Raw genomic sequence first — 106,947 nt, 5'->3', positions numbered from 1 at the left:
GATACTGTTGGCTATTATTTCTGCTTTATGATAATTACAACATTGCAAATGTCTGTACATAGAATAGTATCCATGCCTTTATAGGGAATCCGTCTGTAGGATCAACCTTATTTATGGCCTTAGGTCATGGGTAGCTGAATACAACTGTACCTTAAAATCTACAATCTAATAACATATTCCAGAGGAATACACCTTTTTAATAGGTAAATGAGCTGTTAAGAACTATGGGCCGCACACTGATCTCCCAAAGTCTGCTTCCACAGCGTTTTTTTTTTTTTTTTTAAATGAAAGGTGGTAACAGTGTGAGACATGTAATGACTGACAGCCTGATCTCACAGCACAGCTGTGTGATCATAAATGACCGTACAGCAGAGCTGAACTTTCTCTCATTACAAGAACATCTACATTTTCTTTATTGCCTTATTGGGGGACACAGAATACCATGGGTGTATGCTGCTGCTGCTAGGAGGCTGACACTAAGCAAAACAAGAAAATTAGCTCCTCCCCGGCAGTATACACCCACCGACAGGCACTAGGCACCTCAGTTTGTGCTTAGTGTCTGTAGGAGGCGGACCGGGATCTTCCCAGATCCGCAATTAACCTTTCTTTCCTTTAGGTGTTCTAATGGAACCTTTTAATTTTTGTCTTTTGTTTTTGCAGATTCAAGTCGGGAAACAGGGTGGAAGTTCACCCTGCTTTCCTATATTAGGTGGCTGAGCGAGCAGTGTGGTGATCCCACATCGCAACTCTCAGTACGCTGGCAGGACTTTTTCCCATATCACATCCTGGTGCTATGGGATGTGGACAGGTGGCTGGTCCTTGCCAAAATCCCCCTCCTCACCCCTCTCTCGGGACAGGGCTGAGAGGAAGACGGAGATCGCAAGATTCCCTTCGCCATCAAGAGGTTAATTCCGTCTTCTGCAGGATGCGGGTACAGAGGACAGCGGCTTGCCACTACCCTTGTGGGGCCCCTGTGATCATCCTCTTCAGGGATGGCAGGTAAGTGCCTGTATGACCCCTCCAGCCCGCAGCATTACCAGAAGCACATCGCTGGAGCTGGACAGCCGAACTCATCTGGCTATTTGAATCTCCCGCCCTCCCTCCCTCCCTGCCTGACGGGTGCCGCTCTCATCAGCCGCGCGCCTCTCCATATATATTCTCCATATATATTCAAGGGCTGTAGACTGGGTGTTCTCTCCCCGTTCTCACAGGGACAGGGCTTTCCATAGCGTTTCTGCGCACAGTACCTCCTTACAGAACTTCTCTTCACTTTCCTGGGCAATTCCATCACGGGGCTGCGGTGCCGGTTTTTTTCACTTTCACTTTCGTTTTCGGCCCTCGCTTTCAGAGCGCCTCCTCTCTTTCTGAGCACGCTGTCCTCGTGCCTTTTTTAGCCCATCACAGGGCTCCTCTTTCCTTCTTGTAGGTTAGACCCAATTGCGGCTCAGCTGCTAAGCTCCGCCCACCGCTTACCTCATCAGGCATTTCCTGGTTTTTCGGTCCTGGCTTTCTGCGCTGCTTGGAGGACACCTCAGCGTTTCTGCTGCTTGCCGGATCTAGGTAGGATCTGCTCTATGCAGAAATATTAGCCTTCCTGCGCAGTTATTCCCCAATCTCCACGGCCATTCAGCGCAGTTTTTCCTTATGCCCAACCCTGCAGGGGTACTCTGTTTCAGGCCCACCGCTATTCATTACGCCTGTGCGCGCTGTAAAAAGAAGTGGGCTTCGGGTCGGCCTCTCAGGAGCACACAGATTCCCGTTATGAGGGTACGTCCCCTCTCCCAGACTGGGCCATTGCTATGTCTCAGTCGGTCTCCGATCTGACCAAAGTCTCTCAGTCCCTGGTCCAGGTCCTAGAACGTTTGCCTCAGCTAGCTACAGCCACCGCTGCGCCGACCGCCTCTCAAGGTGAGTCGTCCGCTCCTGACCGTGACCTTCAGAGGGACAGGCCGAGTAGGATTTCTAGGAAGCGCCTCCTATCGGGCTCGTCTTCCAGTTCGTTAGGCCCGTCTGTTTCACCCAGGTGTCCGTCTCCTTCAGAGGATGACGTTAGGTCAGACGACGATCCACATTCAGGATCTAGTTCAGAAGCAGACGACATGTCTAAAACACGATGGTCGATAGTCTCCTTTCAGCTATTTTCCAAACCCTGGAGATTAAGCAGGACAAGCCCATTCCTCAGGAATGTTCTATACCATTTAAACGACCAAGGCCGCCATCCAAAACTTTTCCAAACCACAAGGAGTTTGATATGACTCTAGCCAAACATTGGGAGCACCCTGAGCAACGCTTTTCGGGCCGCAGGTATTTGGATGTTCTGTACCCATTTGAGGCTGATTTGCTTTCAAAATGGACCAAAGCCCCTGAGGTGGACCCTCCCGTTTCTTGCATAGCCTCTAAGACGGTTCTGTCCCTTCCAGACGGAGCATCGCTTAAGGACCCAACAGACAGGCAGTTAGAATCTTTGGCGAAGTCTATCTTTGAGGCCTCCGGCGCCTCCCTCTGCCCTATTTTCGCCTCCTCCTGGGTGGCTACAGTCATTTCAGCTTGGGCAAAAATTCTTCGCAGGGGCATTTTAGCCGCAGCTCCCCAGGACGAGCTGGCAGACCTAGCAGATCAAATTAATCATGCGGGTAAATACCTTTTAGCGGCCTCCCTAGATGCGGCCGGTTGCGTAGCAAGGGCTAACAGCAATATAGTGGCTGTACGCCGAGTTCTTTGATTAAAATCTTGGAATGCGGATACCACCTCTAAAAAGTCGCTCACTAATCTGCCCTTCCATGGTTCTCGGCTCTTTGGGGGCCAAACTGGATCAAATAATTTCTGATGCCACTGGGGGTAAAAGTACTTCCCTCCCCCAGTCTCGACCAAGACGTTTTTTTTAATAGAAAGGGTTTTTGGCCCTTTAGGCCTTTTCGTCCGTTCTCGTCCACAGAGAGCTCTGTCCAGCGAGAGCGTCCATCCGCATCTAGGGAGCGTGAGCAGAAGAAACCTTCTTACAAGCCCGCTCCCCTCTGGAGATCTAGAGGACAATACTCCAGGTCGTCAGGTGCCCGTTCCGGTAGGTTTGCTCCCAAGTGACGGGGCACCCCCTCCTGGAAGTTTTTCCAGGGTGGGAGGCAGACTTTCCTTTTTCGTGGACGCTTGGCTGTCGGTTGTCGACGACGCTTGGGTCAGGGAAATCATCGCTTCCGGTTACAAGATCGAATTTTCTTCCCCACCAGACAGGCGTTTTTTCCTGTCTCGACCTCCAAGACAACGGTCCCACATTCCAGGATTCTTTCAGGCTGTCTCCTCCCTTCTTTCCGCCGGAGTGATTGTTCCCGTTCCCTCAGACGAACGGTTTTCAGGGTTCTACTCAAATCTCTTCGTAGTCCCGAAGAAAGACGGCTCCCTGCGACCATTCCTGGACCTCAAATTGCTCAATCGCCACGTGAAGATTCTTCACTTCAAAATGGAGTCTCTTCGATCGGTGATAGCCTCAATGGAGCCCGGAGAATTTCTCTGTTCTGTGGACATACGGGATGCCTATCTTCACATCCCTGTTTGCTTGCAGCATCAGAAATATCTCAGGTTTGCGATTCAGGAAAATCATTACCAGTTCACGGCTCTTCCCTTCGACCTAGCCTCCGCCCCCCGTGTGTTCACGAAAGTGATGGCAACGGTCATGGCCATCCTTCGATCCAGAGGGATTCTCATCATTTCTTATCTGGACGATCTCTTAATCAAGGGCTCGTCCCGTCAAGACTGTCTCCTAAGCCTTCAGATAACCCTGGATACTCTCAACCGTCTCTGTTGGTTAGTCAACAAAGAGAAGTCCGTTCTCAGCCCCACTCAGCGTCTGACCTTTTTAGGCATGGAGTTCGACACGAACCTGGCCCGGGTGTTTCTTCCGAGGGAAAAATTTGCGGCTCTGTCCAAAGGGATTCGAGCCCTCAAACGGCCAACGCCCATCCCCCTTCGATTCTGCATGAAAGTTCTGGGGAAGATGGTAGCTGCTTTGGAAGCAGTGCCCTTTGCACAGTTTCACCTTCGTCCCCTTAAGCTGTCCCTCCTTTCAGTCTGGGACAAGACGACGAGGTCCTTGGACCGGCCCATTCTCCTTCCTCTCAAAGTGAGGCAATCCCTCACTTGGTGGACAATGTCTTAGTCAGTCCTCCTAGGAAGGTCCTCCCTCCCGCTTCGGTGGCAAGTCATCACCACCGATGCCAGCCTCCTGGGTTGGGGAGCGGTTTTTCATCAGAAGACGGCCCAAGGACACTGGAGCCCACAGGAAGCTCTTCTTCCTATCAATCTGCTCGAGATCAGAGCGATCTTTCTGGCCCTTCTGCGCTGGCAGCCCCTTCTTGTAGGCAAGCCGATCCGCATTCAGTCGGACAACGCCACTGCTGTGGCGTACATAAACCATCAGGGCGGCACGCGCAGCCACCAAGTCATGTCAGAAGTGGCCAGGATTCTGCGCTGGGCGGAACGTTACGTCCCAGCAATCTCCGCCGTTCACATTCCAGGGGTGGAAAACTGGGCAGCCGACTGAGTCGTCAAGGCCTAGCGTCAGGCGAATGGTCTCTCCATCCCTCAGTCTTCGATCAGATATGCAAGCGCTGGGGTTATCCGGACGTCGACCTCATGGCATCTCGGATGAACCACAAAGTTCCGCGCTTCGGAGCCAGGTCCAGGGATCCTCTAGCCGTCGCTTGCGACGCCCTAGTAATTCCGTGGACCCATTTTCAACTCCCTTATCTGTTTCCACCTCTTTCCTTGATCCCAAGAGTGGTCAAGAAGATAAAATCGGAAGGCGTTCCAGTAATTCTTGTAGCTCCAGACTGGCCGAGAAGGCCTTGGTATGCGGAACTGGAGAACATGCTCGCGGACGTTCCCTGGAGGCCTACAGACCGTCCGGATCTTCTCTCGCAAGGCCCCCTTTACCACGAGAATTCTCGGTCTCTGAATTTAACGGCATGGCCATTGGGGCCGCAATCCTAAGAGAATCAGGTTTTTCCAACCAGGTGATTCAGACGATGATCAAAGCCAGGAAGCCAGCCTCTTCCCGCATTTACCACAGGTATTGGAAGGCTTTTTTTCCATTGGTGCGACGATAAAAAAGTTTTTCCATTGGCCTTTTCCATTCCGTCCATACTGGGTTTTCTCCAGTCAGGCTTAGATTCGGGTCTGTCTCTCAGTACCCTGAAGGGTCAGGTTTCTGCCTTGTCTATCCTCTTTCAAAGAGAGCTTGCTTCCTTACCGCAGGTTAAGACGTTCCTCCAAGGGGTCGCTCATGTGGCTCCTCCTCATCATTCACCAATAGAACCCTGGGATCTCAATCTCGTTCTTGGCGCTCTCCAAAAGGCGCCATTTGAGCCCATCCAGGACATTCCTTTGTCACTTCTGTCATGGAAGGTAACCTTTTTGATCGCCATTACGTCCATTAGAAGAGTTTCTGAGTTAGCGGCCTTGTCATGTCGTTCTCCTTATCTGGTGCTCCATCAGGATAAAGTCGTCCTCAGGCCCGTTCCTTCCTTCCTACCAAAGGTGGTTTCCTCCTTTCACATCAACGAGGATATCGTTCTTCCATCGTTTTGTCCGGCTCCTTCTCACCCTCTTGAGAAGTCACTCCACAAACTGGATGTTGTTAGAGCCTTGCGTGTCTACCTCGCTAGGACCGCTTCACTTCGTCAATCCGATTCATTGCTGGTCATTTCTGAAGGTCGGAGGAAAGGGCTTCCGGCATCCAAAACCACGATCGCTCGCTGGATTCGTTCTACAATTCAGGAAGCATACCGACTTCAGGAAAAACGGCCCCCTCTGGGAGTGAGAGCTCACTCCACCCGGGCTGTGGCAGCTTCGTGGGCCGTTCGACACCAGGCTTCGGCTCTGCAACTCTGCAGGGCTGCGACCTGGTCGTCTTTGCACACTTTTGCGAGGTTCTACAGGGTTCATACCCAGGCCTCGTCTGCTGCAGTTGTTGGTAGGAAGGTTCTGCAGGCGGCGGTGGTGCACCGGCCGACCTAAGCCCTTCCTGCTCTCTCATTCCTTATTGATGTTCCCACCCTTGGGACTGCTTTGGAACGTCCCATGGTATTCTGTGTCCCCCAATAAGGCGATAAAGAGGATTTTTGGTTCTTACCGTAAAATCTCTTTCTTGGAGCCTTCACTGGGGGACACAGCATCCTCCCTGTTTAAAATTGTACCGTGTTGGGTCTTTGAGTCCCTTGTTGGGTTGGTACATATGTTTAGAGTGTTCCGTTGCTTCTCCTACTGCTTTTTCACTAACTGAGGTGCCTAGTGCCTGTCGGTGGGTGTATACTGCTGGGGAGGAGCTAATTTTCTTGTTTTGCTTAGTGTCAGCCTCCTAGAAGCAGCATACACCCATGGTATTCTGTGTCCCCCAATGAACGCTCCAAGAAAGAGATTTTACGGTAAGAACCAAAAATTCTTCTCCTATCCTAATGCTTCAGCTTCCATTTCCCAACCAACCCAGTGTGTGGGGAAGGGCAGTACAACAGAGCTGACAGCACTGAGAGGACAACTGCAAATGTTTGTAATTAAACAAAGTTCAACGCAGCAGTACTATATTCGTTATCATGCACAACTCTGCAGCAGAGCTGAAAACACTATGAGAGGATAGCTGCAGATACAGTTGTGCACAAAAGTTTACATACCCCGGCAGAATTTTTGCTTTCTTGGCCTTGTTTCAGTGAATATGAATGACTGCAAAACTTTTTCTCTCCACTCATAGTTGGTGGTTGTGTGAAGCCATTTTTTGTCAAACTAGTGTGTTTTTCTCTTTTTAAATCATAATGACAACCTAAAACATCCAAATGACTCTGATCAAAAGTTCACATACCCAGGTGATTTTGGCCTGATAACATGCACAGAAGTTGACACAAATGGGTGTGAATGGCTACTAAAGGTAACATCCTCACCTGTGACCTGTTTGCTTGTAATCAGTGTGTGTGCGCATAAAAGCTGAGTGAGTTTCTGGGATCCAGACTTTTGCATCTTTCATCCAGTCTTTGACATTTCTGGATTGTGAGTTATGGAGAAAGTAAAAGAATTGTCAACGGACCTACAGGAAAAGGTAGTTGAACTGTATAAAACAGGAAAGGTATACAAAAAGACATCCAAGGAATTGATAATGCCAGTCGGCAGCGTTCAAACTGTGATTTAACAAATGAAAAATCGGGGGCTCTGTAAAAACAAAGTCAGGTAGACCAAAAAAAATATTGTCCACGGCTGCCAGGAAAATTGTTTGGGATACAAAGAAAAACCCACAAATAATATCAGCTGAAATACTGAACTCTCTGAAAACTAGCAGTGAGGCTGTTTCAAGATGCACAATAAGGAGGCACTTGAAGAAAAATGGGCTGCATGGTCAAGTCGCCAGAAGAAAGCCATTACTGCGCAAATGCCACAAAGTATCTTGCCTACAATATGCAAAACTGCACCGAGACAAGCCTCAAAACTTTTGGAACAAGGTAATTTGGAGTGATGAAGCTAAAATTGAACTTTTTGGTCACAACCATAAATGTTACATTTGGAGAGAGGTCAACAAGAACTATGATGAAAGGAACACCATTCCTACCGTAAAACACGAAGGTGGATCGCTATGTTTTGGAGATGCGTGAGCTACTGAGGCACAGGAAACTTGGTCAAAGTTGAAGGAAAGATGAATGCAGCACGTTATCAGCAAATACCGGAGGCAAATTTGCAGTCATCAGCTTGGAAACTGCACATGGGACATACTTCGACGTTCCCACATGACAACGATCCAAAACCCAAGGCCAAGTCGACCTGTTATTGGCTACAGCAGAACAAAGTGAAGGTTCTGGAGTGGTCATTTTAGTCTCCTGACCTCAATTTCATTGAGCCACTCTGGGGAGATCTCAAGCGTGCAGTTTATGCTAGACAGCCTAGGAATTTACAGGAACTGGAGGCTTTTTGCCAAGAAGAGTGGGCAGCTTTACCATCTGAGAAAATAAAGAACCTCATCCACAACTACCACAAAAGACTTCAAGCTACCATTGATGTTAGAGGGAGCAATACACGGTATTAAGAAATGGAGTGTATGAACTTTTGATCTGGGTCATTTGGATGTTTTGGGTTGTCATTATGATTTTAAAAATAGAAAACACAGTAGTTTGACAATAAATGGCTTTGACTAACCATGAGTGGAGAAAAAGTTTTGGTGTTATTATTCATATTCTCTGGAAAAAAGCAACAATTCTGCGGGGGTATGAAAACTTTTGAGAACTGTGCTTTTAGTTAAAGCTCTGCTGTACTGTATTATGATCTCACTGTAGAGCTGTGTGAGACATGTAATGACTGACAGTTGTACTGTCCCCTTTACTATAAAATAAGCTCTCGAGGCAGATTCTCGTGTAGATCTGTGTCCAGCCCATAGATCTTAACTACTCATTTGCATATTAATAAATGTCTTATTCTTTGGGAGAAATCGAATTTCAGATATCAAGGTATCTTTTTATTCAGCGTCCTATGACTTTCATGCCCATATTGACTGCTTAGGTGGAATGATCCTACTGACAGATTCCCTTTAATAGTGCCAACACTTGTTTATCCTGTGTTAAAGTGCTAGAAAATGAGCATTATTGTCTGGTGTTGGTGATTTATAAGAAAATTACACTATTGAAGTTTATTTAAGAAAGTAGTTGTTAATATACACATTGTACAAACAGGGTAATCAGCTCAGTCTGTTACTCTTGGCCCCAATGGCAACAACATGGCACACTTCTACATCTGCTCCCATCTTCCTCAGTTCATGCAGCCAGACCATTTGCTTATGTGACAGGCGATCGTTGGGTCCCTTTACTTCCACCAGCTACAAGAGGAGAAAATTATAGATAATAAATATATCTAAAAACTGTTCCCTTCTGCAGAATAAAGCAGATGTGTAGCCATCGTTCCAATATACTGGGTCTTAACCGTTCATTATATCCTCAGTTCACATTTATTAGTTGGTGTCAATGCACTCAGCGTTTTTCCTGTTCGGCTTTATCTGGCCAGTGCAGAGATCTGCGGCACTCCAGCTGCTGTAAAACTACATCTCCTAAGCCGGTTCCTGTCATGCAATGCTGAGAGCTGTAGTTTGACCACATGCGGAGAGATGATCTAGCAGCACCCATGATACCACTGGACACTACACTGTTCCCAGTGGAAGTTACAGGAACAGATTTATCAGTTTTACAAGGAAGGAGCATCAGAATGGGACTTATACTGCTGGAATTCTTTTAAGAAGAATTCTCCAAGCTTGGATTCTGAAAAGCTGAACCTACGCCCAATTTCTAAGTAATTTCCATCTTGTGTCTTGATCTTCCCAGCACTATAACTGGGGTTCACAGGCCAATTCATCATTGTGCTTGTTCCCCTTTTTTTCCCACTTCAAACTGGAAGTGTCAATTCTTTGCTCCATTGTATGCCACTACTAAAATCTAACATTTTGTTCTTTTGCACAGGTGAAGACTAATCTGCAATATTTAAGAATTGTAGGATGTTCTGCTATAAAAAGCATTACAAAAAAAATCTTTCTGCAAACATTATCAACAGTCACACTAAGCGAGATCGCTATCGCTAAAGCGTCACCGATTTTGTGACGTAGCAGCGATGTGTGATACTTACCTCCGACCGGCTCCCCCTCTGGTTATCGCTGATCGCGCGAGAACGTCCTGGGCCGTTTCTCGGCCACTTCCTGCTGGCGCCGACGAGGGCGGGAGGGAGGACGTTTTCATCGCCTCGTCTGACAGGTAAGTAGCGACCAACGACCTCTGTTGCATCGCTGGTGAGATCTCCCTGTTTGGCAGCTCACTAGCGACGCACCAGCGATCCTGACCGGGTCGTATCGCTGTCAGGATCGCTGGTGCATCGCTAAATGTAACGGGACCTTTAGAAAAGTCATTTAAAAAAGCTGAAAATAATAAATTCACCTCCTTGTCTTTTTGCAGAATTCATACTTTAAACGTTAATGCGACTGCATAAGGTATTAATATTTGATTGATCTGAAAGGGTTTAAAATCCTGCTTGTGTGCACAAGGCCAAACAGTGTTGTTTTTTTTTTGTTTTTTTTTTATAACTACACCTCCTTTCAGATACATCATATCTAGCAGTAGAATATAAAGTAGTAAATGCACCGAAAAAGCTGGTGTCTCTGTAGGGCATACCTCCTAATTTAACCCCTTCCCGACATGCCCAATACTAATACTGCTCTGTGGAAATTGCGTTCCTGCAAAACAGCAGTACTAGTACGGTGCACCGATCGCGCGGTCTCACACTGAGTGCCGCGGCCATCAGGTGCGGGAGACAGCTGACGCCCCGCAGGAACGTCCACGATTGGTGCTAGCACCGGGCATTTAACCCCTCTGATGCTGCTGTCAGTAGTGACAGCGGCATAGAGAAGCATCAAGCAGGGAGGTGGCTCGCTGCCATCAGGTCATCGCGATACGATCGTGTTGGCCTCATGGTCTCCATGGAGACCCCCGGCACCGAGATGGCCACGGAGTCCTGCAGGGAGGTGGCTTGTGAGCGCCTGCTGAGAGAGCAGGTGCTGGCATACCTCCTTTCCTGCCTGTCAGATCGCTGATCTGATACTAAGCAGTGAAAAGTGTCAGATCAGCGATCTGACATTATATAGTGATATCCCATACTGAGACAATGTAATAATGTTAGGAATTTTGAAAAAAAATTTTTAAATAAAAATTTTTTATTTACTCGGAAAATATTTATGTAAATAAAAGTACACATTTGGTATCACCGCATCATTAACGACCCGCTCTATAAACCTATCCCGCTAATTAAACCCCTTCAGTGAACACCATAAAAATGTTAAAATGCTTTATCATCATACTGCCGAACAAAAAGTGCAATAAAACACGATCAAAAAGATGGATGTAAATAAAATTGGTACCTCTGAAAACGTTATCTTGTCCCGCAAAAGTCAAGCCACCATACAGCTCCATCAGCAGAAAAATAAAAACGTTATAGCTCTCAGAATAAAAGGGATGCAAAAGTTTTTTTCTATAAAATAATGTGTAAAAGTGCCAAAACAAACAAAACTGTGGTACCACTATAGTCGTACTGACCCAAAGACTAAAGCAGTCTTGCCAATTTTACCACATACAAAACGGTATAAGCAACAAATTGTTTTTGTTCATTCTGTCTCCCAAACATCGTAATAGAAAGCAATCAAAAAATGTCAGGTGCCCGAAGAAAATGGTACCAATAAAAACGTCAGCTCGTCCGGCAAAAAACAAGCCTTCACATGATTGTTGGCCGAAATATGAAAAAATTATAGCTCTCAAAATATGGTGATGCAATAAAGTGTCTTTTAGTGTGTGACAGCAGCCAAACATAGACGCCCGATTTAAAACCTGGTATCGCTAAAATCACACAGACCCGAAGAATAAAGTCACCTAATCACTTATACTGCACGAGGAACGACATAAACATTAAATAAAACCAATTCTTCACATACTGTTGATTTTTTTTCATTCTGACTCCCAAAGAAGATTGCAGTAAGGCTCGGCGCACATTTATCCTGCGCTCTGCAGTGAGAGCTTACACCAGGGTTTCCATGTAAATCTCTGAAATATGTGATTCAGATAGAACCCCCAGCGAAAGATTCCCTATAATGAGGAGGCACTGGGCGCCATAGGACCTATGATCCGGCGGTGTCTGTCTTTTTAGGATTGCATAAAAGCCGTCTGCCATAGTTTTGTGCACAAAAGGACACCGCTGAACAGAGGCCAGACGGAGTCCAAAGTAAATCTGCTGCCTCATTATAGTGAATGGATCCCTCTGGGTTTCATCTGTCACGTCACTCGGAGATTTAGATGGAAACCCCAAAGTGCTCAGTGTAGAGCGACAGATAAATGTGACCCCTAACGTTATGTAAAATGTTCCCAATAAAAGCTTTGCCTTAATCCACGAAAAAAGCAAGCCCTCGCTCAGGTCCCTCATCTTTTAACGGAAATATAGGGGCTTCTACGTTACTGATGGCTTCATGCTCCTCAAGAGAAATTCAGGAAATTCTGTACTGTCAAATCCAAATGCCCCCTCCCTTGCCAGTGTGCCTGAACAACGTTTAGCACCCACATTTGGCATTTCTGTAGTGATGAGTCTGCCTAATTTACAGGTGCATGTCTCCAGAAGCCCGACCTGGGCATAAAGTAGTGGTCACTACAACAGCAGTTTACAATTTTCACTCTGCATCATCCACTACTGCCTGGTTCTGGAAAACACCCATGGAGTCAAAATCGTCACTACATCTGTAGATAAATTCCCAAAGGGTTATCATTTTCAAAATGTGGTCACTTGAGGGTGGTTTCCACTGTTTAGGCACATCAGGGGCTCTCCAAACGCTACATGGCATCTGCTAATTATTCCAGTAAATTTTACATTCAAAAAGTCATGGCGCTCCTTCCCTTCCAAGCTCTGCTGTGTGCCCAAACAGTAGTATTCCCCGACATATGGGGTATCGGCATACTCAGGACAAATTGCACAGCAAATTGTATGGAGCGATTTTACCTGTTACCCTTATGAAAGTGCAAAATATGGAGCTATAAAAGATTTCTTTTGGAAAATAGGGATTTTTGTGTACTCGCCGTAAAATCCTTTTCTCCGAGCCAATCATTGGGGGACACAGAGACCGTGGGTGTTATGCTGCTGGCCACTAGGAGGACACTAAGTAAACCAGAAAAAAAGTTAGCTCCTCCCCTGCAGTATACACCCTCTTGCTGACTGAGATTCTCCAGTTTGGTGAAAAAAGCAGTAGGAGCATAAACAGTTAACAATAACCATAACAATATCAACACCTAAAAATGCTACAGTGAGCCAATAGGCTAAAAAGGGTGGGTGCTGTGTCCCCAATGATTGGCTCGGAGAAAAGGATTTTATGGTGAGTACACAAAAATCCCTATTTCGCCTACGCCTCATTGGGGGATACAGAGACCGTGGGACGTCCTAAAGCAGTCCCTGGGTGGGGAGCATACATATGCTAATACCCCATGTACTACTGAGTGAACACCGTGGCACTGCCGATTGCAGGCAGCGTCTGCCGAGATCTGCATTCGCAGAAGACTGAGAATGAATTAGGCAATGTTTGTAAAGGTACGCAAGCTGGACCAAGTTGCAGCCTTGCGGAGAGGCCCGAGAATGAATTTGGTAACTTTTTGTAAAAGTATGCAGACTGGACGAAGTTTCAGCCTTGCAGACCTGTTCTGCCGAGGCCTGGTGCCGAAAGATCGAAGAGGCACTCACTGACCGGGTAGAGCGCGCCTTAATCCCTGCTGAGACAGGCGCGTTCCTGACACTGTAGGATACCTGTATCGCCAAGCGAATCAACCTGGCTGGACCCTTCCTATGCCCGTCTGGAAGTATGAACAGGGCATCTGACTTGTGGAAAGGAGCCATCCACGAGATGTACCGTCTCAGCGCCCTAACCACATCCACAGTGTGGAGGGCCTTCTTAATGCGATGGACTGGCGCCGGAACAAAGGGAAGGCAAAACAATTTCCCCGTTGAGATGGCAAGAGGAGAGGACCTTGTCCAGGAAGGACGGGAACATCCTGAGAACTACCTTTTCCTGATGAAAATTCAAACGGAGAACAGCAGGAAAGGGCTGCCAATTCCGAAACTCGTCTGATTGACATAGTTGCCACTAGAGAGACCACCTTCCAAGAGAGGACGATATCAGTGACACATCCTGCAGCAGTTCGAAAAGGAACCTCCTGAAAGGCCCTGAGAACCGGGTTAAGGCTCCATGAGTCAAATGGTCATCTATAAGGAGACGCCACATGGGAAACTCCCTGAATGAACGTCTTGAGCTGAATCTTAGTGCTTTTCCAACACAAATTGCCACCAACAAGGCCAAAATTTTGCCGTTGAGCGAGCTAAGCGCAAGGCCTGATATTAATTCGGATTGAAGGAATTCCAATATGGCCAGAATGGAAAATACCGGAGGTGATCGACCATGAACCTTGCACCACAAAAAAAGGAAGGTTGTCTAGGTGCAGTGATAGATGCGCATGGACACAGGCTTCCTGTTACTAATCATGGCGGAAATCACGTCGTGAGGGAAACCAGCCTGAGCTAAAAACCAGGATTCAACAGCCATGCTGTCAAAGACAGGACCCCGGAGTTCTGGTGATATATCGGGCCCTGCGAGAGTAGATCCATATGATATGAAAGTCGCCAGGAGACGTCGGCGACTTGTTGTATTAGTTCTGCATACCATGCTCAGCGTGGCCAGTCTGGCGCGACTAGGATCACTGGCACTACCTCCGCTCTAATCCTCTTGATGGTCCTCGGAAACAAGAGAAGTGTGGGGGGGGGGGGGATGTACAAGAGCCGGAACCGGAGCTATGGCAGAACTAGAGCGTCCGCTTCGATGGCGCAAGGATCGCGCAATCGGAAAATGAACCGAGGAACCTTGTTGTTTAGTCTTGAGGCCATGAGATCCACATCCGGAGCCCTCCAACGATGACAAATCTGCGGAAAGAGTTCCGGATGAAGAGACCACCTCCTCGTCTTGGTGACCGAGAAAATCTATCTTCTAATTTTCCAAGCCCGGGATGTGGCTTGCTGAGATGGGCGAATGGTTGGTCTCAGCCCTATGGAAGATGAAACTCACTTTGTGCATGGCCATCCTGCCCCGAAAAACCTCCCGAACGGTTGATATACGCTACAGCCGTGGCGTTGTCGGATTGAGACCTGATGAGGAGACCTGCGAAGAGATGGTGGAAACTCCTTAGAGCTAATCTGATTGATCTTATCTCCCAAAGTTAATGGGGAGACGTGACTCCCGGGTTGACCAATGACCTTGTGCCGTGAGGTGACGAGGGACCGCACCCCAACTGAGGAGACTTGTGTCGGAGGTTACTACCAACCATCTTACTGTGGGTAAAGACCTCCCTTGATTCAGGGAGAACCTCTGTGTCTACTCCCTGAGGGCTTGCCTGTCCCGCAGGGACGGAGAAATCCGATGGTCCAGGGAGAACGGGTTCTTGTCCCAAGCTAACAGCAATGCATGTTGTAAGGGACGGAGGTGGAACTGTGCAAATGGAACTGCTTCCATCGCTGCCACCATCTTTCCGAGATCTCTCATGCTGAAAACGAATGGAGAGAGAAAGCGGCCGCTCTGCTTGTTGTAAGGCTTGGGTCTCTCCTGGAGGGAGAGTGGTGAATCCGCGGGAAGTGTGGGCCGGTCCTGGGAGAGACTTTTTGCAGTCTATCTTCCGCCCTAGGTGGGAAAGAGTATTTACTGTTGTCCACAGATTCCTTGCAGACTGGAAGGGACGGACCCTTGATGAGCAGGTCGTCCAGATACGGTAACAGTACCACTCCCTGAGGGTGAAGAATGGGCATGACAGCCGCCATGACCTTGGTAAAGACCCTGGGAGCGGTGGCGAGTCTGAAGGGCAAGGCCACGAACTGGAAGGGTTCCTCGTGAGTTGCAAAACGCAGGAGCTACTGGAGGGACGGGCAGATCGGAATGTGAAGGCAAGCGTTCTTGACGTCGATGGATGCTAGGAACTGTCCCTTTTCCATGGGAGCGACAAATGAACGGAGAGTTTCCATTTGGAATCGCCGTACCGTGACAAGGTGATTAACAATTGAGATCCAGAGATGGGTCGCATGAACCCGTCCTCTTTTAGAACCACAAAAGTAGGACTGAATAAAATCTTCTGAACCCTTCGTGAAGGGGGACCGGAATGATGACTCTGTCCCTTAGAAGAGCCTGAACAGCCCAAAGGAAGGCTCTTGTCTTTCTCTTGGAGGAAGAGGAAAGGAAAAATCAAGTTTGAGGGGGGGGGGGGGGGGGAGAAATTGTATATTATATCCGAAGAATACCAGCTTCCTGACCCATTTGTCGTCATTAGGTAGATCTATGAGATCTGGCTCCCCTAGATCCAGAAGCCCTAGGCCTGGGTTTTCAAGAACCGTTAGATCTGTATGAGATCAGGGAGCCACTGTCTCCACGCGGGGATAGACCTGATCCGAAAGAGAAGGTAGAGGAGGACCAACTGGAATTGTTGCGAGAAAATCGAAACACGTCGGCTGTTGGAGCGAAAACGGCCGAACAGCCCTTTGTTGAGGAAGGAATTCACTTGTCTTCTCCCCCGGTAGTATCAGAAATGAGCTGGTCCAGTCTCTCTCCAAAAAGATGACCCGCTTGAAAAGGGGGGAGAAGTCAACAAACTTTTAGATGTGGCATCAGCCGCGGAGCCCTGGGGCTCTTCTAATGGAGATCGCATTAGCGGCAGTATGAGCCGCGCAATTGGCCTGAAAAGAAGCATCCACTACAAAGTTCGCTGCGTGAATCATCTGGCTGGCAACAGAGGTTGTCTCCGGAGGAAGACTGGTGCCCTGGAAGGCAGTAATCATTACTTCTGCCCAAGCGGCCATGCCTTAGTGACCTAAACTGCAGCGAAGGATGGAACAAACGCCGCTCCTGAAGCTTCCAAAAAATTGAACGGGCAAGGTAGTCAATTTGATGATCGGAGGGGTTTCTGACCAAGGAACCCTCAGAAACAGATAGGAGCGTTGTGGAAGCAAGACGCGGTACAGGAGGGTCCACCGGAGGGATCTGTAATCGATCCTTCATTAGGTCTGGATCAAAAGGGTATTTCGCCAGAGTAAACTTTTGCCCAGGGAACCACTTATGGCTGATCCCTATGATACTGGACGGCTGGTAAAGAACCAGCACACACGCTTATTCCTTAAATGAGGAGTGCTGGAGCGAGAATATTTTCCTCATTCAACATCAGAATCCTGTTGACTGATTCTATAAGAGACTCAAGCGACTCTTGATCAGTTGGGGGGATTCTGAGGGGCTGACGTGACAGATACAAAATCAGAGTTATACTTGCTGTGAACCTCAGGAGAGGGCGAGCGAGAGACAGGAGTCGCTGATGCTGAGGCGCGAACGCGACTAGGGGACGCGCCATGAGCCCGCTTTGGCAGACAGTCCTCCCGGAGGGGGAATATAGCCTTAGTCAGAGGCTCCACCGACCGTGACAGGGATGCAGCCCACTCGGGGGTACCAGACGCAGGAGGCCCATCAGCAGCGGCTACGATGGGCGTTGGAGCGCAGGTCGGGGCGCGGTTCGGACGCAGGCCGGTTTGCGATCCGTGCATAATGGATTAGCTTGAGCACTGGAGAGTCATGCTTGCTGTGGCAAGGCCGACTTGCAGGTAGTACACACAGTAGAAAAGCGCAGTGTGCTTCTTAGCGGCCCGTTTAGCCTCCTGTGAGTGAGGCATAGCGCTCCAGAAAGGGTTAACGGCAGAGTATGACTGCAGCAGGGGTAACAGACATGGCCCCCTAGATTAGAATTGCGCATCTCGTTTGGAATGAGAGGGGGCGGTGACGATAGCATGGACCGCGCTATTCAAATATCGGCCTAGTAGGCCAGAAAAGACGGGGACTAAATTTTTAGCCTACCCACTGTAGGGGGCGGGGAGGGGGTGGCGCTATCGAGGGCGGAGCTATTTAAATTGCGGCCTAGCAGGCCGAAAAAAGCCGGGGTCTAAATTTCTGGCCTCCCCGCGGCAAGCGCCGGGCGGGGGGGGGCCGCGACCGGGTGCCGGTGTACCACCGCTGACACTAAGTCAGCGCTTCTCCCAGGGACAAGGACCCGACCCGATACCTCTACTCCTGTGTTGTCAGGTCGTCGCTGTCCAGGGTCTTTCAGTCTCATCCTCCAGGCGATGTAGCAGAGCTGGAGGAGGTTTTACAGGGGGGTATTGGTCAATCGATCCACCCTCTGGGTAGGGGGACGGAGAGCTCTGGGGCTGATTCAGGGCATCCGAAAAAGCGCTGTTCAGGTCTGCTCCATGCACACTCCTGTGCTACGTCCTGTTGCGCTTGCCCTTGTATCCGTGGAGTACCGACCACAAGGGAACCATCGTCAGAGGAATCAGCCCCATTCGTCGCAGGAAAGTGTACGTGACTGGTTACTCCACGTGCTTGCCTGTTGTTGGTTCAGGGGAGAGCGGGCCGTAGAAAGGAACCGTCGCCCCCTTCACTCCGTTAATTAAAAATTTACAGAAAATTCAAAAATAAAAACGGTGGGGTCTGAAACCAGACCCAAGTGCCTCCTATAGACACTAAGTAAGAACTGGAGAATCTCATCCAGCGAGAGGGTGTATACTGCAGGGGAGGAGCTAACTTTTTTTTACTGGTTTACTTAGTGTCCTCCTAGTGGCCAGCAGCATAACACCCACGGTCTCTGTGTCCCCCAATGAGGCGTAGGAGAAAATGTGATTTTTATTTCCACGGCTCTACGTTATAAGCTTCTGTGAAGCACCTGTGTGTTCAAGGTGCTCAATTCACATCTCGATAAGTTCCCTAAGGGGTCTAATTTCCATAATGGTGTCACTTGTGGGGAGTTTCCCACCTTTAGGCACATCAGGGGCTCTCCAAACGTGACATGGCAACCACTAATCCAGCATATTTTACATTTAAAAAGTCAAATGGCGCTCCTTCCCTTCCGAGCCCTGCCGTGTGCCCATACAGTAGATTTCCCCCACATATGGGGTTATCGGCATGCTCAGGAGAAATTGCACAACAAAATGTATGGTCCATTTTCTCCTGTTACCCTTGCGAAAGTAAAAAAAAAGCCGGATTACTTACCGGTAATGCTCTTTTAATGAGTCCACGACAGCACCCACTGGAGGTATCGGATCCGCCCATTTGGAACAGGAAACCCTACAGGAAAGATAAAAGGGGCGGTCCGCCTTTCCTCCTCAGTTTTACGTTTCAGAGTACCAGAAGGACCGCCAAGGATTAGGCAATGTTCTCTTATTTTAACATCTTTCTTATCCATTATTTGGTAATACTTTAACTATTGATATATTTAGGGGGGGAAGTGAACGGGTGCTGTCGTGGACTCATTAAAAGAGCATTACCGGTAAGTAATCCGGCTTTTTACTCTTCGCCACGACAGCACCCACTGGAGAGATTCCAGAGACCATCACCTGGGTGGGACCACCGTGCCAAGGATAGTCCTGCCAAAGCTTAAGTCAGAGGTTGATGAAAGATCAAGTCTGTAGTGGTTATAGAAGGTAGAAGGGGATGACCAAACTGCCGCCTTACATATAGTTTCAATCGGAACATCTCCCTTTTCCGCCCAAGAGGTTGCCATTGCCCTGGTGGAATGCGCCCTGATGTTCCCTGGAGGATCTTCGTTTTTTGCGGAGTAGGCTAAACGAATGGCCTCTCTGATCCACCGGGAAATGGTGCTCTTCGTGACTCCATACCCCTTCTTACAGCCCTGAAATGAAACAAATAGGGCCCTACTCTGCCTCCAACTGTTGGACCTCTCAATACATTTTAGGACAGTTCTTTTGACGTCCAGAGTATGGAACCTCTGCTCTTCCGGAGTAGAGGGATTTTTATAGAAGGTTGGGAGGAGTATCTCCTGAGATCTATGGTATTTTGTTGCCACTTTTGGCAGGTAGGCAGGGTCTGGTTTTAATACCAATCTGTCTTGGTATTCTTGAAAAAAGGGTGGATCTATTGACAAGGCCTGAATATCACCCACTCTTCTAGCTGAGGTTAGTGATACTAAGAGGGCCATTTTAAGTGCTAAGTATTTGAAGGGTATTGTGTCGATCGGCTCAAAGGGGTCTACCGTTAGGGCGTCTAAGACCAGATTTAGATCCCATGTAGGGACGGAGGGTATGTGGATTGGAGTTATTCGTTCACATGCTGTAATAAAACGAGTTATCCATTTGTTGCCTGCTATATTATGGCCATAGAGTGCTCCTAATGCCGATATTTGTACTTTCAGTGTATTTACTGCTAAGCCTAAGTCTTTCCCCTTCTGCAGAAATTCCAAGATTGGGATTATCGGAACTTCTGTTGTATGAGGTACTGTATGGAATTGAAGAAATTTTTTCCATATTCTAATGTAAATCTGGGTCGTGGACTGTTTTCTACTTTGTAGTAGTGTAGCAATTAAGGACTCCGAGAATCCTCTTGTCCTCAATAACTGCCTCTCAAATTCCACGCCGTCAAGTGCAAGCTGAGCACTTGAGGGTGGAAAAAGGGGCCTTGGGAGAGTAGATTGGCAGTCGGAAGGACCCAAGGATCTGTTATCGACATAATCTGCAGCCACGAAAACCACGGTCTTTTTGGCCAGAACGGTGCTATTAAGATTATTCTTGCTTTGTCGTCTCTGATCTTCCGAATTACTTGAGGTAGGAGGATCAATGGAGGGAACGCATATGCTAGGTTGAAATTCCATGGAACTAGAAAGGCGTCCAGTATGTTTGGGTGATCTGACGGAGATAGGGAGGCAAAGGTTTTTATCTGCCTGTTCTCCCTTGTGGCAAAAAGATCCACCTCGGGTTGTCCCCATGCGGCTACTATGTCCCTGAAGACCTTCCGATTGAGGCACCACTCTCCTTGTCGTAGAGTGTGACGGCTTAGGAAGTCTGCCTTTTGATTGCTCTCGCCTCTTATATGAAGGGCCGAGAGGGACAAAAAATAGTTTTCTGCTAAGTTTAAAATTTTTGCCGCTGAAGACATCAGAGTCTCTGATCGAGTTCCTCCTTGTCTGTTTATATATGCCACTGTGGTGGTATTGTCCGACAGGATCCTTACATGCTTCTGTTGGAGCTGTGGAAGGAAGTTGTATAGAGCATAGAACACTGCAGTCAGTTCTTTTAAATTAGATGAGTAATCACATTCCTCTTTACTCCACCTTCCCTGATAAAACCCATTCTCCATGTGGGCTCCCCAGCCCTGGGGACTGGCATCGGTGGTTACAATACAGGATGGAACTATAACCCATGGGACTCCTGAACATAAATGGTCATCGTCTAACCACCACTCTAGGGAAGTCAAGACTTCTTGTGACAGGGTTATTTTACTCTGTAAACGACCACTATGTCGCTTATCCTCCTGGAGGATCTGGTGTTGTAGTGTACGGACATGGTACTGGGCCCACCGGACTGCCGGGGTACAAGAATTTAGTGATCCTAATAGTGACATTGCTCCTCTTAAGGATACACGTGGTTTATCTATAGCTGCTTGTATTTTTTGTTTTGTGAGGATGATTTTTACCTGGGGTAGTAGACATCTCTGGGTCAAGGAATCTAGTTGAAATCCTAGAAATGTCTGGAGAGATTGCGGATCGAGTCTGGACTTTTGGATATTGATGATCCAGCCAAGGCTCTGAAAAGAGGAGACTGCGTCAGTCACACGTTCAGTACATTGTTTGACTGAATTCCCAATTACTAGGAAGTCGTCTAGATATGGTACAATTAGTGTGTCCTTTTGGCGAAGGTAGGCCATCACTTCTGCCATCACCTTGGTAAATATTCTTGGTGCCGTGGAAAGCCCGAAGGGCATGGCCGCGTATTGGAAATGACGAATCCTGCCCTCGACTTCCACTGCGACTCTTAGGTATTTCTGGAATCTGTTGTGTATAGGGAGATGATAATAAGCATCTTTTAAATCAATCCCTGCCATTACGCAATTTGGGAAAAGAAGCTTTATAGTGGATCTAATCGATTCCATTTTGAACTTATAATTTTTTATAAATGAATTTAGCTTCTTTAAATTAATAATGGTTCTAAATGTACCGTCTGGTTTAGACACCAAAAACAGGGGAGAGTAAAAGCCTCTACCCTGTTGTTCCTCAGGGACGTCAACTAAAACTTTTTTAGCTAGCAGGACTCGAATCTCGTCTTCGAGAGCCTTTTGCTGAAGTGAGGAATTAAGGCGGGTTATAACAAAGAACTCATAGGGGATTCGAAGGAATTCAATCTTTATTCCTTCCTTGATTATATTCAAAATCCATGGGTTTAACGTAATTTGTTCCCATTTGGTAAAAAAAAATTTTAATCTGCCCCCAACCGGTGGGTCTAAACTTCTAATTTTTTTCTCTCCTATATGTTGGCCCTCTGAAGATGGTACCCTTCTGCTTTTCGTCTTTCGTGGCCCATCTCGTTCTGTCCGATTGTCTTCTTCTCCCGAATGGCCGTCTTTTAAAGGTTTTCCTATAAAACGGAATGGGAGAATCACTGAAGGCCTTTTTCCTTTCTTTTGCCTTGGCGAGAATTTCGTCTAAGGCTTTTCCGAAGAGGAACTCACCCTCGCATGGGGTTGCACTAATTTTGGATTTTGATTGTGCATCCCCTTTCCAGCTTTTTATCCAAAGCGCGCGTCTGGCGTTATTCACCAGGGCTGCCGACCTTGCTGCAAGTCTTAGGGTGTCCGCTGAAGCGTCTGCCATAAAGGCAGCTGCCCCTCTTATCAACGGGATGGCTGCACGCAGTTTCTCCCTTGACACTCTTTGCTCAATCTGCTGGTCTAATTGATCTAGCCATACCAGCATTGACCTAGCAGTACATGTGCTGGCTATTGCGGGTTTGAATACCCCGGTGGTGGACTCCCAGGACCTTTTGAGCGAGGATTCAGCCTTTCGGTCCAATGGGTCTGCTAACAATCCTGCGTCCTCGACCGGGATCGAGGTTTGTTTGGAAGTGGAGGATATGACAGCGTCCACCTTTGGTATTTTAGACCATTTTAATAGATCTTCATCAGTGAACGGGTACTTCCGTTTTGAAGCGGATGGGAGAAAACCCCTCTGGTCGTGTTTTTCCCATTCCCTTTTGATGAGATCTTTAATTGCCGGTATTACTGGAAATGATCTCCTCTTTTTTTCTGCCAATCCCGCAAACATAATGTCCTGCGCGGTCTGGGCTCCCCTTTCCTCTTCACACCCCATAGTATTCCTAACCGCTTTTACCAGGTTATCTACGCTGTCCAGGGGAAAACATGCGCGTCCTTCCGCCTCCGAGGATGATGATGAGGACGTGGATGCGGAGCCTGAGTTTAACCCCTGTTCTTCCTCTGACTCTGAACTGACAATAACCTGTTTTCTATGCCTGGACTCTGCGGGAGTGCTGGCGCGGTTGATGGCTTGTATTTCCTCCCTAATTATGGCTCGGATATCCTGAGAAGATATCGTCGGCCCCTGCCTGGTCTCTTTCATGCATTGTTTGCAGAGTTTTTTGGGGTAGGAGTCAGGGAGAGGCTCTGAACATAATGCACATTCTTTATGTTTTGTTTTTCCTTTTTTCTTTGACTGAAACGGGAGGTCAAAGGTAAAGAGAGGGGGGAGGGGGGGGGGGGGGAGGAGAGGAGGTTAGCTTAATAGGTAGAGCATCTGCTTTGCACACTCACCCAGTGAAGCTTAATACCGGTTCAGATGGCTGAGACGGTTTGGATCGGGTTTCTGCTGCCTCGCTCCTGCGGGCGGTCTCCGTCCTGGCGCTGCGGTCCCTGGTGGAGTTGCCCCCAGCTGAATCCCCTGCTGGGGTTTGCGACTCTGCGGGGGACGACATGTTCCAATGTTGCAGCGCTGCAGCGCTGTTTTACCTGTATCGTTGCCCCGGAAGTCGCCCTGTCACAGGGCGCATGCGCCGCGTCATCGCCATCTTACCCCGGAAGTTCAACCATTACTTCCGGGGTATGGGAGCGTCGGGCGCCGGCCTGCTCCCGCGCCACCGCTATTAACACGCGGCTCGCGCGCACATGGCCTCACCATCCACGCTATACCCCCACCGATGGGAATGGGGGGGGGGGGGAAATCTCCCGGATGCCAGACCGGCGCGCTCCCTGGTAAGACCGGGCGGCCCTCCCCGGACCCGGCCATTACCACTGTGCCACCAGACGAGGGGGGAGCCGTCAAACGGAGTCTCCCCCGACGCTGCCTCCGGACCGCAGCCCCTGCCGTTCCCGAAGAGACCGCACAGGCGGATGCATGGCCCAGGTAAGATCCTGCAGGATCCTGCTCCATTTGGAACAGGAAACCAAAACTGAGGAGGAAACTTGCCAACAAAAAAGTTTCCAAAATTATGCTGCAGTAAAGTAGACATGTGGGAAATGTTATTTATTAACTATTTTGTATGACATGACTCTTATTTAAGGTCATCAAAATTAAAAGTTTGAAAATTACGAAGTTTTAAAAGTTTTCACCAAATTTCTGTTTTTTTATTAACAAATGCAAGTCATATCTAAGAAATTTTACCACTATCATGAAGTACAATATGCCATGAGAAAACATTCTCAGAATCAGAGGGATCCGTTGAAGCATTCCAGAGCTATAACCTCAAAGTGACAGTGGTCAGAATTGTAAAAGTTGGCCTAGTCAGGAAGGTGAAAACAGGCTTCGGGATGAAAGCGAACCTGTTAGCAGAATTGTGCACAGTAACCTACACACATTGTCAGGTTGGCGCCATTATACTGATTAAAATGATACCTTGGTTGATGAGATCAGTCTTGTGGTTGTTGTTTAATCTGTATTATTAGTTATTGAGATTCTCGTGCTTCAGGGCAGCCTGTGTGGGGGCTTGATCTGGTGCTCCAGTTAGCTATTAACAGTGACCTGCCTTCGTTTTACATTCTGCATATATAAAAGTGTTGGCTTTGGAAAAAAAAATCTCCAACAAAACGGCACCTGCGCAGTAGCATCTCTCTTAGCAATAGATGCCACTGCACATGCACCACCATCTTGCTGAAGCAGAATTTTTCTTTTTCCAACAAAATGGCACTGGCACATGCGCAGTAGCATCTATCAGCAAGCGATGTTCTCAATTAAGAGCATCACTTGACGATAGATGCTACTGTGCAAGCGCCGCAATTTTGTTGGAGGAAAAAAATAACGGAGCTGCAGCAGAATTTGTGCCAGTGGCGTTTGCACAATAGCAAGCGATAGATACTACTGCGCATGTGCCGGCACCATTTTGTTGGAGCAAGAAAATAAAAATAGCCTCCAGCAAGATGGCGGCGCATGCGCAGCAGCATACATCGGTAAGGCTACTTTCACACATCAGGTTTTCGGCGTCAGGCGCGATCCGGCGTCGTGCCTGAACGCCGGATCCGGCAAATGTTTTGTAAAACCTGATGTGCCGGATCCGTTGTTCTTGACAGAAAAAACCGGATCCGTCTCATCCGGTTCATCCGTTTTTCTATCCGTTTTTCGACGGATTACGCCGGATCCGGTTTTTAAAATTGACCCTTGTGGCCTTCCGAACGGGATTGGCTACTGGAAAACTATATATAGCGTGTTCCTACAGCCCTTCTTTGACAGGTTGGAGAGAAGAGCAAGTTACTGGCGAAGATGGATGTTGTGATTGGAAATATTTTGAAGAATTTGGCGGATTTTATAGCGGAGGCGAATCGTTTGAGGGTGATTGTTCTGGAGAAGGAGAGAGCGAGATAGCAGCGCATCAGGCATCGTAGACGACGTTTGTGGATCCACCCCATCACAGCCAAGAGAATGACGCGTGGGGTCTATTCTACACTCTGCATGGACCTTCGACGAAACCCGGATAAATTTTTTTGGATATGTTCGGATGAAAATGGAGAATTTTGATTACTTGGTGGAGCGCATTGCACACCTCATAAGAAAAGCGGACACCTATTGCCGCTTCTTTGTTTCACCCGCAGAGCGTCTGATGGGGACTTTAAGGTAAGCCACATTTATTGGATATGCTCGCATCAGAGCACACTTTCACTGCAATCTTGTTGGTGGTAGTTTGTATCTCCAAGTGTTATAGCTGAGTTTTGGTATGTAATGCTGTGATTTAAAACTAATTTATTGTTTTTTAATTCCCCACAGATTTCTTGCAACTGGAGAATCCCTTTCGTCACTGCATTTCCAGTACAGACTCGGGATTTCCACCATATCTGGAATAGTGAAGTACACATGCCGTGCACTGTGGGACTCCTTAGCTGAAGAGTTTTTACCAGAGCCCACAACAGAGAGGTGGATTGAAATTGCTGACAAGTTTCAACAGATATGTCAGTTTCCCAACTGCTTGGGCGCTGTGGACGGGAAACATATCCGCATTGTAAAGCCAGCCGGATCGGGATCGGAATATTTCAATTACAAGAAATATTTTTCAATTGTCCTCATGGCCATCGCTGACGCGGAATACAAATTTATTGCTGTTGATATTGGGGCCTATGGCCGCTCCAATGACTCTAGTTTTCAAACTGTCTGCCATGGGGCGTAAACTGTATGGAAACACCTTCCAGTTCCCACCACCTAGACCACTGCCGCAAACATCTGGTCCACCTATGCCATTTGTCTGTGTAGGGGATGAAGCCTTCCAGCTGTCAGAACACCTTTTGAAACCGTACTCTAGCAGAGGATTGACAAGACCAAAACGCATTTTTAATTACCGCCTCACAAGAGAAAGAAGAATGGTTGAATGTACCTTTGGTATTCTGACAGCCAAATGGCGGGTCCTATTGACTGCGATCAACCTCAAGACAGAAACTGTTGACGAGGTGATCAAAGCTTGCGTGGTACTCCACAATTTTGTTATCTGCAAGGAACCCATTTCCATTGAGGACACCTCTGAAGAAACCACCTTGCAAGATTACCATGACATTACCACTAGAAGTTCTGTGTCGGTTTCAGTAATGAGGGACAATTTTGCACTATACTTTATGTCACCTCAAGGCAGAGTACACTGGCAGGATGACAGAGTGTGAAAGATTTGCGCCCAACCAAACTTGTGTACCTTCTGTACCAACAGTATATACCTTTGCCAACCAAAGTTGGCTATCTTGTCATGGTCTCTATTTTTAGCTTTAGGCCACAGGTGTGTACCTGGTTGTGTTTTATGCAAAGTATTTCACCTTTTAACAAAAGTTGTGTACATTGTTAGGAAATCACCAACAATAAACACAACTTTTTAGGTGAAATACTTTGCTTCAAACACAACCAGGAACACAACTGTGGCAAAAAGCTAAAATTTACCCACAGTTATATACCTGGTTTTGAATACCTTTTTACCTTTTAAATACCCTGTATTTAACCTTTTTTTTAAACATATTTCGCCGCAGAAAGAAATGACAGACAACCAGTGTAAACAATTTAACTTTTATTTAAAATATTTTTTTTTGTAAACTGTTTTTAAAGTTAAAAAAACTTTTTTAATAAAGGTTTGAAAAAAAACTGAGCATTTTTATTACAAAACACACATTACAAATCTGTGTAGTGTGGGGTGGAAATACTGCTGGAGGGGCTGCGGGACACTTCGACACTGGGAGTGTGGAGAGAGGACTGGGATCGTGGTGGGGAAGGAACAGTTAGAGGTGATGGTGTGGAAAAAGCTACAGAATGGGTGGACATGTGGGAGGCAGAAGAGGTGGTGGGCGGTGGAGTGGAGGGTTGGGCAGGGACTGTAGGAGCAGATGATGTTGATGGAAAGTTGTATGGGGAAGGAGTTTGGTACGGGGAAGGAGTTTGGTACGGGGCAGGTTGCTGGAAGTGGGGAGATGTCTGGTACTGGGGAGGTTGCTGGTACTGGGGAGGTTGCTGGTATGTAATAGGAGGGGGAGGATGGAAAGTGGCTGGAGGGGGTGCAGATGTAATAGGAGGGGGAGGATGGAAAGTGGCTGGAGGGGGTGCAGATGTAATAGGAGGGGGAGGATGGAAAGTGGCTGGAGGGGGTGCAGGTGGAGGAACTACAGTGGTGGGAGGTGGAGGTTGGGAGGTAACCTGCTGTAGAGCACCGTGGCACGAATGCATTACATGCATCTGCTGGGTAGGAGATAGTGTTGCCATGCGCTCCACAACAGACCTGAAAAAGGTGTGGTTTGGCGAAGATCTTGCTTCTGAATGCATGGTTTGCAGAAGTGTCTTCACCTCCAGAATGCTGGAGTTGATCTGCTGAAAGCCTGCGGAGATTTGCTCTGACAAGACTTTTAGACAGTTCTGGAAAGATGCATTCAGATGCAAGAACTCTGGCGCATAACTCTTTTCCTGACCCCTCTGCCGCTGCCGCCCAGTACCCGCAGGTGTACTAGAGGTGGCAGGGGCAGAAGGGTGGGGTAAAGGGAAAGCGATCTCCTCACCAGCAGCTTCATGTAATGTAGGCGGCCACGATGCTCCTGTGCTGGTGGATGGGACAGATGGGTCGAATGTGTGGGAAGGCTGGGAAGGTGCAGATGTACCGGGGCGGTCGAAGTGTCCCTCGGTGCCGGTCTCCTCAGGGATCGCCTCAGAAGGGTCCAATCGTGCAGGCTCCCTAGTGCTGCTCACCGTGCTGTGGAATAAAGAGAAAAAAAACCAATTAAAATAGTGACATGGTATGGCCCTGGCTGAAAAAAAAAAAGTTACATCTAAACATTTTTTTGTCACATGTGGTGTGTAATATTTACCTTCTGGTGAGCATTGTCTCCCGGAGGAACGACAGGGCTCGTGCGTACTTGTACTTGCTCCTGCGTCCTCCAGATCCACTCGGGGCCCGCATCTCTTTATTGAACTCCTTCTTGAAACGATCCCTCACAGACCGCCACCGCTTCACAATTCTCTCCCCTGAAACGAGAAAGGACAAAGTGGTTAGTATACAACATCAGTGTTTCCCAAACTCCAGTCCTCATGGTCCCCAGGGGTCATGTTTTCAGGATTTCCAAAGTAAATAGAAATCCTGAACACATGATCCGTGGGGACCACGAGGACTGGAGTTCGGGAAACACTGGTTTAAATCAAGCAACCGGTACTGTATATACTTATGCTCTTTAATCTGGGCCCGAGCTTCGAGGTCCTCCCAGCGGTCCACAAGGAGCGAACAGATTTCCTCCCAGAGTCGTTGGGTAACGATAAGGTCAGCGTGGCGGCGGTCAGCCATATTCCAGAGCGGCTCCCTTTCTCTGACGAGATCGATGAGGCGGTCCACATCAATCCCTCCATCCTCACCGTCGGAGTCGGGAGCACGCTGTGAAGGCTGTTAAAGAAAAAGACAAAAATAACATAATTAGCCTCCACAAAAGAAATGAAATAAAAAGTGCAAAAAAAAAAACAAAGCAAAAATATTTATACTTACACGCTGGTGACCGCCGCGTTGCTGTCGCCGACGACCCTGGGAGGCACTGCGAGGACCTCTTGGCCGAGCACCAGATTGGGAAGACTAGAGAAGAAAACAAAAAATGTTATGTCTTTGGATGTAGGCATTTGTTTGCTGTGTGTGGTCTGCAGAACATTGTTTTCTATGTGTTGTGTGTAGTGTGATGTTGTGTTTCTGCGTTTCATGCAAAAAACTTACCAATTGTGAGCCCACTCCAAGTGTCTGTCCACCCCTTCCTTCTTCTTCTGGGAGCTCCTCTTCATCTTGTGATTCCTGTTTTGAAATAAAAGGCAATGAATAGACATATATTCCAGAGATGATGGATTTTGGAAATAAAAACTTACCGTCAAACGTTGACGATGCGAGGGAGGGCTCCCAGAAGAAGATGTGCCGTCTTCCTCATGGCCAGACTCCATGGCTGTGGGTGGTGTTCCTGCTGCTGCTGCTGCTGCATCTATTGGGCGGCTGTTGAATAAAGAGAAACAAAGGGCCAATGAATATCTTGATATTCCATAGCCCTAGTTTGGAGGAATGGGGGATTTGATAATTACCGTCTCTCATCTGCTGCTGGACTCCCCTCCCGTTGTTCAGCATGCTGCTCCATTTGGGGTGGTGCTGATGGTGCTGCTGCTGCAGATGTCTGCTGCCTTCTGCTCCTGGTTCTTGGCTTGGGTGGCATGTTGGGTGTGGCTGAGGGTCACACTGTCTTGCTTTTATATATGTCTTGTGGGCAGAGCTACTGAGCATGCTCAGACCAAAAAAAACGGATCCGGCTGTCGCCGGATCAGGCGCATTGCAGCGCTCATAGGCTTTCATTGTATGAAAAAGCCGGACACGCCGGATCCGGCGTGTCCGGCTTTTTCGCCGGAGACAAAAAACGTTACAGTAGCCGTTTTTTCCAGACGCCGGATCGCGTCACATTGCCGGATCCAGCGAAAATCGGATGAAACGCATGGCCATCCGTCTCGATCCGGCTCTAATGCAAGTCAATGGGGGGGAAACCGGATCCGGCATTGCATTTCGCCGGATCCGTTTTTTGTCAAAAGCGCCGGATCGCGCCTGACGGCGAAAACCTGATGTGTGAAAGAGGCCTAAGGGATAGATATTACTGCACAGGTGCCATTTTGCTGAAGGTAAAAAAAAAAAATCACAAAGCCATCATGATTGTATGCAGTATATAAAACGGGGCAGATCACTGTCATAAGCCCATACCGATGAATATACAATTAGTGTCACATAAAGACCCCCCCCCACTCTGCAGCATGAGCATATCTTTAACTATAAACTACAAATACAGATTAAACAACAACCACAAGACTGATTTCATCACCCAAGGTATCATTTTATCAAGTAAAACGGCGCCGACCTGACACTGTCTGTAGGTTACTGTGCACAATCCTGGTGACAGGTTCACTTTAAGTAATAAGACATAAGCAAGGATCCTACAGTATATACTCACTGTAATTACTGCTGCCCACCTCCATATTAAGGATTGAGTGACACCAGACAAACCCATACATATTGTTTACTGGATGATTCTGGTGGTCTTTATTGCTTTATTACCTAATACATATGGTTCCTGCTTATTATGTGTCTCACACGGAAAAAACAGGATTTTTAGTTGCTTACCGTAAAATCTGTTTCTCGGAGCCTTCATTGGGGGACACAGGAACCATGGGTGTATGCTGCTGCCACTATGCAAATAAGAAAGTTAGCTCCTCCTCTGCAGTATACACCCCACCGACTGGCACTCAATTACTCAGTTAGTGAGAAAGCAGTAGGAGAAGCAATAGAATATAAAGTAAACCAACAATTCAACTAGAACTATATTACATAGAACAAAGTACAGAAGTTGAAAACATGGGAGGGTGCTGTGTCCCCCAATGAAGGCTCCGAGAAACAGATTTTACGGTAAGCAACTAAAATCCTGTTTTCTCTATCGCTTCATTGGGGGACACAGGAACCATGGGATGTCCCAAAGCAGTCCCTGGGGTGGGAAACAAACTTCCATCAGGTCAGCGGACTCGCCACCGCCGCCTGCAAGATCCTTCTTCCTAGGCGGGCATCCGCCGAAGCGTAGGTGTGGACCTTGTAAAATTTTACAAAGGTGTGAACAGAGGATCAGGTTGCAGCTTTACAAAGCTGCATCGCAGAAGCCATGTGGTGCACCGCCCAGGATGCGCCCACTGCCCGAGTCGAGTGAGCCTTAATCCCAGAAGGGGGCACTCTGTTCTTTATCCGGTAAGCCTCTAAGATAGCCGATCTGATCCAGAGCGCAATAGTCACCTTGGAGGCCGACAGGCCTTTTTGAGCCCCATCTAGGATGACGAAAAGAGAGTGTCTTCCGGAACGCATCGGTTCTAGCCAAGCAGACCTTCGTCGCCCTGACCAGGTCCAGTCTGTTCAAGGAGCATTCCCGGGGATGAACTGGAGCCGGGCAGAAAGAAGGTAGAACGATGTCTTCATTCAAGTGGAAAGCAGATACCACCTTGGGAAGAAAGGACGGCGGAGGCCGTAGAACAACTTTATCTTGGTGAATCACTAAAAAAGGAGGTTGACAAGAAAGAGCTGCCAACTCCGAGACACGTTGGATGGAAGTAATGGCCACTAGAAAGGCCACTTTCCAAGAGAGAAGAGATAGAGAAACCTCCTTGAGAGGCTCAAAGGGGGAACCTTGTAGAGCCTCTAAGACTAAATTGCAATCCCAGGGATCCACTGGAGCCCGATACGGAGGAACTGCATGGGCCGCCCCTTGTAAAAAAGTTTTTTACCTGCGGCCAAGAGGATAGCGTCTTCTGGAAAAGAATTGAAAGCACCGAAACTTGCCCCTTTAGAGAACTAGGGGCTAGACTCCAGTCCAGGCCTACCTGGAGGAATGCTAGAATAGAAGGGAGCGAGAAAGACATTGGCGGAACGCGATTGGACTCACACCAACGAAAATATGCCTTCCACGTTCTATAGTATATTTTGGAAGACGAAGGCTTCCTAGCCCGGATCATTGTGTGAATTACCCGATCTGAAAATCCTGACTTTTTCAGTACTGCGGTCTCAATGGCCACGCCAAATTGAGCGACCGAGAATTGGGGTGGTAAATCGGACCCTGAGACAGCAGATCTGGTCTGTCTGGAAGTGTCCAAGGAGTGTCCGCGAGAAGGTTGACTATGTCCGCGAACCAAGACCTTCTGGGTCAACCCGGCGCGATGAGGATGACTGGTACCTCTTCTGCCTTGATCTTCTTCAACAGCTTGGGAAGAAGAGGAAGAGGAGGGAACAGACAGGGGAGCGCGAACTGTGACCAAGGAATGGTCAGAGCATCGGCGCCCACCGCGAGGGGATCGCGGGCCCTGGATACGAACCGTGGAACTTTCTTGTTCAGGCGGGACGCCATCAGATCCACGTCCGGAGTACCCCAACGAAGGCAAATCTGTTGGAAGACTTCCTGATGCAGGGACCATTCCCCTGCCGCGAGGCCTTTGCGGCTGAGAAAATCGGCGGCCTCGTTTTCCACACCCGGAATGTGTACGGCGGATATCACTGGGACTGTCATTTCTGCCCAATGAAGTATCTTGGATACCTCGGCCAACGCCGAGGAACTCCGAGTCCATCCCTGGTGGTTGATATATGCCACCGCTGAGGCATTATCCGTCTGAATCTGGATTGGCAGACCTTTAGCAGCTTGTCCCAATGAATCAGGGACAGGAAAATAGCCTGTATCTCTAGGACGTCGATCGGAAGAGTCGCTTCCTGCCTTGACCAACGGCCCCGTACAGTGAGATGGCGAAACACTGCGTCCCAGCCCAGAAGACTGGCGTCTGTCGTCACCACTTGCCAATGTACTGGAAGGAACGATCGGCCCTGGGCGATAAGAGGAGATGTTAGCCACCAATTGAGGGACAGCTTGACCTGAAATGAGAGTCGAATTGGAAGATCCAGTGAGGAGACAGACTTGTTCCACTGCGACAGAATGGCCCGCTGAAGCGGTCTTGAGTGGAATTGGGCGAAGGGAATCACCTCCGACGTTGCAACCATCCTCCCTAGAACTCTCATGGCTGATTGGAGGGAAATGAGTCGGGGGCCCTGAAGCAAACGAACATCCCGCCGAAGAGTTACGCTCTTGTCGTCAGGAAGGAAGACCTTTGCCTGACGAATGTCGAAAAGTATGCCTAGAAACACAAGGCGTTGTGTTGGAACTAGGCAGGACTTTTTTGTGTTGATGATCCACCCGAATCGAACAAGAGTGTCGCAGACAATGGTCAGACTTTCGAGAGCCTGGGGCAAGTATGGAGCTTTGATGAGGATGTCGTCGAGGAATGGGAAGAGCACGAGATCTCTGATCCTCAAAATGGCCATCAACGCTGCCATGATTTTTGTAAAAACCCTGGGGGCGGTGGCGAGCCCGAACGGCAGGGCGACAAACTGAAAGTGATCCTGATGTATCGCGAAACGCAGGAATTTTTGATGACCCAGGAAGATTGGGACATGTAGATAGGCGTCTTGAATGTCTATGGAGCACAGGAATTCTTGTGCCTCCATGGAAGCGATTATTGAACGAAGGGACTCCATCCTGAAATGTTCCAGATGGACCCTTTTGTTCAGTAGTTTTAAGTCCAGAATGGGCCGAACCGTGCCTCCTTTTCTCGGCAATACAAACAGGTTCGAGTAGAAACCCATGAATCACTCTTTTTCTGGTACTGGAACAATCACTCCCGACTTGAGAAGAGAATCGATGGCTGTAAAGAAACCCGGAACCAAGGCGGGGTCTTTCGGGGGTCAGGATTCGAAGAATCAAATCCCAAGGATGAGAAACAAATTCTATTTTGTATCCTGAAGATACAACTTCCCTGACCCAAGCGTCTTCCACCGAGGCAAGCCATACGTCCCTGAAGGCAAGAAGACGGCCGCCCACCTGGGAGTATGCTCTGGTGTTCTGATTCCAGTCATGCGGAGGAAGATCTTCCAGGTCTAGGTCTGGTAGATCTACCCTGGGAAGAATGAGATCACCAGGAAGGAGTGGGCCTAAAGGAGACTCTCTTTTTTCCTATCTTGGCGTGGTTGAGGCCTCTGCTGGTGGGAAGACGTATCTGCTGTCGTGAAGCGACGAAATGGCTGAAAGGGTCGAAACTGACGTTTCGAAGGAGGTCGACGAGATTTTGACTGGAGAAGAAGGGAGCTTGTGCCCCCAGTGGCATCCTTAATGATCTGGTCCAGCCTATCGCTGAAAAGACGCGATCCCTGAAACGGTAAACTGGTGAGGGACTTTTTTGATGATAAATCCGTTTGCCAAGCCTTAAGCCAAACTGTGCGCCTAATAGCCACCAAGTTGCTTGATGCCTGAGCTGCGCAGGATGCGGCATCCAGGGAGGCCGAGACCAAATATTCGCCTGCATGCGAAATTTGGTCGGCGAGATCCGCCAGCTGCTGTGGCTGGTCTCCAGCCAAAATGCCTTGGCGGAGGTCCTTAGCCCATTTCGCTATGGCCGCGAAGGCCGGGCTTAGAACAGAAGACGCCGCTTCGAAGGCTGACTTAGCAAAAGATTCTATGACTCTGTCAATAGTGTCAACTAGAGATGCTCCCCCAGAAATCGGAAGGACCGTGCTGTTAGATAGTCTTGAAACCGGAGGGTCCACGGTCGGTGAAGCTGACCAGTCTGCAATGAGTTCCGGCGAGAAAGGATATAACACCCCAAGGCGTTTTCCTCTTTGAAAACGCCTGGTCAGATTTTCTCTCTCCCTGGAAAGAATTTTCTGGAACTCCAAATGATGAGCGAAGACCTTGGTAGGTGGTTTCGATCGTCTGAAAGAAACCTCCTGGTCCGCGGGTTCCGCAGGAGAATCTCTGATAGTGAAGGACTGGTTAATCACTGCAATGAGGCTCTGAACTATAGCCCTCATATCAGCGATTTGGTCCGAGTCCAGCTTCAAAACATCCTCGGAGGGTCCATCCGAGAAAGTCTCACCTGGCTCAGGGGAGGAAGATCTTGATAAGGGAGGCTGTTTGGACGGACTATGGGGCGATGCGGAACGGGAAGAGGAACCGGACCGGTGCTCCCGTCTGGCTCTTTTGCGGCTAATATTAACAGGTTCGACCGGAGCATCCTGTGACCTGCTGGGTCCTGCAGAAGTCTGTAGTGGCAACTTATCCGGTACGGACACCAAGGTCTGAGACACCTTGGTGAGATCTGCCACAGATTGAGACAGAGAGGAAGCCCACCCTGGGATAGGGGCCTCAACCTCACTCGGGACAACCGGGGGCTCCTGGGCGGTGGGTTCAGTGGGCTTGCTGCAGTCCTGACAGAGGGGACAGGACTGACCTGATGGAAACTTGCGTTTGTAAGAAGAACATGCAAAATGACTGACTACCACAGAGGAAGAAGCAGAGCGAATTGGTTTAGAATTAGACATTATGAGCTAACCCACTAACAGTGCCAGACGGTTAGGGGACGGAGAGCTGAGGAGGGTGTCAGTCTGCAGCGCAGAGCTACTCACGGAACCTGTGTACACAGCACGCTGAAGCGGAGATGAGCAGCTCAAAGGCTGAGGAAAACTGTGAGGTAAAAACGCGCTCCTGAATGCTGTGGGCGCGAATCAGCTCACCAGAGGGGGGCAGAACTAACCGCTCTGTTAGGAGCATAAGAAAACTCTACTCCCTCCTGTACTGGGAGGAGTGGGTGGGCCCCTGCGACGCCTCTAACCCTCAGAGAAACGGTGGGTGGCGCCCGACGGGCAGGACTGTTCCTCAGAAGAAAAAGCCCGCCTGAAAATGGGGGCGTGGCCTCGCCTCAGGACTAGGCCCAAACTGAAGCCGGGGCCTGGATTAGAAACGGCGGCCGACAGAGAGCGCGGGGCGGCGCAGAGGTCTAAAGAGAACCGCAGTTTTGCTGCGCTGGCGCTGAGAATGCTAAATACAGGTAATGCCGCTTAAGGAAGCGTGCCCGTTCCCCACCGCCAAGGGGGATTACTATCATGGGAAGCAGAGAGGGGTTCAGTCTGCTGATACTTACCTCCTGCAGTCCTGACTTACCCCATTTCCAGTTGCAGACCGTGTCTCCATCCACCGACAGGCTCTGGTAGGCGAGTGGGTGAGAGACAGAAGGCGAACACGCATACTTGTTCCTGGCCAGTAGACGGGGCTCTTGGTCCTACCGTGGAGGGCTATGAGGATACGGGGTGGCAGTACACGCCGTACTCATAGTCTCTTTGTGGGAGTACAGATGTGACTATTCACTCTGTATCCCTCCGGAACCTGTAAAGAAACGACGCACACTGAGGTAGATAAGGGTCTAATGAAAGACCAGTGTCCACCTGCTACTGACACTAAGCTAAACTGAGTAATTGAGTGCCAGTCGGTGGGGTGTATACTGCGGAGGAGGAGCTAACTTTCTTATTTGCATAGTGTCAGCCTCCTAGTGGCAGCAGCATACACCCATGGTTCCTGTGTCCCCCAATGAAGCGATAAAGAAATCAATGACTTGTATTTAAATTGCAGTTAAAAAAAAAAAAAAAAAGGATGGGGGGGGGGGTCACAGATTTATGTGAAGAAATACTAGCCCTCCAAATCCTGCTGATTTGCCTTTGTATTATTTATGGAGCTGTGGTTCTCATAGGTGCAGTATATTGTTATATATACCACACAGTGCCACCTGTTGGTCAGAATCATTTTGAATTTAAAATAAAATGAAATCAGACTTTGACAGAGTCCCTTTACCTAAACTATTAATATGGGCATACAGATTATGGACGGCTGATGATACCTGTATGCCTCATATCCGATGCCTTGTTGATAAATCATCTTTTATCACTATATGTAAGTGAGCTCTTCTACGATACAAGTAAGATGTTGCCTGGAAGATAACTCTGCCTCCAGAGCATATTTTAAATAGGGGGAGTTACCAGTGTGAGACAAGTAACTAACAGAACAGAAGAACTGAAATTTGTCTTTTTTGCAGCTCTCTGCTGTATTACAACCCTGTCTGCCTGTAAGATGGAAGCTGAAGGTGAGAGGAACCTGCAGATGCGTCAGTTATAATCACACACAGCTCTGCAGAGAGTGGCCATTACACATCACACTCCTCTTTATGTAAAATAATCTCTGGAGGCAGAGTTATCTTCCAGGCAGACTCCTCACCATAGTCTGGAAAAGGTAATTTATATAAAGTGATAAGACATGATTTCTCATCAACAACAGGGCATCTGATGAGACATACAGGTTACAGAGTCCTGAGGTGAATGATACCTGTATGTCCACATTAGTATTTTAGATAGGTCAAATATGCTGACAGATTCCTTTTAAATGAACAAAGCTGCTATTTTACCAAAATGATTAGAATTGTAATTTCTTTCAAGACCTCTCAAAATTATCAGTGTCTCAAATAATGATTGGGGAAATATAGGTTTACCCTACATAATATTCATTTGACACACTACTGAAGTGCAGTAGCAGTCACACCCATCTGCTGCCATGTCTACCACATGCCACAAAGACCTACATACCTTAACCATCTGCTTCTGAACGTTCCACACCACTAGATCAGGGAGACCGCTTCTACAATGCCGAATGTCTTTTGACATTTTCCTGCATATTTCACTTAATATTGGTCCACCAAGACACGACACTAGACCCTGGGAGGAAAGTGACAGTCTCAAAAGAAATCCAAGACACCTGGTCTATATGTTTTAATATGCCTTATAAAAAGACCCATCACCAGGTCAAAAGTGGGCAATTTTTGCTTTCATTTTATTTCTGCAGCTCTTGCGTATTTCAGTTTTCTTTTTTTTTTTTTTTCAATCGGCCATATGGTTCTAAAATGATGGGTCTTTTTATTTAATACTAATGTTTATGGCCTTTACTAAGGGGGTGTCAGGCCACTTTTGATCTGGTGACAGGTCCTCTTAAAATCTAACTTAAAAGGGTATCTTCACGTCCTTTATCGGTATTAAACTTCCCCAATGTCTTGTTAGTGATGCACATTGCATCATGTTTGTCTCGAGGAGAACGTCCCAATATTTAGCGCAAAAATCATTTTATACTTTGATTGCCCCACATACCTTCTGTTTCAGGCATAGGGGTGGGCAGCTCTAGCTTTTCAGTCACTGTCAATCAAATGCGTTTTGAAATTCTCCACGCTCATTGTATTAGCATTCCTTTCCGTCACTGCTCCCTACATCACCGCAATCTCCCAGCAGATCCCGCACTGGCGCAATGATGCTCAGCGTTCCGGGCATCCGCACTGAATCTGGGTATGCATCCCAGCTTCATATCCTATGTGCGCATGCTCTGGAGCTGCTGACAGTCAAAGTGGTGAGCGAAAAGATAGGCGTGCATAGTGTGTGCGCTCACAAACTGTCATGTGGCCACTGAATGGCAGCGGCGCCAAAGCATGTGCACATACGGGATCTGCTGGGAGATTGCGTGACTGAAAAGCTGGAGATCCCCATCCTATCACCCTATGACTGAAACAGAAGGAATGTGGGGCATCAAAGTATAAAAATTGATTTTTCCAATGAAGGATATGACCGGATCTCTTTAAAGGGGTTGTCCAGGACTTTAATAGCTATCCTTAGGACAGGTTACCCCGTCGATCAGCTGTTCCCAGTGTCGGCGGTGGCTGAAACTGCTTAGTTGCGGAGCTCACAGCACAGCTCCATTGACTGTATAGAGGCCGGGTACTGCACATCTGCCACCTATTCAAAATAATTATAGGTGGATGTGCAATACCCGGCCGTGGCCACTATTCTGTCCACAGAGCTGCGCTGTGCTTCTCCGCAACTGAGCAGTTACAGTCCCCGCTGACACTGGGAATAGCTGATTGGCATGGGTGCTGGGTGTCGCACCCTTGCATTAATAAACCATACTCCTGTATCCTTTGACAATAATGTAGCTGTAAATTGCTAAAATACCTTTGTCCATTTACTTATCCTGGAATATACCAGAGCTGTGTGTGACTAACGCCCTGAGAGGTTGGGAGTACCTGGGCTTGTTGTAGAGAGGTGAAACGTTCCCAGCTCACTAGAGCTGCCGACTCTCCTAGATGCGTACTCCACACATCTGCCATCATGTCATGGAGAATCTCAGTAGGAGAGTCCTGGAGCAGCTGGAGACGATTTTCTATGGCATCCTTCCTATTCTCATAAAAACTGTCCGTGTACAGATCCAGGGGAAAAGCCTGCAAGACACCACCCAACAAAACATAACATAGAACCACACTGCATGGCTGGTAGGAGAACTCTACCCCTGGTCGCTGGGAACAGCATATGGCAGCATCTGTATGCTTGTAACAACCATAGAGTTCAGGGAAAAAACAAGTTGTCCCAAGTACCTGATAGGAGTTTCTGAAGACGTTGGGGATACCCTCCATAAAGATTATATCCCACATGAACAAGCCATACAAAGTGCTGAGCGTGGAGCCTTCTCCATGTATTCCTGAAAGACGAAAAAACACTCTAGTTGTAATGTACACATGAAATAATTTAATATTCCTGAAAATCATGTATATCATACTTTACGTATTAGACCACTGATGCTGGACCAGCATGGCGGACTGCAGAATGCCACTTCATAAGCCACTTTAATATGACAATCATTGACTTTTAAGCATTGCTTAAATTGTCACTGACATTTCAGCTTTGCTTAAATCAATAGAACAAAAGATAAGAAATGTTATAATATACAGTGGCATGTAAAGGTTTGGGCACCCCTGGTCAAAATTACTGTTGTTGTGAACAGTTAAGGCCTGTTTCACACATACGTCTTTTACATCAGCTGCAATCCTCGAAAATGGTGGGATACGGATCCGCAACCGTTTTGAAAGCAACGTGTGCTACCAGACCATTGCTTTGACGGATCCGGGGAAAGGAGAGAAAGAAAGAAAGAGAGAGAGAAAGATTTACCAGTCGCCATTTCCGGGAAAGGTAATGCTTCCGGGCATGCGCAGTGACAAATGCGGATCCTGCCAGCCTAAAAAACGTTTCATTGTCCGTCCTGTAATGTCAGCGGACGCCAACAATTTGGCGGATCCGTAAAAAAACGGATCCAACGGATGACCATCCGTCAAGATCCGCCGATAATGCAAGTCAATGGGAAAAAAACAGATCCGCCAAGAAAAATAGCGGATCCGTTTTTCTTGCAAAACGGCGGATTTTGACTGATGGAGACAAACGGATGTGTGAAACAGCCCTAAGCAAGTTTAAGATGACATGATCTTAAAGGCCCAAAGTTAAAGATGACACATTGCCTTTGTATTTTAAGAAAAAAAAATGGTATTTTTCAACTGAAAAATTACAAAAAAGAAAAATAGGCCGATGCAAAACTTTGGGCACCCTTAAAGATATATGTGTTCAGATAACTTTGACTAAGGATTCAGACCTTAATTAGCCTGTTAGGGTTATGGCTTGCTCACCATCATCGTTAAGAAAGGTAAGGGGATGCAAATCTCCCAGCTTTATAAAAACCCAGCCTCCTCTGCCAAAAAAACAGCAGCCATGGGTTCTTCCAAGCTGCTTAGCACTTTGAAAATGAAAATAGTGGAGGCCCAAAACGCAAGAGAAGGTTATAAGAAGGTAGCAAAGCATTTTCAAGTTGCCGTTTTCTCAGTTTGAAATGTAATTAAGAAATGGCAGTTAACAGGAACAGTGGAAGTCAAGATAAGTTCTGAAAGACCAAGCTGAATGTCAGTAAGAGCAGACTCTGGAGATGTGTTACATTGTTCTACTGTTCAGAAACACCTGCACAAATATAGCCTTCATGGAAGAGTCATCAGAAGAAAACCTCTCCTGTGTCCTCACCATAAAATTCAGGATTTAGAGGTATGCAAAAGGACATCTAAATAAGCCTGATGCATTTTGGGAACTAGTCCTGCAGAATTAGAAGGTTAAGATAGAACTCTTTGGTCACAATGATCAAAGGTATGTTTGGAGAATAAAGGGCACAGAATTTCTGGAAAAGAATATCTTGCCAGCCATTGAGCATGGGGGTGGATCAATCATGATTTGGAGTTGTGTTACAGCCAATGGTATGGGGAACACTTCACGGGTAGAGGGAAGAATGGATTCAAAGAAATTTCAACAAGTTCTTGATTCAAACATAACACCATCTGTAATAAAAAAAAAAGCTAAAGATGAAAAGAGAATGGCTTCTACAAATGCATAATCTTAAATACACATCAAAATCCACAATAGAATACCTCAAAAGTAGCAAGCTGAATGTTTTTACGGTGACCCTCACAGTTCCCCAATCTGAACATCATTCAAAATCTGTGGCTAGACCTCAGAATACCAGTGACCAGGAATCTCACAGAACAGGAAGAATTTTGAGAGGAAAAATGGATGAAAATCCCTCAAACAAGAATTGATAGACTCTTGGCTGGCTAGAAAAAGCGATTACAAGGCCCAAACTTTTGCACAGCCCATTTTCCTTATTGTCATTTTTAAAACTTATACTATAAATATCTTTTATTTTCCTAAAATACAAAGGAAATTTTTTTATTTAAGGCATTTTTGAGATCATTTCTTGCTGAACTGTTCCCAATAAGGAGATTTTTGTGTACTCACCGAAAAATCTCTCTTAGCCTCTAATTGGGGGACACAGAACCATGGGTGTTATGCGGCTGTCCACTAGGAGGCGACACTATGCATAACCTGAAAAAGATTAACTATGGCTCCTCCTCTGCAGTATACACCCCTGGACAGCGTTAGCCTTCTCCAGTTTTGTGCAAAAGCAATAGGAGGAATATAACAGAAAACATAACCATGCCTGTAAGAAGGCCACTATGTACGAGCTCAAAGGACAATATGAGAACTCAACCGTAACAACTGCCCGTAAGGGCAACAGGGTGGGAGCTGTGTCCCCCAATTAGAGGCTAAGAGAAAGAGATTTTACGGTGAGTACACAAATCTCCTTCACTCTGTCGCCTCATTGGCGGACACAGAACCATGGGACGTCCCAAAGCAGTCCCTGGGTGGGAAGCAATGGACGAATATTGTGCAGACAGGACCCTAAACTTGGGGCACCGCCGCCTGCAGAACCAGTCTACCCAGGCTCGCGTCCGCTGAGGACTGGGTATGAACTCTGTAGTGTTTGGTAAACGTGTGTAGGCTAGTCCAAGTGGCCGCCTTACACACTTGTTGAGCCGAAGCCTGGTGCTGAATGGCCCAGGAGGCCCCTACCGCCCGTGTAGAATGTGCCGAAATACTGGCCGGAAGAGAATTTTTAAGGCGGTAAGCCTCTTGTATGGTGGATTTGATCCACCTGGCGATGGTAGCCTTGGAAGCTGGCAGACCCTGGCTGACGCCTTCCGGAAGAAGGAAAAGGGAATCAGACTTCCGGAAGGGCGCAGTCCTAAACACGTATATATGCAATGCTCTGACGAGGTCAAGTGTATGCAGAACCTTCTCCACTCTATGAACTGGAACCGGGCAAAGGGATGGCAGTGAAATTTCCTCATTGAGGTGGAAGCTGGACACAACCTTCAGAAGGAAGAATGGGACCGTACTGAGGACTACCTTTTCCTGGTGAAAAGCCAGGAAGGGCCGTCTGCAGGAGAGTGCCGACAGTTCAGACACCCTGCGTAGCGAGGTTATTGCCACCAGAAAGACCACCTTCTGGGATAGAAGGCGGAGTGGGACTTCCCTAAGGGGTTCGAAGGGAGGTCCCTGCAATGCTGTCAGGACCAGGTTGAGGTCTGTAGGGGGGAACCAATTGGGAAACCCCCTGAATAAAAGTCCTTATTTGCGGCTTGTTAGCAATGCGTCTTTGAAAAAGAACTGAGAGCGCTGACACCTGGCTCTTAAGCGAGCCCAGGGACAGTCTGGCCTCCAGACCCGATTGGAGAAAACCAAGCACTTTAGGGAGAGAATAAGGGAGTGGGATCTGGTCGCGAGATTCGCACCAGGTAAAGAATGCTCTCCAGGTACGGTAATAAATCTTGGCAGAGGCTGGCTTCCGTGCCCTGACCATGATTCCAATGACGTCCGGTGAGAGCCCTGCCTGGGTTAGAACCCAGGTCTCAAGGGCCACGCCGTCAAATTGAGAGCCGCTGAATTCTGGTGGAAGAATGGGCCTTGTGACAGAGGATCAGGATGGTCGGGGAGACGCCAGGGGGCATCTGCTGTAAGTTGTACGGTGTCGGCGTACCATGTACGTCTGGGCCAGTCTGGCACGATTAGGATGGTTGGAACTTCTTGTTTGATCTTCCTCACCACTCTGGGTATCAGGGGGAGAGGTCGAAAAATGTACAGAAGCTGAAACTGGGTCCAGTCCTGAACCAGGGCATCCGCTCCGAGCGACCGCGGATCGTGTGTTCTGGCCATGAAGTTGGAGACCTTGGCATTGAAATGGGATGCCATTAGGTCCACGTCCAGGGTCCCCCAGCGATGGCACATCTGGCAAAAAATTTCGGGATGGAGAGACCACTCTCCCGAGTCCACTCCTTGTCTGCTGAGGAAGTCAGCTTCCCAGTTGTCCACACCCCGAATGTGGACCGCAGATTACCGACCCCGTGTCTTCCGCCCAGTGGAGGATGTGTGTCAATTCTCTCATCGCCTGGGTACTGCGTGTCCCGCCTTGGTGGTTCACATATGCCACAGCCGTGGCACTGTCCGACTGTACTCTGATATGAGAGGCTGCCAGTAAGTGACGAAAGGCTCTCGACGCCAGGAGGATGGCACGAATTTCCAGGATGTTGATGGGCATGTTCGCCTCCACTGGTGACCACTTGCCCTGTGATGTAAGTGCACCGCACCCCAACCCGTCACACTCGCGTCAGTGGTCAGGACCTTCCATTGACCTGTGAGAAAGGATTTCCCCTTCGCGAGTGAGGTTGGCTTGAGCCACCAGAGCAGGGACCTCCTGGTTGATGATGTTAGCTGGAACTCCCTGTCGAGGGAAAATGGATTCCTGTCCCAGGACTTGAGAATGGCTAGTTGAAGAGGCCTGAGGTGAAATTGGGCAAATGGGACCGCTTCCATTGCTGCCGCCGTCCTGCCGAGGACTCTCGTGGCAAACCGGAGAGATCGGGGGGGCTGCGAAGGAGGATGCGGACTCCTAGACGGAGAGCCAGTGCCTTGTCCTTGGGAAGGAGCACCAGACCCCTGGAGGTGTCGAATAGCATCCCCAGGAAGGACAGAGACTGACTCGGAGTAGTCGATGACTTTTATAGGTTGACTAACCAGCCCAGGCGACTCAGTGTCGATTGTGATTAAGACGCTGAGTTCGCAGTCCTTGAAGGTGGAAGCCTTGTTGAGGAGATCGTCCAGGTATGGAAAGACTACTATGCCTCTGGAGTGTAGAATGTCCATGGTGGCTGCCATGATCTTGGTAAACGTTTGGGAGCCGTGGCGAGTCCGAACGGGACAGCCACGAGCTGGTAGTGGTCCTGGTTGATTGCGAACCTGAGAAATCTCTGATGGGCGGGAGCAATCGGTATATGCAGGTATGCGTCTTGTATGTCTATGGAGGCGAGATATTCTCCCTGCTCCATGGACGCAATGTTGGACCGAAGGGACTCAATGCGAAAATGACGAACCCGTACATATTTGTTGAGTTGTTTTAGATCCATTATGGGCCGTACGCTGCCTCCTTTCTTGGGGACTACGAATAGATTGGAGTAGAACCCTCGGAAGCGCTCGGCCATGGGAACCGGTACTATGACTCCTGCTTGAAGGGAGGAAACCGCTTGGTGGAAGGCACGAGCCTTGGCTGGCGGTTTTGGGGGAACAGAGAGGAAGAACCGGTTCGGTGGGTTGGAAGTGAACTCTATCTTGTATCCGGAAGACACTATTTCCCTGACCCACCTGTCTTCTGTAATAGGCAGCCAGACTTGCTGAAAGAGCAAAAGTCGTCCGCCTACGGGTGGGGAGTCTTCTGGAGTTCGTAAGTCATGAGGAGGAGAAAGTCTGAGGTTTTCCTCCTTTGGGCTTTGACTAGCCTGATTTTGGCTGCCAGGTCTTGTCCGGCCTTTGCGGCGACTGTGAGTTGTCCCTGCGTGGGGAACGGTTACGATTTTGTGCTGGGCGCGAGACGGACCAGCCCGAAGAATTCCGAAAGGATCGGAATCGTGTTTGGTTACGCTTTTTGTAAGTGCGTTTAGGTTTTAGTTGAGGGAGAGAGGTACTCTTACCCCTGGTGGCGTTGGATATCATTGTGTCCAACTTTTCACCGAAAAGCCACCCACTGAGGTACGGGAGGTGCGTGAGGGACTTCTTTGAGGCCGCGTCCGCTTTCCATTCCCGCAGCCAGAGGATACTCCAAATCATAATGGCGTTTGATGCTATCCCCGCTACACCCCTTGCTGAATCCAGAGCTGCATGAAGCATGTAATCTGCTACAACTGCTATTTGAACCGCTTGGTCCGACAGCTCAAAGGGTTGGTGCTTGGAGGCCATCTTGTAATTTTTTGGCCCAAGCCAGAATGGCTTTGGCAGCCCAAACTGAAGCAAACGCGGGGGCCAGGGAAGCCCCTGCAGCCTCAAAAATTGAACTAGCCATGCGTTCTACCTGCCGGTCTGCTGCGTCCCTGAGGGTTGAGCTATCTGGCAGTGAGAGGAGGGTCTGTGCTGCTAGTCTAGAGACTGTGGGGGGTCCACTTTGGGTGGATCTGTCCATTCCTTGGTGTCCTTCTACAGAAAGGAGTACCTTGCCTCCAAATATTTGCGATTGGAGAATTTCTTCTCAGGCTGTGAGAACTGCTTGTTAAGGATCGCCTTAAATTCTGGGTGATTGGAGAAGGCCTTAGGCGGTTTTAGAATACCTTCAAACGAAGTCTTGTGCTCTGGAGCCTCCGGGGGCGGATCAGAAATATCCAGCACCCGATGAATGGAAGAGATTACGTCTTCAACTAGCGCTGTATTGCTAGGGGGAATTGGGATCAGGGACCCCTCCGTTTCGTTGTCTGAGGCGGAGTCACAGATGCCTTCCGAATCTTGTGTATCGCTGAGGCGTCCCCTGGTGGGTGAACTGGGGCGGAGGTTTTCTGTGGTCGGGGATCGCTGTGGAGATCTGCATTGTCTGTCTCTGGTAGGGGACGGTCTAGGTGACCTGGAACTACGGTGTCTCTCCCTAGAGGGGGATGACCATGTGCTATGGGCTGACGCAGATGAACGCGACCTGTGGGTCCGCTTACGTCTGGATGTGGCCGGGACGTCATGTCCCTGAGTCGAGCTCTCCCTTTGCTGGGTAATGTTCATAGCTGAGGCATGACCCTGCAGAGACTGAAGCAATGTGGTTAGGTTATCTATAGACTGCGTCATAGATAGCGACATCTGAGTAGCCCTTTCCGGCGTGGTAGCAGACACCGAAGCATTGGTAGGGGCTTCTTGGGGTTCTGACCCAGTCATACAGTCCCGGCAGTGCGGGTATGTGCTGCCACTGGGAGAGTGGTTTTGCAGGCTGTGCAGAATGCATAAAAGCAGTCCTGCCTGGTTCTCTTGGACCTTGAGCCCGGCATAGTGCACAGAGTGCAGAAGGGCTGGCTATGCAGAGGACCTACAGGGGTGGCTATGCAGAGGAACCTATAGGGGAGCCTTATAGGGAATATGGATTCACAGCCGAGTAAAGAACCCCCACTGTGATCTTACCCCACCAGTGTGCCCCTAGGTCCAGCGCCGAAGATCCGCAGTCCTGTGCCCCCCGGAGACTGGCTGGCCTGGTCCTGCTGATGTCCTGCAGCAGAAATGGCCGCCGAGAAGAAGAGGAAGGGGAAGAAGGGGCGGAGAGCTGAAAAAGCGCGGCAGAGCTGTGAAAAAACGTGCCCTTTCTGTCTCGATTCGCCCCCTCTATGACACTGTAGAGTGTCATATTTGTCATCCGGGGGGGCGGGCTGGGGGGGCAGAGGAGGCGGCAGCTTCAGCTAGGCCGAAGCCGCGGCCTAAATTAGATGCCTGATGCCCAGAAAGGCTCCAAGCCGGCGCGAAAGTCCGGGAGGGGGTCGGATCTGAACCGGACTCCCCCGGATCTAAAGGCAGGATAGCGGTGGGGCTATAAGCGGAAGGGGGGTCCTGTGAGGGGTCCCTCTGAGGTACGATAGAGCTGGTGCTGCCGCAGAGACAGGGGCGCAGGGAGCCCTGTGTCTCTATTGTGCCATGCCTGCCTGCACTCCCCCCGGCCCTGACAGGAGCCCGCAGCTGGGCTGGGGTCCCTGGATGCAGCCGCAGTGTGTTGACCTATGCTGCTGGGAGCTGCAGAGTGCTGCCTGTACAGACCCTACCTGAGGCATCTCAACCTAATGCCCCCAGAGGTGGATTAGGGAGGGTGCTGCTGTCACCATCAGGGGGCTTTATCCTCGCCTCGACCTCAACCCAGAAACCAAAAGGAATTGGGGAAGGAGGGGGGTCTCGACTTCGAACCAGCACCCGAAGGACTGGGGAAGGAGCAACATGGGGAATAGCCAGCTTGACTTCAAATGGGCACCCCGTAATAGGGGACCAAGGAAGGAGCCATGCCGGGAGTCTCACAAGAGATCCACTTTTCTTCATCTGTAATCCCGTCGGAAAAAAGCGGAGTGAAAAAATGAATAGAAACATTTTTTAGATGTGCCTCCTATGCGACACTAAGCAAAAACTGGAGAAGGCTAACACCGTCCAGGGGTGTATACTGCAGAGGAGGAGCCATAGTTAATCTTTTTCAGATTATGCATAGTGTCGCCTCCTAGTGGACAGCAGCATAACACCCATAGTTCTGTGTCCCCCAATGAGGCGACAGAGTAAACAGTAATTTTGAACAGTGGTGATCAAACTCCCATGCCTCTGTATATCATTGAAGAAATGTGACTTTTCTTCATTTGTAAAGGCACGTCTACTCATCCTCCCTCTTCCTCCTGAATTCCTCACTCTGATTCTCAGCTCACTGATGGTTCAGATTACAGCTGCCTATTAAAGAGAACCTGACAGCTCATATATAATGCCCAAATTGTGGGCAGCATATACTGTATCAGGCACTGGCTGTATTATCTCGGCCAAGTAGTTTTGTTCTGAAATGCTACAGTCTCAGAAAAAAAAAAAACAAAACACACTGACAGAGACTGATCTGCGCTGTAGGCTATTCGGACAGGCGTGTCTCTGACAGTCTCTCCCTGCTCTGAATTGACAAGTCTCTGCCTATATGTGCACGTACAGTTAGGTCCATATATTGGACAGAGACAACATTTTTCTAATTTTGGTTCTAGACATTACCACAATGAATTTTAAACAAAACATTTCAGATGCAGTTAAAGTTCAGACTTTCAGCTTTCATTTGAGGGTATCCACATTAAAATTGGATGAAGGGTTTAGGAGTTTCAGCTCCTTAACATGTAACCACCCTGATTTTAAAGGGACCAAAAGTAATAGGACAGATTAAATAATTGTAACTAAAATGTTCATTTCTAGTACTTGGTTGAAAACCCTTTGTTGGCAATGACTGCCTGAAGTCTTGAACTCATGGACATCACCAGACGCTGTGTTTCCTCCTTTTTGATGCTCTGCCAGGCCTTCACTGCGGTGGTTTTCAGTTGCTGTTTGTTTGTGGGCCTGTCTGAAGTTTAGTCTTACCAAGTGAAATGCATGCTCAATTGGGTTGAGATCAGGTGACCGACTTGGCCATTCAAGAATATTCCACTTCTTTGCTTTAATAAACTCCTGGGTTGCTCTGGCTTTATGTTTTGGGTCATTGTCCATCTGTAGTATGAGACGATGACCAATCAGTTTCACTGCATTTGGCTGGATCTGAGCACACAGTATGGTTCTGAATACCTCAGAATTCATTCGGCTGCTTCTGTCCTGTGTCACATCCTCAATAAACACTAGTGACCCAGTGCCACTGGCAGCCATGCATGTCCAAGCCATCACACTGCCCCCGCCGTGTTTTACAGATGATGTGGTATTGCTTTGGATCATGAGCTGTACCACGCCTTTGCCATACTTTTCTCTTTCCATCATTCTGGTAAAGGTTGATCTCGGTTTCATCTGTCCAAAGAATGTTCTTCCAGAACTGTGCTGGCTTGTTTAGATGTTTTTTAGCAAGTCCAGTCTAGCCTTTTTATTCTTGATGCTTATGAGTGGCTTGCACCGTGCAGTGAACCCTCTGTATTTTCTTTCATGCAGTCTCCTCTTTATGTTAGATTTGGATATTGATACACCTACCCTCCTGGAGAGTGTAGTTCACTTGCTTGGCTGTTGTGAAGGGGTTTCTCTTCACCATGGAGATTATTCTGCGAACATCCACCACATGCATTGAAGAGTTCACCAGTGCTTTCTTTCTTAGGATGTACCAAACTGTAGATTTTGCCACTCCTAATGTTGTAGCAATTTCTCGGATGGGGTTTTTCTGTTTTTGCAGCTTAAGGATGGCTTGTTTCACCTGCATGGAGATCTCAGCAAAACCTTCCAAATGCAAGCACCACACCTCAAATCAACTCCAGGCCTTTTATCTGCTTAATTGAGAATGACATAACGAAGGGATTGCCCACACCTGTCCATGAAATAGCCTTGGAGTCAATTGTCCAATTACTTTTGGTCCCTTTAAAAACAGGGTGGCACATGTTAAGGAGCTGAAACTCCTAAACCCTTCAGCCAATTTTAATGTGGATACCCTCAAATGAAAGCTGAAAGTCGCATCTGAATTGTTTTGTTTAAAATTCATTGTGGTAATGTCTAGAACCAAAATTAGAAAAATGTTGTCTGTCCAAATATATATGGACCTAACTGTATATGCTGCTGCTTTTCACCCCAGTGCTTGATTCACATCTACACTGCTCAGTATTTTTTTTATAATGTCCTCTATGCTGCTGCTTCTAAATGTGTATGACACAGACACAGGATAACAGGAATTGCTCATGTCTCTGTGGATGTTCATGCAGCTATTCTCCACCCACTAGATCAGAGAGGGCCGAAAATTACAGATAGAAAATAGTAAAAATGCAGGATTTAAGTCATATATTGGACAAAAATAGTTTTATTCCTTACATATAGACACCTGACATGCCAGGTTCATGGCGAGAACTGATTACTTTTATCTGAATGTCACTTCTCTATGAAATTGCTTCACGTTACACAACTTCTTGAATCTCTGTCACATTGGTTGCAAGATCTGACATCTGGTCAATTGATACCAGGCGACATGATTGTAAGGCCGGGGTCACACTTGCGAGAAACTCGCATGAGTCTCGCATCTCAATACCTGCATGCAACTGATCTCTCCGGTCCCGAGTGCCGGTGGCAGTGCTGGGTATTGAGATGCGAGACTCGTGTGAGTTTCTCGCAAGTGTGACCCCGGCCCAAGGGATTTGCTTCCCATGTAATTTTAGAGTAAAATCTTCAATACTACATTTAGATGTAAAATACAATAGAAGATACAAGATTTGTTCCATGTCCACAGACCTTGGTCAAAGCCGAGCTCTCTATAATGTGCCAATGCCAGCTCTTCAACTGAACACATGACTGTGGAAAGAGATATTTCACCTCCATCCTCCTCCGTTAGGTTCTCCATCAGGAACACAGATTTTCCCATACCAATTTGAGGATACATCTTGCCTTTGATGGTTACCTGTTCATCAAAAAATAAACATCTTCCTTATATATTTTATAAAAAATTGTACATTTTCTAATCAGAATATTTTCTTGGAAGATGTTAACCCTAAATATCTAATTCAGATGACCTCCGAGGGATGAGCAATTAAAACATGAGCTAAACTGCACCTAAGCATCTTCTAAACAACCTGACTCTCCAGTAGGAGTCGGCTCCGCACCTCCAGGTGGTGACCTCTCAGCGTGGTGCGCAGGCAGCCATGCCAGTCTTCAAAAAACCATCAAGTTTTATAGAATTGACTCCTGCCCCAAAGTTTGCCCCACTATTATGCCCTCAAGCCTCTCAGAAACGGTCCACGTAAAGCTCACGTGTGTGACATCTTCTACATTGATCTCGGAAAGTTTATTTAACATATTGCGAAACTTCTTGCAGCTTGGAGCGTCCCTCATTCTCACGGCTCGTTGGTACAGGGACAGCTGATGGCCTGTCCGCACACAAGGATCTGACAAGCCCTCCAAAATACAGGTGATTGCCTAAAAACAATAGGTAGGAGTATCACAATTATAAACCAGTAATACCCACAACACACACAAGCTTACATTACTTCTCCAGTTCATACTTAACCCGGGTTCTTATTCACAGCTAATCTTAAAGAACTTGGCTGGTTCTTAGATTTGCGTGGTTCACGGTGCAGCCACATCTGCCATTACGTGGTATTATTCCCCAAATCAACACGCTTCATAAAACTGCTGATCACAGCTACACAATGTGGTTTATCTACATGGCATGTAACATGTATAATGGATCCACAGTGCCAGCTCTGAAGGCATATGCCCCATGAGGCCTGTGCAGCGGTGGGCAGCCGTACCCTCCTGGGTATGTGCGAATATACACAAATATGGGGATGAATTTCAGATTATTCTGCAGTTTCCAGATTAGCAGACTGGAGATAAGAGAGCAGAACATTATTTGTATAGCTTAATACATCAAGAGATTATGAGATGGAGGAACAATCGTGTTACTCTACCATTATTTAGTCTCCAGTATTTGCACATTGTAGGGGTGACAGCTAGGATTCAGATTTACACGAGTATATAATGTCAGTATATAGCACAAGTATACAGTAGTTACCTTCTGAGTGAGCTTCAGATGCTGATGCAAATTCAATGCAAGTCGATCCCACCAGCGCCCCCTACTGTCTGAGCAGTAAACAGTTTGGGACAAAAGTGTTTGTAGTAATTGAACAGCTTCCTGCAATACAAAAAAAAAAAAATAGAGAAAATGTTCCAACATGTTCCATACTAAGCATATATAAGTTCTGGTTACATAATTAAAGGGTATGTCCTAAGCTTAGAAGTTATTTCCTATACTACGGTTAAGGGGACACGTCACCATCGCTAAGGGTACAACCGCTGGAACCCCCTCCGATCCTTAGCTGGAGCATGTGCACCTCTATTTATTCTCAAGGAGACCATTGGAGTTGGACCCAGCTGTCTCTGACACTCCCACTGAGAATGAATGAAGCTAAGGTGCACATGCTCTTTTCTCAGAATTGCTGGGGGTTCTAGTGGTAGGACCACCTGCGATTGGGAAGTTAGTTATCCCCTATCCAATGTTTCGGTGGTAAATTCTAATCTTGGCACATACCAGTTATATGCCTGTTCAGTTCTACATTTACCTTATTGTGAAGTGGTTATGAAGGACTAAAATACTTTGGCTACTAAAAACAATACCCCACCGACTGGTATTGCAGGTAGACGCCTCTGAAGTCAAAGCTGAGCCGCAATACCGCACACAACCCACATACAGGTGTGGGAGAAAATATTTATGTTTTGTAACTACAGACAAACCTCTGAAGTGAAGACAAATATGTAATATTCAAAAATAAAAAGCACAATCGAAAATGGTTGTAAGTAAGGCTGGAAGTAAGCCTCCGTTCACACCAGAGCCCATGTTACAGTTTCCCTCATACTTGATGAGGAGAATATCACACTGCATGAAGAATTGTTTTTCCAATCAAAGCAATGGACACCATTCTGCTGCCTGACTACTATGCAAAAGAGGAAAGTATCTCCTTCATGATATTTCTGCTCTTAAATATCAACGAACACGCAACCTAAGGAAGATCTGTCCGAGATACTTTGTTTCCTACGCAACTCTATACTTGAATGCGCGAGTGTCACTCAACACACAGAAGAAATTAGTGCACAGATTCCGACTGTGGAATAATAATTATAAATAAATTAAAAAAAAAAAAAAAAAAAAAAAAAATTGCCCATCTGCACTCCTCTATTGAATTACATTGCCTGCCTTTACACATCCGTGCAAATGGCTGTTAGTTGTACGTCCTATTCTGATCCTGAACATCACATCTCTATAGGACACGTTCTGAGGTTTTTTTGGATCCCTGATTTTCATGGATGTGTGAATACACAAGTGTCATTCTTTGGGCCATCAGACAGCACTAGCACATTACACATGGCTGTGTGAACTGTCCCTTACCCGAGCGAGACAGCTGCATAGAAGTACATGAAGATGTCACGCTCATGCCGGTGCACTGCTTTCCTATCTCGCTCCAATGTAGATGGCCATCTAACTGCTCCCCAAGAGTCACAAGAACAGACCAAGTGACAAACACAGGATTAAGCGGGAGTCACACATAGCAATCTCGCTAGCGAGATCGCTGCTGAGTCACAACTTTTGTGACGTAACAGCGATCTCACCAGCGAGATCACTGGATGTGACAGCGATCAGCGACTGGCCCCCCTGCCGGTATCGCTGCAAGAAACCTCTGGACATATTTTTTGTCGCTGTTCTCTCGCTGGCCAGCACGCATCGCTGCGTGTGACAGGCGGGAGACCAGCGATCAGCTGTAAAAAATAATAAAAAAAAAATATTGTTATTCTCACCTTCCGACGTCCCGCGCAGCCATCCTGCCTCTCTCCAAGCTCCCAGTCCCAGTGATCCTTTGCACGAATGACCGCGAGACGTCGCGCTGCCGCGAGACCGTGACATTCTCGCGGTCATTCTCGCAAAGGATTACTGGGATCGGAGCGTGCAGAGAGGCAGGATGGCTGCGCGGGACGTCGGAAGGTGAGAACAACATTTTTTATTTTAATTCTATTTTTTTTACAGGGATATGGCATCAGCGCTAATGAACACAGCGATGCCGGGAGCTCGGCATCGCTGTGCTGATCGCTGGTGAAGCTGTCTGTTTGACAGCTCACCAGCGATCACATAGCGACTTACCAGCGATCCTGACACTTTGATATCGTTGTCGGGATGGCTGGTAAGTCGCTATGTGTGACTCCAGCTTTAAACGTCAGAGAACTTCGTACCTCATAATGATGTAATCTCTGCAGGATTTCCACTCCTCGAGATAGGATCCTTGTATACACCCAGCCGACAGTAAAGCAGCGCAGATACAATGGCAGCTCTGTGTGGTACCTATAGAGTGAACACATGGAAGGTCTATCACATAATCCAACACTAAATCCAGTAATGGTCCCTGCCTTCAGAATACGTATAACTGCTACCCACACCAATCCCACCAATAGTCAGAGCTCGTGCACACCATACCGGAGGCTCTGCTCATTCTTCAGCTGATCCCAGTCCTCCCTGGCACTTTCAAACATCAGTTGTGCTTCCTTCCAGTGCCCATTGGTCATAGTGATGACAATATCTACCAGCTTGTGCATTGCAGATTCGTATCTATGGAAAGTCGGAACACACTGGTACATTATACTGCAAGAACAAGATGTCAAAATCGCTGCCTACATTTCTATATACAGGACTGTGACACCAAACAGAAGAGCCTGTAGCGTACTGGTAACACGGTAAACACCATTTCAAATAACCCCTTAACCACCAAGGGTGGTTTGCACATTCATGACTGGGCCAATTTTTACAATTCTGACCACTGTCCCTTTATGAGGTAATAACTCTGAAACGTTTCCATGGATACCGGTGATTCTGACACTGTTTTCTTGTGACATATTGTAATTCATGTTAGTGGTAAAATTTCACTCATATAAACTTGCGTTTGTGAGAAAAACGGAAATTTGGCGAAAATTTTTAAAATTTCGCAATTTTCCAACTTTGAACTTTTATGCCCTTAAATCACAGAGATACGGCACACAAAAAACTTAATAAGTAACATTTCCCACATGTTTACATTACATCAGCACAATTTTGGAACCAAAATTTTTTTTTGTTAGGAAGTTATAAGGGTTAAAAGTTGATCAGCGATTTCTCATTTTTGCAACACCATATTATATTTTTACGGACCACATCACATTTGAAGTCACTTTGAGGGGTCTATATGATAAAAAATACTCAAAAGTGACACCATTCTAAAAACTGCACCCCTTAAGGTGCTCAAAACCACATTCAAAAAGTTTATTAACCCTTCAGGTGCGTGACAGGAATTTTTTGAATATTTTAAAAAAAATGAACATTTAACTTTTTTCACAAAAAAAATACTTCAGGTTCAATTTTTTTTTTATTTTACCAAGGGTAACAGGAGAAATTGGACTGCAAAAGTTATTGTGCAATTTGTCCTGAGTACGCTGATACCTGATATGTGGGGGGGGGGAACCACTGTTTCGGCACATGGCAGAGCTCAGAATGGAAGGAGCGTTGTTTGACTTTTTCAATGCAAAATTGGCTGGAATTCAGATCGGACGCCATGTCACGTTTGGAGAGCCCCTGATGTACCTAAACAGTGGAAACCCCCCACAAGTGACACCATTTTGGAAACTAGACCCCCCAAGGAACTTATCCAGATGTGTGGTAAGAACTTTGAATCCACAAGGGCTTCACAGAAGTTTATAACGTACAGCGGTACAATTAAAAAATCATATTTTTTCCACAAAAATGATCTTTTCACCCCCAATTTTTATTTTTCCAAGGGTAACAGGACCCTAAAAGTTATTGTGCAATTTGTCCTGAGTACGCTGATACCCCATATGTGGGGGTAAACGACTATTTGGGTGCATGGCAGAGCTCAGAAGGGAAGCAGCGCCATTTGACTTTTTTGGCTGGAATTGAGATCGGACATCATGTCACGATTGGAAAACCTCTGATGTACCAAAACAGTGGAAACCCCCCACAAATGACACCATTTTGGAAACTAGACCCCCCAAGGAACTTATCTAGATGTGTGGTGAGAACTTTGAACCCCCCAGTGCTTCACAGAAGTTTATAACTCCCGGGCGTGAAAATAAAAAAATCATTTTTTTCTACAAAAATGATATTTTTTCCCCCAATTTTTATTTTCCTAAGTGTAACAGGAGAAATTGGACCCCAAAAGTTGTTATGCAATTTGTCCTGAGTAGGCTGATACCCTATATGTGGGGCTAAAACACTGTTTGGGCGCATGGCAGAGCTTGGAAGGGAAGGAGCACCATTTGACTTTTCCAACGCAGAATTGGCTGGAATTGAGATCAGACGCCATGTTGCATTTGGAGAGCACCTGATGTGCCCAAACAGTGGAAACCCCCAATTCTAACTCCAACCCTAACCCCAACACACCCCTAACCCTAGCCCTAATGGGAAAATGGAAATAAATACATTTTCTTTTAATTTTATTATTTTTCCCTAACTAAGGGGGTGATAACGGGGGGATTGATTTACTATTTATGGCAGGTTTTTATTTTTGGCAGCTGTCATACGCTAAAAGACGCTTTTTATTGTAAAAATAGTTTTTGCATCACCACATATTGAGAGCTATAATTTTTCCGTATTTTGACCCACCGAGTCATGTGAGGTCTTATTTTTTGCGGGACGAGCTGACGTTTTTATTGGTATCATTTTCGGGCACGTGACATTTTTTGATCGCTTTTTATTCCGATTTTTGGGACGCAGAATGAACAAAAACCAGCGTTTCATGAATTTCTTTTGGGGGGTGCGTTTACACCGTTTCGCCTGCGGTAAAATTGATAAAGCGGTTTTATTCTTCGGGTCAGTACGGTTACAGCGATACCTCATTTAGGTCTTTTTTTATGTTTTGACGCTTTTATGCAATGAAAACCATTTTATATAAAAAATAATGATTTTTGCATCGTTTTATTCTGCAAGCTATAACTTAATTTTTTCGCTGATGATGCTGTGTGGCAGCTCGTTTTTTGCGGGACAAGATGACGTTTTCAGCGGTACCATGGATATTTATATGCGTCTTTTTGATTGCGCGTTATTGCACTTTTTGTTCGGCGGTATGATAATAAATGATTATTTTTTGCTTCGTTTTTTATTTTTTAAGGGGTTCGCTAGAGGGGTTAACTAATGGGACAGTTTTATAGGGCAGGTCGTTACGGACGTGGTGATACCAAATGTGTACTTTTATTGTTTTGGTTTTTTTTTTTTATTTCCAAAAAATGAATTAGGGAATTTTTTTTTTTTATTATTTATTTAGCGATTTTTTTAAAATTATTTTTACACTTTTTTTTTTTTTACTTTATTACAGTACATTGTCCCAGGTGGGACATCACTGTCCTGTGACAGATCGCTGATCTTTCACATCACAGGCACTACACAGGCTTCCTCCTTGCCTGCGCTTTGCAGGCATGAGGAAGCCAGCTACCTGCAGGCCCCCGAAGGTCCCCGACGCCATCTTGGATTCGGGGACCTGCAGGGATAGAGCCCCCCGCAGCAGCGCTGCCGATGCTTCCCTTTAACCCCCGGTACACCGCGATCGTGTTTGATTGCGGTGTGCAAGGGGTTAACGTGTCGGGGGCGGTCCGTGACCGCCCCTGACACATTGTGCCGGGTGTCAGCTGTGATAATCAGCTGACACCCGGCCGCGATCAGCGGCGCTCACCATGTGGGCGCCGCTAATCGCTGTGACGTACTATCCGGTCCCTGGGAATTAAGTCCCAGGGCACATGGACGGGACAGTACGTCACATGGCAGTAAGGGGACGGTGCCAGAAGAAATAATAAGATAGATTATTTTTTTCCTTTCTCTTACTTCAGGGGAGATGTATCTTATGTCCTGGGCCAATAGCAATGATGTGGTGGCTAGCACCTGAATTCTGCATCAAGCTAGTAGCCCAACTGGTGATGCCAGCATGTACAGCATGTGCCCGCTGAGGTCTGTCTACAGCATATGTGGTCTTCTATGCCGAGCCTCGGGCAATATTCTGTATGTCCTGGTTTGATACAAGCCATTTTTAATGATTCATTGAACAATATTCATTAATGGGATTGTCTGGTGAAACTTTTATCTTTGTTAGAATAGAGCAGCAGTGCGCATGCTCAACCGATGCTGCATTATAATAATATTTCTATAGCGCCATCATATTCTGCACCACTTTACCTTTTAGAGGGGACTTGTACTGAAAATAAAGACATTACAGAATAACAATCACGTAAATGAACAGATACGAAGAGGAATCAGGGCCCTGCTCGCAAGCTTACAATCTATGAGGAAATAGGGGAGACACGAAAGGTGTATAACAATTGCTTGTATTGTCCGATGCAGCCATCAATATAATAAATAGGGTGTTCACATAATGCCGCATGAACCGGTTATCAGCCAGAATATGTATGGACACATACGGACCCATACGGCTGGTTTCGGCTTTTTCCAACAGCCCCATAGGAAATGAATGGTGCCGCAGACGTGTGTTTGAATTGCCCCTTCATAACAGGTCAAGGAAATTCTTATCCTCTCTTGCTGACAACTTCACCTTCCAAAAGGTAGGGGAGGAAACAAGGGGAACTGCAACCTTGAACAGGGAGGAAATGGTTGAGGAGGTAAAAGTGGCTGGGACCCTAGGAGGTAGCGACCATGCTATTTTAGAATTCTGGATAACTAGATGAGGAAGACCTGTGAAGACTCAGACGTCAAGGTTAGATTTCAGAAAGGCAGATTTTAAGGGATTCAGAAATAGAATTGGAGGGATCCAATGACTCGAAATCCTTAAGGACAAAAATGTCCAGGAAGGATGGGAAATTTTAACAATTGTGCTTTGAGAATTTCATTTTTCAACAATTCCGAAAAGAGGGAAGAATAGGAAGCATTTAAGGAAACCAGTATGGATGAACACAGAACTTAAGCACATGCTAAAAAGGAAGAAAGAAATGTTTATAAAATGGAAAGAGGGAGGCATATCTAAAGAAGAATATAATGCTCTCTGCAGAACTTGCAGGGCACAAATCATATTATCTAAAGCGGACAATGAATTGAGGCTTGCAAGAGACGTCAAAAGCAATAATAAAGGATTTTGGGGATATGTCAAAAGTAAAAGAAAAGTCAAAGATGCCATAGGATTTTTACAGGATGAAAATGATGAAATGGTAAGACAGGATGTTGAGAAGGCCGAGCATTTAAATTCCTACTTTGCATCTGTTTTCTCTCAGAAAGGAAATGTAACATCAACTATTCTTCACTGTCCTATTAAGGGAATAGAAGACTCCAGGAGATATATATATATATATATATATATATATATATATATATATATATATATATATATATATATACATATACACACAGAAATATAGTGAGGAAACACTTAGCTAACATAAATGAATTCAAGTCTCCAGGTCCAGATGAATTACACCCCAGAGTACTGAAGGAGATAGCAGAAGAAATTTTTGAACCACTCTCCATAATCTTTGAAAATTCGTGGAGAACAGGAGAAGTCCCAGAAGACTGGAGAAGTGCAAATGTTGTTCCTATCTTCAAAAAGGGGAAGAAGGTGGACCCAGGCAACTATAGGCCAGTGAGTCTGACTTCTATACCAGGAAAGATCTTTGAACAAATTATTAAACAACATGTATTTAAGTACCTGGATAAGAATGAAGTGATTAAACAGAGCCAACATGGGTTTGTAGCTAATAAGTCATGTCAGACAAACTTAATTTCCTTCTATGACAGAATCACTGATTGGGTGGATCAGGGAAATGCTGTAGATATAGTATATCTTGACTTCAGCAAAGCATTTGACAAAGTATCTCGCACTGCTGTGAGCTCATCTGTTCATTCACCTTTTGTGTCTGAGGATCTCCCTCTTCTGGTGAAGGAAGGTAGTGAGGCTGATTTGGATGAAAGAAATCAAACACCTGATCAGGTGGATTGTGACTGGGTAACAGGAACTGCAGACTGGACATAAGGCAGCTGACGCCCTTCTGAGTGGCTGGTGATTTCTCTGCTGGACTCTTGGAGACCAGTCTGATTCCTGCTTCCTAAAGATAAGTTTTTGCTCTGCTATTTACCTTATTAGTTTTGGTTTTGTTTACTTTGTTTTTTGAGTTCAGCCATCCCCGGCCGGGGGTGTGCTGGATTCTTATTCCTTGTTCAGTGTTCTCTTTTGCTCTGCTTTCAGAATATTCTTAGTGCTGATATAGGGTTTGAAGTCTAGTGACTTCAGGGTCCTGTTTGCTTATCAGTTGTGTTGGTAATATTTTTTAGCAGGGTGTTCTCGGATTGCAGACAGCAGCTTTTCTGTCCTGTCCTTTTTAGTTAGCTTGGGCCCCATCGATTGCTCAACCTATCTTTCTATCTGTGTTAGTGTTTTCATCTTGCTTCACCGTCATTATATGTTGGGGGCTGCCTATTGCTTTAGGGTCTGCTCTAGGGCAGTCAGTTTTTCCCTTTTCTTTCTTTAGGCTTATTTAGATCTCCGGCTGTGACGAGGTGTCTAGGATCACCGTAGGAACACTCCACGGCTACTGCTAGTTGTGTGATAGGATTAGGGGTCTGCAATCCGCTAGTTTCCAACCTCTCTGATTTTCTGGGCTGAGCTTGTGTTTTGTTTTTTCCTCCTCGGTGACTCAATCATAACATCGCACAATGCTTATTGAAAAAATGACTAAGTATGGAATGGACAAGGCAACTGTTAGGTGGATTCATAACTGGCTTAGTGATCGGACCCAAAGAGTGGTCGTAAATGGCTGCACATCCAGTTGGAAGAATGTCTCAAGTGGGATACCACAGGGCTCTGTCCTGGGCCCTGTATTGTTCAACATCTTTATCAACGATTTAGATGAAGGAATTGAGGGTAAACTGATTAAATTTGCTGATGACACAAAGCCAGGAGGGATAGCTAATACTAGAGAAGAAAGAGAGAAGATTCAAAAAGATATAAATAAACTGGAGCAGTGGGCAGCAACTAATAGAATGGTTTTTAACAGGGAAAAATGCAAAGTACTACATCTGGGCAATAAAAATGAAAAAAGCATATACAGAATGGGAGGAATAGGGCTAAGCAACAGCACATGTGAAAAAGACTTGGGTATACTAATAGATCACAGACTGAATATGAGCCAACAGTTTGATGCAGCAGCAAAAAAGGCAAATGCAATTCTAGGATGTATTAACAGAAGAATAACGTCTAGATCACGTGAAGTCATTATTGCCCTCTACTCCTCTTTGGTCAGACCTCATCTGGAATACTGTGTCCAGTTTTGGGCACCACATTTAAAAAAAAAAAAAAGACACCAACAAACTGGAGCAAGTTCAGAAAAGAGCGACCAGAATGGTGACTGGTCTGCAAACCCTGTCTTATGAGGAAAGGTTGCAGGATTTGGGAATGTTTAGCTTGCAAAAGAGAAGACTGAGAGGAGAGAAGACTGAGAGCAGGGGGTTGGACCAGATGGCCCAGGAGGTCCCTTCCAACTCTACGATTCTATGATTTTTTTAACGGGGATAAAAGTTACTTGATCTGTCGATTGGTGCAGGTTCAGTCAATGGAACATCCACCAATCATCACTGGACATCCCCTTTAACTTTTTATATCCGGACATCTATGAAATGACAGTGGCCGTGTGATCATTTATGACAGTCGTTGCTAGAAGCTTACCTTATAAGATCTTCTCTGTCCTGGAATATCCTGGTACTCCTCTGGACGGTGTACTGTGGGAATGTCATGCGCCCCATGTTAACCATGAGAACGGTGGAGAGCAATGTCTGACCTCCACTAGCAGCTTCCTCTACCTCCATAGACTGGGTCAGAGAGAACAGGAGCAGAACTCTAGAGAATACAGCCCTGGGACCTTTGCAGACCCGGACGGCTCTCCCAGCCGCATCCTTGGCTCTGTAATTAACAAAATAAACCAAAAAGTACATAAAAGGGTAAATGCACAACAACAAACCAAGGACTCGTTTTACAATAAAATGAGAAAAGCATTTACTTTTTAAGAATGGCAGCTCCAATGCTGGACCGATTCTTGCTCATGCCGAAGATTGATCGTTGTCTGGAAAGCTTTAGGAATTCATCCACAAGTTGTTGCTTTTGGGCATTAGGATTTGCAAGGTGAAAAGATTTTGCCAAATTCTTTAGCTCTGGTGCAGATAGAAGATCGAGTGCTTCAGAAATCTCCTCCAAGTCACTGTCTACAGAAAAAACAAATGAAGTACAGTGAAGATGAAAAAATGCATCTACACACATTTAAGGGAAACGCAAGTTAAAAAATAAAAAGTTTCCAATTGTAATTACTCTTCTGGATCCTTCAATTAATCCTATTTCATGAGCTTGAATTACTTGTTACCTGCACAGTGTACAGAAGGTAAGGTATATTTTAATGAATAAATTAAGGAAAGAAATGTTAAAGGGGTTGTCTACTACTGGACATCTCCTTTTAAATGACTCCCATATACTTCACACGATAAAAATAAAGCACACCTACCTCCCGCATTCCCCAAAATGCTTGGGTCACATGCTAGCTCGGTAAAGGGTCGAAATTGACTTTTAGGATGCTACTTCCAAACAGTGGCGCTAGAGTTAAAGTCATTTTCCCTTCAGAATAGGAAATTTGCATATTTAATTTCGCAGAACAGCATTGCATCGCCTATAAGTCTCCTTACACTGGCATGTCAGTTATGTCACGCTCCAAAAGTAGAGACCTTACCCCTTAGACCTTTATGTCACATGAATACTGCAATCAATGTCACAAGATCTCCAGGGGAGTACTTATATCGGAGGAGCAGCACCAGTCCAGGAGGGAAGTGTGCTTTTTTTTTTATTTAGGATGTTGGGGACCTTTCATAGGGGTTGTTAAATAAGTCAGAATATGATCATAATCACAATTATCTGCTGAGCTCAACGATCACTGGGTTTTGGCCGTTGCAGCTGAAAAGAGGAAATCGGAAAACCAGGGGAAGAGTCTTGAGGAGATCATTTGCATATTCCCAGTGCCTTCTGGGATAAGTGAAGAGTCTCCGCGAGCTCAACGATAACTGGGTTTTGGCCGTTGCAGCTGAAAAGAGGAAATCGGAAAACCAGGGAAAGAGTCTTGAGGAGATCATTTGCATATTCCCAGTGCCTTCTGGGATAAGTGAAGAGTCTCCGCGAGTTCAACGATCACTGCATTTCTTGCTACATGTTCACAGACTTACCAGTGGAAAAGCCAAACTTCACATGCCACAAATGCAAGCTTGTGTCCCTGTTGGAGGAAAAGTTGCAAAATCTCGAAGAGAGGTTAGCTACGTTGAAGATCATTAAGGAAGGTGAAGAGTTCTTAGACAGAGCAGAATTATCTCTTCATGTTACAGAAAGAGAAGAAATTCGAAGTGCACCTGAAGAAACAGAGGAATGGAGACATGTGACCCAGAGAAGCAGGAGGATCAGGAGGCAGTCAGCACCCATACTGCTCAGGAACCAGTACCAGGCTCTCACGCAGGAAAACGATGAAGAAATACATCAGTATAAGACTTTGCCAACAAACAGCAACCTTGTACGCCTTCAGAGTCCTCCTGGATGGAGAAAGAAAAATGTTGTGAAGAAGAAACGGAGAGTGGTGGTCATGGGGGATTCCCTGTTGAGAGGAACAGAGGCCGCTATCTGCAGACCGGATATAACTTCAAGAGAAATGTGCTGTCTTCCAGGGGCAAAAATTAAAGATGTGTCTGACACGATATCAGGACTCTTCAGACCTACAGATGACTACCCATTCCTGCTACTACATGTGGGGACAAATGACACGGCAAGAAACGACCTGGAAACGATCTGCAGAGACTTTGAAGACTTAGGCAAGAAAGTGAAAGAACTGGGAGCACAGGTAGTCTTCTCTTCCATCCTCCCAGTGGATGGCCATGGAACAAGGAGGTGGAATAAGATTCTGCAGGTGAACAACTGGCTACGTCGATGGTGCCGTCAGCAACGATTTGGATTTCTGGATCACGGAGTGAATTACTTATACGATGGACTACTTGCTAGAGATGGGGTGCACCTTACGAAGACTGGAAAGCATGTATTTGGAAGTCGCCTTGCTACACTTGTAAGGAGAGCTTTAAACTAGAACAACATGGGAAGGGAAGCAAAAGACCAGAAAAAGCCATACACCTGACAAATGCTATTGAGAACTCTGCTATTAGAAGTGGAAAGGAAGAACAAAGACGAAAGAATCTAATTAATAAAAATATTGGAGAAAGAGAAACCAATCACAAACTAAAATGTTTCTATACTAATGCACAAAGCATGGGCAACAAACAAGGAGAATTGGAACTACTAACACAGGAAAAGAAATATGATGTCATTGGAATCACTGAAACTTGGTGGGACGATACACATGATTGGAATACAAGACTAGAAGGATACAACTTATTTGCAAGAAACAGACTTGATAAACGAGGAGGGGGTGTCGCATTGTATGTTAGAAACGCGTATATCTGCACAGAGATTAAAGCTTCAGAGACTGGGAGTTCTGTGGAAACTGTTTGGGTAAGAATACAAGGACAGAACAATGGAAAGGACACCATTGTAGGCATTTACTACAGGCCGCCTGTGCAAGCTGAAGATATGAATGAACTCTTTATGCATCAAATGGCCAAGTTCTCCAAAAAATATGACATAGTTGTCATGGGAGATTTCAACTATCCAGACATTTGTTGGGAATCTCTCTCAGGCAAAACTAACAGGTCAAGGAAATTCTTATCCTCTCTTGCTGACAACTTTATCTTCCAAAAGGTAGGGGAGAAAACAAGGGAATCTGCTGTCTTTGATCTAATCCTTATAAACAGTGAGGAAATGGTTGAGGAGGTAAAAGTGGCTGGGACCCTAGGAGGTAGCGACCATGCTATTTTAGAATTCTGGATAACTAGATGAGGAAGACCTGTGAAGACTCAGACGTCAAGGTTAGATTTCAGAAAGGCAGATTTTAAGGGATTCAGAAATAGAATTGGAGGGATCCAATGGCTCGAAATCCTTAAGGACAAAAATGTCCAGGAAGGATGGGAAATTTTAACAATTGTGCTTTGAGAATTTCATTTTTCAACAATTCCGAAAAGAGGGAAGAATAGGAAGCATTTAAGAAAACCAGGATGGATGAACACAGAACTTAAGCACATGCTAAAAAGGAAGAAAAAAAAGTTTATAAAATGGAAAGATGGAGGCATATCTAAAGAAGAATATAATGCTGTCTGCAGAACCTGCAGGGCACAAATCAGATTATCTAAAGCTGAAAATGAATTGAGGCTTGCAAGAGATGTCAAAAGCAATAATAAAGGATTTTGGGGATATGTCAAAAGTAAAAGAAAAGTCAAAGATGCTATAGGATTTTTACAGGATGAAAATGAAATAATGGTAAGACAGGATGTTGAGAAGGCTGAACTTTTAAATTCCTATTTTGCATCTGTTTTCTCTCAGAAAGGAAATGTAACATCAACTGTTATTCACTGTCCTATTAAGGGAATAGAAGAATCCAGGATATATCTATAAACAGAAAGATAGTGAGGAAACACTTAGCTAACCTAAATGAATTCAAGTCTCCAGGTCCAGATGAATTACACCCCAGAGTACTGAAGGAGATAATAGAAGAAATTTTTGAACCCCTCTCCATAATCTTTGAAAATTCTTGGAGAACAGGAGAAGTGCCAGAAGACTGGAGAAGAGCAAATGTTGTTCCCATCTTCAAAAAGGGGAAGAAGGTGGACCCAGGCAACTATAGGCCGGTGAGTCTGACTTCTATACCTGGAAAGATCTTTGAACAAATTATTAAACAACATGTATGTCAATACCTGGATAAGAATGAAGTGATTAAACAGAGTCAGCATGGGTTTGTAACTAATAAGTCATGTCAGACTAACTTAATTTCCTTCTATGACGGTATCACTGATTGGGTGGATCAAGGAAATGCTGTAGATATAGTATATCTTGACTTCAGCAAAGCATTTGACAAAGTCTCTCATACAATCCTTATTGAAAAAATGACTAAGTATGGAATGGACAAGGTAACTGTTAGGTGGATTCATAACTGGCTTAGTGATCGGACCCAAAGAGTGGTCGTAAATGGCTGCACATCCAGTTGGAAGAATGTCTCAAGTGGGGTACCACAGGGCTCTGTCCTGGGCCCTGTATTGTTCAACATCTTTATCAACGATTTAGATGAAGGAATTGAGGGTAAACTGATTAAATTTGCTGATGACACAAAGCTAGGAGGGATCGCTAATACTAGAGAAGAGAGAGAGAAGATTCAAAAAGATTTAAATAAACTTTAGAAGTGGGCAGCAACTAACAGAATGGTTTTTAACAGGGAGAAATGCAAAGTACTACATCTGGGCAATAAAAATGAAAAAAACATATACAGAATGGGAGGAATAGGGCTAAGTGACAGCACATGTGAAAAAGACTTGGGTATACTAATAGATCACAGACTGAATATGAGTCAACAGTGTGATGCAGCAGCAAAAAAGGCAAATGCAATTCTAGATGTATTAACAGAAGCATACAGTCTAGATCACGTGAAGTCATTATTTCCCTCTACTCCTCTTTGGTCAGACCTCATCTGGAATATTGTGTCCAGTTTTGGGCACCACATTTTAAAAAAGACATCAACAAACTGGAGCAAGTTCAGAAAAGAGCGACCAGAATGGTGGCCGGTCTGCAAACCCTGTCTTATGAGGAAAGGTTGCAGGATTTGGGAATGTTTAGTTTGCAAAAGAGAAGACTGAGAGGAGACTTAATAGCTGTCTACAAATATCTAAAGGGCTGTCACATTGTAGAAGGATCAACTTTATTCTCATTTGCACAAGAAAAGACTAGAAGCAATGGGATGAAACTGAATGGGAGGAGACACAGATTAGATATTAGAAAAAAACTTTTTGACAGTTGGAGTGATCAATGAGTGGAACAGGCTGCCACGAGAAGTGGCGAGTTCTCCTTCAATGGAAGTCTTCAAACAGAGGCTGGACAGACATCTGACTGGGATGATTTAGCGAATCCTGCTATGAGCAGGGGGTTGGACCAGATGGCCCAGGAGGTCCCTTCCAACTCTACGATTCTATGATTCTATGAATATTACAGCTCATTTAGCTAAAAATTGGGGAATTCATTTTGCTTCATAAAGGTACTTTTTATCCCTATACCAATTGTTCCACGTTTTTCCCTATTAGATAGGGTTTCTCTCTTTGGTTTCTACCAATCTTCCGAATGGTCTACCGGTCATCCACTCAGATATATGTCACCTATTTCACATAGTGATTTATTTAAATCTTCCTTGAAGTTGATGTATAGTATTTGCTACATTCAGTATGTGCTCATTATTTGTGCTGTGTATATTATGTTCTAGATGTACTTTTATCCTCATAAATGTGCCCCTTCTCAAGTTAGAAAAGAGGATACCCTAATTCAATTATTCATTGTTTTAAACGATTATTCCAAGAATACTATTAATTTTAAAAGACATTTAATGACTATTGAGGGCAATTTAGTGTTTCTAGCATAAACAAAAATACATTTTTACCATTTTTCCAGATGTATCAAAAGGTTCAGAATCAATCTCCTCCATCTGGCAGCTGACGTATAGTGGCTTCTGACTTTACTTGTAAAAACAGGATTTTTGGGTTGCTTACTGTAAAATCTGTTTCTCGGAGCCTTCATTGGGGGACACAGAGACAATGGGGTGTATGCTGCTGCCACTAGGAGGCTGACACTATGCACAAAAAAAGGTTAGCTCCTCCTCCGCAGTATACACCCCACCAACCGGCAGGAATTTCCTCAGTTAGTGAGAAAGCAGTAGGAGAAGTAACAGAATAGATTGAAACAGAACAGACAACTCAACTGTAAATAACCAACAACATAAGAACAGGAGTTGTAGAACATGGGAGGGTGCTGTGTCCCCCAATGAAGGCTCCGAGAAACGGATTTTACGGTAAGCAACCCAAAAATCCTGTTTTCTCGTTCGCCTTATTGGGGGACACAGAGACCATGGGACGTCCCAAAGCAGTCTCTGGGGTGGGAAACAAACTTCCATCAGGCCAGTGGACTCACCACCGCTGCCTGCAGGATCCTTCTACCTAGGCTGGCCTCCGCTGAAAGCGTAGGTGTGGACCTTCTAGAATGTCACAAACGTGTGAACAGATGACCAGGTTGCAGCTTCGCAAAGTTGCAGCGCGGAAGCTCTGTGGCGCACCGCCCAGGAGGCACCCACTACCCGGGTAGAGTGAGCTCTAATTCCCTGAGGGGCCACTCGATGCTTGATCCGGTAGGCCTCCAAAATTGCCGACCTGATCCAGCGAGCAATAGTAGCTTTGGAGGCTGGCTGACCTTTCCGCGCCCCATCTGGAATGATGAAAAGAGAGTCTGACTCCCTCAAACGAGTCGTTCTAGCTAGGTAGACCTTCTTTGCCCTGACCAAGTCCAGCTTGTTCAAGGAGCGCTCCCGAGGGTGAGTTGGACCCGGACAAAGGACGGGAGAACAATATCCTCATCCAGGTGGAAAGTGGACACCACCTTAGGAAGGAAAGAAGGCGGAGTCCGTAGAACTACCTTGTCCTGGTGGAGCACCAAGAAAAGGGAACGACAAGAAATGGCTGCCAAATCCGACACGCGCCGGATGGAGGTGACGGCTACTAGGAAGGCTACTTTCCATGAAAGGATAGGGAAACTTCCCTGAGAGGTTCAAAGGGAGGACCTTGCAGAACCTCGAGAACCAGATTAAGATCCAATGGATGTACGGGCGCACGGTAGGAGGAGCCGCATGAGCCACTCCCTGAAGGAAGGTCTTGACCCGAGGACGGGAGGCCAGTGTGTTCTGGAACAAAATGGATAGCGCCGAGACTTGACCTTTTAAAGAGCTGAGGGCAAGGCCCGCATCAAGGCCTGCCTGAAGAAACGCCAGAACAGAAAGGGGAGAAAATGACATGGGCGGAATGTTATTGGCCTCACACCAAGTGAAATAGGCTTTCTGGCCCAGATCATGGTATGAATAACCTGATCGCTTCAAAACATTGGACTCAATAGCCACGCCGTCAAATTGGGCGGCCGAGAATTGAGGTGGCAAATCGGGCCCTGAGACCGCAGATCTGCCCTGTCTGGAACCTTCCAGGAGGAGTCCGCGAGAAGGTTGACGATGTCCGCGAACCAAGACCTTCTGGGCCATTTCGGGGCGATGAGGATGACTGGACTTCCTTCTGCTTTGATTTTCTTCAACAGCTTGGGAAGAAGGGGAAGGGGAGGGAACAGGTAGGGGAGCTCGAACTAAGACCAAGGAATGGTCAGAGCATCGGCGCCCCTGGCGAGAGGATCTCGAGCCCTGGATACAAACTGTGGGACTTTCCTGTTGAGGCGAGACGCCAGCAGGTCAACGTCCGGAGTTCCCGAACGACGGCAAAGTTGATGAAATACATCCGGATGTAAGGACCACTCTCCCGCCGCGGGACTCCCGCGGCTGAGAAAATCGGCAGCCCAGTTGTCCATGCCGGGAATGTGCACCGCGGATATTGGTGGAACTGAAACCTCTGCCGAGTGAAGAATTTTGGACACTTCCGCTAGGGCTGAGGCACTCCGTGTCCCCCACTGGTGGTTGATATCTGCCACCGCTGTGGCAGTCTGTCTGAATATGGATTGGCAGGCCCCTGAGAAGTCTCTCCCAGTGAACGAGAGACAGATAGATCGCCCGTATCTCGATGACGTTGATCGGCAGAGCTGTCTCTATTCGACCACCGACCCTGAACAGTGTGATTGCGAAATATTGCCCCCCCAGCCGAGGAGGCTGGCATCCGTTGTCACAATCTGCCAGTGAATGAGAAGGAATGACCGTCCTAGGGCAATGAGAGGTGACGTCCGCCACCAAATGAGGGACTGCCTGACCTGGTATGAAAGGCGAATTGGACGATCCAGGGAAAGAACAGACCTGTTCCACCGAGACAAGATGGCCTGTTGGAGGGGTCTGGAGTGAAATTGAGCAAAGGGAATCGCTTCTGTCAACGCCACCATCCTTCCTAGAACTTTCATGGTTGTTCGGAGAGATGGAAGTCGTGTGATCTGCAGCGACCGTACATCTCGCTGCAGAGAAACTATCTTCTCCTCTGGGAGAAAAACCGTCGATCGACGAGTGTCGAACAATAGGCCCAGAAACACCAGACGTTGTGTCGGAACAAGGCAGGACTTCTTTTTGTTGACGAGCCACCCAAAATTGGACAGGGTGTAGAGGACGATGGTAAGATTTTGGCGAGCCTGGTGAAAAGACGGAGCTTTGATCAGAATGTCGTCGAGGTACGGAAAAAGAACGAGACCTCTCATCCTCAACAAGGCCATCAACGCCGCCATGATCTTTGTAAAAACTCTGGGTGCGGTGGCGAGACCGAAACGGCAGTGCAACGAACTGGTAGTGGTCCTGGTGAATCGCAAAACGCAGGAATCTCTGATGCCCGGGAAAGATGGGAACATGTAGATAGGCATCTTGAATGTCTATTGAACACATGAACTCCTGCGCCTCCATGGAAGCGATTACCGACCGAAGAGACTCCATCCTGAAATGACGCAATCGGACCCTGTTGTTCAGTAACTTGAGATCCAGGATGGGACGAACTGCACCATCTTTTTTCCACACTACAAACAGGTTTGAATAAAACCCTGTGAAACGTTCTGATTCGGGAGCGGACAAAATCACCCCGGAACTGAGGAGAGAGGTGATGGATGCGAAGAAACCCGGACTAAGGCAGGGTCTTTTGGATGGACTCGAAGAAACGATCCCGGGGACGAGAAACAAACTATCTTGTATCCTGGGGATACAACTTCCCTGACCCAAGCGTCCTCTACTGAGGCAAGCCAGACGTCTCTGTAGAAAAGGAGTCGACCGCCCAGTTGGGAAGGACCCTCAGGACTTCCTTGATAGTCATGCTGCTGTGGACCAACCAGATCTGGACCTGGAGGATCTGCCCTGGGATGAGTGAGATCGCCAGGAGGGAGTGGGTCTGAAGGAGACCTTCTTTCTATCCTGGCGTGCCTGCGGCCTCTGTTGGTAGACCGAAAGGGCCGAAACTGACGCCTTAGCGGAGGCCTACAAGGCTTGGACTGAGGAAGGAGGGAACTTGTGCCTCCAGTGGTGTCCCTAATAATCTGGTCCAGCTGGGATCCAAAGAGACGCACTCCCTGAAAAGGCAGATTGGTAAGGGACTCTTTGAAGACAAATCCGCCTGCCAAGCCTTGAGCCAAATTGTACGCCGGATTGTCATCACGTTGCTGGACGTCTGAGCCGCCCAAAACGCGGCATCCAAGGAGGCAGAGAGCAGATAATCCCCTGCATGGGAGATCTGGTTAGCCAGTTTGGCCTATTGCTCCGGTTGGGCTTTATCTAGGATGCCCTTGCGGAGATCCTCCGCCCAAGTAGCTATGGCCTTTGCTACCCAAGATGAAGCAAAGGCTGGGCTTAGCGCCGCCGCTTCGAATACTGACTTTGCTAGGGATTCTATAATTCTGCCATTAGAATCCTTTAGCGACGTCACACCTGAAATCGGAAGGACCTTGTTGATATGATAGTCTGGACACGGGTGCGTCTACAGAGGAGGAAGCCGACCAGTTGTCGGTGAGCTCTTTTGAAAATGGATAGAGCACGCCGAGACACTTCCCTCTTTGAAAGCGTCTGGTCAGATTTTCTCTCTCTCCCTGGTAAGCATCTTGCCAATCTCAGAGTGGGAGGTGAAGACTCTGGAAGGTGTTACTGCCCGTCTGAACGAAACCTCCTGATCCGAGCGTTTCGCAGGGGAGTCTGTATTTCGAAGGTGTGGTAAATCGCAGCAATGAGGTTCTGTACCGAAACCTTCATGTCCGCGTCATGGTCCGAATCCAGCTCTAAAATCTCTTCGGATGACGCATTCGAGAACGCTTCACCTGACTCGGGTGAGGAGGCACGGGAAGGCGACTGCTGGGAAGGACAATGTGGAGAGACCAGGCCAGGAGAGGATTCCGGCCGGAGATCCTGCCTGGGTCTTTTGCGGCTTCTGCTGGCTGGCTCAGATGGAACCCCTTGCGACCTGCTGGACCTTGCGGAAGTGTCCAGGGGCAACTTATCAAGAACGGCCACTAGGGACAGACACCCTGGTGAGGTCCGCCACTGATTGTGATAAAGAGGCCTAGCCAGGAATGGGGGGGGTCCACACTCATGTGGCGCAATAGATGGTTCCTGGACGGCATCGGGCTGAATTGCAGTCTAAACCGAGGGGAGTGAGAAAGTTCTCTGTGCTGGCGGACGGGCACATTCCGGGAGAAAGAACCCCGAGGAGATGCCGGAAGGTTGAGGGAAAGAAGGCAGAGGAGGGTGTCAGTCTGCAGTTGCAGAGCTACTCACAGTCCGGTGGCCCGAAAGGCGATGTGCCCAGCTCGTCTGAGATGCATGGCCGCAGTAGAGGATAACGAGGAACCCCTTTCCGCTGCCCGGTGTCTTCCAAGGCGTCAGGCTGACAGGCTGCAAAGATGGCGGCAGCCTGAGGTAAAAGGAAAGCGCGGTTAAGGAGAGAAGAAGAAGGGCGGAGCTAGCCGCCTGACCCAGAGAGAAGACCGCCCGCTGCCCAGCTACAGAATAGGAGGGTGGGTGGTCCTAGAACAGGCGGGAGAGCAGCCCGCCTATAACAGAGGGCGGGGGCCGTGGCCGCGACGGCCGAGTAGGCCCGAAATGAAGCCAGGGACTAAATTAGTATCGGCGGCCGCCTGTCAGCGCGGAAGTCCTGCAGCGCTGCCACGGCCACCCAAGAAGAAACCGCCGCCCGAAAAAAGCCCTCAGGATAGAATGAGGAGGGCGGCGGCGGCGGCGGGTGGGGGGGACAAGGCCCGCGCCGCAGCCGGGGCCTGGCATGTGGCGCAACAGAAAGTGCGGCGGCTGCCGGGAGGCGCAGGCAGCTGAGGACCCTGCGGCACTGCCCTGTGCCGCTCCGAAGAATCCTCCAGTGGTGTCTTCAATAAAGGTACCTTGTAAATTCAACGCTGTCTGAGTCTATTTTCCCAGTGTCCGCGCCTCGTCCGACCGACAGGCTCTGGTAGGCGAGTGGGTGGGAGGCGGGGGAGCAAGGACCATCCATATAGCTGGCACGCACCTGTGCAAAGCTCCTGGTCCTGCTGTGGAGAGCTATGAGGATACGGGGTGGCAGTACACGCCGTACTCATAGTCTCTTGTGGGACTACAGATGTGACTATTCACTCTGTATCCCTCCGGGACCCTGAAAAGGAACGACGCACGACGAGGTAGATATGGGTCTAATGAAAGACCCGTGTCCACCTCCTACTGACACTAAGCTAAACTGAGGAAATTCCTGCCGGTTGGTGGGGTGTATACTGCGGAGGAGGAGCTAACCTTTTTTTGTGCATAGTGTCAGCCTCCTAGTGGCAGCAGCATACACCCCATGGTCTCTGTGTCCCCCAATAAGGCGAACGAGAAATGAGTCTTTTTAGTTGTACTGTCATGTTATGGTACTTTCTATTGGCTTCTCTGCCGTGAACAGAGATTCTCCGTGGAGAGACTTAGCTGACGGTCAGTGTGTCCTCCAGCACTCAGTTCATTAACGAGGACCTGTTACGGACCAACATTTTTCAGTTTTTTCCATTATTTTATTCCGCTACCTACTGAGTAGTTCAATTCTTCTCTTCACCTGCCATACGTTTCCAGAGATAGGGGCTTTTTTTGGTCTTTACCAAGGGCGTGATGCTCACAGAGTAATATGCAGAGCAGCCTAAATACACCCCCCCCCCCATGAAGAATTCTTGGAGCAACGCTGCCTTGGTAAAGACCATAAACATTTGCACTAACAAGGCCCATATCTCTGGATGGCGGATTTTAAAAGAACGAAAACTTGATACTCTAGAGGGCAGCATGAAAAAAACAGTAGCACCAACTGGTCTATTCTGACCTGTGACAGGTCCTCTTTAAGTGGATGTACACATTGCTGCACCCTATGAACCCCAGATGGCCTCAATGTACAGAAATCTCGCAATAGCCTTCTTCATGTGAAGAGTTTGTGTTTTTGAAGCATGACAGCAACCATCGTGGTGAAACTACTAAAGCCCCATCGAGTCGCATACATGTCACTGTATGGAAATAAATATATAACAACTTTTCAGACAAGCAGCGAGTTTGGAAGAAATGGAGACAGTCTCTTATGATCGCCTATAGATGGAAAAGAAAGAAACACTACAAATAATATCATACCAGTCTGTAGAAAACCGTGCCGACTCAGCTCTTCAATGAAGGGATTCAAATCAGAGCCAATTTCTGTGTATTCCAACTTTCTCACTTTTATCCAATTCCGCTTGCGTTGGAACAGACGAACATACAGCTTCTGTCCTCCGGCTTTAACATATACAAAAGAAAGCAATGACATAATTGAAGGCACCACTGAAAAATACAGTATAAAACTATATACTATACACTGGGGGAAATAAGTATTTGATCCCTTGCTGATTTTGTAAGTTTGCCCACTGACAAAGACATGAACAGTCTATAATTTTAAGGGTAGGTTAATTTTAACATTGAGAGATAGAATATCAAAAATAAAATCCAGAAAAATCACATTGTATAAATTATATGAGAAATTTATTTGGATTTTGCAGTGAAAAATAAGTATTTGATCCCCTACCAACCATTAAGAGTTCTGGCTCCTACAGACCAGTTAAGACGCTCCTAATCAACTCGTTACCTGCATTAAAGACAGCTGTCTTACATAGTCACCTTTATAAAAGACTTCTGTCTGCAGACTCAGTCAGATTCTAATCTTTACAACATGGGCAAGACCAAAGAGCTTTCTAAAGCTCCCATCACACCTAGCGACGCTACAACGATCCCGACAGCGATACGACATGACAGGGATCGTTGCCGCATCGTTATGTGATCACTATTGAGATGTCAAACAGTCCGATCTATCCAACGACCTAGCGTGTCACGTGCCATAATAGCGACCTTTGTAACGATGTCGGTGGTCGTTGGGACCCTGTCACATTGCGTGTTCCATTGACGATTCACACCTCGATGAGGGATGTACTATGTGAGGCAGTATTTACACAGGCTTGGATTGCGCTCCCTTTTTTCACGCCCTCTGTGCTCTGATTGGTGGACGCTACCGCGTCCTGATTGGCGACCCTGCATTTAAAAGAAGTTGACACACTAGCACTTCATTTCATTGTTCCTGAACACGTAGTATTTTGTCTAGCAGAACCTAGTTGCGATCAGCGGTGTCCTATTAGCGTTCACCGGACGCTGTAGTGACCACCAATCGGAGCAGAGGGAGGCGTGGAAACGGGAACGCAAATCCACGCCTTTATCTTGATTGTGAGTCGCTAACGAGGTCGTTAGGCTAGGTGTCAAACGTGACGATACAAGCGACGCTGCGGGACATGAGCGACCAAAAAAATGTCCAGACATTTTGGGCACGATCAGCGATACCTGGCAGGGGGGCTGGTCGCTGCTCACTGTCAAACATAGCGATCTCGCCTGTGAGATCGCTATAACGTCACAAAACTAATGACTCAGCAGTGATCTCGCTAGCGATCTTGCTTAGTGTGACAGGGCCTTAAGGATGGCAAGGACAAGATCATAGACTTGCACAAAGCTGGAAAGGGCTACAAAACTATAAGTCTAAGTGCACACGTTGCAGAAAATTTCTGCTCAAAAACCTGACTCCCTTCCCAGAAACCGCACCTATTTTTCCGCGGTGGTTTTTGTGCGGTTTTGATGCGTTTTTTTCCGCAGCGGTTTCAAAACGCATGGAAGAAGCCAAAAACGCGGAAAAATCCGCAAAATTAATGAGCATGCTGCGTTTTTTACCGTGATGCGTTTTTTTCGCGGTAAAAAAACGCATCAATGTGCAGAAAAAGGCAAAATGCAGAGAAATTACTGGGAAGTTTATTTTTAGCGGTTTTAGTGAAAACGCTAAAAAAAACGCTAAAAAAAAACGCTGTGTGTGAACACAGCCTAAGTAAGATGCTGGGAGAGGAGACAACTGTTGGTACAATAATAAGAAAATGGCAGAAATACAAAATGACTGTCAATCGACATCGATCTGGGGCACCACGCAAAATCTCACCTCGTGGGGTATCCTTGATCATGAGGAAAGTGAGAGATCAGCCTAAAACTACATGGGGGGGGACTTGTTAATGGTCTCAAGGTAGCTGTGACCACAGTCACGAAGAAAACCATTGGTAAAACATTACACCGTAAAGGTTTAAAATCCTGCAGTGCCCGCAAGGTCCCCCTGCTCAAGAAGGCACATGTGCAAGCCCGTCTGAAGTTTGCCAATGAACACCTGGATGATTCTGTGAGTGATTGAGAGAAGGTGCTGTGGTTAGATGAGCTTTTTGGCATTAACCCATTTCACTGTATTTGGAGGAGAAATGCTGCTCATGACTCAAAGAACACCGTTCCCACTGTCAAGCATGGAGGTGGAAACATTATGTTTTGGGGGTGTTTCTCTGCTAAGGGCACAGGACTACTTCACTGCATCAATGGGAGAATGGATGGAGCCAAGTGCCGTAAAATCCTGAGTGACAATCTCCTTCCCTCCGCCAGGACATTAAAAATGCGACATGGCTGGGTCTTCCAGCTAGACAATGACCTACAACATACAGCCAAGGCAACAAAGGAGTGGCTCAAAAAGAAGCACATTAAGGTCATGGAGTGGCTTAGCCAGCCTCCAGACCTTAATCCCATAGAAAACTTATGGAGGGAGTTAAAGCTCCGAGTTGCCAAGCGACAGCCTCAAAATCTTCTTGATTTAGAGTTTATCTGCAAAGAGTGGACCAAAATTCCTCCTGACATGTGCGCAAACCTCAACATCAACTACAAAAAACGTCTGACTGCTGTGCTTGCCAACCAGGGTTTTGCCACCAAGTATTAAGACTTGTTTGCCCGAGAGATCATATACTTATTTCTCACTGCAAAATGTAAATAAATGTATATATTTTATACAATGTGATTTTCTGGATTTTATGTTTGATATTCTATATAATTATAGGCTGTTCATGCCTTTGTCTGTATATAGTGTGTAGGTGACATGAGCTGGACATTAGACCTTGTGTTACTGAAAAATACACGGCGGGCACTGGGAAAGTTTTCTTGCCCTGCACAAAAGGACTCCAAGGTGACCAAGCAGCTTGCCAGGCGGCAAACATTGCTATAAACAGATAATTACAGCTATAAAGACAACATTGGCTGATAATCCAGACGCACGGACAAGGTCTGTGTTATAGCCTGGAGCTAGTTTCTAAACTGCAAGTCGAAGAACTTTGCAAAAAAAAAAAAAATCTTAGTGAACATAATGAGGAAGTATAAAAGGTTATTAAAATGGAAAATCTGGAGACGTGTACCTGACAGCTGACAAAATGTTGTTAGAGCAAGAGTATCTTCTTCACTGAACAGACTCATGTCTTCCTCATTCTCCATGATGGTCTGCAGGACCATTAGAAAGTTCCTCAAGTAGTATGGCGATCTAAAGGAGTCAGACACTGGTTCCTTTACGCCATCTGCTTCCATGCTATTCTCTGCATCATTGAATGGTTTTAGAAATTCATCAAGTACATTAGGATCTTCCACAGGAAGAATGTCATTGTTTTCCTCTAGAGAGGACACTGTTGCATTATCACCACAGCCCAGGTCCTTATCAGTAATGTCAGAATCGGTTTCCAAGGAATTACTGCATCTCATCTTTTTAGAATCAGTTTTTAGGAGGAACATGCCACTTTGCTTACGTTTTAAAGCGTCAAGTTTCTTATCCGATACACAATCTAACTGCTCTAAAGGCAGAACTTCAGCAGAAGAAGGTGGAAATTCACCTCCAGGAGTCTGGTTATTGTTTTCATGGGCATTCTCCATACTGTAAGAATCTGAGGATAAAAGCACCTTGTCACCACAGTCTATATCTCCAAGAACATGTGGGTCTGGGGTCGCAGGAGTGTCTTTGTTATCGCAACCATCATCTTGTACCCTTCCATGTGATAAGTCTCTGCTTTCAACTTGCTTTGCTTTACGAGTCTGATACCTTCTGGAAAGTTTGGATGAAAGGCTTCCCAGTGGTACAGTTGCCACTACCTCCACATCTTTCTGGGTTTCGTTCATGGAGATATTCATCCCAAAGTAGGGGCTAGCTTGTTCACCATTATCTTGGACCTGGACCCTTGGATTTTTTTTAAGCTTACTTTTGCTTATTAAGGTCTTATGTTTTAGATGCAATTGAGGGCTTGTACACGTAGAGGAGGCCTGCTGTGTGACACCAACCAGTATTACATCGTCATTCTCTGCCTTTGCTTTGGGGCACATGTCATCAATGTGCTTGTTTAAGCCAAACCTTGGTACCATTTCCCCACAAAGAGGGCAGGAAACTTTTGGTGGAGGTGCATTCTTGAAGAAAGTGACAATCGATGGAGAGGCTGAGGATTTTGCTGGGGATGCAGTGACGCTTACAGCCAAACTTTTTCTATTTTTGGATAAGGAGAGACGGGACCTTTTCTTTTCAGGAGTCTTGTTTTGCGCCATCATGAAAATAGAAGCTCTGGCTGGTCAGGTAGAACGTCCTGCATACCTTCATCTAAAAGATGGGGAAAAAAATTAAATACAAATTGTAGATCTCTATATAAAGTAAGTTGTGCACAAATGTTCAATATGTCTTGGAGCAACACAACCAGTTTTCAGAACCAACATACATGTTTAAGGGTTTTACTAGGTTTAGAAAAGTATCACGAATGTACATCAATGTCCTATATGATGAGACAAAAAGCCAGTAATGCAAAGAAGTGCCATTCCACAGTGACTTCCACTGGCTGCACGACATCCTATTATATTCTATAGTCATCTAAAAAAAAAACCTGCCAAGGAATGACGTGGCACAGTGGATTCCTGGTGCCATTGCTGTTTGGAGCATTCACATATCCTAGTGAAATGCTATGGCTGTATGCACGGAAGACCTCTTTAGGCACCAAATAAAGTGTTCTACGACTTCCTCCACATTCGAAAAGTGCACATTTATTCACTCCCTGTCCTGTGGTAAAACAGAAACTCATTATTATTAGAGATGAGCGAATTTGTTCGGATTCAGTTCTGAATACGATAGGAATCGAATATTGTTTTTGCAATATTCGCAGAACGTCATTAGAGTCAATGGGAGCAGAAATTTCTGAATATGTTCGGAACCGATTAGAATACATACGGGACGAATATTGTTCGAATATGTCAAAATAAGATTTGGACCAAAATCAAAACAAATTTGCTCATCTCTAATTATTATATATCCTTCAGCTTAGTTCCTGTGGATGGCGTATCACAGCTCATGTACCCGTCCACGAGAGCGCTCAGCTTGTGACTATGGCTAAGCATGGCATGCAGAGTAGCTGATACCCATTAGACCCAGAATCACCGTTTTTCACAACCATTCTAAATAAAAGACGCATTGGATGAAGTATGTGTAATTGATGACAACTTCCCTTTTTTTTTTCCTCTTCACAAAAAATTGTCAGGGGGTATTACATTATTTGTGCGATTTTGCAACATCAGGAGACATTGGTAGGCATATTTTTATAGAAGAAGAAATGTCCAGCACATAGAATATCATTCTGCCACATAGGGGGCATTGGAAAAAGACGCCAAATATTTGGCCACGTTAATTAAGGACTGGAGCAGAAGGCTGCTCAGTGCAGACGAGATGCATTGTTTAGGATGTTACTTTCACAATACTAGTAATAAATGCTCTCCAGTTTGTGTGAGAAACAAACATCTGCCCTGAGAAGACGCTGGCTCTGTATAGGCAATGTCCACTGCGGAAAAGTCGGTTGTTACAGTGGTTTTCCGCTAGACTGATCAATATCAGATCAGTGGAGGTCTGAACGAAGCTCCCACCGAGCAGGATGTGAACAGGGTCTGACAGCACAGGTCCATACACGGTGACCATTGCCCATCTGCTCCAGTGGACAACCCTTTTAAGAAAAGGGCCTCTGACAATATATCCAGGATGTTCCCAGAGACAGGGAATCTATGGTGGCGCCTGGAAGCTGAGTGACTCGCAGGAATCGGGCAGTGTGAGCAGCTGAACGCCCGGGCGGAGGTGTGTACAGGTGATTTGGGATCTGGCCTGCAAGGCTACATTCTTCATTCATTAGGTTGGGGGGTGGTGGCTTTATAAAGGGGTTTGTTGCCGGATAAATATGTTTCCACCCATTTTGTTCCCATAAACTAGGCTCAGATTGTCGGCTGCTCATACCCCATGATCGTCCGTGATCCGTGAGACCGCTCACAGCTCCCCTGCAGGTGACACGGGGGATTACACACCGTGCACTAGGTTGTGTGACAGGTCGGGTCCTCCACAGCGACATCCGCCCTGCTCTAGTAAGGATGGCCACTGAGCCACCCAGCTTGTTGCCAATAACCATAGGGAAACTTCTCTAATAACATGGCCTCCTGGTCCTGAGCAGACCCCTCCTTATCACCACCTAGCCCCGAAACCCAGCAGCTGCGCACTGATACACCCAGTACAACATACCCTAGATATACCGCAGGACCCGAAACCACACACGTGAACCAGGCTCCTGCTTACCTGCCACACTGCAGGGAGGCCGCCATCTTGGGTCCAGAGTTCAAACAAAGCTTTATGTAAACGGACAAAATGTTATATATTCCAAAAATAATATAATATCAGCAAAGTATGGGGATTGTGGAAGCGCGGGAGAAAGCTCCGTGTACCAAGCTGTGAGTGGGTAGGAAAAGTCTCCAGAGGTAGGAACTCTAGTGCTGGGTCACAGTTTCCGGTCGGAGTCTTGCAGCTCTTGCACATCCGGCGACATGCGCTCCATGTGAGTCCCGTACGGAGCGGAGATGGCGGAGCTGCTGCGGCCGAGGCTGTGGCGGTGCACGGGGGTGCTGGAGGCGGTGGATGCCCACCCGGAGCAGCTGCTGAGGTACAGTGAGCGGCCATTGTATGGCGTGTGGTAATGGTGGGATGTAGGAGCAGAGCACTGCCGTGTATCGGCTAGGCACAGGGTGGAGGATGCGTGACTGATCCAGCCGTCACCAGCACGTGAGAATACGGCCCCTAGCCCCCACATGTTGCTGACTCCCCTCCAATAATCGTATACAGCCAACATGGCGCACGGCAAAGCACAGGGACGCCGTCTGCGCCATCATGGTCTGTGCATGCATCGGAACCCCTTTCTGCAGTGGGGCCAGTGACCATGTGACTGGGCCCTCGGTGTATGACCCCAGTGGGGAGGGTGATCGGAGCCGCAGTCACGACTCACCTGATATACTGCAGTATGGGGGCATCTCTGTGCTATACGCTCGTCACATGATGGGGGTATGGTTTTATGTTCCATAAAGGTTTTAGAAAGTACTGCAATCTGAGTCCTCAGCGGTTGATCCCTTTAATGACTAAAGGCCCTGTCACACTAAGCGAGATCACTAGAACTGTGACGTTATAGCGATCTTACCAGCGAGATCGCTGTGTGACAGTGACCAGCGACCAGCCCCCATGCCGGGTATCACTGATCGTGCCCGAAATGTCTGGACATTTCTTTGGTCGCTCATGTCCCGCTGAGTCGCTTGTATCGTCACGTTTGACACCTAGCCTAACGACCTCTTTAGCGACTCAGAAGCAAGACAAGGCGGGGATTAGCGTTCCCATTTCCACGCCTACCTCGGCTCCGATTGGTGGTCACTACAGCATCCTGATTGGCAGGCTTCCTTTTAAAAGAAGCTAACAAAGTAGCGCTTCAGTTCTTTGTTCCTGACCCGGGTGTGTCCAAGTTGAGATCCTGTTTTTGTCCAACAGCTGCGACTCCATTTTGGATCATCTGCTTTTCCATCTTCGTTGCTTCTCTAGCCAGTTAATGGTAGGTATTTTTTTGTGGTCTCAACAGCGATTCCACATATTTGTTGTTGCGGTAGCGTCCACCATTCAGAGCTGAGAGGGCGTGAGAAAGGGAGCGCAATCCGCGCCTGTGTAAATACAGCGTCACACAGTACATCCCTCATCGAGGTGTGAATCAATGGAACATGCAATGTGACAGGGTCCCAACGACCACCGACATCGTTACAAAGGTCGCTATGACACGCTAGATCGTTGCTCCGTCGTTGGGTAGATTGGACTGTCTGACATCTCAATAGCGACCACATAGCGATGCGGCAACGATCCCTGTTGTGTCGTATCGCTGTCGGGATCGTTATAGCGTCGCTAGGTGTGACGGGACCTTTACTGAAGAGCTGGTGGCGAGGAGCAGCCACTGGGGTGTCCACGGGGTGCAGTGTGCGGAGCTCCTTTATGTAGGACGCCTGAACCACATCTGTGAAATGATCCCGCTCAGTGCAAAGAATCCACACCTTGTATTCAGAGGCAATTCATCCTCCAAGAACACGAGCCTCTGATGGAAATCTACCCATTCTGGGCCTTGGAAAGCAGCGAAACCTAACAAAAAATGTTTGTAAAAAAACAAACATCAAATTATGTCAACCCGCATAGTAAGGTTAACTTGTCATCTGCGCTGTAAAAGTTATACAATACTGGTAACTTGTAATGGCCACATCAACAGAGAAATCCAAAAAGGTATGGCGGGGCTGAAAAGAAAGGACTCGGTGGTTACATGGCGTGCCAGCCCTGACTGGGTCACTTTGAGTATGTCTCTATGCAGCTTCTCTCCGCTATCATGTAGGAGAGACTGGAGCAGGGTCCCCTGTATCGAACCGATGGGGGTTCATATTGGCTATGGATGTCTCAGTCGGCGGTGATGATGTCACTGATCAGTCACTGTCCTGGTGATGCTGCTGCAGCTCTGCTTTAATTGGAAGCATATCATCTCCTCCGGTTACTGAGGAGGGTGGTGGGTTCCCATTTAGTATGCTGGGTTCTCACAACCTGCCAGTTTGAACCTGAGTTTTGCTAGATTATCTGATCCTTTCGATTCAGTTTGGGTGAAGTTTTGTTAACTTTTTCTTAATCGAGCTATTTAGAAAAGTCGTTAGTTTGTGATGACCTGATCTTGGTGCTCGGGTCTTTTACATTTATTCATGAATTTGTAGAGTGTATAGCAAGAACAGCACAATGCAGAGATCTAGCTAAAGATGCTCCAGAATAGGTATTACATGCAGAATAGAAGATTTGAAGAGGTGACTTGTCATAGATAATATGTATATTATTTACTGGTGTACATGCCCTTGTTTCCTTAATCTAGCTTTTTTTTTCCCCCACCTACTCTCTCCGTGCCTGAGATATGACGCTCCTCACTGCATGTTAATGGAATCTTGGGTTGTGATCCTTGGGGCTCATACTCACATGCGAGAAACTCGGACAAGTCTCGCACGTCAATAGCCGGCACTGCCGCCGGCACACAGATCGGAGTGTTCTGCTGCGTGTATTTCTATGCAGCTGAACACTCCAGTCCCGAGTGCCGGCTGCAGTTCCGGGTATTGATGTGCGAGACTGATCAGAGTTTCTCGCATGCGAGTATGAGCCCTTAATATCTCTCTGTGGATGACTTCTTGAAGATCACGCCTCCTTGGGTAACAAGTCTAGATGAATATATAGGGAAGAGGGGTGAAGCATAAAAGCAGCAATGCCAGGTTTAAGCGGCATTTACATCAGCTGCATTAACTACCTATTTATTGTAAGAGGCAGGTCCTCCAGACATGCCAGGAGAATGGACAGGTTTTCTTTAAGTTCTGGTTTGAAAACTGTGACTGCTCCTGCAGATGTTTGCTGTTTGCACTGCTGACTATATCCATTTTTCCATTACAATTAGGGTACAAGAAGGACTGGCCTCTGAATTTTCAAGTTTAACGAAAGCTTTGTATGACCTACATAAAGCTGAGGGGGCCGTTCTGGTGGGGAGCCCTCTGAATGAACTGATTATTGAAAACTTTGATGAAGAGCAAATCTGGCAGCAGCTTGAGCTTCAGAACAGCGCCATTCTTGGTCACTTTAGTAAGGCCGTCAAGCAGGCAGTGAGAGACGAGGACGTTTATTTACTGCAGCCATCGGAAGAGGAGGAAGACCTAGCTGAGATAGACCAGGGGGAGGAAGAAGAAGCTTCAGAAAATCCAACAGACAATGCAGAGGACCATGGAAGTAAAGGAAGAAATGCTAAACTTTCACTTGGTAAAAGCAGCAGGAAGGCCACAGTGGAAAGGTACAGTGACGATGACGACTCCGATATAGACTTTGACATTGACAAAGTGGAAGAAGAACAGAAGAAAAATGCCAGTAAAAAAGCTGCCAGGAAATCTACTGAAAAATCTATAGTAGATGATCAGTTCTTCAGGTTGTCAGAAATGGAAGCTTTTCTACAGGCAGTTGAGAAGGAAGATGATGGGAAGAATAAGGATGAAGATGAAGAGGAGGTGGATTACTTTGAAGATATTGACTCATTCGATGAAGATGAAGAGATTCAGATCAAGGATATGAGAAAGGTAACATATCTTTATGTAGTGTGCTAGATTTCACATGAGTGTCCTGAGTCGAGATCAGAGCGTGGAAGATGGAATTGTTACGTTGCTCCACACGGATCTTCTTCTCTCTTTAAGACCAGTTTCTTGAGTACGGACTGTAATAAATACCATCCGCAGGTCTCCTGACCCAAACTCGGCAGCCTTATACATGCCTATGAGCATGCTGAGTTTAAGTCAGGAGTCTCACTGTTAGTTTTTACATCGCGGTCTGTACTTGGACCGTGAATGTGGGATGTGTCAAACTAGTCTTAAAATGAATGACAGAATGAAAGTACAAACCAAGTACAGGCGCTTGGTGCACCCTTGTTGTGGCCAAACATTTTGGTGCACTTTCCCACATACTTGCTTTCCCTCTATCTAATCCTTGCCACCCCCAGCGTCCACCATCTATTTTGATTGACAGCTCTATCTTTATAGAGCTGAGCGGAGGTAGATGGAAAACGGGTAGGAGGGAAGGTGTATATAAATGGTTAGCCATGCGGAGGGTGCACAGAGCACCTGTGCTTGGTTTGAACAGTCATTCTATGCTTACAACATCTTTATATATTGTAAATTACCTATTGCTGATATTTGCCTTCTCTAATGTAAGTGACACATCAGAATCTGACAAGTAAGTTTGCAATTCTCCCAAGCCTGGTGTCATTTCTTCCTGTACGTGAGCCATAGATGACACTCGCTCCGGTGTATGCTCGCTCCTGTGCAGCCATTTGGATAACAATGGGAAAACAAACAGCTTTGCGCAAATAGTCCTTCTTTTTTTGTTTCCAAGAACTTCAACTTTTTTGCAAGTTTTTATCTGACTTTTGTATATATAATATATTGATGACTTTTGAAGAAATGAAAAAAAGATATTTGCCCATCGGTCTGGCATCGCTTTTCCACGCTGTTCCTGGCATTCCATGGCTTCCTGCCCCGACAGGTGAGGTACAACAGCCATTCAGCCTTCCTTCCTGTTTGGACAAAATGGCTGCAGGCCATCAGCTAACTCCACCTCTGATTGGCTGGCTGTTTTGAGTACTTGAAATAGACCTATTATAGCTCGAAACATTGTTCACGCTTTTGGAAGAATAAACATTGTTTTAACTGAACACCCTGGAGTTGGAAGCGGCGTACTGCACCTGTATTGAGCTATTTCCAATAGAGAATTGTCTGTCTGTTGATATGTTATGTATGTCCAAAAGGACACTAGTGAGACTTTTATGAGGACATGAAGAGACTGCACAGTTAGCAGTTCCAACCAGGTATTACTTTTTTTTTTTTTTTGTGCGTGTCTGTGAAACAGATTTAACCCATTGTACGCTGTTACAGACACAATGAAAGTATAGATTGTTTTGCCATCAATATGACGTTTGCTTTCATTGATTGTTTGCACATAAAATATATTTTTTTGCCATTCATTGACTATTAAGGTATGTAGTCAAAATCTCTTTCATGATCGCAATTTCTGGATTAAATGGTTCTCATTTATTTTTCAGACTGCTAAAAGTTCCAGAAACCTTCGATACAAAGATTTCTTTGATCCTATTGATGATGGTACGGGAAGACAGCGGAGTGGTCAAGAAGATGATGATCTGGAAGATGATGATGAAGAAATGGAGGAAGGTGATGATGAGGAAGAGGATATTGCTGATGAGTAAGTATTTTATTGCTTGCTTTTTTTTTTATTGTAAAATGTCATTCAAGCCATGCCATTCTGTGGTTTTCCATATACTTTACCTGTATATTGTGGCTTTATTTCATTTGACCCTTTGCATGTAGTGGGTTATATGAGCCTGTTGTACTTCACTGTAAGGCTAAGTGCACACGTACCGGAACGCTCACGGAAATTACCGCAAGAATTCCGGAATTCCATTCCGTGGGAAAATCGCATTTTAAATTCCTGCGATTTTCCCGCGGAAAAACTAGCATTTTGCAAGCGTAATTAGCTTGCAAAATGCTAGCGTTCTCCAAGCGATCTGTAGCATCGCTTGGAGAACTGATTGACAGGTTGGTCACACTCGTCAAACATAGTGTTTGACAAGTGTGACCAACTTTTTACTACTGAGGCCACCTATGCAGCATCAGTAGTAAAAGATAGAATGTTAAAAAAAAAATAAAAAATAGTGTTATTCTTACCCTCCGATATCCCGCGCAGGCGTTCCCAGTAATCCTTTGCGAAAATGCCCGCGATGACGTCAGTTCTCGCGGGATCGCGACGTCTCGCGGTAATTCGCGATGACCGCGAGACTTCGCGATCCCGCGAGAACGGATGCCATCGCGGGCATTTTCGCAAAGGACTACTGGGAACGAGAGCGTGAAGAGAAGCAGGAAGACTGCGTGGGACGTCGGAGGGTAAGAATAACAATATTTTTTATTTTTAAATTCTATTTTTTGCAGGGATATGGTGCCCAAAGCCCGGAGGACAGTCTCCTCTCCTCCGGACCGTAGGTACCATCCGCAATTGTTCTGCTTACTTTCCGCATGGTGGGCACAGCCACTTGCGGGAAGTAAGCAGAACAATGCATTCCTATGGGTGCGGGATCGCCGCGATTCCGCAAATTAATGAGCATACTGCGGTTTTTATCGCAGAGCGATTCCGCCGCGGTAAAAACCGCAGCATTAGTACAGCATTGCGGAATCTCATAGGAATGCATGGGATGCTTATTTTTCGCGTTTTCGTGGCAAAATCGCGCGGTTAAAACCGCCGCTGAAACGCAAAAAAAGCGCCAAGTGTGAACTCAGCCTTAGTAATAAGACGGCAGCATTAGAAACCATCAGACAGTTATGTGGGTGATGTGGATTTCTGATGGCTTTTAAGGAACTGTTTCTCTGTACCTTTTCTTCATATCTGTAATTTCCTCTTCCAGTGATGCTGATATTATAGAGGAGGATGACGGTGATGATGAGGATGTAATGGAAGAAACAGAGGGGAGTAAAAGAGCTAAGGAAGCTTTCAAGCGGGTGACGTTTGATCTGTCTGATGGCAGTGAGGGAGAAGATATTTCTGATATACTTGGTGGTAAAAAGAAGAGCGAACAACCCAAGGAACCAAGTGAAATAAAATCCTCCTTTGAAAAGAGGGAAGACAAGGTCAGTTATATCACTAAGGAACATCTCATGTACTGTATTTGTTACGTTTAGTCTGGTAATGGGCACATGTAAGGATTCGAGCAACCTTGATATAGCCAGATTGTAAAGGCTAGAAGACTGGCTCCGATCTCCAAATTGGCAGACTTTGTGGGTTTTTCCATTATGCAGTGTCTAGTATTTTCTGGAAGTGGTCCAAGGAAATACAATTAGTGACCCGGCCGCAGGATCGTGGGCACGTGAAAAAGATGATTGATAGAAACATGTCAGAACACATAATGCATCACAGCTCACTGTGTATAGGATTCTATAGCTGCGGATTGGTCAGAATGCTTCTAGTGACTGCTGCAATAAACCGGCATAACTGGACCAGTAGCAATACAAGAAGGTGGCCTGGTCTGAAAAATCATGTGACTGGCAGGTGTTCCCCCAACTCCGGTCCTCAAGAGCCACCAACAGGTTATGTTTTCAGGATTTCCTTAGTATTGCACAGGTGTTTGAATTCCTGCCTGTGTAGGTGATGCAATTATCACCTGTGCAATACTAAGGAAATCCTGAAAACAAGACCTGTTGGTGGCTGTTGAGGACCAGAGTTGGGGAACACTGATGTAGGATGACACTTGAAGCACTATGGGAGGAAGTTGAGCTATCCGACGCTCTGGGTAGTGCTGTGCTGGGAAACCTTTTCTTTCACGCAAACCATCTACGTAAACATTAGTGCAGACCAACTACCCCCTTCATGGAATTGCTTTCCCATAGTAGCACTTGCATCTTATCTGCAGGATTATGTACCCTGACCCATCTGTGGGATGTGTGCCTATCCATTTTGGCATCGCAACTTTATAATAGGACACCAAGTTTGGTCAAATCTTCTTTTTTTTTTTTTTTGTGTGTATGTCATGATGTAACCTATTTTCTCTATCGCTTCATTGGGGGACACAGAGACCATGGGTGTTTGCTGCTGCCACTAGGAGGCTGACACTATGCACAAAAAAAGGTCAGCTTCTCCTCCGCAGTATACACCCCACCTACCGGCAGGAATTTCCTCAGTTTAGCTTAGTGTCAGTAGGAGGTGGACACGGGTCTTTCTCGTTCGCCTTATTGGGGGACACAGAGACCATGGGTGTATGCTGCTGCCACTAGGAGGCTGACACTATGCACAAAAAAAAGGTTAGCTCCTCCTCCGCAGTATACACCCCACCAACCGGCAGGAATTTCCTCAGTTTAGCTTAGTGTCAGTAGGAGGTGGACACGGGTCTTTCATTAGACCCATATCTACCTCGGTGTGCGTCGTTCCTTTTCAGGGTCCCGGAGGGATACAGAGTGAATAGTCACATCTGTAGTCCCACAAGAGACTATGAGTACGGCGCAGCAGGACCAGGAGCATTGCACAGGTGCGTGCCAGCTATACGGATGGTCCATGCCCCCCGCCTCCCACCCACTTGCCTACCAGAGCCTGTCGGTCGGACGAGGCGCGGACACTGGGAAAATAGACTCAGACAGCGTTGGATTTACAAGGTACCTTTATTGAAGACACCACTGGAGGATTCTTCGGAGCGGCACAGGGCAGTGCCGCAGGGTCCTCAGCTGCCTGCGCCTCCTGGCAGCCGCCGCACTTTCTATTGCGCCACATGCTTGTCGTTCCACCCCCCCGCCGCCCTCATTCTTATGCGGGCTTATCCTGAGGGCTTTTTTCGGGCGGCGGTTTCTTCTTGGGTGGCCGTGGCAGCGCTGCAGGACTTCCGCGCCGCCCCGCGCTGACAGGCGGCCGCCGATACTAATTTATTTCGGGCCTACTCGGCCGTCGCGGCCATGCCCCCCGCCCTCTGTTATAGGCGGGCTGCTCTCCCGCCCGTTCTAGGACCACCCACCCTCCTAGTCTGTAGCTGGGCAGCGGGCGGTCTTCTCTCCGGGTCAGGCGGCTAGCTCCGCCCTTCTCTCCTGAACCGCGCGTTCCTTTTACCTCAGGCTGCCGCCATCTTTGCAGCCTGTCAGCCGGACGCCTTTGAAGACACCGGGCAGCGGAAAAGGGTTCCTCGTTGTCCTCTACTGTGGCCATGCATCTCAGACGAGCTGGGCATATCGCCTTTCGAGCCACCGGACTGTGAGTAGCTCTGCAACTGCAGACTGACACCCTCCTCTGCCTTCTTTCCCTCAACCTTCCGGCATCTCCTCGGGGTTCTTTCTCCCGGAACGTGCCCGTCCGCCAGCACAGAGAACTTTCCCACTCCCCTCGGTTTAGACTGCAGTAATCCCATTCAGCCCGATGCCGTCCAGGAACCATCTATTGCGCCCAGGGCTGTGGAGTCGGAGTCGTGGAGTCGGAGTCGGTGCTCATTTTGGTGGAGTCGGAGTTGGAGTCAGTATAAAATGGACCGACTCCGACTCCTAAAATATATAATAAATTGGGTACAGTAATTCAATGCAGGATGTGCTGAATATTTTTTCATAGGAGTTTGGGAAAGTTATGAAATGTCCTATAAATGGCTGTTATATTCCTGATCTAAGGCTACATTCACACACAGCGTTTTTCCTGTGTTTTTTGAGGATACGTTTTTCAGCTGCAAAAGCTGATCATCTTTTTAAAAAACTGCATCACCTGAAAGGTTTTTGAGCTCATAGATAATGTTTTCAATAGCAAAAGCAGATTAGAAATCTGCTCTATCTATCCATTTATCCATATCTGTCTATCCATATCGTATCTGTACCAAAAAGAATGAAAACCGGGTAGTACACCAATATATATTCTGTTCTATCTAAATATCTTGATTATTGGATCATAAAAATGATTAAATGTCTGAGGTTCACATTGTACTACAATAAATTTTTCACTTAAATATAAGCAATATGTGTGGGAGTCGGAGTCATGGAGTCGGAGTCGGTGTAAGGGAAATTGAGGAGTCGGAGTCGCAGGTTTGGCTTACCGACTCCACAGCCCTGATTGCGCCACGTGAGTGTGAACCCCCCCCCCCATTCCTGGCTAGGCCTGTTCTCTATCACAATCAGTGGCGGACCTCACCAGGGTGTCTCAGTCGCTAGTGGCCGTTCTTGATAAGTTGCCCCTGGACACTTCTGCAAGGTCCAGCAGGTCGCAAGGGGTTCCATCTGAGCCAGCCAGCAGAAGCCGCAAAAGACCCAGGCAGGATCTCCGGCCAGAATCCTCTCCTGGCCTGGTCTCTCCACATTGTCCTTCCCAGCAGTCGCCTTCCCGTGCCTCCTCACCCGAGTCAGGTGAAGCGTTCTCGGATGCGTCATCCGAAGAGATTTTAGAGCTGTATTCGGACCAGGGCGCGGACATGAAGGTTTCGGTACAGAACCTCATTGCTGCGATTAACCACACCTTCGAAATACAGACTCCCCTGCGAAACGCTCGGATCAGGAGGTTTCGTTCAGACGGGCAGTAACACCTTCCAGAGTCTTCACCTCCCACTCTGAGATTGGCAAGATCCTTACCAGGGAGAGAGAGAAAATCTGACCAGACGCTTTCAAAGAGGGAAGCGTCTCGGCGTGCTCTATCCATTTTCAAAAGAGCTCACCGACAACTGGTCGGCTTCCCCCTCTGTAGACGCTCCCGTGTCCAGACTATCTTAACAACACGGTCCTTCCGATTTCAGGTGTGGCGTCGCTAAAGGATTCTAATGGCAGAATTATAGAATCCCTAGCAAAGTCAGTATTCGAAGCGGCTGCGGCGGCACTAAGCCCAGCCTTTGCTTCATCTTGGGTAGCAAAGGCCATAGCTACTTGGGCGGAGGATCTCCGCAAGGGCATCCTAGATAAAGCCCAACCGGAGCAATCGGCCGAACTGGCTAACCAGATCTCCCATGCAGGGGATTATCTGCTCTCTGCCTCCTTGGATGCCGCGTCTTGCGCGGCTCAGGCGTCCAGCAACGTGATGACAATCCGGCGTACAATTTGGCTCAAGGCTTGGCAGGCGGATTTGTCTTCAAAAAGTCCCTTACCAATCTGCATTTTCAGGGAGCGCGTCTCTTTGGATCCCAGCTGGACCATATTATTAGGGACACCACTGGAGGCACAAGTTCCCTCCTCCCTCAGTCCAAGCCTTGTAGGCCTCCGCTAAGGCGTCAGTTTCGGCCCTTTCGGTCTACCAACAGAGGCCACAGGCACGCCAGGATAGAAAGAAGGTCTCCTTCAGACCCACTCCCTCCTGGCGATCTCACTCATCCCAGGGCAGATCCTCCAGGTCCAGATCTGGTCGGTCCACATCAGCATGACTATCAAGGAAGTCCCGAGGGTCCTTCCCAACTGGGCGGTCGACTCCTTTTCTACAGAGACGTCTGGCTTGCCTCAGTAGAGGACGCTTGGGTCAGGGAAGTTGTATCCCCAGGATACAAGATAGTTTGTTTCTCGTCCCCGGGATCGTTTCTTCGAGTCCTTCCAAAAGACCCTGCCTTAGTCCGGGTTTCTTCGCATCCATCACCTCTCTCCTCAGTTCCGGGGTGATTTTGCCCGCTCCCGAATCAGAACGTTTCACAGGGTTTTATTCAAACCTGTTTGTAGTGTGGAAAAAAGATGGTGCAGTTCGTCCCATCCTGGATCTCAAGTTACTGAACAACCGGGTCCGATTGCGTCATTTCAGGATGGAGTCTCTTCGGTCGGTAATCGCTTCCATTTAGGCGCAGGAGTTCATGTGTTCAATAGACATTCAAGATGCCTATCTACATGTTCCCATCTTTCCCGGGCATCAGAGATTCCTGCGTTTTGCGATTCACCAGGACCACTACCAGTTCGTTGCACTGCCGTTTCGGTCTCGCCACCGCACCCAGAGTTTTTACAAAGATCATGGCGGCGTTGATGGCCTTGTTGAGGATGAGAGGTCTCGTTCTTTTTCCGTACCTCGACGACATTCTGATCAAAGCTCCGTCTTTTCACCAGGCTCGCCAAAATCTTACCATCGTCCTCTACACCCTGTCCAATTTTGGGTGGCTCGTCAACAAAAAGAAGTCCTGCCTTGTTCCGACACAACGTCTGGTGTTTCTGGGCCTATTGTTCGACACTCGTCGATCGATGGTTTTTCTCCCAGAGGAGAAGATAGTTTCTCTGCAGCGAGATGTACGATCGCTGCAGACCACACGACTTCCATCTCTCCGGACAACCATGAAAGTTCTAGGAAGGATGGTGGCGTTGACAGAAGCGATTCCCTTTGCTCAATTTCACTCCAGACCCCTCCAACAGGCCATCCTGTCTCGGTGGAACAGGTCTGTTCTTTCCCTTGATCGTCCAATTCGCCTTTCATACCAGGTCAGGCAGTCCCTCATTTGGTGGCGGACGTCACCTCTCATTGCCCTAGGACGGTCATTCCTTCTCATTCACTGGCAGATTGTGACAACGGATGCCAGCCTCCTCGGCTGGGGGGGGCAATATTTCGCAATCACACTGTTCAGGGTCGGTGGTCGACTAGAGACAGCTCTGCCGATCAACGTCGTCGAGATACGGGCGATCTATCTGTCTCTCGTTCACTGGGAGAGACTTCTCAGGGGCCTGCCAATCCGTATTCAGACAGACTGCCACAGCGATGGCAGATATCAACCACCAGGGGGGGACACGGAGTGCCTCAGCGGAAGTGTCCAAAATTCTTCACTGCAGAGGTTTCAGTTCCACCAATATCCGCGGTGCACATTCCCGCCGATTTTCTCAGCCGCGGGAGTCCCGCGGCGGGAGAGTGGTCCTTACATCCGGATGTATTTCATCAGCTTTGCCGTCGTTCGGGAACTCCGGACGTTGACCTGCTGGCGTCTCGCCTCAACAGGAAAGTCCCACAGTTTGTATCCAGGGCTCGAGATCCTCTCGCCGTGGGCGCCGACGCTCTGACTATTCCTTGGTCTTAGTTCGAGCTCCCCTACCTGTTCCCTCCCCTTCCCCTTCTTCCCAAGCTGTTGAAGAAAATCAAAGCAGAAGGAATTCCAGTCCTCATCGCCCCGAATTGGCCCAGAAGGTCTTGGTTCGCGGACATCGTCAACCTTCTTGCGGACGCCCCCTGGAAGCTTCCAGACAGGGCAGATCTGCTGTCTCAGGGCACAATTTGCCACCCCAATTCTCGGCCGCTCAATTTGACGGCGTGGCTGTTGAGACTGAGGTTTTGAAATGATCGGGTTATTCATACCATGATCCAGGCCAGAAAGCCATCGTCTTCCAAAATTTATTACCGTACTTGGAAAGCCTATTTCACTTGGTGCGAGGCCAATAACATTCCGCCCATGTCCTTTTCTCTCCATTCTGTCCTGGTGTTTCTTCAGGCAGGCCTTGATGCGGGCCTTGCCCTCAGCTCTTTAAAAGGTCAAGTCTCGGCGCTATCCATTTTGTTCCAGGAGACGTTGGTCTCCTGTCCTCAGGTCAAGACCTTCCTTCAGGGAGTGGCTCATGCGGCTCCTACGTACCGCGCGCCCGTACATCCATGGGATCTTAATCTGATTCTCGAGGTTCTGCAAGGTCTGCCCTTTGAACCTCTCAGGGAAGTTTCCCTATCTCTCCTTTCCTTGAAAGTAGCCTTCCTAGTAGCCGTCACCTCCATCCGGCACATGTCGGAATTGGCGGCCCTTTCTTGTCGTTCCCCTTTCTTGGTGCTCCACCAGGACAAGTTAGTTCTACGGCCTCCGCCTTCTTTCCTTCCTAAGGTGGTGTCCACTTTCCACCTGAATGAGGATATTGTTCTCCCGTCCTTTTGTCCGGGTCCAACTCACCCTCGGGAGCGCTCCTTGAACAAGCTGGACTTGGTCAGGGCGATGAAGGTCTACCTAGGTAGAACTCCTCCTTTGAGGAAGTCAGACTCTCTTTTCATTATTCCAGATGGGGTGCGGAAAGGTCAGCCGGCCTCCAAAGCTACTATTGCTCGCTGGATCAGATTGGCAATTTTGGAGGCCTACCGGATCAAGCATCGAGTGGCCCCTCCTGGAATTAGAGCTCACTCTACCCGGGCAGTGGGTGCCTCCTGGGCGGTGCGCCACAGAGCTTCCGGGCTGCAACTTTGCAAAGCTGCAACCTGGTCATCTGTTCACACGTTTGTGAAATTCTACAAGGTCCACACCTACGCTTCCGCGGATGCCAGCCTAGGTAGAAGGATCCTGCAAGCAGCGGTGGTGAGTCCGCTGGCCTGATGGAAGTTTGTTTTCCCTCCCCAGGGACTGCTTTGGGACGTCCCATGGTCTCTGTGTCCCCCCAATGAAGCGATAGAGAAAACAGGATTTTTGGGTTGCTTACCGTAAAATCTGTTTCTCGGAGCCTTCATTGGGGGACACAGCACCCTCCCATGTTCTACAACGGGCAGCACGGTGGCTCAGTGGTTAGCGCTGCATCCTTGCAGCGCTGGGGTCCTGGGTTCGAATCCCACCAAGGACAACATCTGCAAGGAGTTTGTATGTTCTCCCCGTGTTTGCGTGGGTTTCCTCCGGGCACTCCGGTTTCCTCCCACACTCCAAAGACATACTGATAGGGAATTTAGATTGTGAGCCCCATCGGGGACAGTGATGAAAATGTGTGCAAACTGTAAAGCGCTGCGGAATATGTTAGCGCTATATAAAAATAAAGATTATTATTATTATTTACAACTCCTGTTCTTATGTTGTTGGTTAGGTACAGTTGAGTTGTCTGTTCTGTTTCAATCTATTCTGTTACTTCTCCTACTGCTTTCTCACTAACTGAGGAAATTCCTGCCGGTTGGTGGGGTGTATACTGCGGAGGAGGAGCTAACCTTTTTTTGTGCATAGTGTCAGCCTCCTAGTGGCAGCAGCATACACCCATGGTCTCTGTGTCCCCCAATGAAGGCTCCCAGAAACAGATTTTACGGTAAGCAACCCAAAAATCCTGTTTTTATGTTATGATATGTGTGTATTAGAGATGAGCAAATGGATTTGCAGAACACTAGTATGTTGGTCACATCAATATTCGCTGACCACAGATGGGAGCCCTACGAACTGCGTCCTGTCTGCTGGCTTTCCCGGCTCCTGTCTTGATTAGCCGGCTTGGTGCAACGTGTGCATCAGGCTGGCTAATTAAAAATGGAGCCAGGGATGCGGCAGATAAGAGACAGTTCGCAAGGTTTTCTTCCAGTGGTCATGGAATACTGAACTGACCACTGGACCAGGGTTCTGCAAATCAATTTGCTCATTTCTAGTGTGTATACAAGATATATTATGTCTTAGAATGAAAAGTAAAGTTGTTTTATTTTAAAACCACCTGCCATGTCTTCATTTTGGTTGAAGCTGGTGCCGTGAAGTACATTTTGTGAGCCCCTCGGTAACATGATCTGTTCTCCTGTCATATGTGTTTCACTGTAGATGACTGAAAAAATTCAGGCTTTGCAAAAACAAATGTTGGTGGAGAAATCTTGGCAACTGGGTGGAGAGGTGACGGCGCAGAAGAGGCCAGAGAACAGTCTCCTTTCAGAGTCCTTGCTTTTTGACCATGCCTCCAGAATGGGTAGACTAAAGTTGTGGTGTTTTTTTTTTTTTTTTTTTTTTTTTTTTTATTACAGCCCCTAGCCTTCTTGATCTCGTAAGATAGAAATCAGATCTCAACTCTTACATTTAGTCATGTACGTTAACCATTCTAGAGCTTGTTTCCTATTAGGAATCTTCACTATATTGCCTTAAGCATGTGACCCCTTTAGTTGTGTAACTGTAGCTTCATGTATTTCTTGGTTATTCATGAGGCTTGTCCACTTTTCATTTTATACTAGCACCCGTAATTACAGAAGAAACAACACTTCAGCTGGAAGACCTCATCAAACAAAGAATAAAAGACCAGGTAGGTGAAAACGTTAGTGTAGAATGTCCTGTAATGCATAAATTGCCTCTTCGTAGAGAGAGAAAGAGAGTAGAACTCTAGTGCCCCCTATTGGAAGTAGCAATCATTAAAGTCATTGTCGACCATATGAGTTAGATTCTGGTTTGGCTTTTATCCTATTTGCAGACACAGTGTTTCAGGTTGTTGCCCCTCATCAGTGCAAAGTATGAGATCTGATTTGGCTGTATAAGAGGCCTCTGACTGGGATCTAATTGGTAGCGTCTCCTTGTGGAGAGTGACAAGTCTTGCACTTGCATGTCACTCTCCACAAGGAGAGACGTTGCCTTGTAGAAGCAAGTGTCCTGTAGTGACATATAGTAAATCTCTGAATTAACATCCATCTTTAATTAATATGGATCCTATGCTCAGAGAATTACAAATGTTGCATGTTTGCATCGTTATCGTTTGGTAGATTGTTTCTACACTTTAAAGTAATGATAATCTCTGCTTACTGCATGGGGAACCATCACGAAGTAGGTCAACTACTGCTGGTATTTTCTTATTATAAGACACTCATTTGTTTTCTGCTTCTCTTCTGAGGTGTGGGATGATGTAGTGCGGAAGGAAAAGCCAAAGGAGGATGCCTTTGAGTACAAAAAGCAACTCACCTTGGACCATGATAAGAGCAAACTGAGTCTGGCGGAAATTTATGAGCAAGAGTATCTGAAACTCAACCAGGTAACGTGCATGGCATCTCCACAATTTGCCTTGTGCTGAACTTGTATATTTGGCACCTGGATACAGAAAATTATAGGTTTCGGTGATGTTTTCTCTTGTTTTGACTAAATAATGACTGACATTTCAGCCTCCGCAGATATTAATATCCCATTTTTCTCCAGAAAAAAAAAGAGGAGGAGGAAGACCCAAAGCACGTTGAAATTCAGAAATTAATGGACAGCCTTTTCCTGAAACTCGATGCTCTATCCAACTTTCACTTTACGCCGAAACCGGTAATAATAATCATTTCCATCTTATTGCACCTTAAAGGAAAATCTCATCTCGCATTTCAGAGATGAGTTAGAGGACAGTAGTGCTGGAATCTGTAAGCTCTTACATCCGCAATGTACATATCTAGTGTTTGATCACGTTTTGTCATTTAAATGAATAAGGCTGAACGAACAGAACCCAGAACCAGAAGGCTCCGATTGTGAGAGAGATTAGATTTTTTTTTTTTATTATTATTTTATAACATTGAAAAAGCCTTTTTAATGATTTTACTATTGTGCAATTTCTTTGACACTGATTTCTGGTGTTCGGTATTGGCTGTGGTACTGATGACTCGTCGACAGCACGGCAGTCAATATGTGAGCTCAATGACTCTTTGGGGGGGGGGCGCTCTTTCTACATTGGCAGAGGTGCTGAGCTCCCTGATGTCTGTTTATTGCTTTGGGATTAGATATTGACTATTAGGGGAATCTCTGGGATGGGATGGCTGCGGTGCTTTCTTTGGCCATACGGGGATGCCGTACATTTCCATTTAAGTAAGGCTTAGTTAAGATAACCGCCAAAATAACGGGATCAGTCACGTCCACAGATGACTCCGTGCTCTAGTCTGCATCTCGGGTGGTGGCCTGCCATTATTGACCACCATTATTCACGTGCGATCCGAAAAGCACATGCTACTATTTGTTTCCTGAGGATCTGCGTTTCTGAGAAAATCACTTATGTGCACATAGATTTGCACACGGATGGAGAAAATCATCTGAAAGAGGCCTTATTGGATAAACTGCAATAACGGGCGCAGGAGCTCACCCTTCAAACACCGAGGATAGGAGATGTCGTTAATTTTTTACGTCTACATATGTGTGACTAGTTTGTTTGTGTTTTTTTGCCTTTCAGGTGGTTCCAGAAATTAAAGTGGTTTCACATCTCCCTGCTATTAGTATGGAAGAGGTGGCCCCAGTGGGCGCGAGTGAGGCGGCTCTTCTAGCTCCTGAGGAAATCAAAGTAAGGCTCTTTCTTTTCAAGCTGACCGGTGTACTACAAAATGTTTTCTGCATAGATCTGTGCTCAGCAGATCCCACGTGTCCTGTGATTTTCTAATGGCTCTAGGATTCAGTACTATTGTAATTGCTGCGTAACATCTAAGAAAATCTGTCATGATTCCTGTTCGATCCATGTGATTTTAATGTCAAATACCTTCATGATCTGGTTTGTTTTCACAGGAAAAGAACAAAGCTGGAGACATTAAGACAAATGCTGAAAAGACAGCCACAGACAAGAAACGAGAGAGGAGGAAGAAGAAGGCCGTCAAGAGGAATAAAATAAAGGAAAGGGAGAAGAGGCAGAAATTGTCCGAAAAGATGAGAGCAGCAAAGGGAAAGAAACCGAGCAAGAAAGATGCAGAAGCCAGCCTGAAGAAGCTCACCAAGGAGGGCAAAGCCACGCTGCTGAAGGTAACCTGTCTGTGTTATGAGTGCAGCTGTGGTATGATCGGTCATTTCCATTTAGCATTTAGGTAGTACATGGCCGATACTCCCACCAAGCGTCGCTTTTTTTTTTTTTTTGCAGCACTCAACTCCGCTTAAGATGATGTGAATCTGCTCTAAGTGGGAACATGGACTGTGGTTGTCTTGAGTAAAAAAAAAAATGAAAACTTAGGCTACTTTCACACTTGCGTTTTGAGGCGCAGCGCACGGCCGCCGCTAAGCTCCGCACCCTGCCGCGCCCCCTCCGGTCAGCTCCTATGGGCGCATGACGCTCCATGCGACCTGCGTCCCCTTTATTTAGTGTTGGGTACGCAGGCTGTGCGCTAGTATGCTTTTGCCGGCGTGTGCGCCAAGTGCACCATGTTACATTTTGGGCGCATGCGCCAGCAAAAGCATACCAGCGCACGGCCTGCGTACCCAACGCTAAATATAGGGGACACAGGTCGCATGCAGCGTCATGCGCCCATAGGAGGAGCTGACCGGAGGGGCCGGCAGGGGGCGGAGCTTAGCGGCGGTCGTGCGCTGCGCCTCATAACGCAAGTGTGAAATTAGCCTTAGGCTGCACAGTTGTTTTCTTAATGGCTTTCATACAAATTGATTTTAATTTTTTTGGTTTTTAGCAAGCTTTTTTTTTTACTCAGACAAGTGTTTTCCCATGGAAGCCTTTGAATAATCACCTACAAAAAAAAACAAAAACGCAGCACCTAGAGCACTGATAGTAGTGTTTCATATTGTATGTTCCAATTGATTCCAAACCAAACTCTGGCAGGTTTTTTGTTTTGTTTTTTTTTTTTTTAAATTGCAAAAGAAACACCTTGCTAATTTTCAAAAAATAACATGTAAAATAACCCCGCAGAGTGATTTGCATCTTTTTTGGGGGGAGGGGGCCTTGTAAAATTGCTATGAATTTCAAGTATATAGCGTTCTAGATCTGCCCGGCCAACGCACTGAAAGCGCTGCTACCAGAGAAACTTTATTGCTCCTGGGAGCCAATGGCTTCAATCACTGCTGAGTGCATAGTGGGAGGGAGCTGTAGGCAAACACTGGCACTGTCGGTCCTGGGGTGTTCCCAGGATGAACATAGGGTTTTGGGTAGCTGACCAGACAATTTTGGACCTCCAGCAAAATCTGCAGATGAACCCTGTATCTGCAGCTTAATAGCATTTGGGAAGGTTCCCTTTAAATAACTTACAGCTAAAATATGACAAAAACAAAACCATACGTGTAGTTGGATCTGACATGTAAGCAATTTCCATTCCCTGTAGATGGTAGTATTATTTTTGGTGTATATATCTGTGTAATTCAATGCAACTTGTTTTGTCACAGGATGAAGGCAAGGATAAAGCCCTAAAATCTTCTCAGGCCTTCTTCTCCCAGCTTCAGGATCAAGTCAAATTACAGATAAAAGGCGCCAAGACTGTCCAGAAGAAAGCAAAGAAAAATAATGAACTTTCTGCCCAAAAACTGAAGCTCTAGCCATTGTTTTTCTCTCATTAGACTCTCATATTTATGTTGGATCAGAAGCTATTACACTTCTGTGAAAGAAACGTTCCGATTTCTACCTTTTTATTTGTAAAAACAATTAATTAGTTTCAGGTTGTATAAATGTTTTGTACCCGATTGTGATGAGCATGATTGATTCCATGTTACTCTGGCTACAATTTTTTTTTTCGATTCAAAGAGAATAGACTGAGAACAGAGATGTCACACTGGAAGACTATGGATGCTTCTTGCTGCCAATGGAAACATTTCTGCAAATTTGTTGGGGAATCCTCATACACAGGTTCATGCTGTGCACAGTTTTATTCAGTCATATAACTGGTAGTGGCATTTTTCCCGTCTCCCATGACGGCACACATGAGAGAGGGGATCCGCCCAGTCAGGACAGAAACCCTACTGAAGAGAAAAGGGCGGTACCACTCCCTCGCTTCAGTTGGGTTTCCTGTCCTGACAGGGACCCGTGTGCTGAAGACGGCGTGTCAAGATGTCTGTACCTGCCCACCCCCGTGCCAGCGTGGAAGATCAGGCAGAGCCTGTGCGCTGGGCGTCGAGGGTGGAAGCGCCGTCCGCGGGTCCCCCGGGGGCTCAGCAGGCGTCAGCGCAGCACAGTCAGGCGTCAAGGGGCTCTTCCGTGGCTGCCGCGCCACCCCTCTGCCGATGTCCAGGAGGGGCGGCCGCTCCTGGGTCGTGCCCCTCTGACGTCACGCGCAAGGCACGCTGGGAATGGGCGTGCCCGTGTGACGTAGGGGGCGGCGCTGGGATCCAAGATGGCGGCGCCCATGGGGAAAACGCTGGCCGGCAAAAGATCATCCCAGCGGCGTGGCAGGAGGGGTGAGGGGCTGTGAATGGGCACCGGAGGAGGCTTGAGAGTGCAGTGGATCCCTGTCGGATAGAGGGATGACCACAGAAGACGCACTCATGCCCAGAAAACTTCACAAGGGAAGTGGGGCAAGAGAGCAGCAAAAGCTCTCGCCAGATGCAGTGCCGAGCTGCCAGCATACCAGAAGTAGCCGCTCAAGTGGTAGGAGCGGCAGTTGTAAACACGACCAGCATGACTCTGAGACGTCCAGGAAAAGCGTCACAAGTGCATCTGAGGAGCCTCCGAGATCGGTACCCTTGATTGACAGCGGTGGTGAGTGATCTACGTGAATGTCACCCTTATGGTAACGGGGTTCCAATTTTTCTGTTTGATCACTAGGGGTTGCTAGCGGCAAAAATAGAGCATGCACCCTATGCAGACACCTGCTGGCAGGTCAGTGGCAGAAAGTTCTCTGTGCTGACTGTATAAACAAAGCCATACGGGATGAAATCCCTGATTTGGTGACTAGCCTTAGGGCTATAATACAAGAGGAGGTGAAAGGCTCCCTAAAGGCAGCCCTTAAAAGGGCGAATAAAAGAAGCGGTACAAGGGACTCAGAGGCCTCGCTAGAGCAAAAAGGCTGTGAAAAATCCCTGTCCCCCTCCACCTCCTCTTCCTGTACTCAGTCCTCAGAAGCCTCCTCAGACAGAGATATAGGGGGCCGTCCGTGTTTCCAAAACAGAGGACATGGAAAAGCTGGTCAAAACTGTCAGGTCTACAATGGGCCTTAAGGAGGAAAAGACTCCTAAATCATGGGAGGAGGTTATGTTTGGAGGACTGGAGGGAAAGGGAAAAAAAAACGCACCTTCCCTGTAAATGATAAGATAAAGGCCTTAATTGACAGGGAATGGGCAAAACCCTGTGAGGTCGGGTGCCTTACCTTCTACATCAGAAAGGTGGTACCCATTTAAAAAGACTCAGAAACCTGGGAAAAAATCCCAAAGATTGATGGTGCCGTAGCTAAATCCTCAAAAAAGGTATTTCTACCATTAGACGACTGGCGTGCTGAAAGACCCGCTTGATAAAAAAGCAGATGGTTTCCTGAAGCATATCCGGGAAGCATCGGCAGGTGGATAAAAACCAGCAATAGCTGGTACTTGTACCTCTCATGGTCTGGCTTCAACAAATAGAGGACCAGATCAGGGATAAAATTCCTAGGGACGAAATACTGTCTAATCTGACACTGGTACACGTCGCAGTGGCTTTCCTAGCAGATACAGTACCTCAGCAGATGCCGCGAGGTTAACAGCTAGAGCGGCAAGCTTATCAAATGCAACAAGGCAAACCCTGTGGCTTAAAGGGTGACCGTGAGATTTGCCATCAAAACATAGACTGTGTTCCATTCCATATGATGGCCAGTTCCTCTTCGGGAAAAAACTAGAGGAAATTTTGGAGCATGTGGCAGGGGTCATCCCACGGGAGATAGGAAAAATTAGGACTTTAAAAGAAGGAGAGGATCGGGCTATATGTTTAAAGGGCCCTCCTACTTCCTCCAAAAAATCTCCCCAATGACATCAGGTAGGGGGAGGACTTTTTCTCTTCCTTCCCGCCTGGGCAAAATATCTCCCCCAGTACATGGGTCCTGAGCATAATCAAGGACGGTTTTAAAAAAGTAAATAAAATTCACCCGTCCGCCCAGGCGAACCTTTATAATGACACCCCAAAGGAAAGCCCAAGAGCAACAACTGACCCTGGAGATGGAAGTCTTGGGACTAGTGCAAAAACGAGTCCTACAGGGGTCCCAGTTCAAGAAGAAGGAAAGGGGCTTCTACTCCCCCCCTCTTTTTAATACAAAAACCAGACTGCTCTTGGAGGACCATAGTTAATCTGAGGAGGCTCAATTAGTGGGTAGACAATTGCTCCTTCAAAATGGAGTCAATCAATACGGCCACAAAAATTCTGTTCCAGCACTGCCTCATGGCAGTGATAGACTTAAAGATGCCTACTATCATATCCCAATCTACCGGGGGTATCAAAAGTACTTGAGAGTAGTGCTCTATGTCCAAGGTCAGGTCAAACACTACCAATACGCAGCTCTTCCGTTCGGCCTGTCTGCAGCCCCCCAGAGTCTTCACCAAGGTGATGGCTGAGGTAATGTCATTTCTTCATTCCTGGGACATGGTGATCGTCCCATACCTGGACGACTTTCTTGTCATAGGGAGGTCGGAGACCCATTGCACACACCAAGTGAAGGAAGTGATATTAACGTTACTAAGGCTAGGATGGATAGTAAACATCCCCAAGTCAAGACTAACACCAGTAAAGGTGCAATCCTTCCTAGGGCTAATACTGTACTCCGAGCAGGAGCTGCCTCCTACCAGGAAACAATGTGACCAGAATAAGGGGCCTAGCTCACACAGTAATACAAAGGCCAGCTATAACACTGAGGAATGCACTGTCCCTTTTAGGCTCGTTGACCTCATGCATACCCACGGTAGCGTGGGCACAGTACCACTTAAGACAACTGCAGTGGGAAGTTCTATCAGCGCAGAAACAATTGAAAGGGCGTTTAGAGGGCAAACTATGTCCCTCCATGAAGGTAAGAAACTTCCTACTCTGGTGGACTATAGAAGAGCATCTAACAGCCGGTGTCCCGTGGCAGAAACCAATCGAGGACCTCATTACAACCGACACAAGTGCCACAGGGTGGGGAGCACACCTGAGATCCCACTCAATACAGGGAACCTGGTCCTCGCTAGAAAAGGATCACGGTTCAAATGTAAAAGAACTATGGGCAGTAGAGATAGCCGTGAAACTTTTTCTCCCCTTGCTTCGGGGCCGCCACACCCGAGTCATGACGGGAAATCGTGCAGTGGTAGCTTATATCAACCACCGGGGGAGGGGAAAGATCTCGGGGCCTCATGAAAATACCAAATCTACTTTTCCAGTTAGCTGGACAACATCTGTTGTCCATCACGGCACTGCATATAAGGGGTGTCGAAAATACAAGCAGAATTCCTGAGTCGCAGACACCTAAGACAGGGGGAATGGTCCCTAACCCCCCAAGTTTTCCAACAAATAGTTCAGGCTTGGGGCAAACCAGAAATAGACCTGTTCGCCACCTCATGCAACAGCGGGGTCAGGAAGTTCTGCTCACTGAATTCAAAAGAAAATCCCTTCGCAGTAGATGCCCTACAAATACCCTAGAAGTTCTCCCTGGCCTATAAGTTCCCCCCTGATAACAAAGATCCCCGTAGTAGTCCGGAAAATCAGGGAAGATCGAGCAAGAATAATTCTTATAGCTCTGTTTTGGCCAAGGAGACCTTGGTTCTCCCTTCTGGGACTCATGTCAGTGACGGATCCATGGTTCTTACCAGAGGTTCCAGACCTACTCTCCCAGGGACCGGTGGTCCACTCTCAGGTGGGGGGCTTCCATCTGGCAGCCTGGATTTTGAGAGGGCGCTACTGAGTCGCCAGGGATTCTCTCCAGGGTTAGTCTCCACCCTGTTGAAAAGTAGGAAACCCATAACATCCCAAATCTACGGTAGAACGTGGAAAAAGTTCCTAGACTTCCTGGGGGAACCCTTGGGGGATGTAGCGCCAGTGGGACTTATCCTAGAGTTCTTACAGTCGGGGCTACAACTGGGGTTAGCCACTAACACACTCAAAGTTCAAGTCTCAGCTTTGGGGGCCCTATATAACTGCAACTTAGCAGCCAATAGGTGGGTGTCCCGATTCATAAAGTCCTGTGGCAGGTCAAGGCCGGTCATTACCCCAAAGATACCACCCTGGGACCTCAACCTAGTCTTAGAGGCCTTAACCAAAGACCCCTTTGAACCACTACTAGAACTGTCACCAAAGCTACTTAACTTAAAACTGTCTTACTGGTAGCCTTAACATCAGCCCGAAGAGTCAGCGACCTTCAAGCTCTGTCTGTGTCCTCCATATACACAGATCTTGGAGGACCGAGTGGTTCTAAGACCAGACCCGGCCTATCTCCCCAAGGTAGTCCAAAAGTTTCATAGGACTCAGGAGATCTCCTTGCCATCTTTCTGTAACAATCCTAGAAACCCTGGGGAGCAAAAGTTCCATACATTAGATGTAAGAAGAGCCATATTACAATATATGTCAGTGGAGGAAAGATCAGTCCCTTTTTGTAGCCTTTCAGGGTAGTAGAAAAGGGCATGGGGTAGCTAAGAGTACCATTGCCAGATGGATCAGGGAGGCCATTATGTTATCCTACTCCGCAAATGGCGCTCCGGTTCCAGAAGGCATCAAGGCTCACTCCACCAGAGTAGTGGCTACCTCCTGGGCAGAGAAGGCTGAGGTATCAATTGAACAAATTTGTAAAGCCGCTACTTGGTCCTCACCTTCCACCTTTTTTAAGCACTACCGACTTGATCTGTCTTCCTGTACTGACCTAACCTTTGGTAGAAGGGTGCTGCAAGCGGTGGTCCCTCCCTAAGGTGTCTTATTCTACAGAAGTCTCTCATGTGTGCCGTCATGGGAGACGGGAAAACACCAAGGTTACTTACCGGTAGCCGGTTTTTCCGGAGCCCATGGCGGCACCTGTATATTCCCCCCCTTTTCACTCCTTTGGTGTGCACTATAGTTTAGGTGTTTTTTTAGTTAGATATAATGTGGTGATAGTTTTACCATGTGTACTAACCCGGGGGGCCTCTCATGCTCTGTAAACCAACTGAAGCGAGGGAGAGGTACCGCCCTTTTATCTTCAGTAGGGTTCCTGTCCTGACTGGGCGGATCCCCCTCTCTCATGTGTGCCGTCATGGGCTCCGGAAAAACCGGCTACCGGTAAGTAACCTTGGTGTATCGCACAACTTCCACTGGGTTTCACAATACAAATTGCATGTTATTAGGTATTTAGACCTGATGAGGCTATTGTACTTGCTTTGAAAATTCATATCAGAATGGCTGTATAATCATTTTCCTATTTTGGTATTACAGAGAATATGTCACCAGGTTTTTGCCATTCAATGTGAGACTACCAGAGGCAGTCCCTGATTCCAGCAATGTCACTTACTGGGCTGCTTGCTGTAGTTTTTATAAAATCACTAGAGGACTAGTAAACCTGCAACCATGTAGTCCTCCATAATTATGAGCTCTGTATGACCCTCATAACTGATTGAATGTCAGCTTTCTGTTTATACACAGTAACCAATCAGTGATGTGGGTGGGGTTATATAGAGCTCAGTATTCAGAGAGCTGCTAGATCTGCACCAGAGAAAATGATTTTAGCAAAATGACAGCAAGCAGCCCATTAAGTGACACATCACTGGTTTCAGAGTCTCTGTCCCTACATCATGCTTCTCTCAGATTACATTGCAAAAACCCTTAAAGGGAACCTGTTGGTAGATTCATGCTGCCTAGATCACACGAAGCATGAATTGGACACTGGCTGCACTATAACAGCCATATGTCTTTGCACTGATCATCCTTTTAAAATGAGTATGTTACCATTCTGGCTACAGCTGTGCATATAGAAGACTTATTTTAAGAAAACTTTCTGAAAAGATTATACAGTTATTCAGTCATTAATTTTCAAATTAATAACACTAGGCTCATTAGGTCTAAGATCTATTTTTAATGCATTCATTTTGGATAGTGAAATCTAGGATAGAAGTCAGTGCAGACAAAAAATGAATTACAAGTTACAAGAATTAAAAAAACAAAATTCTGATCTGCTTAAGAATTGTCCACTGCTTAGATCTTGATGACCTATCTGTGGTAGGTTTTTTAACCTGAAAGTGGCATATATAGTAGAATATGGTAGGGTTCAGACAGGACCCGTCAGAGAAGTGTCACCTTGCCGCGGTTGACGGGCACACATGAATTGGCCAAATCATGCGCTAAGAACCTTCGCATTTGTAAGTACATGTTGCTGAGGGACAGAGCGTTTGGAAGTTTTTATTTCCATTGACATCATATGTCTTGGCATTCACAAAGTGCTGCTGTGTTTTTTTTCATATCTATCTGTGGTAGAGGTCATCAATATCAAATCACCAATGAGTTATTAGCTCGTCTGGATACACTGAATCTTGGCTGTTTTCAGATGCGGTAATAGTTCAGCTCCCATTGATGTAAATAGGAACTGGTCTACAGTACCCAAGAATACCCTCTACATAGTGTAGTGCTGTTTCCCATACAGTCACTGTTTTGTCTGGTTTAATTTTTATGTAGGTGGCCTGTGTGTGACCAAGCATTTGTTCTTACCAATTGGAAGCAGTTGCCAATATTGTGTACAGGCCCGAGATCTAGACAAGATGGCCGAAGATCAAAGTTGTAAATTGGCACCTAGTCTGGAAGAAATGATGTTAGAATGAATGTTACTAA

The 106,947-nt window shown here is 46.9% G+C and overlaps 2 protein-coding genes across 5 annotated transcripts; one reads left to right on the top strand and one right to left on the bottom strand.

Annotated features, from left to right (window-relative positions):
• Nucleotides 1-8,620: 8,620 nt before the first annotated feature.
• On the bottom strand, nt 8,621-80,923 carry FAN1 (FANCD2 and FANCI associated nuclease 1). 4 transcript variants are annotated; one of them, XM_073586891.1, is made up of 14 exons: nt 80,805-80,923; nt 76,890-78,106; nt 73,741-73,881; nt 61,516-61,717; nt 61,185-61,418; nt 53,960-54,091; nt 53,719-53,827; nt 51,512-51,631; nt 50,749-50,913; nt 50,233-50,398; nt 39,204-39,307; nt 38,856-39,050; nt 37,378-37,506; nt 8,621-8,836 (listed from the first exon to the last, which is right to left on the bottom strand). In XM_073586891.1, exons 2-14 carry the CDS (start codon nt 78,055-78,057, stop codon nt 8,699-8,701), a joined length of 3,003 nt encoding a protein of 1,000 aa, XP_073442992.1. In that variant the 5' UTR covers nt 78,058-78,106; nt 80,805-80,923; the 3' UTR covers nt 8,621-8,698. The 4 variants fall into 4 exon arrangements, with proteins under 4 accessions (XP_073442992.1, XP_073442989.1, XP_073442990.1 ...); XM_073586888.1 differs by lacking the exon at nt 80,805-80,923 and adding an exon at nt 80,105-80,277; XM_073586889.1 differs by lacking the exon at nt 80,805-80,923 and adding an exon at nt 79,840-80,006.
• MPHOSPH10 (M-phase phosphoprotein 10) lies at nt 80,326-99,917 on the top strand. Its single transcript, XM_073586894.1, has 11 exons — nt 80,326-80,465; nt 83,298-83,964; nt 85,479-85,636; nt 86,850-87,072; nt 95,361-95,502; nt 95,762-95,829; nt 96,409-96,546; nt 96,708-96,818; nt 97,708-97,815; nt 98,034-98,264; nt 99,624-99,917. Exons 1-11 carry the CDS (start codon nt 80,383-80,385, stop codon nt 99,771-99,773), a joined length of 2,079 nt encoding a protein of 692 aa, XP_073442995.1. The 5' UTR covers nt 80,326-80,382; the 3' UTR covers nt 99,774-99,917.
• The last annotated feature ends 7,030 nt before the right edge of the window (nt 99,918-106,947 follow it).

This window comes from Dendrobates tinctorius, unplaced genomic scaffold (genome assembly GCF_039654945.1).
Source record: "Dendrobates tinctorius isolate UK_male_01 unplaced genomic scaffold, ASM3965494v1 ptg000097l, whole genome shotgun sequence".
NCBI lineage: Eukaryota > Metazoa > Chordata > Amphibia > Anura > Dendrobatidae > Dendrobates > Dendrobates tinctorius.
The sequence above is the reverse complement of the archived record's forward strand: the minus strand, read 5'-3'. Positions and strand labels throughout refer to the sequence as shown.

Excerpts from the sequence above, each read along its gene's own strand:
- FAN1 (XM_073586891.1), bottom strand. The coding sequence starts at position 78,057 with ATGATGGCGCAAAACAAGACTCCTGAAAAGAAAAGGTCCCGTCTCTCC. Across the intron at positions 73,882-76,889 it reads AACATTTTGTCAGCTGTCAG|CCGGAGGACAGAAGCTGTAT; the intron begins GTACACGTCTCC and ends TATATGTTAAAG. Across the intron at positions 8,837-37,377 it reads TTCAGAAGCAGATGGTTAAG|CTGGTGGAAGTAAAGGGACC; the intron begins GTATGTAGGTCT and ends CTCCTCTTGTAG.
- MPHOSPH10 (XM_073586894.1), top strand. The coding sequence starts at position 80,383 with ATGGCGGAGCTGCTGCGGCCGAGGCTGTGGCGGTGCACGGGGGTGCTG. Across the intron at positions 95,830-96,408 it reads AACAAAGAATAAAAGACCAG|GTGTGGGATGATGTAGTGCG; the intron begins GTAGGTGAAAAC and ends TTCTCTTCTGAG. Across the intron at positions 97,816-98,033 it reads TAGCTCCTGAGGAAATCAAA|GAAAAGAACAAAGCTGGAGA; the intron begins GTAAGGCTCTTT and ends TTGTTTTCACAG.